The sequence below is a fragment of the Stegodyphus dumicola genome, chromosome 10, assembly GCF_044657685.1.
Source record: "Stegodyphus dumicola isolate Sdum_Otavi_A_Nest chromosome 10, ASM4465768v1".
In the NCBI taxonomy this organism is placed as follows: domain Eukaryota; kingdom Metazoa; phylum Arthropoda; class Arachnida; order Araneae; family Eresidae; genus Stegodyphus; species Stegodyphus dumicola.
Window position 1 is genome coordinate 65,177,699 of NC_140777.1, and position 144,179 is coordinate 65,321,877.

The following is a 144,179-nucleotide window of genomic DNA, read 5'->3' on the forward strand; positions in this document are numbered from 1 at the left end:
TTTCAGTAGAATAGCGTTCTTAGCCGCACTGCGCTGCAGGCAATATTTCTCTTAAAGAATTTTATGTTTTAGAATAAGAATAAAGTTTATTATACAAAGCTGATGCTTTTTAGTTCAAGGCAACTAAACGGCAAATCACAATACTACGGGAAAACCCCAGCAGAATTATTTTTAGGACGAAAGTTAATTTCGCCATTAGATAAATTATTCTTTGTACAACAAAGAGAGCAAGAATTTAAACAGAAAGATGTGCAAACACTTATTGACCAGGCGGTTAAAAGATCGGATACGGCAAGAAATAGGCAAAAGTTATACTATGATAGAAAACGCCGTGAAGCAGATTTTAAAGTTGGAGATAAAGTGTTGAAGCGGAAATTTTCTTTATCAAGTGCCCCAGATAATTTTACTGCAAAGTTAGCTCCAAAATTTGAAGGCCCATATGTAATTCAGGAAATCAAGGGAGTCGTATTGTACCTTAAGAACGAGAGAGGGGAAATCTGTAAAGCAAGTCCCGACCAGGTGAAAAATATTATAATCAAAATGATTTTGAAATCCTTAGAAGTTTCTTGCAGGACTCAAGCGTAAATGAAGTAGAAGGTCCAGAAGTAACGTCACCCGTTCCACAACCCAAGAAGCAGAGAACTGAAGAGAAACCTAGCCCTTCTATAAGTCATGCGGCGGTACCGAAAAGAAGAAATGAAAACGTCAGACTCCAGCATTTAAGAAATACAAGAAAGCAAAGCCGCCGCGTAAAGACACTTTGGTAAAGAGGAAAATGCTACTTACAACGTATCGCAGTAGAAATTCTACATCGAGTAGAACGCTTCCAGGGCCAGAGAGTCAGGTGCAAACAAGGCCGCCGTTCCCGAGAACAAAAACACAGCAGGAGGAACGAAAAGACCACCACCAACAGAAGAAATCCAAGCACGATTCCAGACGGGAGGACGCCAAGACCAGCCGTCCAGGGGCAGAACGGAAAAGACAGCAACCCGACGACTACCACTCCAAGAGGCCAGCATGCTCAGGGCAAAAAAGAAGAAGCAACGTGGACGACACTCGAAGGACCCTAAGGAGACGACTGACGTCGATGAAATCTATAACGTGGGAGCAGTTCTGCCAGAAGAGGATGTCGGAGTTACAATCATCGAAAAATCAAAGATAAGTTAAAAATCTTCTATAACATTTTTTTCTTTTGTTATGCGTAAATACAAAGTTCTATGTTTTGACGGAAGTCAATGTGTCTCGGTTGAGATTTAGTTTTCTTTTCTTTATTTAGCTAAGGCAAAAGTATTATTTTCTTTAAGTATAAAATCTAGGAACAAGTAGTTTCTGTTGGTCGAAAGACTAATTCTGTTATTTTAAAGCCAAAATTTGGCCGAAGGTAAAAATAACTTCGTATTCTTGTATTAATAACTACTTTAGTTTCAGTGCCTCCAGCTTGGCGAAGAATGAGTAAAGTAAAAATTTATTTTTCTCTTATTCATTTTATGGTAAATTGTAAAAATCATATTTATTAGAATTTTGTAAAGATACGTAAATGCTTGAAAGTTATGTAAAAGTAGAATTTAGTCTAGAAGCATAAAACTTTAAATGCTAAAAGTAAAGGCTCAATAGCAATGAATTCAAATTTAAGTATTAAACTGTAGATAAAATCATGCTTTAGAGCGAAAGCCTGCATGTCTAAGGATAAACGAGAGGGAAGTTAGAATGAATGTGCTTTGCAGGGTTCTCCACCTAGACTTGAATTTTAAGAATGTTAAAGTAGCTCATCGACTTGTATAATGTCGAGTAAGGTGTGTCTATTTGGTCGTTGAATTCTAACAAATCATTGTGGTTAGGAGAAGTGTTGCAATACTAAAACACGAATATTCTCGTTTGACACCACACATGGTGGAGAGCCAGGGTAAAGTTAAATTCATGTTTGAATACTTGAATGTATGTGCATTAAGCAGTAACTAAGGAAAATAAATCGTTCAAAAACAAAAACTTATTCAGTGTCAAGAAAGTATAAATTATAATGTATTTAGAAAGATACTGATACTTATTCCTTCCAGATACTGGAAGGAAGAGAACAGATTGATTGCTGAAGTCCAGGAAAGGTTGCTGTAAGAAGAGAGAATTAAATAAGTATCTACAGAAATTTGTTCTACCTTTTATGAGATAACAGATTTTTTTTTTATGTCAACGAGGCTCTTAAAATTTAGATCAGAATTGTGGAAACTTTCCAACAGGTCGTTTCTAGGACCTGCTTCCAAGTTTACCAAATTCTGGCAGCGGCAAATGTAGGGTTTATATTTATTTTAACTAACATTTATTTTAAGTTTAAACTATCTTTTCTGTTAAACCTTACTTTCCCCTGGAATTGCCAATGCCAGAGTATGTAAATTCTAGTAGAACGCGCAAAGGATTCGAATTGTCAGCGGAAGTAATCTGAGTTAAATAGAAGGGAAACGAGTTCGAAAGTGTGCTTTCTTGCTGCACGAGCGTGGAGGTGGCTAGTTAGAAATTGAAGAACCACGCGTTTAGGCCTGTGTGCTTGCCTCGCCAGATTGTTAATTTTTCAACGTAATATTCAGAAGTTTGCTGAATTATCAGCGGTATCTTAGAACGCGGTGAGGTTAGTTACGTTTAGATAGCCTCGTAGCTAGTCACTTGTTATTATTCTTTTTTCAGTTTCTTATTTTTATTTTACCTCCGGGTCGGCGTAGTTTGCGAGCGTCAAGAGCACGCATTTGTAATTTCTAAAGTTGAATGAAAAGGGATTTAAACCCTTCTCAAGAATTTGTCTACTTTCCAGTTCTTTGCAGTCACCACTATTGTTGCGTGCAGGTGGGAAGCGCGCAACATTACAAGGGATATCATTAATTATACTTTGCATTATCATTAATTATACTTTGCTTTCCAGAATTTTTTTTTTTTTTTTTTTTTTGTATTCTTTTGTGTTCTTTGTTGCTCATTTCACTGATTTTAAGATACTGAAAAGTTTTGAGTGATTTTTTTGGAAACAAAGTTCTTAACCTCCTTTATACCATTTGAGTTCTTAAGATTTTGCAAAGGGAAGTTGGTTAATTTATTTATTAGGATCATTAATATTTGAATTAAGGGATATTGCTTATTTCATGGTAATTTTGTTATACGTAATAACTTTTTTGATAGTGATTTATAGAATAGTTTAGAGGGTTTCGGCAGTGAAGACGATGGTTATTTATATTTAGATGCAGCGTCTAACAGTTTCTCCCACCTCAGACAAGATCTCAGTCTGTGTGCTTGTTTCCCTCGTTTTGGAAGCATCTTTGATAAGCTGGGTTGGCGCTTTTTGCTTTTTGTACATTTAGAAAACATTATCATATTTATTTTTACAACCATGGGTACAAAGAAGAAGATGATGTCTATTGAATTACAGCGTGAAATCATAGAAAACCATGAGCAAGGAGTGCAAGTAATTGACTTGGCGATGATGTACGGTCGTAGCACATCAATGATATGTACTGTGCTTAAACAAAAGGAGTTGATAAAGGGTATAACGCCATCTAAGGCCGATAAAATAATGTCTAAACTCTGGACCTCTCTCCGTGAATAGATGGAGAAACTACTGATGGGGTGGGTGAGAGAGAAGCAGCTTCAAGGAGGAACCTTAACATAAAGCATCATATGTGAGAAGGCACGAGCAATTTACGGTTATTTGCTAAAGAAGATCCCACACACTTCTAAAAATGAGGAATCGGAAGACTTGTTTAAATCCAGTAGGGCTGGCTTGACATCTTTAGGAAAAGGACCGGCATTCACTCCGCCGTCAGACATGGTGAGGCAGCTGAGGTTTACATCAAAATGTTTTCCGAACTGATACTAGCCAAAGGATACATCCCCCCAGCAAGTCTTCAACTGTGACGAGACAGTGCTTTTCTGGAAAAGGATGGCGAATAGAACTTACATAACGGCAGAGGAGAAGACGATGCCAGGTCTCAAACCCATGAAGGATAGATTAACTCTAGCAATTTGCGCCAATGAGATTGGCGACTGTAAAATCAAGCCTCTGCTAGTATACCATTCGGAAAATCCCAGAGTCTTTAAGTCATATAATATTTCAAAAGAAAATCTGCCAGTTATGTGGAGGACAAATCCGAAGGCGTGGGTCACCAGGAAATTCTTTGCGGAGTGGATAAACCTGGTGTTTGGCCCATCTGTTAAAAAATACCCACAGAAAAACAACCTACCCATGCAAGCCCTTCTCTTCCTCGACAATGCCCCTACTCACCCACCAAATCACGAAGTTGATTTACTCTAATAGTTCAAGTATATAAAAGTTCCCTACCTACCACCCAACACCACTCCTATCCTGCAGACGATGGATCAGCAGGTGATTTCTAATTTTAAGAAATTGTACACCAAGCACATTTTTTGGGGCTGCTTTGAGGTGACGGAGAACACAAACCTTACCCTTCGAGAGTTCTGGAAAGGCCACTTTAAGATCGTCATATGCCTAGGAATTATTGATCAGGCCTGGCTGGGTGTTACAACGAGGACCTTAACCTCTGCACGGAAGAAGCTGTGGCCTGAGGCTGTTGCTGAAAGGGCCTTCGAAGGATTGGAACCCAAAGTCGCATAGGTAGTGGAGCTTGTTTCTCTGGGAAAATCCATGAGTCTGGAGGTGGATGGGAGAGATATGAACGAACTCGTCGAACAACAGTCTCAGGAGCTGACAACCGATTAGTTACACGATCTGTATTTGCAGCAGCATACGTTGGGTTAACGAAAAATTAGTTTTGAAGAGGAGCTAGAGGTGGACAAGGTTATCCCTACAAGAGATATAAAACAGGTCTTGGGAATGTGGGAGAAAGTTGTAGAGTTCGTGGATAAACATCACCGCGAAAACGTTGCAACTAGTCGTGCATCCTTGACACGGAGGAAGAAACAAACTTCCTTGGAAAGTTTTTTTAAACGATCTGCGGGTGGAAATAAGCAGATCATGACGAAAAAAGCGAAGACCAGTGACAAAAATTAAGCTCTTCCGTAGGCACTTCACTTTTTCTTTTAATTATGTTTTTATAGAATATGTATTTGTTATTTATAAATAAATGTTTCTTCTTGTTTTTGATTCTTATTTAAAAACACTTAAAAAACAACTGAGGTCGTGTTTTGGGATCTGGAACGGATTAATGGCATTTTGATTAATTTCAATGTGGAAAATTGCTTTGAGATACGAGCAATTTGACATACGAGCAAGGTTACGAAACGAATTAAACACGTATGTCGAGGTACCACTGTACGTAATTATCTAATCGTTAGCAAGCAGAGAGTAATAAATAATTTTAAAAGTCTGATGCTATCAATATATAAATTCTGTTGACTAGTATAATTAATTAGAATTATACGCCTACATATAATAATAGGATGTATGTTACTACAGATACGTATTAATATATACATATATAAGTCTGTGCATATATATGAAATCATAATTCTATTTAAACAAGTAAACAGTTAGAATTACTGAACAACCATGAAAGATTCCCCAAAAAATGAAATATGGTGTAACAATGAACACTTAGTTTAGAAATTAGATTCTATTGTATATTGTTGTAAAAGCCATTGTAAGAGTGAAAATTCTTCATTCTGCCTTAATGCGATTTTTTGCGTTTAATGCGTTGTTTGGAGATTTTATGATCCCGAATTATATTGATGTGATATATTAATACTGCATTTGTAGACATACGTTTTCTGAGAAACGAGTCAAGGCGATTGATTTTTTGTAAAAATTTGGATTTATCCTTATTTTATTGACGTGCACCAGCACTGAATTGAGAATGGCTTGTGCTATGTTTCGATGGATGAAAAAGCGTTCGTAAGTAATGAATATTATGAAAGTTTCAGCATATTTAAATGAATAGTATTAAAAGCATATATTTATTAACATATATCAATAGTTTATGGTGAATATTTCATTATAAATCTCATGATAGTTTCATTTCTCATTCTATTGCATTTCTATTGCGGTACATAAATTTTTTGGTATACATATTGTAGATTGCATCAGTTTTGCTGCCCAATTTATTCCTCGGTATGTTACTTGTAGTGTTATTAGAAATTCCATTATTTTTGTATTTTTTCTGCAATTGGTAGTATCTGATTAGGAAATTTATGTTTTATTTCAAGATGTATATGAAGTTGGTTATATCAAATGTTAAATAAACGTTGTTATTCAGGCAATAGCGTTAGCTTTATCCAGATAGATAAATGCATTTCTTAAATACTCAAGATATAAAGACACACTCGGATAGTAGATTCACTGAATTTACGTTTGTTAAGGGTTATATATATTCTTTAAGGGCGTGTTCAAAACAACCATTGACGGGTAGTCTTGGCGTAATTCGGATTCATACCAAGCTTATCCATTTCTCAGGGCAATAATTTTCGTTATTTTTGCTAAACCATTTACGAAAATATAATTTTCCGAATGCTGAACTCTTATGCATGAAAAGACAGAAGTTAAGATATTTGTTTTGCAATTTGATGCAAAATTCTTATTATTAAAACACTGATGTATATGTTCTTAATTTAAAACTCTGCCCAGTATATAACATTATATAACATTATTGTGTTATCACCATGTATAGATGTCGCTTGCTGCACAGCCTGCTGAATACATTTTACTTTCTAGCTATCTACAATTACATCATGTTGTTTCGGTATGAACAGGGGCGAAGTATTCATTACTTAGATACATTTAAAGATAATTAATTAAATTTTTCTGATTTTGATATCTATATTATATAGACAGGATTACTGATAAAAAATTTCAGAAAATTGTAAATGAAGAAGTAAATAGAAAAATTTCGTTCAGGTATTGTGAGATGCTAATATAAACTTCATACATTTTACTAGAGGGCTGTTGCCAAAGCAAAATCTTTACTATATATGTCTACGAGCTCTATGTATACAGTGTGTTGCTCAAAGTAAACTTCCTGCATTGTGAAGAGTACTACGTGTATGTCTTGATGCGTTCATGAGAAGCTTGTTCCCTCGTATACGCTCTGCCACTTCGAACAAAAATTGTCCGTAAACTGCAGCGTCTTGAGTTGTTTATATAGGTTCTTGAGCTGTTCTGTTATTTCCTGTCGAATCTGACGCTGACGCGGAGAGTCTTGTATCCTTCGTTTACTTGCTACTTCTTCTATTCATCGCGCATGGTCTGTTGACGTTCCACTTGCCTAATGGGCCTCCGTTTCCCTTCTGCTTCCCTTTCCGGAGCACGCAGTGTTTCTTGGTTTTCTGAATGTCTTTTGTGTTTTCTACTAGTTTCTGATACAGTTTGAGCACGCGAAGTTTCTTGAGTTGCTGCTTGTCTCCTGGAACTCCTATTCGTTTCTTCTTCAGTTTCTTGAATGCGTAAGCTGTCTTGTCACTATGCTTGCCTGCTGAGTTTCTAGTTGTGTCTTCATTCATTTTTGAAGCTCGCAAATTTTATTGTACTTGCCTGTTGAGTCTCCTAGTGTTTTTTACTTCATTTTTCTGTAGCTCGCTGTACCATTTGTGCTCTCTTCTTGCGTTCAGACATTTTAGTAAATTGGAAAAAAAAAATTATTTAACTGTAGTAAAGTAACATTGCATCTAAAATACGTTAAATATCTACAGATGTTTAAACTTCTACTCAGAAAGTAAGTATACAATAAAAGAAATTAAATTTTTATAAATAAATTTAGAATAGCATAAAATGCATAGAAACATTTCATTATGAAGAAAATGTATTCATTCTTTCCAAGCAACCAGCGATTCGTAAATACATTTTTCTTGCCAACTCAGGAAACAAAGACCTTTGACACTTCAGGTAATACATTGGAGGTTATGATTTAAATTTATTTCAATATAGCAAATTTTCAAAATCTCAATAAAGGAATTAACGTAGCGATAGCATATCGTGTCACGTATCCAAAGGTGAAACATAAAAGTTGCCAAAAGCAGCTATTCATTTAAAATACTGATATTAACGAAAGATTTGCGACATACAATGACGTTATATGGAATCACGTGCTTTCTTCAACTTCAGAATATAACCGTAAATAATAATAACAATAAGTTTCACGTTTGGCAATACTATTTATTTCATATTTTTTTTAACTTAAAAATATCTCTTAAACAAACTCTACGATTTGAAAGTGAGAAGGGCCAACATTTTTCCAAGTAAAGCATTTTGATGTCCAGTGCGCTAGACTTCGGCCACTTGGAAAAATAAATACGAAAAATTACCGTTTTCCGAAATTTTATATAATATCTCTAGTGATAGTCGTAGGAAGATAACAATAGTCGGAAAGTTTAACCAAGAAGTTTTGAAATCCGGGGATACCTCCTTCCAATCTCAAACTCCCCGTTCCGGAGATATGATGTTACGAAGAAAAAAACAAAGAGGCAAAAATCCACAGATATTTATATTGTTGATTCCTGTTTACAATATTCAATTTCCTTTAAAAACATTAAGCTTCATTTAAATAAAAGGAAATTAAATTCAGGCATTTTTATTACCTTTCAAGCTTTTATTGTATTTTTAAATATTCTTTTTGTCACAGTTGCGCAAGTTTTCCTCGGCATCATTAGGAGCCTTAGGTCGAAGACATTTAAGAATCATTGCTGTAAATAATGATCATATGATAAATTGCAATACATATGAAGGAAAGGAAAGTATACATATGAAGGAATAGGAAGTGTGCCATTTATAAAGCTTAAATGTCGCTAGATTTGCAGGTTTTTCGCGCTCGCATTTTACGTGCTTCTTAAGAATCTCTGGAAATAAAATGGGAACTTTCCATGACTTGTTGCCAATCTAATTGGAGAAAAAATTTATTCTTTATAGGGATACTTGCGGGAGGTAACCGTCGAGCAATCTTCTTGTATCTGCCTCGTCCCATCCTGTTTGTTATTTTATTAAAACGTGTTTGGAAATTATTTCCCTCATTGCAAGGTTTGATTTGAGATGATAGATGTCAATCAGACTTTATAATATAGCATCTTGAGCTGCTGGTCCCAGCAACTTTATTTCCTTTTATACCTGTATATCCTCATAATGGAATTTAGGTTAATAAGAGGAATATTCATTTCCATATTTATTGTTTTTAAAAGATTTTGAATAAGTAAAGATATTTTCTTCGTGGAACATTGAGCGTTTAAAAATCTTTGACAATCTGTAAAAATGCTCGCAAACTGTAACTTACTACTTTTGACAAAAAACGTATAAGTAATCATTTATTAAATTAATGAATTCAAACATATGAACATATATATTTAATAAAATAAAAATATTTCAGCGCAAATAATTATCGACGTATATTTGAAGAAGAAGAAGGAGAAGCAGGAATATACTACAGCGATCAACTACTAGAAGAATTGGATCCCCAATGTTTAAGATTGCAATACGTGTCGGAGACGTAAGTCTTTTCGGAAAAAATAATAAAACAAAACATAATGTTTCAGGTCCAGTTTAATTATACCTTTAATAATTTTTTGACAAAAACGCTGGTCTGGAAAATAATACGTTTTCAGATTTATAATGCTTAATGTTTTTTTCATTCCTTCATTACAAAAATAGATTATAAATGTTTAAAATGGAAAATTACATTGTGAAGAATTCAAATTTATTGTAATACCTTTTGATTATGAGGAAACTTTATTGCATTAACTAATGAAATACCTAAACAGAAAGCTAATATACAAAATACACGCGTTTAAACGGCCAGTTTGTAAAATTTGTGAATGAGAAGTAAATGTCAAATAGTTGATATAATTAGAGTAACAAAGACAAAAAAGACTTTATGTTTATAAATAATATGCATATATATATATATATATATATATATATATGTAAAACAAATTAAATAAACACTGAAATCCATCCCATACTCTATTCGGAACAAATCTAATATAAATTGTTTTCCTCACATTCTTTCTGTTAGACTATATATTTCTAGATTTACAGAGATTTATGATATTATTTAGCTCGAGTTTTGACAATGTACTCATCAAACATAATAAAAATTTCGAGATTCTAACTTTTCATTGCAATTATTGTTTTTAATATGTAATATTAAATGATTTTGAATTAATATCAAATTAAAAAATAAAAATTAATTAATTAAAATATATGTTTATGTAGATATATATATCCCCATCACATGATTTTTACATAAAGATGATGACTTAGCTAAGTGGGAATATAAAATTTCCTGAATCAAATATTTCTCTTACTAAACCACAATATTGTCGAACTATGCACATTTTTTCTATCTCTGTCACCGCTGACACGGCGTCGTACTACTTTATTCCTATTCCAACAATATGAGAAATATAAATATTCTAGAAATAGGTAAGTTTGGAATTTCAAATGAACTGGGGCCGCAAATGTGAATTGAAATAAATCTGAATATTTTATCTTATTCATCTTTCAAATTTGCTCTGTATTATAGATCAACATGTGCGATCAGAATTCCTAACATTAATTCACACACACACACATATATATATATATATATATATATATACGTTTATCGTATATATGTTACGGTGAAACACCGAAATCTGGAGAATGTCGACTTTCACCGGTGAATGTCAACATTCACATAGTCGCTTGTTGTATGTCCGAAATATTTTCAAATACTCTTATTTCTGACTTACACCGGTAAATGTCGACATTCAACATCTACTAATGGTATACATATATATATATACATATAATCGTTTATTGCAATGCATTGTCGGAAACGCTTTCAGGCGCCATAGTGACGAGAGACAACACAAGAAAAATAGGGTACGAACAGTGTAAAGATATTTGTTTGTTATTCTTAGCGCGGCGGAAACTAAGAAATAAGAACAAAAACATTGGATCGTCATCAAAAAAAGTATTCGAAAGTTCCTTCGGGAAGTATCCTAGACATGGGTTTGGTAGGGGTAGTCCAGTGCATTGTTCAGCAAGATCACGAGCCCTCACTTGCATTATCACTTTCTCTAGGGTACGTCAAAACATTAGTGCACGAAACCCCCGTTAGAACTCCAACAGGAACTTGTGGCACATATCCGGTCAGCTGCTGGGAAAGTCCTGGGGGTGCACGGTATTTTCCAGAACATCTTATGTTCGATGTGCGAGAGATGTGATACCTGCATCAGGGTTCAGGTCGTAATTTCGAAGAATTTCATTGAGGTCCATAAGTGTCTAATTTTGTTCCTATTTTTTAATTTCTCTTGTGCTAAGCATAACTGGTGTCCGTTCTTTCTTGTGTTTCGTGTTGTTTGTACCGACCAGGAAAGTGTTTTCGGTCATGTTTTGCCATTTCATTTTTCGTCGTCGTCGTTTCTCTCATATATGTGCATAATTACCTATGACTCAAGTGTTACTACTATATCATGAAATTTACAAACATAGTGTTTAAAATGCTACATATCCCCATCCGAAAATATCTTTTTTTTTTTCTCTTGCCCTTCAAATAAGAAATGTGTGTCCTTCATTGTATAACCTCCTGGAACTTTAATTCTTCTTTTTTCGAGGACTATAGAAAATATTTCAGTATAGGCAGCTGTCAATATTCTAACATTACATTTTAAAAGCCATTAAAGTGTAGCCGAAACGCTTAGAAAGGCTTAATTCGCTTAGGATTTAGGAAATACATTTTGTAAGACTTCGCAAATTTTCCTTCAATAAATTTAATGGAACAGACAAAAGAAATTACAGGGAACAATAAATATAGGAGAAAACAGATATATATTTTCGTAATTTATTTTGCTTTGTTTGATTTCTTTCATTCTTCCTGTATAAATAATTAAAACTTTAAGAATGCAACTGAAGAATGAGAATAAAATTTTCAATTGAAAACGAATGGTGGCAAAACTCCTAGTGCTCCTCTGCTGTACCACGAAATAGACCAGCAATATATTCCGAATTTGGAATAACGAGAAAAAATTTGAAACCTTTGCAACCAGCGATGCAAAGAGATTGATCTGACAGGAAGATGACTTAAATGAGGAAACTCGGAGATAATTTAATGAGGTGTCAGGTTACCTCTACTGGGATAATAATAAGAAAAGGTTAAAATACAAAATACGTAAGTAAATTATACAAAAATTGGAGAAATTTAATATATCTGGCATGCGTAAGAAATAGTAATTGATTCAAAAATGTAAATGAATCCAAAGCTTTCAAACTTATACTCGTTTAAATACAGATTTTGCTGATTCAGAAAGTACGTTACTTGTATATCTTCTAAAATGCTTTTTCCATCCTTTGTTTGTGGTTGTTTCATTTTTCATTTCAGTTTAATTTTTTCTTCCTATTTTGCAATTTTCGCCATTCTTTCCCTCTGCTTTTAAGCCACCTGTTTATTAGTACTATTATTTATATTACAAGTTATGTAAAAATTAAGTAAGGAAAAGTAAGGCACTAAAACTTTGCAACTTATTACGCTCTACGTGAGATTCATGGTGGTCGCTTATTGCATACAAATCATGCCAAATGCTTTAACTCTTTCGCATCGAGGGACGACCGAATCTGTTTTCAATAAACATCGAAAACGCCCGTGTTTACGAATTTGTCTTGGAATAGTTTTCCTTTCCCCCTCCGGTTTCATCCATTGTGTGCAGTTTCACCTTAGGGCCGGTTTGCACCTGCGAGCGTCAATAGCTTTCCGTTTTTCTCCTTTTTACTTTCCGTTTTTCTCCCTTTTTTAATTTATATTATTGTTTTTATTATTTTTATTTTTCGTTTTTCTCCTTTCCTTTATTATATCTTCTCCTTTATTTTTTATTTCTCTTTTAGTTATATATTATTATTATTTTATTGCTTCAAAAGAATGATTGACATGTCTTTTAACAACTCGCGAAACCAATGAGCCATACACACTAACGTGGAGGGGAAAGAACTAGGTAGAAAATAAACGAGGCGTTGCGGCGGTTTGCTGTTGCCTGAATGCACGGGCGTTTCGGGCGACTTTCGGGCGACTTTATGCGAAAGAGTTAATTTCTCTGCTTGGCTTTAGGTCCTAACAACGAAAACTAAATATTCGCCCCTTGTAGAAAAACATTCTATCAGGCAATGAATCTACGGTTAGATTTTTCCCTATGAAACTGAGCCAAAAGTGTTATATAGTATCTAAATATGGAAGTGTTGTACATGTTAAACGTGATTTTCGTTGCATTACTTTCACTCTTTTACTACTGAAATAAAGAGATACTGATTATTTTGTAGATTGGAAAACCCTCCTTGTGATCATGAAAAGGAGCAAAAACTGGAAAACGAGAAAGAACTAGAAAAGAAGCGAGAACAGGAAAAGATGCAAGAGCTGAAAAAGAATCAAGAGCTGAATAAAAAGGAAGAACTGGAAAAGAAGGAGAAACTGGAAAAGAAGCAAGAACTGAAAAACAAGAAAAAACTGGAATTGACACAAAAACGAGAAAAGAAGCAAGAACTGAAAAAGAAGCAAAAGCTGGAAAAGATACAAAAACGAGAAAAGAAGCAAGAACCGGAAAAGATACAAGAATTGGAAAACATACAAGAATTGGAAAATAAGCAAGAACTGAAAAAGAATCAAGAGCAGGAAAAGAAGCAAAAACTTGAAAAGAAGCAAGAACTGAAAATGAAACAAGAGCAGAAAAAGAAGCAAAAACTGGAAAAGAAGGAAGAACTGAAAAACAAACAAAAACTGGAAAAGCAACAGAAACTAGAAAAGAAGCAAGAACTGAAAAAGAAGCAAACTCTGGAATGGATTCAAAAACTAGAAAAGAAAGAAGAACTAAAAATTCAGAAACAACTGGAAGAGATACAAAAACAAGTAAACAAAGAAGAACTGAAAAGGCAGAAGAAACTGGAAAAAATGCAAAAACTAAAAAACAAAGAAGAACTGAAAAAGAAGAAGAAACTGGAAAAAATGCAAAAAATAAAACACAAAGAAGAACTGAAAAAGAAGAAGAAACTGGAAAAAATGCAAATACAGGAAACGAAGCAAGAGCCGGAAAAGATGCCAGAACTGGAAAATATAGACGAGTCAGAAAAGACGCAATACCTGGAAAAGAAGCAAAAACGGAAAAGAATACAAATCTGAAAAACAAACTGGAACCGGAAAAGAACTGTCAAACCCGAAAAGGAAACCGGATGAACTGCGAAAAGAGCCAGAACTCGATAACGATTGTAGAACGATTGATTTAATGACCAAACGAAGCAAGAACCGGAAAAGAAAAATAGAACAAATCAATCATATACCACTGCAAGTAATAGCACTGCAAACATTAAATATCAACGTCAAAAAAGTAAACACCCTTCTTCAAGGGGGCTTTCCAATACACTGTCATAATCCAGAAGATATAGAAAAAAATCATTTATAACCTCATTGCCAAAACAGTTGCAAAAGATATAGTTAACATAAAATTTCCTGAAGCCAGAATACCAAAATGCACAATTCATAATATTCCAAAAAATTTCAACTCTGATGAACTGATTCAAATTATCGCCCGAGAAACATAATATTTCCGAGCTAAGACCTTTATTTAAACTGAATGATCAAAATAATAAATGGATCATAAAATGTCACGGTAAAACTTTCCAAAATTTTATGAGTAAAAAACAAATATATATTGGATGGCGCACCAATAAAATAACCGAGTTTATCGGTGTACGCAGATGTCAAATCTGCCAGGATTTCTCCCATAAGACAAACAAACCAAAATGCTCATTCTTCATCGGAAATTATCATGTTTCTTGCGTTCTTCCCAAAATCCGTACTGCATAAACTGCTGGATTAACAATGAAAAGTATGAAGCAAACTTTGAGTGTAAACATCCAGCTTTAGCTATTTCCTGGTCCACATATCAAACAGAAGTTAGACGAGTAAAATCCAATACATATTATCAACAATAATACAAGATCCTTCAGACTATATATAGACCATTTCCATCAATAAAAAGAATAATAATGTCATCCGCTTTCTCAAAATAAATCTTCAAAGAGAGAAGACCGTCACCGACCAACTAAGTCAGTATCAAGTAGATTATCTGGCAGATTTTATTATAACACAAGAATCTTATTGCATCACTGGCAGACTAGGAAAAATTCCAAATAACTGGACAATTATTCAACGTCATGCTTCAACCGGTGTTTTATCTCCTCGTACAGCCATATTCATTCCAAACAATAAATGGAATTCTACAATAATGATTAATACTCGAGATATAATCACAATTTTAATCAATACTAATGCATCTCAGCTTCTTATTACTAGTATCTATATATCTCCGTCAAAAATCCAAATCAAACCTTATCCATACTAAATGAAATCTTACAACAATAATAATAGTCGCATGTTATTAGTGGAGACTTTAACTCCCATAGTACTTAATGGGGATACTTACAAACCGATCAGAGGAGACCACAGAGGAGAAATACTTGAAGAATTTTTAAATGCAAACAATCTCATTCTACATAATCATTTTACTGACCGACCTACCTTTGATAATACCTACAATAAAGATTGGACTGATCTTCTTATTTCTACAACACATCTTGATAATAAAATTAACAACAGATCAATACTAGATGAACACTGAATCTGATAACAAATATATCTCTTTTGATATAACTGAATATACGTCCTTTACTGCACTTACAAGATATAAAATCAATAATAACAAAGAAAAGAAATTTCAACAAAAGTTCAATTCAATTTCAAATGACTTTCTAAATTCTATTATTCTGTGTACAAAAAAAAAAAACAGAACTTAATAATATTACCAAGGAACTTATCAGAAAGTTTCAAGATACCTAAGAACGTACCTTCTTCAAAAGATCATCAATTCCCATTATAAAAATCAACTGGTGACGAAAGAACTCCGCAAAGAAACACACAAAACACGAGCATTACGAAGAAATCTCAAATCATCGCAAAATGATGAAGAACGACTAAACCGACTTCAAAAATACAAAAAACGAAAAGCCTCATATAAAAAGCAAATAATATCTGAAAACGTTAAGCATGGTGCAACTATTGTTCAAACAACCAGGATACGTATGGCTCATTGTACAAAATTGAAACCAACAAAATCTTCCACCCAACGCAACTTACAGTCACTAATACGGGAAATAATGATAAAAATGTTACGAAGATCACTTTAGAAAACATCCTAGATGTTATTCTACCAAACGAAAGCATATATGATGATTCAACTGAACAAAGATTAATTCGTTTTAATCTACTTCCACGAAAATGATATCCCATTTACATCCATGAAACTCAATCGAATTATTGAAAAACTCAATAACAAAAATGCTCCTGGACCAGATAGAATCTGCATTCAAATTATACATAAAAGGTCTTGGAGAAATTCTTGAACGTTGTATTATAGGAAGACTTGAATACCAACTTCAACATCAAAATTTCATCAAGGAAAATCAGTATGGATTTAGGCAGCAAAAATCTACCATTCATGCAACCAGTGCAGTCCTAAATCAAATCGATGTTAATAAAATCAATAACCTACACTCCGCAATAATCAGCTTAGATCTTGAATCAGCCTTTGATTCATTATGGCGGCCTTCAATTAAAGAAGCACTTAGAAATATTGAATGTAATTATAATATCTATCAAATAACAAATAATTTCCTTGATAATCGCCATAATCTCATTTTATATAATAATACTTTAATCAGAAGAAAACAAGTTCGTGGATGTTCACAAGGCGCATGTATGAGCGCAGAATTATGGAATATTACATTTAATAAAATTATAAAAAGTGCCTGGCTTCCTTTTCCTAAAATTACTGCTTTCGCCGATGATGTCGCATTTGTTATCAGTGGAAGGTCCTACTTAATCCTTCGAAGAAATTGTCAAGAAATAATAGCCATAATCCAGCAAAAATGCAAGAAAATTAAACTTGAAATTTAATCCTTCAAATCTAGAATCATGACAAATAATAAACCTGGATAAAATCTTACTAAGCAACTTTCTGTTAAAACAAATGGCGAAAAAAATCAAGCATACTAAATCAATCAAATACCTAGGAAATTATAATACATGAAAACAACATCTTATCGAATATCTCAAAGAACTTAAAATTCGCACACATTCTATAAGTCAAAATCTTCGACATGTGCATGGCACAAACTGAGGTTTAAATCGCCATATCACCAAATTACTATGTCGTACAGTAATAACCAAAATGATTACCTACGGCTCTGCCATCTGGGCATTCCCTATAACCACAAGAAAAAAAAATTCTTACCTCAACACAACGACAATTTAATCTTAATATTTCCAGAGGCTTTCGAAATACCTCCACAACTACTCTTAATATCTTAGCTGGAACCATTCCACTCCATGTCGAATCCATTCAGGAAGCAATTGATTCTACAATATATGAACTTCGCCATAATATTACTTATAACAAAACCATATACATCACAGAGGATTACGAAATGTGCCCTGCTCCTTACAATAGACATCTCCTGCTGTATCACACACAAAAATAAAAACAGCAATAAACACTAAAACTAAAAACAATTCAATTGAAGTATTTAATTATAGAATCAAATATTAATACTGACCGTTAATCTGCCATCTATGCTATCTCTAACCCAGAAAATCAGACTTCTATTGTTTATGACATCAATAACCTCTCTAAAACAACAGATAATTTAAAAATTCATATATCATGGATACGAGGCCATAGTAGAAATGCCGGTAACTTAACATTTGACAAACTTGCAAAGAAGCTGTTCCTAATCAAGAAAGCAATTTTCTATATACGAAATTTCCCAAATCTTATCTTCGACTGCCCATAAAAGAACAAATTACCCAAATATGCCAAGAACAATGGAATAACGCATCTACAGGTCTATGAAATTACTAGTTCTACCCCTATTGGAATACTGACGCCAAGAGTACATAATCCTTTTTAACATGTAATAGTACTGGCCATGGGCCATATCGTGTTTATTTTCATCAAAGAAACTTAATAGACACTGACTTCTGTATATGCTGCTAGAAAGGAGACAGTGATCACTATCTTTTCTCATCTCCTCTCAAGAAAACGTTTCATATTCGCGCACCCAGAAATATTGATATATAATTCAAAAGAACAAACAGCAAACTTCAACATCTTCATTCTAATATGAAACAAATTCACCAAAACTTAACACAATTGGATTAAATCTATGCAGAGTAACCCCATCTACAAAAGACGAAATATAACAAAATATTTAATTTTCACCTTTGTAGAATTTTAAGATAATTATCGATCTTTGTCACAAATACTTATTTGTACTGATCGTAATAAAAAAATCCTTGCAAAATCCATAATAAACAGAATGAAATATAAAAATTGAGTCGTCAGAGTAAACTAGAACTGAAAAGGTGAGTCATGATATTAATTTGCTGTGTCATGACAAAAATGAGCTATGAATATTGTATGAGTCATGTAAAATATATGAACTTAAACGAGAAACTTTTTATGATCTCTGTAATCATGAACACTTTAGTCACTTATGAACTCTGCCTAATGAATACTGAAAACTATTTGTGATCATGAACTCTAAAATAAAATTTTATTCTCTTCTACATGTTATACTTCTACTTTATTAATTTTATTATATGATATATCATATATTATCCTATACTTTAGCACTTTATTCAAAATTATAATTTTATTATATGATATATTATGTACTATTCTATACTTTATGTTTTAAGCTATATTTTATTTCCCATATTTTAAGTATTATTCAGTATTTGTCATGATATATTCGGTTTTAGCATTTTATTCTAAATTTGGAAAATTCAAAATTTTGTTATAATGGCACATTATGTGTTATTGTATACTTGATGTATTATTCTACATATATTTTTCTTCTATTTTAAGAATTATTCCAAATTTGCCATATGATATCTCTACATATAATAAAAGAAAGAGTCTGTCTGTGTGTTGTGTGTGTTTCTTTCGTTCGCGCTGCGCGTAAGCTAATAGACAGAGGGCTACAAAATTTGCTACATGAGGTGTATCTAGACAAGGGCCAGTGCACCTCGAAGCGATTTTTTCGAAATTCGAATTCGAATTTTTTTTTATTTTATGTTTTGTGACGAAACCGCGTCATTTTGAGACATAATGGGCTATAGGAAAGCGAGATTTTACTCTACACACTCCATTTTCAAATCGTCATGAAACGTAAGCACTTAGATATTTTACGAACTTAAAATAAATTTCTTGTTTCAATAAATCGATTAAATACGAATTTATTTAACAAATGGAGCTTAACACATTTTCAACGGGATATTTTCTAAAAATGTTTATTTTTAAAAATGTACAGTTTATTTTTCTTTGATTTTTGGACACGTTAAACATTCATCCTTGCGACTGCTTTTACAAAAAACTTTTGGAAAACTGATAATATTTTGTACTTTTAAAAATATGTTTAAATGAAGCTTCCGAGTACACTTCGCACATCTCACATCTTTAAAAATGTGATTTTGGCAACAATTTTCCTGTTTATTGTTGTTGATATATTTTTGATGAAATCGAATCATTTTGAATAGTTTCATTCTTTTAGAAATAAGGGTTTGGCAACAATTTTTCATCGTATTTCTTATGTCACTGTTTTTAAGAAATCGGCATATTTCATTGTCATGTATATATATATATATATAATACATTTTTATTGATTTTTTTGATAAAGTTGTTCTGTAGAGTAAAATTCTGCGCGGAATTTTATGTTTTTTGAGTTGTTTTCATGTTAATTTTTGCTTATTTCACTGTTTGTAAAATACTGAAAAGTTTTGCATATTTTTTTTTCTTCAACGGAAAGTTGGTTAATTTTTTATTATGATAATAATTATTTGCATTAAAGGTGTAGGGTTTATATTTATTTTAAGTTTAAACTATCTTTCCTGTCAAGCCTTACTTTCCCCTGGAATTGCCAATGCCAGAGTATGTAAATTTTAGTAGAACGCGCAAAGGATTCAAATTGTCAGCGGAAGTAATCTGAGTTAAATAGAAGGGAAACGAGTTCGAAGGTGTGCTTTCTTGCTTCACGAGCGTGGAGGTGGCTAGTTAGAAATTGAAGAACCACGCGTTTCGGCCTGTGTGCTTGCCTCGCCAGATTGTTAATTTTTCAACGTAATATTTGCTGAATTATCAGCGGTATCTTAGAACGCGGTGAGGTTAGTTACGTTTAGAGAGCCTCGTAGTTAGTCACTTGTTATTATTCTTTTTTAAGTTTCTTATTTTTATTTTACCGCCGGGTCGGCGTAGTTTGTGAGCGTCAAGAGCACGCATTTGTAATTTCTAAAGTTGAATAAAAAGGGATTTAAACCCTTCTCAAGACTTTGTCTACTTTCCAGTTCTTAGCAGTCACCACTATTGTTGCGTGCAAACATAACATTAGCGCCTTAACACTTGTCGAACTGAAATGGCCGAAAATTGGATGGAAGTTGCTGGAGAACAACAAGAAATGGCAAGCCAATTGGAAGGATTCGGATACCTGGTCCAGACGATGACAGCGTCAATCAAGCCAAACGTCAATTTCGAAGGAAAAAATTCGGTGGCGATATTTCTAGAATGCCTCGACAATCACTTCCAGCTCTACCCTGTGCCTGAAAGACAAAAAGTTGCCATCTCCACATCTGCACTAAGAGGACAGGCCGCGCTATGGTGGAAGAATATAGGCAAATTTTTATTAGGGGAATTCGGAGGCCAGACATATACATTTGAAAATTTCAAAAAATCGTTATTAAAGGCCTTCCCCATAGTGAAAGATCGAGCAAGGTTAGAAGCCGAACTGTATAGTTTTTATCAACGGAATATAGAAGAGTTGACGGACTTTATTCTGCGAAAAATTAAGCTGACGGATATGCTGTATGGGAAGAAACCCGACGCGGAGATTATTGAAATAATCTTACCAAGATTGTTACCTGCTGTTCAAGACTACTTCGAAATTAGAAACCCAAGCACATTGCAGGAGCTCTTCGAATTAGCGGTCAAGTTCCAAAATCGCAGAATAGCGGAAAAAGCTAGAGGGGCATCGTATTCTCAAAGTATCCGAAGACAATCTTCAAATGAGCAGACCAGAAATGCAAACCGCTCTTATGGGGAAAAGTGCTATCAAGCAAGGTCATCGAAACTCGAAGGTCAAGGCCCAAAAAGGAAATTTGAAAACAACCGTCCGCGTACCCAGAAGGCAGAAGTTGAAAGAAAAGCTTTAAACGAGTAGAGGGGCCTGTGAAAGCGAGGGTCCAGACCCCGGAAGTTTTGAAAAAACCCTCAGGAAGACACTTAAATACGGTCATCGTAAAGAACTCACAGTTACCAATTATACAAGTCCTGGTTGGCGATGTACCAGTAGAAGCCCTCATCGATACAGGAGCAGAAGGTAATTTTATGAGTGATATTTTTTTTAAGAACTTTAATAGGTTTCGATTATTTAAAAATAAAAACACAGAAATCATAGCAGCGCAAGGACAAACTTGTCATTGTATTGGAAAACTATCTTTAAAAATTCAAGTTCAAAACGAAAGCCTTAAAGTATTAATTATTGTAGTAAAAAATTAATAATTAATCCACTTATTTTAGGTATGGAGTTTTTAAAAGCCGCGAAGGCCAAACTGAATTTTCAGGAAAGTTCTATCGTGCTGGAGATGGATCGGAGGGTGGTGGAATCAGTGGAACAACCGCAAGTTGACCTTAGCCATTTGAATGACCATGAAAGTCAAGCCATCCAGCAAGTGGTGAGTACTTTTTCAAACTTGTTTTCAGAACGGCCTGGTAGCTGTCAAATAGTTACGCATGAGATACAGTTAACTGCCGACAAACCCTGTAGGACTAAACCTTACCGCTATGATAAACAAAAAGACCAAATCATAGAAGAACATATTCAGGAAATGTTAAAGAACAAAATAATAACGCCCATAAATAGTGAGTACGCGAGTCCAGTCGTACTATGTAAGAAAAAGGACGAGTTTCCTCCTTCGGATAAAAGGGCTTGGAGGTTTGCTATCGATTACAGAAAACTTAATAGTATTACTAAATTCCCAGTTTACCCTTTGCCGGTTCTAGAGGAAATTATTAGAAAGATTAAATCTACAAGATACATGACTACTTTGGACTTAACGTCTGGCTACTATCAAATAGCTATGAGACCCGAAGACATACATAAAACCGCGTTTATAACAAAATCGGGCACTTATGCATTTTTACGCATGTCCTTTGGGTTGTGTAGGGCCCCATCAACATTCCAGAGAGCTATGGATATTGTTCTAAAGCTTGTCCTAGGAAAATCGACTTTAATCTATCTAGATGATATAATTATAAAGAGTAGTATCTTGGAACAACATATTAAAGATCTAGAAGAAGTTTTTAAATTATTAAAAGAGGCCGGTCTTACAATTAACGCCTTAAAATTCAAGTTCGCAACTAAAGACTTAAATATCTGGGTTATAAAATTTCGCAAAAGAGTATAGAAACTCAAGATTCAAAAATAAAAGCAATCAAGAATTTCCCACCTCCCAACACCGCCAAGAAAATGTCTCCTTTCCTCTGGTTATGTTCTTATTATCGGCCATTCATAAAAGATTTTGCTAATATTGTTGAACCCTTGTTAGTAAGTTAGTAATTAAAAGAAAGAAAAGTAAATTCATGTGGACAGCAGAAGCAAATACCGCATTCGAAAGGTTAAAAGAAGCGCTTATCAATGCCCCTGTTTTGAAATTCCCGAAGGGGGACGAAAACCTGGAAATTGCAGGAGATGCGTCGGACTATGCTGTGGGTGCGGTTCTTATGCAAAATGGCCATCCTTTGGCAATTTTTAGTAAAACGTTGAATCATACACAAAGGAATTATACAGCTACAGAGAGAGAAACATTAGCCGTATTAATGGCTGTACACAAATTTCGAGTTTATTTCGGCAAAGCGCCAGTAACAGTCTTTTCGAATCATGCGGCTGTTGGTAGACTTTACTCGGGGAAAAACCTAACGCTCAGGTTAATAAGATGGGCTTTAAAACTCCAAGAATATAATCTCATAATCAAATATAAACCGGGTAAGGAAAACAATGTAGCTGACGCACTTTCTCGTATAAAACTGGACGATGAAGGCAATGAACTTAAATGCGCTGTGTTGACTTCAAAAATTTTAGACTCTAGAGATACAATTATTGCTGAATTGAAAGCTGATCCTGAATTTGGAAGTATCTATGCGTATTTGAAAGACCCCGAAAGCTTTGAACACACAGATATCGATGAGATAAGAAATAGAGCAGAAAAGTATGAAATAATAGATAATTTATTATTTTATACGAAAACAACAAACGAAAATCTGGAATACAAACCAGTCATCCCAGCCTCGCTTCGTATAAGCATTTTGATGGAATTACACGACGCGAAAACAGCGGGTCATTTAGGGGTCAGAAAGGCTTTAAAAAGGGTACGCGAAGCGGTATATTTCCCGCAAATATACAAAATAGTAACTGCGTATGTCAGGTCCTGCAATAAATGTCAGTTAATAAATGATATTAATTACAGCCCGGCCGGTACATTCGCGCTACATTTCCGAATGAAATTTTAGGCAAAGATCTTCTTGGTCCTTTCCTCCAGTGAGTTAAATAAAAATCGTTTTCTTTTAGTAATTGTAGATCATTTTTCAAAATGGCCAGAAATTCTTCCACTTAAACGCGCGTCAGCCAAAACAGTCGCAGATGCATTCTTACACAGATACATTACACGGATACATAAATACGGTGCACCGAAAAAAGTACATAGCGATAACGGTAAACAATTCGTTAGCCAAATATTTGAAAACATATGCACTGGACTTGGCATACGCCATATCAAAATGGTTCCGTATAGACCACAGGCAAACATAGCAGAAGGAGTTAATAAAAACATTGTAAAAATAATTCCAAGTTATGTTAGCACACATCACAAGCGCTGGGATGGCTACATAAATATGTTAGCTTATGCTTTAAGAACGGCAAATCACGATACTACGGGAAAACCCAAGCAGAATTATTTTTAGGACGAAAGTTAATTACGCCATTAGATAAATTATTCTTTGTGCAACAAAGAGACCAAGAATTTAAACAGAAAGATGTGCAAACACTTATTGACCAGGCGGTTAAAAGATCGGATACGGCAAGAAATAGGCAAAAGTTATACTATGATAGAAAACGCCGTGAAGCAGATTTTAAAGTTGGAGATAAAGTGTTGAAGCGGAAATTTTCTTTATCAAGTGCCCCAGACAATTTTACTGCAAAGTTAGCTCCAAAATTTGAAGGCCCTATGTAATTCAGGAAATCAAGGGAGTCGTATTGTACCTTAACAACGAGAGAGGGGAAATCTGTAAAGCAAGTCCCGACCAGGTGAAAAATATTATAATCAAAATGATTTTGAAATCCTTGAAAGTTTCTTGCAGGACTCAAGCGTAAAAGAAGTAGAAGGTCCAGAAATAACGTCACCCGTTCCACAACCCAAGAAGCAGAGAACAAGAAGAGAAACCTAGCCGTTCTATAAGTCATGCGACGGTACCGAAAAGAAGAAATGAAAACGTCAGACTCCAGCATTTAAGAAATACAAGAAAGCAAAGCCGCCGCGTAAAGACACTTTGGTAAAGAGGAAAACACCACTTACAACTTATCGCAGTAGAAATTCTACATCGAGGAGAACGCTTCCAGGGCCAGAGAGTCAGGTGCAAACAAGGCCGCCGTTCCCGAGGACGAAAAGACAGCAGAAGGAACGAAAAGACCACCACCAACAGAAGAAATCCAAGCACGATTCAAGACCGGAGGACGCCAAGACCAGCCGTCCAGGGGCAAAACGGAAAAGACAGCAACCCGACGACTACCACTCCAAGAGGCCAGCATGCAGAGGGCGAAAAAGAAGAAGCAACGTGGACGACACTCGAAGGACCCTAAGGAGACGACTGACGTCAATGAAATCTATAACATGGGAGCAGTTCTGCCAGAAGAGAATGTCGGAGTTACAATCATCGAAAACTCAAAGATAAGTTAAAATCTTCTATAACATTTTTTTTCTTTTGTTCCGAAATGTTATGCGTAAATACAAAGTTCTATGTTTTGACGAAAGTCAATGTGTCTCGGTTGAGATTTAGTTTTATTTTACTTTATTTAGCTAAGGCAAAAGTATTATTTTCTTTAAGTATAAAATCTAGGAATAAGCAGTTTCTGTTGGTCGAAAGACTAATTCTTTTATGTTAAAGCCAAAATTTGGCCGAAGATAAAAATAACTTCGTATTCTTGTATTAATAACTACTTTAGTTTCAGTGCCTCCAGCTTGGCGAAGAATGAGTAAAGTAAAAATTTATTTTTCTCTTATTCATTTTATGGTAAATTGTAAAAATCATATGTATTAGAATTTTGCAAATATACGTAAATGCTTGAAAGTTATGTAAAAGTAGAATTTAGTCTAGAAGCATAAAATTTTAGATGCTAAAAGTAAATGCTCAAAAGCAATGAATTCAAATTTAATTATTAAACTGTAGATAAAATCATGCTTTAGAGCGAAAGCCTGCATGTCTATAGATAAATGAGGGGGAATTTAGAATGAATGTGTTTTGCAGGGTTCTCCACCTAGACTTGAATTTTAAGAATGTTAAAGTAGCTCATCGACTTGTATAATGTCGAGTAAGGTGTGTCTATTTGGTCGTTGAATTCTAACAAATCATTGTGGTTAGGAGAAGTGTTGCAATACTAAAACACGAATATTCCCGTTTGACTCCTCACATGGTGGAGAGCCAGGGTAAAGTTAAATTCATGTTTGAATACTTGAATGAATGTGAATTAAGCAGTAACTAAGGAAAATAAATCGTTCAAAAACAAAAACTTATTCAGTGTCAAGAAAGTGTAAATTATAATGTATTTAGAAAGATACTGATACTTATTCCTTCCAGATACTGGAAGGAAGAGAACAGATTGATTGCTGAAGTCCGGGAAAGGTTGCTGTAAGAAGAGAGAATTAAATAAGTATCTACAGAAATTTGTTCTACCTTTTGTGAGATAACAGATTTTTTTTATGTCAACGAGGCTCTTAAAATTTAGATCAGAATTGTGGAAACTTTCCAATAGGTCGTTTCTAGGACCTGCTTCCAAGTTTTCCAAATTCTGGCAGCGGGAAATGTAGGGTTTATATTTATTTTAACTAATATTTATTTTAAGTTTAAACTATCTTTCCTGTTAAGCCTTACTTTCCCCTGGAATTGCCAATGCCAGAGTATGTAAATTTTAGTAGAACGCGCAAAGGATTCAAATTGTCAGCGGAAGTAATCTGAGTTAAATAGAAGGGAAACGAGTTCGAAAGTGTGTTTCTTGCTGCACGAGCGTGGAGGTGGCTAGTTAGAAATTGAAGAACCACGCGTTTAAGTTCTTGTTGTTAATTTTTCAACGTAATATTCAGAAGTTTGCTGAATTATCAGCGGTATCTTAGAACGCGGTGAGGTTAGTTACGTATAGAGAGCCTCGTAGTTAGTCACATGTTATTATTCTTTTTTTAGTTTTTTATTTTTATTTTACCGCCGGGTCGGCGTAGTTTGCGAGCGTCAAGAGCACGCATTTGTAATTTCTAAAGTTGAATAAAAAGGGATTTAAACCCTTCTCAAGAATTTGTCTACTTTCCAGTTGTTAGCAGTCACCACTATTGTTGCGTGCAGGTTGGAAGCACGCAACATTACAAGGGATATCATTAATTATACTTTGCATTATCATTAATTATACTTTGCTTTCCAGAATTTTTTTGATTTTTGTATTCTTTTGTGTTCTTTGTTGCTCATTTCACTGATTTTAAGATACTGAAAAGTTTTGAGTGATTTTTTTGGAAACAAAGTTCTTAACCTCCTTTATACCATTTGAGTTCTTAAGATTTTGCAAAGGGAAGTTGGTTAATTTATTTATTAGGATCATTAATATTTGTATTAAGGGATATTGCTTATTTCATGGTAATTTTGTTATACGTAATAACTTTTTTTTTATGAAGTCGTTCTGCAGAGTAAAATTCTACGCTGTTTTCAAGTTTAAAAATTGGTGTTTCTTTCAGCCATTTTCCCGGTACATTTAAAAGCCAGACGAAGGCTGGCAGCTAAGCTGCTGGTATTCTGTACAAGCTTGATATAAAACTTGTTTTATTAGATTTCCCTCCTTTCCCAGCAGCACAAAGTTTCGAGATCTGGACTCATCCGGTGGGCTAATAATTGATTTAGCCACTACAATATTATTACTACTTTCTAATGAACCTTTTTCTAGATTTCTTCATTTCTTCTATAACCCGTTCTCCCTTTTTGTCCTCCTCACTTAAAAACTAACTTCTAAATCTCTCTTTAAAGAACTACCAGTAGGATTCTTCCTCTTCTGGCCTTCCCTCCGTGCTGTATTCGGTTAGTTATTGGGATGTATACCTGTGCAATCTTTAATGAAGCTCCAACACTTTTACCTGTACATGTCTGTACCTAAATGAAACTGGTTCGTTTTGATGTTATACTAGCGAAACACCAAAAAAATCTTGATTTAAATGATGATGATTTAAATAATTTAGCTGGTATTTTAAGGATGAGGATTTATACTAACTGCTGATGATTTTTTATTTAAGTTATCGTGATTATATGTTATAGTGATGAAGAATGTGATTAAATGAGTATGATGGTAATAAAACTTTAGGTGATAGTACTTTGTATTCGGGTGATTTTATTATTTGACGACTTCAATGATGATGGTGTATATGATATATAGTTTCGATTGATTAGTATGGAATGATGATGTGATTTGTGTGATGGTGGTTTATTTTATTCTGACGATGGTGATAGAGATACGATGGTTTAAAATCATGATGTGTTTTGTGTGGTGAGGAATATTTAGATGATTTTGATGATGATATAGATTTGGCTAATGACGATTTTATAGCTGATATGATAGTGATTTATAGAATAGTTTAGAGGGTTTCGGCAGTGAAGACGATGGTTATTTATATTTAGATGCAGCGTCTAACAGTTTCTCCCACCTCAGACAAGATCTCAGTCTGTGTGCTTGTTTCCCTCGTTTTGGAAGCATATTTGATAAGCTGGGTTGGCGCTTTTTGCTTTTTGTACATTTAGAAAACATTATCATATTTATTTTTATAACCATGGGTACAAAGAATAAGATGATGTCTATTGAATTACAGCGTGAAATCATAGAAAACCATGAGCAAGGTGTGCGAGTAATTGACTTGGCGATGATGTACGGTCGTAGCACATCAATGATATGTACTGTGCTTAAAAAAAGGAGTTGATAAAGGGTATAACGCCATCTAAGGCCGATAAAATAATGTCTAAACTCTGGACCTCTCTCCGTGAATAGATGGAGAAACTACTGATGGGGTGGGTGAGAGAGGAGCAGCTTCAAGGAGGAACCTTAACATAAAGCATCATATGTGAGAAGGCACGAGCAATTTACGGTTATTTGCTAAAGAAGATCCCACACACTTCTAAAAATGAGGAATCGGAAGACTTGTTTAAATCCAGTAGGGCTGGCTTGACATCTTTAGGAAAAGGACCGGCATTCACTCCGTCCTCAGACATGGTGAGGCAGCAAGTTCCGATGTGAGGGCAGCTGAGGTTCACATCAAAATGTTTTCCGAACTGATACTAGCCAAAGCATACATCCCCCCAGCAAGTCTTTAACTGTGACGATACAGTATTTTTCTAGAAAAGGATGGCGAATAGAACTTACATAACGGCAGAGCAGAAGACGATGCCAGGTCACAAACCCATGAAGGATAGATTAACTCTAGTAATTTGCGCCAATGAGATTGGCGACTGTAAAATCAAGCCTCTGCTAGTATACCATTCGGAAAATCCCAGAGTCTTTAAGTCATATAATATTTCAAAAGAAAATCTGCCAGGTATGTGGATGACAAATCCGAAGGCTTGGGTCACCAGGAAATTCTTTGTGAAGTGGATAAACCTGGTGTTTGGCCCTTCTGTTAAAAAATACCCACAGAAAAACAACCTACCCATGCAAGCCCTTCTCTTCCTCGACAATGCCCCTACTCACCCACCAAATCACGAAGTTGATTTACTCTAATAGTTCAAGTATATAAAAGTTCCCTACCTACCACCCAACACCACTCCTATCCTGCAGACGATGGATCAGCAGGTGATTTCTAATTTTAAGAAATTGTACACCAAGCACATTTTTTGGGGCTGCTTTGAGGTGACGGAGAACACAAACCTTACCCTTCGAGAGTTCTGGAAAGGCCACTTTAAGATCGTCATATGCCTAGGAATTATTGATCAGGCCTGGCTGGGTGTTACAACGAGGACCTTAACCTCTGCACGGAAGAAGCTGTGGTCTGACGCTGTTGCTGAAAGGGCCTTCGAAGGATTGGAACCCAAAGTCGCATAGGTAGAGGAGCTTGTTTCTCTGGGAAAATCCATGAGTCTGGAGGTGGATGGGAGAGATGTGAACGAACTCGTCGAACAACAGTCTCAGGAGCTGACAACCGAGGAGTTACACGATCTGTATTTGCAGCAGCATACGTTGTGTTAACGAAAAATTAGTTTTGAAGAGGAGCCAGAGGTGGAGGAGGTTATCGCTACAAGAGATATAAAACAGGTCTTGGGAATGTGGGAGAAAGTTGTAGAGTTCGTGGATAAAAATCACCGCGAAAACGTTGCAACTAGCCGTGCATCCTTGACACGGAAGAAGAAACAAACCTCCTTGGAAAGTTTTTTTAAATGATCTGCGGGTGGAAATAAGCAGATCATGACGAAAAAAGCGAAGACCAGTGACAAAAATTAAGCTCTTCCGTAGGCACTTCACTTTTTCTTTTAATTATGTTTTTATAGAATATGTATTTGTTATTTATAAATAAATGTTTCTTCTTGTTTTTGATTCTTACTTAAAAACACTTAACAAACAACTGAGGTCGTGTTTTGGGATCTGGAACGGATTAATGGGATTTCGATTAATTTCAATGTGGAAAATTGCTTTGAGATACGAGCAATTTGACATACGAGCAAAGTTACGAAACGAATTAAACACGTATGTCGAGGTACCACTGTGCGTAATTATATAATCGTTAGCAAGCAGATAGTAATAAATAATTTTAAAACTGTGCTGCTATCAATATACAAATTATGTTGACTAGTATAATTAATTTAGAACTATGCGAATACATATAATATAAGATGATGTATGTTACTACAGATACGTGTTAATATAATACATATATAAGTCTGTGCATATATATGAAATCATAATTCTATTTAAACAAGTTAACAGTTAGAATTACTGAACAACCATGAAAGATTCCTCAAGAATGAAATATGGTGTAACAATGAACACTTAGTTTAGAAATTAGATTCTATTGTATATTGTTGTAAAAGCCATTGTAAGAGTGAAAATTCTTCATTCTGCCTTAATGCGATTTTTTGCGTTTAATGCGTTGTTTGGAGATTTTATGATCCAGAATTATATTAATGTGATATATTAATACTGCATTTGTAGATAAACGTTTTTGAGAAACGAGTCAAAGCGACTGACTTTTTGTGAAAATTTGGATTTATCCTTATTTTATTGACGTGCACCAGCACTGAATTGAGAATGGCTTGTGCTATGCTTCGATGGATGAAAAAGCGTTTGTAAGTAATGAATATTATGAAAGTTTCAGCATATTTAAATGAGTAGTATTAAAAGTATATATTTACTAATACCATATATTAATACTTTATGGTAAATTTTTCATTATAAATCTCATCATAGTTTCATTTCTCATTCTATTGCATTTCTATAGCGGAACCTAAATTTTTTGGTTTACATATTGTAGATTGCATCAGTTTTGCCGCGCAATTTATTCCTCGGTATGTTACTTGTAGTGTTATTAGAAATTCCATTATTTTTGTATTTTTTCTGCAATTGGTAGTATCTGATTAGGAAATTTATGTTTTATTTCAAGATATATATGAAGTTGGTAATATCAAGTGTTAAATGAACGTTGTTATTCAGGCAATAGCGTTAGCTTTATCCAGATAGATAAATGCATTTCTTAAATACTCAAGATATAAAGACACACTCGGATAGTAGATTCACTGACTTTACGTTTTTTAAGGGTTATATATATTCATTAAGGGCGTGTTCAAAACAACCGTTGACGGGTAGTCTTGGCGTAATTCGGATTCATACCAAGCATATCCATTTCTCAGGGCAATAATTTTCGTTATTTTTGCTAAACCATTTACGAAAATATAATTTTCCGAATGCTGAACTCTTATGCATGAAAAGACAGAAGTTAAGATATTTGTTTTGCAATTGGATGCAAAATTCTTATTATTAAAACACTGATGTATATGTTCTTAATTTAAAACTCTGCCAGTATATAACATTATATAACATTATTGTTTTATCACCATTTATAGATGTCGCTTGCTGCACAGCCTGCTGAATACATTTTACTTTCTAGCTATCTACAATTACATCATGTTGTTTCGGTATGAACAGGGGCGAAGTATTCATTACTTAGATACATTTAAAGATAATTAATTAAATTTTTCTGATTTTGATATCTATATTATATAGACAGGATTACTGATAAAAAATTTCAGAAAATTGTAAATGAAGAAGTAAATAGAAAAATTTCGTTCAGATATTGTGAGATGCTAATATAAACTTCATACATTTTACTAGAGGGCTGTTGCCAAAGCAAAATCTTTACTATATATGTCTACGAGCTCTATGTATACAGTGTGTTGCTCAAAGTAAACTTCCTGCATTGTGAAGAGTACTACGTGTATGTCTTGATGCGTTCATGAGAAGCTTGTTCCCTCGTATACGCTCTGCCACTTCGAACAAAAATTGTCCGTAAACTGCAGCGTCTTGAGTTGTTTATATAGGTTCTTGAGCTGTTCTGTTATTTCCTGTCGAATCTGACGCTGACGCGGAGAGTCTTGTATCCTTCGTTTACTTGCTACTTCTTCTATTCATCGCGCATGGTCTGTTGACGTTCCACTTGCCTAATGGGCCTCCGTTTCCCTTCTGCTTCCCTTTCCGGAGCACGCAGTGTTTCTTGGTTTTCTGAATGTCTTTTGTGTTTTCTACTAGTTTCTGATACAGTTTGAGCACGCGAAGTTTCTTGAGTTGCTGCTTGTCTGCTGGAACTCCTATTCGTTTCTTCTTCAGTTTCTTGAATGAGTAAGCTGTCTTGTCACTATGCTTGCCTGCTGAGTTTCTAGTTGTGTCTTCATTCATTTTTGAAGCTCGCAAATTTTATTGTACTTGCCTGTTGAGTCTCCTAGTGTTTTTTACTTCATTTTTCTGTAGCTCGCTGTACCATTTGTGCTCTCTTCTTGCGTTCAGACATTTTAGTAAATTGGAAAAAAAAAATTATTTAACTGTAGTAAAGTAACATTGCATCTAAAATACGTTAAATATCTACAGATGTTTAAACTTCTACTCAGAAAGTAAGTATACAATAAAAGAAATTAAATTTTTATAAATAAATTTAGAATAGCATAAAATGCATAGAAACATTTCATTATGAAGAAAATGTATTCATTCTTTCCAAGCAACCAGCGATTCGTAAATACATTTTTCTTGCCAACTCAGGAAACAAAGACCTTTGACCCTTCAGGTAATACATTGGAGGTTATGATTTAAATTTATTTCAATATAACAAATTTTCAAAATCTCAATAAAGGAATTAACGTAGCGATAGCATATCGTGTCACGTATCCAAAGGTGAAACATAAAAGTTGCCAAAAGCAGCTATTCATTTAAAATACTGATATTAACGAAAGATTTTCGATATACAATGACGTTATATGGAATAACGTGCTTTCTTCAACTTCAGAATATGACCGTAAATAATAATAACAATAAGTTTCACGTTTGGCAATACTATTTATTTCATATTTTTTTTAACTTAAAAATATCTCTTAAACAAACTCTACGATTTGAAAGTGAGAACGGCCAACATTTTTCCAAGTAAAGCATTTTGATGTCCAGTGCACTAGACTTCGGCTACTTGGAAAAATAAATACGAAAAATTACCGTTTTCCGAAATTTTATATAATATCTCGAGTGATAGTCGTAGGAAGATAACAATAGTCGGAAAGTTTTACCAAGAAGTTTTGAAATCCGGGGGTACCTCCTTCCAAACTCAAACTCCCCGTTCCGGAGATATGATGTTACGAAGAAAAAAACAAGGAGGCAAAAATCCACAGATATTTATATTGTTGATTCCTGTGTACAATATTCAAATTCCTTCAAAACATTAAGCTTCATTTAAATAAAAGGAAATTAAATTCAGGCATTTTTATTACCTTTCAAGCTTTTATTGTATTTTTAAATATTCTTTTTGTCACATTTGCGCAAGTTTTCCTCGGCGTCATTAGGAGCCGTAGGTCGAAGACATTTAAGAATCATTGCTGTAAACAATGATCATATGATAAATTGCAATACATATTCGATTGTTTTGATGAGAATTTGAGTACAAATCTTTATACATCAGCTACTATGCCCCTTTATGTAACGACAAAGATTATTTTCGATGATTATCCGATGAGAATGATTCTTTACAATGATTATTCGATGACAATGATTATTTACAACGAATATTAAAAGCTGATGACTATGATTACTTAAATAGAATATGCATGTCATTCGATGACAGCGATTATTTCCAAAGAATCTTCGATCACGTCACTATTGTATATCGCTATACCCGTGGGGTTGGGGCCGGTTGTGAATTGTACTACGGCCCTGTAATTAAGCATTTTAAATGACGTCAAATAGTCACTGATCCAGATATTTTTCTAGTAACTGCCGCGTATTGTGATCAAAACCGTTATTTAAATCTTCTAAATAAAATTTGGGATAATTCCTTTTACATCAGAGAATAAAGCAATTTGTAACACGAATTTCAACAAAACTACATGCATCGAATAACAAGAATTATATAAACGGAAGTATCAGTACAACAAATCGCTCTTTGCAGCTCCGCTTTAGTCCGACACTTGTTTTTCAGCTATCGTATCTACCCATTTGAAGATACCATGTGAAGAATACTTTTTTTAAGTGTGTAAATTAATTACATGTATGTTATGTATATATATGGAGATATTTTTTGAATTAAGAAAGCACCAACTTTTTTTAACGAAAACAACCGAGACATTACCTCCAGTCCAATTTAATTTTTCATCTAAATCATTTCTTAATTACAAAAGTTAATATTAATTTTCTTTGCAAAGGAGACTAGGTGTTGCTGGAAACAAATGAAATACCAAACATCATAAATTTATTGAAGTCAACAGCAGAAAACTGTTAAACAATTAATAGATCACTTCAATGAAATGTAATTGCATTTAAACGTATTAAATTGTTTTCAGCAGATGTAATAATCAGGAACATAGGAAGATCCGAAGAGATATTTTGCGTTTAAATACTTCTTTTGTTTTCGCTATTTTTTTATACATTTCAGTTAACGTGTAAATCTATGTTTTGAACGCATTGCCCGTTAAGTGAAGAAGTCTGTAGGAAGGCAATTTTAATCCTGTGCGGAAATTGTCCAAATGATTGATCAGTCATCGACTCAGCATACGCAGCCATCAGGTTGAGATCCCAAACATTGATTAATTGCGCTCGACTGGAAATTTGATCAGCATGGTCAACGGAAGCCACCGTTTAAAAAATTTTCTTGTTCTTAAATATATGCTTATTCACTTTTGTAATATTACTAGATACTTATAATCACGGTTTCTTCACTTTCAATAATATATTTCATAAATTGTTGAAGTGCAGACACATACTTCATATTGTAGAAAAACGTTTCTCTGGAATTTTTGATGCAAATCCTGGTTATCTTTTCTAAGAAGGGAAAGTAAGAAAGTGTGCCATTTATAAAGCTTAAATTTTGCTAGATTTGCAGGTTTTTCGCGCTCGCATTTTACGTGCTTCTTAAGAATCTCTGGTAATAAAATGGGAACTTTCCATGACTTGTTGCCAATCTAATTGGAGAAAAAAATTTATTCTTTATAGGGATAATTGCGGGAGGTAACCGTCGAGCAATCTTCTTGTATCTGTCTCGTCCCATCCTGTTTGTTATTTTATTAAAACGTGTTTGGAAAATTTTTTCCTGATTGCATGGTTTGATTTGAGATGATAGATGTCAATCAGACCTTTTAATATGGCATCCTGAGCTGTTGGTGCCAGCAGCTTCATTTCCTATTATACCTGTATATTCTCATAATGGAATTTAGGCTAATAAGAGGAATATTCATTTCCATATTTATTGTTTTTAAAAGATTTTGAATAAGTAAAGATATTTTCTTCGTGGAACATTGAGCGTTTAAAAATCTTTGACAATCTGTAAAAATGCTCGCAAACTGTAACTTACTACTTTTGACAAAAAACGTATAAGTAATCATTTATTAAATTAATGAATTCAAACATATGAACATATATATTTAATAAAATAAAAATATTTCAGCGCAAATAATTATCGACGTATATTTGAAGAAGAAGAAGGAGAAGCAGGAATATACTACAGCGATCAACTACTAGAAGAATTGGATCCCCAATGTTTAAGATTGCAATACGTGTCGGAGACGTAAGTCTTTTCGGAAAAAATAATAAAACAAAACATAATGTTTCAGGTCCAGTTTAATTATACCTTTAATAATTTTTTGACAAAAACGCTGGTCTGGAAAATAATACGTTTTCAGATTTATAATGCTTAATGTTTTTTTCATTCCTTCATTACAAAAATATATTATAAATGTTTAAGATGGAAAATCCTATTGTGAAGAATTCAAATTTATTGTCATACCTTTTGATTATGAGGAAACGTTATTGCATTAACTAATGAAATATCTAAACAGAAAGCTAATATACAAAATACACGTGTTTAAACGGCCAGTTTGTAAAATTTGTGAATGAGAAGTTGTTATGAAGTTAGTTGTTGAATGTCAAATAGTTGATATAATTAGAGTAACAAAGACAAAAAGGACTTTATGTTTATAAATAATAATATATATGTATGTAAAACAAATTACGTAAACACTGAAATCCATCCTATACTCTATTCGGAACAAATCTAATATAAATTGTTCTCTTCATCTGTTTCTGTTAGACTATATATTTCTAGATTTACAGAGATTTAGAATATTATTTAGCTCGAGTTTTGAGAATGTACTCATCAAACATAATAAAAATTTCCAGATTCCAACTTTTCATTGTAATTATTTTTTTAATATATAATATTAAATAATTTTGAATTAATAGAAAATTAAAAAATAAAAATTAATTAATTAAAATATATTTATGTAGATATATATATCCCCATCACATGATTTACATAAAGATGATGACCTAGCTAAGTGGGAATTTAAATTTCCTGAATCAAATATTTCTCTTACTAAGCCACAATGTTGTCGAACTATGCACATTTTTTTCTATCTCTGTCACCGCTGACACGACGTCGTGCTACTTTCTTCCTATTCCAACAATATGAGAAATATAAATATTCTAGAAATAGGTAGGTTTAGAATTTCAAATGAATTGGAGCCGCAAATATGAATTGAAATAAATCTGAATATTTTATCTTATTCATCTGCCAAATTTGCTCTGTATTATAGATCAATATGTGCGATCAGAATTCCTAACATTAATTCACACACACACACATATACATATATATCTATATATATACGTTTATCGTATATATGTTATGGTGAAACGCCGAAATCTGGAGAATGTCGACTTTCACCGGTGAATGTCAACATTCACATAGTCGCTTGTTGTATGTCCGAAATATTTTCCAAATACTCTTATTTCTGACTTACACCGGTAAATGTCAACATTCACCATCTACTAATGGTGAATGTTGAACACATAAGAATATTATATTTTCTCCGTAATTCGGTCACGAAAAAACGCACTTAAATTAAGAACTTAAGAATATAAGAACTTAAAACACACTGTACATTCAAAATGCGAAAGGAAAATAATAGAAGTTTAAAACTTACAAAATTACGTGATTCAAATCTTATTTATTGCAAAAACTTAAACTCTTATGACACTTTCAATTGCACAAGAGGCCCTTGCTTTTACGACAGCATTTATTTGTGGAACACTTCCTTTTGCAATGACAGCGTGTACATATACTCCTCTCTTTTCAACCTACACCAGAACACATCCGTGAGTGTCGACATACACCGGTGAGGGTCCGAATGTACAAGAATGTAATGCAATATTCGATCTTTCACCGACGTATTTGGTGAATGTTGACATTCTCCGGTGAAAGTCGACATTCTCCAATTTCGGTCTTTCACGGTAACATATATATATATATATATATATATATATATATATATATATAAAGATTATATATATATATATATATATATATATATATATGATTTTCCTTTTACAATTGAAATTTTATTCTTCATGATGATTTAACTCTAGTCCCCGTTAAAACATTATTAACATTTTGCTTTCAAATTACTTCAAAACATCTTTCGAAATATAACTTACCAGTATGGATTCACTCTTTTAAAATAATTCTACTTTAATTAAACTTAGGAGATAATATAATCAATTAATCAATATTGTTTAGGAAATAAATTATTATTAACTAACTTTGCAGCAATTGCGCAAGTAATTGTAACTTCTTTTCGCACTTAATGAATTTAAGATCATACAACATTGGATATGCTAAATAGCAGCTATTAGCGCTATTTATCGCTTGCCTAATGTACCCACTTTATATATTACCACCATTCTTCTTTCTTAATATTTTAATTTTTAAGTTTTATAAAGTTCTTATACAAAAACTTTACTGTATTGAAGGTTAGCAGCCTCCTTACTTTTATATCTTGCTAGTTTATCTGAAATTGAAATCATTTAATGTCATTCCACTAGATGAAAAACTTGAAAATTTAACGCCATGCCTGCTACAGATAAACCCAAAATACAATTTTTATGAAAAACATTTAACTGTATTTACATGATTACATGCGGCACTTGACATATAAAATATATAGGACAGACTAAAAACAATCTTAACTTTCGAATCAATAACCATAGAGCTTAAATCAAAACATTCAACGCACAAAAAATAGCATTAAAATAAGTACACCATCACAACTCAATACAGCAGAATTAGAGCACTTTAAACACCATGACTTCAACTCTATTCAACTTCACATACTAGATATAATACCCAATCACAAAACACGAATTTTTCAGGAATCTCTCTATATACTAAAACAACGTTCACTTTATCCATATGGACTTAACACTTATATACATAGTCATAGAGATACTTCTAAGAAGTCTATTTTCAGCCAATTTAAGCACTACAGCAACAAAACGCAGAGAGGAATAAGAAGAAGCAAAATAAAAAATAATGCGAGATTTTTATCCACTTTGGATACATTTGCATTGAAAAAACAATTGAAATGTTTCTTTGACTCAGACAACTTTCCCAAGAAACCTCTCAACTGTTACACTCCTGTACTAATAAATTCCTTATCAAACTAAAAAAATTCATTCAATAAAGCTACGACGACACACAAATCATTAAAGACATGATTCTCGATTTTAGTTTTTTCGGACTCTCTAATAGTCTCACTCAACGCAAAATTTATTTTAAAGTCAATTTTCTACATCCGCAGTTTGACAATATTCATTTCTCAAGAATCATCAGAGATTGTAAAGATTACTTCCCCGCAGTTGATACATTAACTATGGTTGCATTTAAATATCAAAGGACCTTAAGCAACTTGCTGACTAACCACCATGAAATAGATGAAACAGCAGAATGACATTGTAAGACACCAATTTACAGCAATTACGTGGATTCTCATCACCAGCGCATAATTACTGGCAACCTGAATATCATACAGAACCATCAACTTAAAACACTAATGAGTTATGGTACAAAATTTAGACCAGTCAGAAACATGACTACAAATTTCTGTTACAAGACTTTCGAAAACAACATCAACAAAGTTATAGTTAAAGCAAGCTATCAACTGAATTTACCCATAGATACCTTATAAAAATGGAAAGCCAAAATTCTTCAACGCATATCCACCGAAATCAGTCACCTCAAGTTTAAAAGTACACTGAATTGGTCGCAACTTACATCAGATATTAAAAAATTAAAACAGCTCTTTACTATTACAAAAATAGTTAAACAACTAATAACTTTAGCATTATATGAAAACAATTCTACGCAGAAATTATTCATAAAGAACTTCTCAACGCGACTACTTATCAATTAGCCAACCTTACAGAAACATCTATAATAAACAGGTTTAAAACTTTTCATAAGAAACTCAATATTACTTTCAATGCAAACTACAACAGATTTACTAATCTTTATGCGATTCCCAGATTCCATAAAACACAATTAAAATTCAGATTTATTGCTAATGGAACTAATAAATTACAAGAAAAATGTAGACTATTATTTTTCAATTCAACTTAATAAAATCTGTAAATTTATTTTCAATGATTGTAACACTAATCATAACAATCCTGGATCATTCATAATAACACTCCTGTCATTAATACTATTCAAACCATTAACATCCAAAACATTAATTGCTATGACTTTGAAAACTTATATACCTCACTTCCTCTAGAAGAAATCTATACCAGTCTACTTGATCTAACTAAACTCTTCCCTGATATGCTCAATATCATGACTCTTGACAAATGGGAAACCTACCTAAAATGCACACTTTTTCATAACTACATCAAGTTTCAAAATCAAATTTTTAAACAAGTCAGAGGATTGCCAATGGGCTTACATTCCAGCACCTCGATCTGTAATATCTTTTTATTTGTCAAAGACTTTAACTTCCAAAAAAATCTACAACCACAAGAGTTAAATTACTACAAACACACCTACAGATATATTGATGACCTTATTACAATTAATAATTTTGATAAAATTGAACACTCCGAGATTTATCCGAATTGTCTTACACTTAATAAAACTAATAATTCACAAAATAGCATAGACTTTCTAGATCTTCAAATCATTAACTACAAAAAAATTTTACTTTTTGACAAAACAAGAAACTTCAATTTCAGTACTAACAAATTAATAAATTGGAACTCCAACATATCCAAAAAAGTAATTAACAATACTATAATTAATCAAATACAACGAATTAAAATTATATGGACAGATACAATAGATTTACAACGCGAAATTTTGCTCCTTATTAAAATTCTCAAAAATAATCTAATACCCATTCAATTTATCAACCATTGCCTTAAAAGAGCAGGCGTTAAATACTCACCCTAAATCATGTAACTGATAGGGATATGATAATTTGTTCCTAAACCTGAGAAGGCGGTATAAGTTGGATGACTATCAGTTGAAGGATTTGTATATAGTGTAATTACTCAATTGTATATATTGTAAAAACCTAATTGTCTTCAGACTCATGCTGTTACTATACTGTTACTAAAAAAATGGGCCTATTTCATGACTTTAGTCTGTCTAATAGCTCTTGGACAGTGAAAAATTCCTTTTTTCCTTTCTTAAATTCTTAATCATTGCGACACGACAATTAGCCAGAAATTAATTAATTTCCATTCACTAGTATTTTCAAAAAAATCTTAACAGACATTCTCCCTCAAATAAGAACTCCACATAATACATCCCTCAAGAATTCCGAGTCCAACCCACTACCATAAATTACTTCACCCAAGTCTTACCGACTGATATTATTCAAAGCCCCCACTGCCGCTAAGAATTTTCGGACACCCAACACTTATGAGTCAGACATGAAGAGAATACTTTGCCAACTCCCCCACTAGAAAGAATGTAAGTTACTTAATACCTTTTCTGGCCTTTATATCTTCATGTACATTCACTGTTCTTATTATATATTATTTTTTACATTTTTTTATATTACTTTATATTGTCTTTGATTTGTTTTTACAAACTTTGCATTATTTATCTTATTTTGTAATCTTCTATGTTTATTTCAACTTTACTTTGAATTCGATTTCATAATAACAATTTCCAATGTTTAATTTTTACAAATAATATAGAACTCAAAAGCATAAACATGAAGGAGTCGGGGACGGTTACTCGGGTTATATCGGCTTTCTCTACAGATTTTGCTTTTTACTCCAAATTGAATTTCCAATGTTTAATTTTTAAAAATAATATAGAACTCAAATGCATAAACATGAAGGTGTCGGGGACGGTTACTCGGGTTATATCGAATTTCTCTACAGATTTTGCTTTTTACTCCAAATTGAATTGACTAAATTGCTTCATAAGAATAAGTTCTTTGAGTATAAGCATTGGATCATAATCCCTTCTATTCGCGGAGATATTTGGCCTGACTAGAATTGCCGGTTCGGCTTTAACTTATAACTCGAGTAAAGACGAAACACCTTCGTATTTACGTATTTTTATCAATTATTGTTCGTTGAATGGGAATTGGTTTGTTCCCATTGAAAAGTCAATTAATTTCCGATCAATGACAATGATTACATGGTTTTAATTTTCCTTTTACAATTGAAATTTTATTCTTCATGATGATTTAACTCTAGTCCCCATTATTAACATTCTGCATTTTGCTAAACATTATTAACATTATTAACCAAAAACATTATTAACATTTTGCTTTCAAATTACTTCAAAACATATTTCGAAATATAACTTACCAGTATGGATTCACTCTTTTAAAATAATTCTACTTTAATTAAACATAGGAGATAATATAATCAATTAATCAATATTGTTTAGGAAATAAATTATATATATATATAATCGTTTATTGCAATGCATGGTCGGAAACGCTTTCCTGGCGCTATAGTGACGAGAGACAACACAAGAAAAATAGGGTACGAACAGTGTAAAGATATTTCTTTATTATTCTTAGCGCAGCGAAAACTAAGAAATAAGAACAAAAACATTGGATTGTCATCAAAGAAAGTATTCGAAAGTTCCTTAGGAAAGTATCCTAAACATGGGTTTGGTAGGGGTAGTCCAGTGCATTGTTCAGCAAGATCACGAGACCTCACTTGCATTATCACTTCCGCTCGGGGTAATTCAACACATTCGTGCACGAAACCCCTGTTAGAAGTCCAACAGGAACTTGTGGCACATATCGTGGCAGCTGCTGGGAAAGTCCTGAGGATGCACAGTATTTTCCAGAACATCTTATGGTCGATGTGCGAGAGATGTGATACCTGCATCAGGGTGCAGGTCGTAATTTCGAACACCTTCTTTGAGGTCCATAAGTGTCTAATTTTGTTCCTATTTTTTAATTTCTCTTGTGCTAAGCATAATTGGTGTCCGTTCTTTCTTGTGTTTTGTGTTGTTTGTACCGGCCAGGAAAGTTGTTTCGGCCCTGTTTTGCCATTTCATTTTTCCTCGATGTCGTCTCTCTCATATATGTGCATAATTACTTATGACTCAAGTGTTGCTACTATATGATGAAATTTACAAACACGGTGTTTACAATGCTACATATTCCCATCCGAAAATATCTTTTTTTTTCCTCTTGCCCTTCAAATAAGAAATGTGTGTCCTTCATTGTAAAATCTCCTGGAACTTTAATACTTCTTTTTTCGAGGACAATGGAGAAAATATTTCAGTATAGGCAGCAGTCAATATTCAAACATTACATTGTGAAAGCCATTAAAGTGATTTCGGCCATTAGCCGAAACGCTCAGAAAGGCTTAATTCGCATAAGGATTTAGGAAATACATTTTGAAAAACTTAGCAAATTTTCCTTCAATAAATTTAATGGAACAGGCAAAAGAAATTACAGGGAACAATAAATATAGGAGAAAACAGATATTTCTTTTCCTAATTTGTTTTACTGTGTTTGATTTCTTTCTTTCTTCCTGTATAAATAATTAAAACTTAAAGAATGTAACTGAAGAATGAGAATAAAATTTTCAATTGAAAACAAATGGTGGCAAAACTCCTAGTGCTGCTCTGCTGGACGACGAAATAGACCAGCAATATTTTCCGAATTTGGAATAACAAGAGAAAATTTGAAACCTGTGCAGCCAGCGATGCAAAGGGATTCTTCTGAGAGAAAGATGACTTAAATGAGGAAACTCGGAGATAATGTAATGATGTGTAAGGTTACCTCTACTGGGATAATAATAAGAAAAGGTTAAAATACAAAATACGTAAGTAAATTATACAAAAATTGAAGAAATTTAAAATATCTAGCAAGCGTAAGAAATAGTAATTGATTCAAAACCTAAATGAATCTAAAGCTCTCAAACTTATACTCGTTTAAATACAGGTTTTTCTGATTCAGAAAGAACGTTACGTGTATATCTTCTAAGATGCTTTTTCCATCCTTTTTTTTTTTTTTGTAGTTGTTTCATTTTTGATTTCAGTTTCCTTTTTTTCTCCTATTTTGCAATTTTCCCCATTGTTTCGCTCTGTTTTTAAGCCACCTGTTTATTATTACTATTATTATTATTACAACTTATGTAAAAATTAAGTAAGGAAAAGTAAGGCACTGAAACTTTGCAAATTATCACACTCTACGTGAGATTCATGGTGGTCGCTTATTGCATACAAATCACGCCAAATTCTTTAACTTCTCTGCTTGGCTTTAGGTCCTTATAACGAAAACAACCAATTCGCCCTTTGTAGAAAAATATTCTGTCAGGCAATAAATCTACGGGGAGATTTTTCCCTATGAAACTGAGCCCAAAGTGTTATATAGTATCTAAATATTAAAGTGTTGTACATGTTAAACGTGATCGTCGTTGCATTACTTTCACTTTTTTACTACTGAAATAAAGATATACTGATTATTTTGTAGATTGGAAAACCCTCCTTGTGATCACGAAAAGGAGCAAAAACTGGAAACCGAGAGAGAACTAGAAAAGAAGCGAGAACCGGAAAAGATGCAAGAACTGGAAAAGAAACAAGAACTGAATAAAAAGGAAGAACCGGAAAAGAAGGAGAAACTGCAAAAGAAGGAGAAACTGGAAAAGAAGCAAGAACTGGAAAAGAAACAAGAACTGAATAAAAAGGAAGAACCGGAAAAGAAGGAGAAACTGGAAAAGAAGCAAGAACTGAAAAACAAGAAAAAACTGGAATTGACACAAAAACTAGAAAAGAAGCAAGAAATGAAAAAGAAGCAAAAGCTGGAAAAGATACAAAAACTAGAAAAGAAGCAAGAACCGGAGAAGATACAAGAACTGGAAAAGAAGCAAGAACTGAAAACGAAGCAAGAGCAGGAAGCGAAGCAAAAAATGGAAAAGAAGCAAGAACTGAAAATGAAACAAGAGCAGAAAAAGAAGCAAAAACTGGAAAACAAGGAAGAACTGAAAAACAAACAAAAACTGGAGAAGCAACAGAAACTAGAAAAGAAGCAAGAACTGAAAAAGAAGCAAACACTGGAATGGATTCAAAAACTAGAAAAGAAAGAAGAACTGAAAAACAAGAAAAAACTGGAAGAGATACAAAAACTAGAAAAGAAAGAAGAACTGAAAATGGAGAAACTACTAGAAGAGATGCAAAAACAAGTGAACAAAGAAGAACTGAAAAGGCAGAAGGAACTGGAAAAAATGCAAAAACTAAAAAACAAAGAAGAACTGAAAAAGCAGAAAAAGAAGCAAAAACTGGAAAAAAAGGAAGAACTGAAAAACAAACAAAAACTGGAGAAGCAACAGAAACTAGAAAAGAAGCAAGAACTGAAAAAGAAGCAAACACTGGAATGGATTCAAAAACTAGAAAAGAAAGAAGAACTGAAAAACAAGAAAAAACTGGAAGAGATACAAAAACTAGAAAAGAAAGAAGAACTGAAAATAGAGAAACAACTGGAAGAGATACAAAAACAAGTGAACAAAGAAGAACTGAAAAGGCAGAAGAAACTGGAAAAAATGCAAAAACTAAAAAACAAAGAAGAACTGAAAAAGAAGAAGAAACTGGAAAAAATGCAAAAAATGGAAAAGAAGCAAGAGCCGGAAAAGATGCCAGAACTGGAAAGATAGATGAGTCAGAAAAGACGCAATACCTGGAAAAGAAGCAAAAAACGGAAAATAATCCAAATCTGCAAAACCAGCAGGAACCGGAAAAGAACTGTCAAACCCGAAAAGGAAACCGGATGAACTGCGAAAAGAGCCAGAACTGGATAACGACTGTAGAACGATTGATTTAATGACCAAACGAAGCAAGACCCGAAAAAGAAAAATAGAACAAATAAATCATATACCACTGCAAATAATACCACTGCAAGCATTAAATATCAACGTCAAAAGAATAAACACCTTTCTTCAAGGAAGCTTTGCAATACACTGTCATAAGCCAGAAGGTATAGAAAAAATCAGCTATAACCTCATTGCCAAAACAGTTACAAAAGATATAGTTAACGTAAAACTTCCGGAAGCCACAATACCAAAATGCACAATTCATAATACTCCAAAAAATTTCAACTCTGATGAACTGATTCAAATTATAGCCCAAGAAACATAATCAAATATTTCCCACCTAAGGCCTTTATTTAAACTGAATTATCAAAATAATATCGATAAATGGATCATAAAATGTCACGGTGAAACTTTCCAAAATTTTATGAGTAAAAAACAAATATATATTGGATGGCGCACCAATAAAATAACCGAGTTTATCGGTGTACGCAGATGTCAAGTCTGTCAGGATTTCTCTCATAAGACAAACCAACCAAAATGCTCATTCTACGGCGGAAAATATGTTTCTTGCTGTTATTCCCAAACTCCGTACTGCATAATCTGTTGGATTAACAATAAAAAGTATGAAACAAAATTTGACTGTAAACATCCAGCTTTAGCTATTTCCTGGTCCACATATCAAACAGAAGTTAGACGAGTAAAATCCAATACATATTATCAACAATAATGCAAGATCCTGCAGACTATCTATAGACCCTTTCCATCAATAAAAAGAATAACAATGGCATCCGCTTTCTCAAAATAAATCTTCAAAGAGCAAAGACCGCCACCGACCAACTATGTCAGTATCAAGTAGATTATCTGGCAGATTTTATTATAAATCAAGAACATTATTGCATCACTGGCAAATTAGGAAGAAGTCCAAATAACTGGGCAATTATTCAACGTCATGCTTCAACGGGTGTTTTATCTCCTCGTACAGCCATATTCATTCCAAACAATAAATGGAATTCTACAATAATTATTAATACTCGAGATATAATCACAATTTCAATCAATACTAATGCATCTCAGCTTCTTATTACTAGTATCTATATATCTCCGTCAAAAATCCAAATCAAACCTTATCCATACTAAATGAAATCTTACAACAATAATAATAGTCCGCATGTTTTTTGTGGAGACTTTAACTCGCAAAGTACTTAATGAGGATACTTACAAACCGATCACAGAGGAAGAATACTTGAAGAATTTTTAAATGCAAACAATCTCATTCTACATAATCATTTTACTGACCGACCTACCTTTGATAATACCTACAATAAAGATTGGACTGATCTTCTTATTTCTACAACACATCTTGATAATAAAATTAACAACAGATCAATACTAGATGAACATACCGAATCTTATAACAAATATATCTCTTTTGATATAACTGAATATACGTCCTTTACTGCACTTACCAGATTTAAAATCAATAATAACAAAAAAAAAAAAAGAAATTTCAACAAAAGTTCAATCCAATTTCAAATGACTTTCTAAATGCTATTATTCTGTGTACAACCAAAACAGAACTTAATAATATTACCAAGGAACTTATCAGAAAGTTTCAAGATACCTACGAACGTACCTTCTTCAAAAGATCATCAATACCCATTATAAAAATCAACTGGTGTCGAAAGAACTCCGCTAAGTCAAACACAAAACACGAGCATTACGAAGAAAACTGAAATCATCGCAAACTAATGAAGAACGACTCAACCTACTTCAAAAATACAAAAAACGAAAAGCCCCATATAAAAAGCAAATAATGTCTGCAAAGCTTTAAGCATGGTGCAACTATTGTTCAAACAACCAGTATACAAAATTGAAACCAACAAAATCTTCCACCCAACGCAACTTACAGTCACTAATAGGGGAAATAATGATAAAAATGTTACGAAGATCACTTTAGAAAACATTCTAGATGTTATTCTACCAAAAGAAAACATATATGATGATTTAACTGAACAAAGATTAATTCGTTGTAATCTACTTCCAAGAAAATGATAACACATTTACAGCCATGGAACTCAATCTATTTATTAAAAAACTCAATAACGAAAATGCTCCTGGACCAGATAGAATCTGCTATCAAATTATACATAAAAGTAATCCTAAGCTAATTCTAATCTGCAATAAATGTCTCCAACTTGGTATTTTTCAAGACTGCTATAAAACAAGACAAAACATACTCTTCCTCAAAAAGAACAAAGCTCATGAAAATCCTAATTCCTATCGGCCAATTAACCTTCTACCATCCCTTGGAGAAAATCTGAAAGTTGTATTATAGGAAGACTTGAATACCATTTTCACCATCATAAATTCATTAATGAAAATCAGTGTGGATTTAGGCAGCAAAAATCTACCATTCATGCAACCAGTGCAGTCCTAAACCAAATCCATGTTAATAAAATCAATAACCTACACTCCGCAATAATCAGCTTAGGTCTCAAATCAGCCTTTGATTCATTATGGCGGCCCTCAATTAAAGAAGCACTTAGAAATATTGAATGTACTTATAATATCTATTAAATTATCAATAATTTCCTTGATAATCGGCATAGTCTCATTTTATATAATAATTCTTTAATCAGAAGAAAACAAGTTCGTGGATGTTCACAAGGCGCATGTATAAGCGCAGAATTATGGAATATTACATTTAATAAAATTATAAAAAGTGCTTGGCTTCCTTTTGCTAAAATTACTGCTTTCGCCGATGATGTCGCATTTGTTATGAGTGGAAGGTCCCATTTAATCCTTCGAAGAAATTGTCAAGAAATAATAGCCATATTCCAGCAAGAATGCAAGAAAATTAAACTTGAAATTTCATCCTCCAAATCTAGAATCATGACAAATAATAAACCTGGACAAAATCTTACTAAGCAACTTTCTGTTAAAATAAATGGCGAAAAAAATCAAGCATACTAAATTCTTTTCTATTACTTTTAGATCTTCCCGTTGCTTCAAAAACTACCTTATATTCACCTAACTGATTTTCTCATCAATTCGTCGACACATTCTTTTGTGACTTTTAAAGGTCATAGATTTATTGTTAGGTAACAGAATTTCAAATTTAAAGGATGGTGGCAATTCATATCGGCCATCGGAAAGAAAATTTAATATCTCTTTGAATTGCTTAACTGTGTTGGTGTGAGCAAGTTCTAGTTTAACATCTTCGGTTGGGTCTGTTATGTCAATGGCATCTAAATTCCAGAGTTCGGTTACACAAGATTAGAGGAATGCAACGACACTATATTGTTGAACAAATTATTTTCCAGTAATGCTAGAATAGTAGCTGAAGTAGATTTTTCAGATAAGCTGTTTACTTTACCAATCACAGTGTATCCGAATTCAGTCGCCACTACAGACACACCCGAGTGCAGTTTCAGAGAGCTGCCAGCAATAATGTCCCCGATGGCATCTGCTCCTAAAAGTAATTCAATGTTATATTCCTTAGCTTGCAAATCAGACAAGGTGATATTTCTACCTTTTAATTTAGGGTATTGTGATCAACTATTTTTGGAACAGATTCGCATATTTTGTTATGAGTAAGTACTTCAAAGTTATGTTCATACGTTCCCTCAAAATTTCTTAAATTAACATCAAACACTAAATGGCAATTAGGACTTGTCTCTCTCTCCCCAAGAATGGTTTGTTTCTATTTGGGACGCAGTTGCAAAAACGTGATGACCCTTTCTGAAAGATAAGATTATGTGAACTACTGTCGAAAATCGTACGAACTGTAAGTTGTGTACCTTCGAAAACTATTTTTAAATCAAATGTTTGCAAATACACATTTTTATTAACAGTTGGCTGATTAGACAATGCATTACTTGAAAAAACAGTACTTTCAGTTTCATTTCGCTTTACAGTTTCGCTATTAGAGCACATATTGGTATAGTGAAATTTATACACATGTTAAACATTTTACTTTTTTTCTGAAGGCCTGTGAGCTATGTCCAACTCGTAGGCGGCGAAAATAGACAGGCGTTTGCACCAAAGGCTTTAGTTTATCTTCTAAACACATTTTGCGAGCAGAAAAACATTCGGCAGAATTGTGGGATTTCTAACAAAAAATACAACCTAAATTCCGCCTACCTGTATTGCCTTGGAAATTTACGAAGGCAGCAGCTGTAGAGCAATAGGGAACATCAGAATGTGGACGTGAATGAGCAGAAAGGGAAGCTCCCGACCCGGCTACGTGCGAGCTTAATCCTTTCCTCCCTTTGCACTTGGTTTCGAAGAAAGCACAAACGTTTATCCAAAGAGCGCGCACTATCTTGCTGGGACGAAGCATCATCCATTGAACAGTTTCTGGTAAGCAGGACTCAACAAGTGGCTCCAAAAATTCAGCAAACTCTTCCTTAGTTCTACCTTTGAGCTTTCGAGGGCCATGAGCTTGCTCTCAAGTAAATCATAAAGTTCAGCTAAATCTCATTTAATCCGACCAGCAGCATTTTTCGTTACTATGGAAAATGGATCCCGTACATAAATCTGAACCAAACCATCATTAAATCAAACCATCTTTAAAACTTTCGTTTTCAATCTTCTGAGCTATATCTGGGCGACTAATACCTGTAACCTAAATGCGATTTTATTCTAAATCTGCACCCTAAATACGACTGAGCTATTTCTGTACCCTAAACGCGACTTTCGTTTTGCTTTCAAAATTTTGGTATCCGTACTTAACGAAAAATAAAATCGCGGACTATATTGCAACCCACTAGGTTACAAAATGCACGTTACAGTTGAAATAATCGGAGCACGGATCATTCAATGTCGAGATCTTTTTCGATATTTCACACAAGTGGAAATGTTACATTACTCTAATTTATACATAGACATAAAAAGGGATTTCCCCGTTTTGTTCGCAGAAAAGAAAAAAATGATAATAATGAAAACTAATCGAGTCACAAGCCTCTCTCCTTCTGTCGAATCCTCCGAGCAGATCATCCGTAATTATGGCAAAGCACACGAGAGCTATCTGCCTAAAGGGAGGGATGCCTTCGTGGAGGACTTTCTAAGGGAAACTGGCTCGTATGCACGTTACACATGGGGAAAACCACGAAAACGCCCATGCAGCCAGCCCGTTCGCGGGATTTGAACCTTTAAATTTGCATCCGAGTTTTTATTTTAAATTAACTTTACGAAACACTCGTTGAAGTAGCACTCGTTCATAGTAATCTCATTCCTAAATATTTTATTTCTAAATCTTTGCTTCTGTCAAATTTTTCCTATTCACCACTGCATCGATATTGAAGGTAGCTTTTCTTATTTGTTTCCGCTCGACCACAATGTTTAGTGACTGAATTTCACTGACAGTTTTAGTTGAAATGGGAAGGAATAAAAATAATGCTTTAAAACTGCAATACGAGAGGAGGAAACTGGAAAGTGTAATAGTACTAGCTATTTCACTTTGTAAGAAAATTTTATCCCGGAATAAAACTACATCAATTTTCTACACAATTCCTGCTCGCTCTGCCACTTAGAATTTTGCATAAAAAATTCAGGTTTGCTGAATTATGCAATAAATAACTGCACCGGGATCCTGAATTTGGGAATAGTAAAGCATTCTTAAAGAAATTTAGTAGGAGTTTCATCTGTAAATTCAATGTCAGCGAAAATGTCAAAAATACGCTAGTAAACGGAAGTAGGCCGTTTGCAACACATCTCCCAAGGAATCTTTCACTGTTTATTCGGCTTCCCTCTTTCATGTAATTTTATTCAGACTTATGTTCATCCCATCATCTCTAATCTACACAGTTTAATTTTTCAGCGTCAATAAGCAAGGAAGAACAAGCACGGAGTCTAAATCGTGGGCGTGGAGAGTTCAAAATTAAGCAACTTTTATAGCAATTTATTGTCTGCCTTCTTCCTTTTCGCCATCGACACAACAGCTGGTTCACTGGGTTACGTGCTCATTAGCCTTCTTAATCCCCGTAAATGGAACAATAAAAAACTGGAGCTTGGTGCAATGTCCTCCGGGAAAGAACGTTTCGCAATAAAACGTTCAAATTGCTGAAATTTTTACTTCATGAAGCCGGTCTGGTTTACCCATATTTTTGAGAAAAATTTCCTTAGATAAGAATTTCGGAAGTTTCTTATAAGTTCACACATGTAACACTAAAAGGAGAAATGTCGGCACTCACCTTTCCAAAAAGTTCGGATATATGTTACATAAAATTAGTAATCACGGAAAAACATTTTCTCCACACCAAGACATTACAAAACCACCGCTTTACATCTAAGAAGCAATGCAGTTTCATTCAAAAAAGTAAAACAATTAAACTTAGAAACTAAATGTGTCCTGAGCAAGAAAGAGACAAACTTTTATACCGTATAGGCGGACGAGAAAACTGGTATGCAATAAGCGGGCAATACTTTCTATATATAGAGTACAAGATTTGTTTATTTAATATTAAAATACAATGCGTCTACGCTGTCTTCAGAAATTCCCTGTGTTGCCATCTACGGCTTTATATTCTTCGACTACAGATATTCACGGACACTTTACTTAAATTACCGTATTGGGTTTGGGGTGAGCATGGATATAATAACTATAAAAATATGCATTCTCAGAAATAAAAGCAATGCAATTGTAGAGCCATATACTAAGGCAAAAGTTTTGTTATTAACTGCAAAGGAAAATTAAATATTTATATTAAAATATCAAACGTGTGGATGTTGATGTAAACAGCGGCATAAAATCTTGTTTATAAAAACCTATAATATTGATAATTTCCTATAAAGGAACACTACTAATATAGTAGTGTCGTTTCGATGACATCGATTTATTGCATCATCATCTAGTTTCTGATAAAGTTCAGTTGAAGTGGAAAAATTAGAACACCATGAAATGAAAAAGAACAATGCCTGGTTTCCTATTTGTGAATTTCGATATGAGAAATGAAAATTAAATGTTAATTTTATCGGAGTCAGAGAAATGTTTAGCATTTTCTTAAATTCTTGACACTTCATTCGATCTTATCAAATCTATTTCAAAAAATTTTAATGAAATAATATAAGTTCCCATACAAAAGTTTTAAAAAAGATCATTAAAGGAAAAATAATTAAAAACATGCATTTTCGACTGGTAAGCAATCTCTTTCTTTCATGATTCGGCTTATTATGAAAAATGAAAACAAATTTAAACTATTTAACAGTACCTTAATAAACGTAAAAATTTAAAATATCGACTTAGTAGCCTAAACGATAAAATGAATTTAACAAATATTAATTCTCCTTTTCTACAAACATTTATAAAATAGCATCTCTGAAGGCTACTAATTTTTCCAAGAGCACTCGATACGTATAATTCTAATGTTGATCTTTGCAAGGCCCCTCTCTAAATGCGCTGTGGCTCTAAAAATATTTATTAAGTATTACGAAACCCATATTAATTTGGATATCAGACTTGCAAGTCAAGAAATACTCTTGTGAAACTGAAAGAGCCCTTTCCTAAAGAAACACTTTCATACCAAAAATCTTTTCGTATATTTCCGAAATTACTTAACTTATTGGTAAAATGTTTGCGAGTCGTTTGACACAAGGGACTGTTTAAATGATTAAATGCATTCTTGCACTGTTTACGAATTCTGCTTGTACAGATTGGATATTATACATACAACAATAGCTAATAACAGTTAATAAAGGAAATTTACCATTTCAAATATAAAAGTCAAAACATTCTCAACCTCGCCTGTAGCCTAATCACCTCCTCCGTAATTACACGTAATTTGGTGTCATCTCTTTTTGCGATTGAATCATTCTCTTTTTGCGATTGAATTCTCTACAATAGCTTTTTTTTGTTAATTTTGCAGTTGTTTCGCATATTGTACTTATTACCCCAAAATGGACGTTTATCTTGAACGGGATATCAGTCTCGAAACGACAGTTTGATTCGAAACATTTAAATGCGCTGTATCAGTTTTCAGATTATTCCCACCAAATATTATCGCACTGTATTTTATTTAAAGGAATTCAATAAGAAGAATCTGCGTGGATGTATGTAGGTTTTCCGCACTGTGAAGAAACAACTGTTCCGATAACCATCAGATTTAGAGTAGCGCTGCCCTTCACCCCAGCAAGGCCCCATGGAAAGCCGAATTTGGAATTATTACCTATTTCATATTTTGTAAAACAAATTTTTTATTAACAAACCCAGCGAGCAGTGGCAACACTGTACCGAATAAAACATTTTTATTTCCAGCACGCGAGACCGTTTATCGGATATTCTAAATTTATGCTGCTGTGAAATATATTGTAATTTTGTAGTTGAATCCAATTTTAGGTGGTTTAAGGGGCAAAAAGTATCATATTTAATAAATAAAGTAAACGCACAGAGTGTTAATATTAAGAAGGCAAAATAAGTTTTTAAAGCCATCTTAGTAAGAAAACTGAGCGTTGAGGTGATTAGCTGAAAAACGACTGAATAGAAAAATGAAATAAAAAAAAAAAAAAAATATATGCCACCAGTTAAGACTGCATCGCGATTTTTAAACGCATGTTTTTTTATTTTTTTTTGCAATTTAAAAGTAAGGTATTTCTATTAAAAAAAATTAGCTAAATATTAAGCTAGCCCAAAGGCTGCAGAGAAATTATTAACGCGAAGTTCACTGAATCATATACGAGGAGGACAAGTACTATTGCCAAGAATATACAACAATAACGACAGACTGCTATCGTAGAATTCGAACTGGTAATGTGTCCTTCAGCAAGCCGTACACGTTCTAATCTAAAACCTCCCTTAATACTACCTTTTTCTACCTCATTTAAATACGCACGAACTAAGGTTTACATTTTGACAGGGAAGAGGTAAGAGAGAACTCACAGTAAAGATGCGTAACCATAAAATACCTGGTAAATTAAAATGAATAAATATTTTACAACTTTCATCTATTTTACCGAATCCCATGTCGACAAAGTGACTATATCTAACAGATTATGTTCTATCGTTTACAGATTAGGTCAAAAGTTTTCTTTGATGTAGAAAAAATTAGCTCTTGATTTAATGATTGACTTCAGTTTTTTCTTCTTTCCGAGAATCTGACAATTTCCATTTTCAGACAGCCATTTGGGTTCAGAATTACATTGGATTGCCCATGCCACCAGATCTGTAATAAAAGTTTCCCGGAAAATTACTTTTGTTTCAACGATATTATATCTTGCCAATTTATATACATCCAGCTTCATTTATTTCACGCTCTGATATAACTTCCGAGAAGTGAGTATCTAACTGCTACTGTTGATTTCATGAGTAAATACGTTTAGGTCATATTTTGAGCTTGCTTTATTTCATGCTCTAAAGCCAATATACCAAAATATGAAAATGATGGAAGATTTTTCATCACCCAGTCCAATTAAACCAGTTATTACATTTTCTGTAAATGGTTACAAAGAAGTTATCTTTCGATTCTTGTCCTTCATTCGCTCGTTGCTTTCTACATTTCTTTAACTCATACAGATATTAATTTAAAGTGACCGCAACATATATTAAAAAATCGAGCGCATACGTCAATGAATATTTTGAACGATACTTTTATATATTAACGTGTAATCTTAAAATATGGGCAGACAATGACCAATGTTTAGAAGAAAAAAATAAATGTAAAAGCCAGCCGTATTTACACGTAAATCATGTAAGAACCTGCCAAAAAGTACTAGCGGTATTTTTTAACAATGATCACTGTCTTTTCCACGCCGTTGTGGAAGGTACGGCGGTTTCAGAGCCAAACATTAAAACAGTTTTCGAGTTTTAGTGAATATTTAGTTGTCATGCAATTACCAAAACCGTTAGGTTTGTTAGGTAAACATTTAAATTTTCTTTCTTTGCAGTCAAAGTGAAATGGGCCAAATGTTATGCATACAGTTTTATTCTCTTATTAAGTTGCTTGCCATTGACATTAGCGGAATGATTGCTGAGGATATGTTTTGGATGCCAAGTTCTTGCTATTGCAAATCGAGCCCTTCAAATACGCCATGGAAACATTTCATTGCAATGGACATCTAAGTGTAAACAAGCCAACCACTGTACTGTTTCGAAAACTCGTTTTACAATTTGTGTTTGCAGGCTCTCAGTAATGTATTGTTGCGTGCGTACGAGTTCGTTATGAAATGAATGCACAAGTCCGATGAAAAATGAACAAAAATTTATTATTATCACAACAAAAATGCTTACATTTTCTCAAATTATCATTCAGTATTACAATATCTCACAGTAGTTATCTTTTAACTACTCAAATGTCCAGTAGAACGTAATTCAAAACAGCTAAAGAACGCTAATCCGCGAATTCGCTACAATCAACAAGAGTAGTTTTCTAAACAACAACAAACTTAGCAACTACTGCGAACTGAGATGTTTGCCTCCTTTTATAAGATTTTAAAATCACGCGCTAGAATTTTCCAGTACTTTCTCGAAATCAAAAAGAGATATTTATTTATTTAATGCACGCGCTCTTGTATTTTCAATTTTCCTGCTTAGCTTTCTTTTAATATTCGTCACGCGCTGCACTGCGCGAGAAATAAAACCATTTAATTTATAATTGAACTAACATTAGCTTTTTAAATACCAAATTCGTAACACTGCCCCCTTCCCAAGGACTGCACGTCCCGGGTAGTACAATCCCTGGACAGGAAGCTAAACTTACAACTGTGGCATACATGCATTAATAAGCATTACATTACAATAATGAACAACATGAACAATAAATGCAATAAATAAAACAAATCAAATGCTATCAAATACAAATCAAATACTAAATGCAAATCAAATACTAAATACAAATCAAATCAAATATACATTTAAAAACAAAAAGGACCATGGTCTTATACTATTTACAATTATTTACATTACGTACTATGGCCATAGTAATGAGCTAACCTGTCGTAATGAACGACTTTAGAGTTCGAAGGTTTTTTAGGTTTAGAGTTCGAAGACTTACGAATCCGAACCACGATGTCATTCAGCCTATTTAGGACTGTGTACGGGCCATCCCAAGGTGACTGTAATTTCGGACAAAGTCCTTTCCGTCGAGTCGGATTCCACAACCACACCTTGTCTCCTTCGTGGAATTGATGTTCAGTAGCTCTTGTGTCGTAGCGGGTCTTAATCTTCTCTGTCGCCAATTTGACTCTCTCTCGTGCAAAGTTGTGCATCACTTCAAACCGGGCCTGGAGATCTTGAATATATTCCTCAGACGATGAAGGAGAATCCGGAGGGCGTCCAAACAATAGATCACAAGGCAGACGAAGGTCACGACCGAAGACCATCTGTGATGGGGAATAGCCGGTAGTCTCGTGAACAGCACTGCGGTAAGCCAGTAAAAAGAGTGGTAATTTCTTGTCCCAGTCCTGCTGGCTTCTGGAAACCACTAATGAGAGGTTATTAAGGATGGTTCGATTGAACCTCTCTACCATGCCGTCCGACTGGGGATGTAATGGCGTCGTTTGGGTTTTGTCAATGCCGAGTAGTTTGCATAGTTCTTTGATTACTACCGAGGTAAAATTCCTTCCCTGATCGGAATGTAACTGAAGAGGCACCCCGAACCTGGAAATCCAGTGCTGTATCATCACCTCAGCTACTGTAACAGCCTCTTGATCAGGAATAGGATACGCTTCAGGCCACTTGGTGAAGTAATCAATGACAACGAGTATGTATTTGTTACCATCAGCAGTTCGTGGCAGAGGTCCCACGTCTTCCCATCATCCGACTCGAATTTCCGGTATAAGACGCCGTTTCGAATGTGAAGTGAATCCCAGAGTGCCCAGTATTGTTTTGTTGTAGGACTACAGATAGAAATGTCCTGCCATGTAGGTTTTCTGTTTGATGACTCTATTAAATCAAGTATGGGTTTAATGTCACGGTCTTCCAGCTGGTCTTTCCTGACTTCATCATCACTCCACGGGTCTCGATCAGCCGATGTTGATGTTGTAATTTGTCTTGCGACCGGAGTCAGCAGCTCGTATTTCGCTTCCACCCTGGAACAATATCGGCAGCTTTCTGGCAAAGGTCTTCTAGACAGGGCGTCGGCGTTCCCGTGTGATGATCCCTTTCGATGACGGATAGTGATGTCATATTCTTGCAGTCTCTGTATCCACCTGGCTATTTGACCCTCAAGATTCTTAAAATTTAAAAGCCAGGCTAATGATGCATGGTCCGTGCGGAGGAGGAATTTTCTGCCGTATAGATAATGATGGAAATGTTCTACAGCTTTGACTATGGCGAGCAACTCTTTCCTGGTGACACAGTAATTCCTCTCCGGTTTAGACCAGCACTTGCTCCAGTACGCTACTACACGTTCTTGGCCGTCTGTTTCTTAGGACAAAACCGCACCGACACTGTCATTGCTCGCGTCCGTGTCGAGAATAAATGGTCTGTCGAGCTGAGGATACGTCAGGATTGGAGCAGATGTTAAAGCTTCCTTTAAGTTGTTAAATGCATCCTCGCATTCTTTTGTCCACAAGAACGTTTGCTTGCTCTCTGTCAGCTTGTGAAGGGGTCTTGCGATGGAAGAAAAGTCCTTCACGAATCTCCTATAGTAGGTGCAAAGCCCTAGGAAGCTTCTCAGCTGATGGACATTTTCGGGACGTGTCCTGGATTTAACCGCTGATATCTTTTCAGGATCCGTGCGTACACCTTCTGCAGAGATGACATGTCCCAGATAAGTCACTTCCTTTCGGAACAATTTGCATTTAGCGGGGCTCAGCTTCAGATTGGCTTTTTTCAGTTTCTGAAGCACCTTCCTAAAATTTTCTAAATGTTCTTCAAAACTCTTTCCGACGATGATGATGTCGTCCAGGTATATCAGGCAGGCTTCGTAGGAAAGGCCTTTCAAAACAGTCTCCATAAGACGTTCGAATGTTGCCGGCGCATTACACAGTCCAAACGGCATCGCCTTGAATTGCCAAAGCCCTTGTCCCGTAGTAAATGCCGTCTTTTCTCGGTCATCAGGGTGTATTTCTACCTGCCAATACCCACTCTTTAAATCAAGTGTTGAGAACCACTTGCTTCCAGAAAGAGTGTCCAAAATGTCGTCAATTCTAGGAAGAGGGTAACTGTCTTTCTTCGTAACCTCATTCAACCGGCGATAGTCAACGCAAAATCTTGTTGAGCCGTCTTTCTTTCTGACAAGAACGATGGGAGATGCCCATGGACTTGCTGAAGGCTCGATAACATCGCTTTCTTCCATATCCTTTAAAAGTGTTCGTACCTCTTCCTGTTTAGCAAACGGTAGGCGTCTTGGATGTTGCTTGATCGGGTGATGATCGCCTGTATCGATTCTATGTTGCGTCAAACTAGTTCGACCCACGTCAGAAGACGAGCGGGAGAAAACAACTTGAAGATCTTTAATGACGCGATCGGCAGCATTCTTCTCTTCATCGTTTAATTGCGCATTCTGCAATAACTCCGATGTAATGCTCTCTGAGGACACGGGTTCTGGGATGTTGCTCTTTCTTTCAACGCTGGTTACTGGAGTACATGCTGCAACCACGTCGCCTTTCTTAATAACTCTCGCCTTCTCAGTTACATTGGCAACTCTCACAGGAATAACCATTCTCGATAAGTCGACGAGTGTTGAGGCTACTAGTACTCCTTTCGGGGTATTAGAGTTATTGGGATATTCTATGATGCCATAGCGAAAATCTCTGTTTTCGGCTATAGATCCAGGGAGTAAAATTTCTGTTCTTGCCGGTATTGTGATATTGTCTTGTGCTATGATTCTGTGGACAGATTTAACTTCTTCATTATTAATTCAAAATAACGTTATGTCCTCAGACGCAGAATGCAATTCATTATTTTTAAAGTCCAAGGAAAAATTATATTTCCTTAAAAAGTCTAATCCGGGTATGCAAGGATCTGTAACGTCTGCTACATATGCTATGTGATGGTAAGCGGCACTTCCAAACCTGATATTAACGTTCACTTTCCCCGCGATATCGATCTTCTCACCGGACACAGTCTGGAGGGTAACGCAGGGCGGCGTCCAGATAAGTTTGCTTCCCAATTGTTGAGCCAAATCTTTTCGGATGATGGTAACGTTGGCTCCTGTATCTATTGTCATATTGCAGGGAACTCCATTAATATGTCCTATTACAAAAAGTCCATTACTGCCGCCTCTCACTGCAGAAATCTGAAGCGCTTTAAACTGGGGCTTTTCATTATCTGGCAACCTCCGCCCCACGAGATGGCCACTAATTAGTTTCCCTGCTGCTTGCTAGGAGCGGTCTTAACATCCGTGCCCTGGGGTGTTCTGAAGTTTCGTCGTATGTGTCCTTCAGCACCGCAGTTCCAGCACTTAACGGTCGGTTTCTTATCACCAATATTCCGTCTCAAGGCGTTGAGTTGTCTAGTTAAATCGTCTAGACGAGCAGTGACTTGATTCTCTGGCTGCTGGACTTGAGCAGCTCTCACGGGGTGGCGGTCTCGACGAGTGGCTTGCTGGGCTGCCTCGAATTTCATGGCGTACACTAAAGCACTTTTCAAATCTTTAACATCCGCCATTCGTAGAGTCTTCTGTATTTCGGGATCCCGGATGCCATCGATAAAGTACTGCAGGGACAGGATTTCCCTCATTTCTCTCGGGCACTCCGTAAAGGCGAGGTGGGACAGCTTTTCAACATCTGTGGCGAGTTCCTGGAGTGATTCGGTGGGCTTCTGTTGACGGGATTTTAATTGAAGCCTGCTGTAGTCTTTTAAACATTTCTCGCCAAAGCGCAGTTCCAATGCGCCGGATAAAGCTTCGAAGTCAAGTCTTTGGTTTTCTGGAAGCGTCTGCAGGATATCCGCTGCGTCTGTTCTCAGAGAAGCGGCGAGATGGCAGGCCTTAGTTTGGGAATCCCATCCATTCGCATCCTAAACGATAGAAAATTGTGTTTTATACACTTGCCAGGATGTATTCCCATCATATGTGGATATCTTCAGAGATGGACGAGCAGGCATCGGTAAGAATTTAAAACCCTCAGAATTGCTTCTTTCGTTCGCTATGCTCTTCTTTAAAGTGTCAACTTCTTTCGCAACGGCTGAAACCCTATCATCAATTTGTTGCTCGACGGCAGAAACTCGCTCTTCTATATGGTCTTTTACAGAAGGAACTCTTTCTTCTATTTCTTCTTTCACCGAAGAAACTCTTTCTTCAATTTGACCTTTTACGGAAGAAACCTTTTCTTCAATTTGCCCAACTTTATTTTCAACCACATCTATTCTGCCTTCCATAGCATCGAATTTGGTTTCCATTATGCAGGCAATTTCTCTTTTCATTTCGTATTGACTTTTTTCAATCTTTACTTGTACGGCTTTCATTTCGTCTTTAAAAGTTAATTGACCAGCTTGAATGGCCTTTATCTCTTCCTTAACGGATTCTTGTCCCGCTTCAATCCTTTCCTGATTAGATTTCATATCTTCTTTCAACGAGGTAAAGGCTGAGATCAACTGCCTTAATTGCTCTTCCATCGCTCTTGTTATTGGCATTCAAATCCCACTTCTGACACCAAAAATTGTTGCGTGCGTACGAGTTCGTTATGAAATGAATGCACAAGTCCGATGAAAAATGAACAAAAATTTATTATTATCACAACAAAAATGCTTACATTTTCTCAAATTATCATGCAGTATTACAATATCTCACAGTAGTTATCTTTTAACTACTCAAATGTCCAATAGAACGTAATTCAAAACAGCTAAAGAACGCTAATCCGCGAATTCGCTACAATCAACAAGAGCAGTTTTCTAAACAACAACAAACTAAGCAACTACTGCGAACTGAGACGTTTTCCTCCTTTTATAAGATTTTAAAATCACGCGCTAGAATTTTCCAGTACTTTCTCGAAATCAAAAAGAGATATTTATTTATTTAATGCACGCCATCTTGTATTTTCAATTTTCCTGCTTAGCTTTCTTTTAATATTCGTCACGCCCTGCACTGCGCGAGAAATAAAACCATTTAATTTATAATTGAAGTAACATTAGCTTTTTAAATACCAAATTCGTAACAGTATCTTTGCTAACATTTCTACATAGAATTTATTCTATTTTGACATATTTATAGATTTTTGAACTAATAAATTGTCTTCGCCGCAAAAGTTCTCAGTTTAGTTACCAACTTTCTGTCTTTGTGTAGCAATTATTGCCTTAACGTCTTTATTTGGGAGCATATTTTATTTAGTTTTTTATTATTACCTCATATCTATTTTTCATTTCGTATACATGTAAATATGCTACTTCACAAAAATGTAAATATGTTAGTCAGTTTATAAAAAAAAATTATGCTTGAAAATTCGTTGCTATGTATTTTTATGCCGCGATGTTTCGATAAATTTTGGTTATAGTATTAGACGATCGCGTTTAGAATATACATGATTTGCTGAAAGAAAGAAATCAACTATAACTTAAGGCACATTTTTCTTTTTGTCACTTTTCTTTCCTGTATACCTTTTACTTTGAACATCGCTATAATCCCTACATATATCACACTCTACCTGGAACTCTATTACGGAACAGATAAGAGCAAAGAAACATTTATTTCCTCTCAACATTAGTGTAAAACTAAAGTACCAAAGTATAATACTTTGGTCAATTTACTGACTTGAGAAAATGTCAGCATAATCGACCTTGCCTATAACGATCTCACCTTAGTTGAGCAGTCTCGCGACATATTTATATAAATATTCAAAAAGGATGCTTCAATGTCATAAATGCTACCTTCGAACCATATATACCAAAATCATTCCAAAACTTTGACGAATAATTTCATATACTGGTCATGATTTTAATATAATTACATCACTTTACCATCATGATTATAACGTAAATCCTACGATAATCGTAATCCTGCTTTATTTCGCCTACTCACCACAAAAAACTTGAAAATATTTTCCGCTTAGCGGTTTTCTGGCATGGAGATAGGAAAGCCGGTTTCCACAACCTTCGTATTCGTCCTCGAATCTTAGGATTCTAGCTTCGGTGCTCGACAAGTGTTTAGTCTGTCTGTGCCACACAGGCAATTCTGGTGTTTGGTTTGATTTAGTTGATTATAACGAAGCACACTTGCGCTATCTGCCTAGGATGAAGGATGCCTTCGTGGAGAACATTCTAAGGGAATCTGGCTAATATACACGTTACACATAGGAAAAACTCCGAAACCTCCCATGCAGTCAACCTATTCGCCTAGAATCGAAACCAGTTTGAAACTACCAGTGCTCAGCGATTTTACCCCTCCGCCACTGTTGGGCGACAACTGCTGTCGAGCCGAAATTCTTCTAGAGAGCGTGATCTTAGGTCTTGGGAATGTGGGAGAAAGTTGTAGAGTGCGTGGATAAAAATCAACGCGCGAAAATGTTGCAACTAGTCGTGCATCCTTGACACGGAGGAAGAAACAAACCTCCTTCGACAGTTTTTTAAACGATCTGCGGGTGAAAATGAGCAGAGCATGACGAAAAAAGCGAAGACCAGAGACAAAAATTAAGCGCTTCCGTAGGCACTTCACTTTTTCTTTTAATTATGTTTTTATAGAATATGTATTTGTTATTTATAAATAATTGTTTCTTCTTGTTTTTGAATAAGAAAATACATATTTCTTATTCGAAAACACTTAACAAAAACAACTGAGGTCGTGATTTGAGAGCTGGCACAGATTAATGGCATTTCGAATTATTTCAATGGGGAAAATTGCTTTGAGATACGAGCAAGGTTACGAAACGAATTAAACTCGTATGTCGAGGTACCACTGTACGTAATTATATAATAGTTAGCAAGCAGATAGTAATAAATAATTTTTAAAGTCTGATGCTATCAAAATATAAATTATGTTGACTAGTATAATTAATTTAGAATTATGCGCCTACATATAATAAGATGATGTATGTTACTACAGATACGTATTAATATATACATATATAAGTCTGTGCATATATATGAAATCATAATTCGATTTAAACCAGTTAACAGTTAGAATTACTGAACAACCATGAAAGATTCCTCAAGAATGAAATATGGTGTAACAATGAACACTTAGTTTAGAAATTAGATTCTATTGTATATTGTTGTAAAAGCCATTGTAAGAGTGAAAATTCTTCATTCTGCCTTAATGCGATTTTTTGCGTTTAATGCGTTGTTTGGAGATTTTATGATCCAGAATTATATTAATGTGATATATTAATACTGCATTTGTAGATAAACGTTTTTGAGAAACGAGTCAAAGCGACTGACTTTTTGTGAAAATTTGGATTTATCCTTATTTTATTGACGTGCACCAGCACTGAATTGAGAATGGCTTGTGCTATGCTTCGATGGATGAAAAAGCGTTTGTAAGTAATGAATATTATGAAAGTTTCAGCATATTTAAATGAGTAGTATTAAAAGTATATATTTACTAATACCATATATTAATACTTTATGGTAAATTTTTCATTATAAATCTCATCATAGTTTCATTTCTCATTCTATTGCATTTCTATAGCGGAACCTAAATTTTTTGGTTTACATATTGTAGATTGCATCAGTTTTGCCGCGCAATTTATTCCTCGGTATGTTACTTGTAGTGTTATTAGAAATTCCATTATTTCTGTCTTTTTTCTGCAATTGGTAGAATCTGATTAGGAAATTTATGTTTTTCTTTCAAGATGTATATGAAATTGGTTATATCAAGTGTTAAATAAACGTTGTTATTCGGGCAATAGCGTTAGCTTTATCCAGATTGATAAATGCATTTCTTATTTCTTAAAATCTCAAGACATAAAGACACACTCGGATAGGACAGGACAGGACAGGAACAAGTACAGGGGGCACCACGCCATCGCCATTGACAAAAATGGTATAGCCCCCATGTACTAGCTCTCTGGACACAGGGGACCTGATTACAGTAAACATAGGACATAGCACTAACAACGTTTAGGACATAGCGCAACTTACTGTTACAACATACTTCAACACATAGGACATAGCATTATCATAATATTACAGATTATTTACAATGCAAGAAGTTATGTTCATAGGACATAGCATTATCATACTATTACAGATTATTTACAATGCAAAACGTTATGTTCATACGACATAGCATTATCATAATATTACAGATTATTTACAATGCAAGAAGTTATGTTCATACGACATAGCATTATCATACTATTACACACTCGGATAGTAGATTCACTCACTTTACGTTTTTTAAGGGTTATATATATATACATTTAGGGCGTGTTCAAAACAACCATTGACGGGTAGTCTTGGCGTAATTCGGATTCATACCAAGATTATCCATTTCTCAAGGCAATAATTTTTGTTATTTTTGCTAAACCGTTTACGAAAATATAATTTTCCGAATGCTGAACTCTTATGCATGAAAAGGCAGATTTTAAGATATTTGTTTTGCAATTTGATGCAAAATTCGTATTTTTAAAACACTGATGTATATGTTCTTATTTTAAAACTCTGCCAGTATATAACATTAAATACCATTCTTGTGTTATCACCATTTATACATGTCGCTTGCTGTACAGCCTGCTGAATACATTTTACTTTCTAGCTATCTACAATTACATCGTGTTGTTTCGGTATGAACAGGGGCGAAGTTTTCATTACTTAGATACATTTAAAGATAATTAATTAAATTTTTCTGATTTTGATATCTATAATAGATAGACAGGATTACTGATAAAAAATTTAAGAAAATAGTAAATGAAGAAGTAAATAGAAAAATTTCGTTCAGGTATTGTGAGATACCAATATAAACTTCATACATTTTACTAGGGGGCTGTTGCCAAAGCAAAATCTTTACTATATATGTCTACCAGTTCTATGTATACAGTGTGTTGCTCAAAGTAAACTTCCTGCATTGTGAAGAGTACTTAATGCGTTCTTGCGAAGCTTGTTTTCTCGTACAAGCTCTGCCTCTTCGAACTGAAATTGTTCGTAATCTGCAGCGTCTTGAGTTGTTTATGCAGGTTCTTGAGCTGTTCTGGTATTTCCTGTCGAATCTTACGGTGACGCGGAGAGTCTTGTATCCTTCGTTTACTTGCAACGTATCTTCATCGCGCAACTTATCTTCATCGCTTCTCTTCATCGCGCATATTCTGTTGACGTTCCACTTATCTAATGGGCCTCCGTTTCGCTTCGGCTTCCCTTTCCGAAGCACGCAGTGTTTCTTGGTTTTCTGAAAATCTTTTGTGTGTTCTACTAGTTTCTGATACAGTTTTAGCACGCGAAGTTTCTTGAGTTGCTGCTTGTCTGCTGGAACTCCTATTCGTTTCTTCTTCACTTTCTTGAATGTGTAAGCTTTCTTGTCACTATGCTTGCCTGCTGAGTTTCTAGTTGTATCTTCATTCATTTTTGAAGCTCGCAAGTTTTCTTGTACTTGCCTGCTGAGTTTCCCAGTGTTTCTTACTTCATTTTTATGTAGCTCGCTGTAACATTTGTGCTGTCTTCTTGCGTTCAGGCATTTTAGTAAATTAAAAAAAAAATTATGTAACTGTAGTAAAGTAACATTGCATCTAAATTACGTTAAATACCTACAGAAGTTTAAACTTCTACTCAGAAAGGAACTATACAATAAAAGAAATTAAATTTTTATAAATAAAATTAGAATAGCATAAACTGCATAGAAACATTTCATTATGAAGAAAATGTATTCATTCTTTCCAAGCAACCAGCGATTCGTAAATAAATTTTTCTTGCCAACTCAGGAAACAAAGACCTTTGACACTTCAGGTAATACATTAGAGTTTATGATTTAAATTTATTTCAATATAACAAAATTTCAAAATCTCAATAAAGGAATTAACGTAGCGATAGCATATCGTGTCACGTATCCAAAGGTGAAACATAAAAGTTGCCAAAAGCAGCTATTCATTTAAAATACTGATATTAACGAAAGATTTTCGACATACAATGACGTTATATTCAGTTTCCTTTAAAAACATTAAGCTTCATTTAAACAGAAGGAAATTAAATTCAGACATTTTTCCTAGCTTTCAAGCTTTTATTGTATTTTAAAATCTTCTTTTTGTCACAGTTGCGCAAGTTTTCCTCGGCGTCATTAGGAGCCGTAGGTCGAAATCATTTAAGAATCATTCCTGTAAATAATGATCATATGATAAATTGCAATACATATTCGATTGTTTTATTGAGAATTTGAGTACAATTCTTTATACATCAGCTATTATGCCCCTTTATGTAACGACAAAGATTATTTTCAATGATTATCCGATGAGAATAATTCTTTACAATGATTATTCGATGACAATGATTATTTGCAACGAATATTAAAAGCTGATGACTATGATTACTTAAATAGAATATGCATGTCATTCGATGACAGCGATTATTTCCAAAGAATCTTCGATCATGTCACTATTGTATATCGCTATACCCCTGGGTTTGGGGCCGGTTGGGAATTGTACTACGGCCCTGTAATTAAGCGTTTTAAATGACGTCAAAAAGTCACTGATCCAGATATTTTACTAGTAACTGCTGTGTATTGTGATCGAAACCGTTATTTAAATCTTCTGAATAAAATTTGGGATAATTCATTTTACATCAGAGAATAAAGCAATTTGTAACACGAATTTCAACAAAACTACATGCATCGAATAACAAGAATTATATAAACGGAAGTATCAGTACAACAAATCGCTCTTAGCAGCTCCGCTTTAGTCCGACACTTGTTTTTCAGCTATCGTATCTACCCATTTGAAGATACCATGTGAAGAATACTTTTTTTAAGTGTGTAAATTAATTACATGTATGTTATGTATATATATGGAGATATTTTTTGAATTAGGAAAGCACCAACTTCTTTTAACGAAAACAACCGAGACATTATCTCCAGTCCAATTTAATTTTTCATCTAAATCATTTCTTAATTACAAAAGTTAATATTAATTTTCTTTGCAAAGGAGACTAGGTGTTGCTGGAAACAAATGAAATACCAAACATTATTAAATTTATTGAAGTCAACAGCAGAAAACTGTTAAACATTTAATAGATCACTTCAATGAAATGTAGTTGCATTTAAACGTATTAAATTGTTTTCAGCAGATGTAATAATCAGGAACATAGGAAGATCCGAAGAGATATTGTGCGTTTAAATACTTTTTTTGTTTTCGCTAATTTTTTTATACATTTCAGTTAACGTGTAAATCTGTGTTTTGAACGCATGGCCCGTTAAGTGAAGAAGTCTGTAGGAAGGCAATTTTTAATCCTGTGCGGAAAGTTTTTCACGCAAAGCGCACATAACGAATTGTACTCCAGCGTGACTTAGCGTTTCATGTTCAGATTTGATCAGTTTTAATACTAATGGATGTTCTGAGGGAAGTAAAACTGGGTAACGAAAGTCAGCATCATCGTCTCTCTGAAAGATACGTGTTTTCACTTTTATAAGGCCATTGGAGTCCATGATAGGTTCTAGAGCACGTATTCTTTTATCTTTCAATCCTTCGAAAGATTCTCGTTGGATGAGTCGGAAAACCACTGTTTCAGCTCCTTTTAGTTCCTCGACTGAAATTCTCCCATGAGTTCTTTCAGATGGTGGTGTTGTAGCATTTTTAATGAATCTAAAGATCCAAGATACGACCTTTATGAGCTTTTCGAATTTTGAAATATTGTCAAAAAGGTTAAATTTATCTGTATTCGTGTTATTGCTGGCTGAAAACACAGTTCGTTTTCTCTCTCCATTTACTATATCGAAATCAGGATGTTCTCCATCTACAATAGGCCACTCTTCTGGAGGTCGATAAATCCAATCTGGTCCTTTCCACCATTCGGATTTCCTCAATTCTTTTGCAGAGCAACCGCGTGATGGCAAATCCGAAGGATTAAACTTTCCGGGAATGTGATGCCAGTGATCTAGGTTACTCAATTTTCGAATCTCATTTACTCGATTGGCTACAAAAGTGGACCAATTTTCTTTCTGTTTTATCCAAAAGAGAGCATTTGTGGAATCCGTCCAGTAAAATACTGGAACCTCTTTTAGTTTCAAGTCTTCTCTTATTGTATGAGAGAGCCTGGCTCCAATAGTGCAAGCGAGTATCTCTAGTCGAGGTATGGTGTGTGCTTTTAGCGGAGCAACTCTTGCTTTAGATTGTATCAATTGACAAGTGACTCCACTCTCACCGCTGTGTCTAAGAAAAATGCAGGTCGCATACGCGTTCTTGCTTGCGTCCGAAAATACATGCAGAGTGGTACTTTCGTCTATTTTGGGAAGCAATCTAGGAATTTTGATGTCTTTCAAATATTTTAACTGAGATGACCATGTGAAAAATTTCCTTGCTAGATCATCCGGCAGATTAGTATCTCAGTTAATTTTCTGTTTCCAGCACTCTTGCAGAATCAGTTTAGGCATGAGAGTAACTGGACTAGTAAACCCAATTGGGTCAAAGATTTTACTCAATTCGGAAAGAACAGATCTTTTGCTCGATACAGGGTTTTCTTCATGTTTTACGTGACAAGACAAAGTATCGTCAAACAAGTCCCATTTCAATCCCAATACTGACACAACATCTTCATAATCTTTATCAGAAAGGTTTAGAATTGAAGTTTCATTTTTAAGTCTATTATTTTTCCAACCTCTTAGGTCAAATTTTGAAGTAGCCATTATTTCTCTAGATCCTTTGATAAATGAGTTTAATTCTTCAATTGATTCCACGCTCGCTACGCAGTTATCCACATACATGGCTTTCTTTAGCTTTGAAGCTATTTCCTGATGATGTTTTGGTACATTTTCCAAATGGTAGTTAATTGTGGCAGCGAGTAAAAAGGGGCTGGCGTTTACGCCGAATACAACCCTTCGGTGCCGATATATAATCAGTTTTTCAGGCTGTCCTTTCTCCCACCATAGGAACCGGAGAAAATCTCGATCCGCTGGGTTCACACCTATCTGAAGAAATGCTCTTTTTATATCCGAAATTACTCCATACTTCCCCTCTCGAAATTTCGTCAAAATTTTGGGGATCAATTCAAGATAATTAGGACCCTTTTCCAGACAGTCGTTCAGAGATACCGAATTTTTCTCCTTTGCAGATGCGTCGAACACTGGTCGAATTTTGGTAGTCGAATTTTCCCGAAACACGGGTCTATGTGGCAGATAATGCCCTTTGATCTTTTCTGCCTCCGAAATATCGATAGGTTCAATTATTCCGTCTTCTACCCAATCCTTTAAAACAGCTTCGTAGGCTTCTAAGGAATTCTTTGCCTGAAGGGTTTTCACGCAAGACTTCAGACGCTTTTCTGCAAGGATTCTATTATCTGGCAACTCAGGATGAATTTGAAGCCATGGAAGTGATACCTGATATCTTCCAGCGTCATCTCTTTCTAAAGTACGGATAAAATAATTTTCTGTAGCCTTTTCTATTTCTTGTTTTGTTTGCGAAGGAGCTGGTTCAGTTATTCCGATAGAATCAAGAGACCACAAGTCACAGATTTTTCTGTCACTAATATGTAGTGATAAAAGAACTTCATTAAAATTCTTTCCCTTTACCTTTGTTCTCCCTAATATTGTCCAACCAAGGTGTGTATTCATCGCTACTAAACTCTCCGTTACGTGTATTATTTCCCCTGTAAAGAGTTTTCCGGCATAATCTGCTCCTACAAGCATGTGTATTTCGTTAGGGTGTTTTTCAAATAAACAAGAATTCTCATTAGTTACATCACTGGGAAAAATTTTGTAACCTCTTAGTTTCTTTAAGCATTCCCTATCCTCCAATTTTGGAATATGTGAGCATATGGTTTTTTGGCTCAAAACCTCCATTTCGCATGTGAATCCTGTTTCTGGATTATTTAACTTAATCAGATACTTGTTGTGATTTTCCCTTTTTTCTATTCCTCCAAAAAGCCCATGAGTCACACTTTCCTGACCTAAAGATTTTAGTTTTAATTTCTCTGCAAGAAATGTGCTGATATATGATCTGCTACTTCCGGTATCAAGAATTATTCGTATAAAATTGCTTTCACCATCTCCGTCAACATTGACAATTAAAGTTTGCAAGATTACACTTTCAAAGGATGAATTATTCGTTAAGGCCTTATTTTCAATTTGTTCTTCCTTAATTTCTCCGTTTTCGTTTTTAAAACACATTATAGTGGCATGTCGTTGTTTACATAATTCACACCTTATTCTAGAAGTGCAATTAAAACTAAGATGCCGTGGGTATAAACAGCGATAACATATTAATTTCGCTTTGCATTTCTCCCTTTTTTTCTCAGTAGACCATAAAGATGCTTGTTTACACGTTATAGACTCGTGATCAGAAGAGTCGCAGAAAACACATGGTGTTTGTCCCCCCCCGCAAACTTGCGTTCGTCAACTCCGAAGCTGTGTGTTTCGCAATAGGTCTGGTTTCACTCAGTTTGTTATGCTTTTGCGGCGCCGCCTTTGGCTGGACCGTCTGGAATGTACGTTCCAGCGCAACTAACTGTTCAGAAAGAAATTCCACTAGGTGACTCAAATCGTAATTTGATTTTCGAACTGTTTTATTATACTCCAAAACCAAATCTGAGGGCAATGTTTTAAGCAAAATAGGCGTTAATAAAGCTCCATATGTTTCTGAGGTCATATTTAATGATTCAAGACATCGAGTATGTTTCTGTATATAATTGAATAACTTACGGAAATTTTGAATGTCATTAGAATCCTTTAGAGGTCTTATTTTCAGTAATTTATCTATATGGGCGTTTATCAGTACATCTTTATTTCCAAATCTTTCTGTGAGGAGTTTAACTGAAGTTTCGTAATTTTCTTCGGTTAAATCGAAACCGTCAATGGTGTTATAAGCAGTACCTCCCAAAAAGGATTTCAAATAATTAAATTTGCTTATAGCGTCAAGCGTTTTATTTTGAGGTATGGCTGATGAAAAAGTGTTCCAAAATGTCAGCCATTCGCAGCTCTCGCCATAAAATTTCGGAATCCTAAGTTTAGGAAGCTTCACATTATGACTTTCAATTTTAACGTTTTCTATAATACTTTCACTTAACTGTTCAGTGCTTCTTAACACATTAAATTTTTGTTGTTCTATATTAATTTCTTTCAATTTTTTGTTAGCTTTGTATTTAAATGTAGTTATTCTTTCACGATATTCGTCAACACCGTTTAATTCCTGGTCAAGATAATTTATGTCTATTAATTTTTCTATATCGGCATCTATTTGTTTTAAATAGTTCGATTTTTCATTTAAGAGTTCTAAGGAAATTTCTAGTTCCTCTGCATTCACTTCTGTTTTTGATAATTCAGTTTCGATTCGGCCAATTAATTTTGTAACGGCAGCCCTTATGTGGCCGCGTTTCCTTTTCAATGTATCGATGAATTCCGTCATTATTTAATATTCAACAATTCATCAAGTATCAGCAATTCACTAATTATTTATGCTTATGTATTATCTATATAACTGATATCAATTTAGACAGATTCAATAGTTAGGAAAACAGCAGTTACTGGCAGTCCCTGTTCGGGCGCCATGTTAAAAAATTTTATCAACTTTGTACTATTAAAATTTTTTGATCATTAAATAGATAAGTGAAAGTTCACTTACCTTCTAAATAGGGCTGCCCTGAACTGCCTGCTTTTCCTTCTTGTAGGTATCCGTCTCTATGATGAACTTCGATTCACTTCGAAACACAGCTATAAAATTTTTAAGAAAATTTAATTCGTATGAAAGATATCTACAAAATATTTACAAGTTATAATGATTACAAGCATAATTTATACGTAGACGGTCTATCTTTATACATCTGTTAGACGCGTCAGCCGTTCAACTGACTACTTTTAGTCTCTTTCGCCAGAGGGCGTTCGTGGAAGTAAAGTTCTAGTAAGCAAACGCGACAACACTTGATGTTAATACAGCTTTTTCACATATTAAAATTTTTTTAATTTTTAATTTAAAAAATTATGTTTGTATTTTTATTTATTTATTTTTGCATTTTTAAACTTTTCTTTGTGGACGTAAGTAGGAATTGACTTAATTTTTTTGGGGGGGGTATATTACTTGTTTTTTAATTCCTTCAGGATGAGTATCGACCAGTTTGACAGACTTGCAGATTCTATATCGTATGAAAATTAGGATTTATACAATTGGTTTGGAATACAGTATATAAAGAGAATTAAATTACTTAATTCTCTTTATATACACCATCCACCATATAATAAAACCAACTGCATATTTTTTTTAACTCGCTCTCCCTTGGTCTTTTGTTTTTCTTTTTATTTATTTTTGAATTTAGAATGAGGTTCAAACTTTGGACAGTTTATGAGAAATTATGTGCATGATAAAATATGCAATAAAGTAAAAATAAAGAGAGAATTTATAGATGATATATGATAAAGAGATACAGATGTATTTTTACATAAGGATTTCCATTTGCATTGCACATTTTTAAACTAAATTAAAAACAATAATAATAATGAATAAAATAATAAATGAAAACAATAATAATAGGTAAAATAAGAATATAATGATTCATGATTAAATATATGAAACACGTTTCAAAATGAGAATAGCTAACTGAATTATACCGTCTACTTGTGAGATTCGAACTTGCCACCTTTCCATTCCTCCGCTACCAACGCAGCGCACTGACCACTCAGCTATCTGTGATAGCAGCGTTTGTGAAAAATAATATAACAAGTAGAAGTCGCTGCAAAGGTAAAAGGTAATTTAATTAAACTTCAATAAATGATTGCTGTATGACACAAGTTGTAACTTTCCTCCAAAATTTCGTAATTGTATTTTATTGAATACTCTTTCACAGTCAACTGCTTTATTTTAGAAGTTATTATATTGCTGAAGTTAGTTTATGGTGTATTTAATATTGGGATATTTATAGAGCTTTTTATTACACATGATATAGCCAATATTTATAATAATTAAGGAGAATTTTGTAAGGCAGAAACTTTGATTTCGTAGAAACTGTAATTTATTTAGGTTCCTATTACTTACGGTGTTATAAATAGGTGAAGCATATGGATATACTGGTCGGATCATTGCTTTATAAGTATACAGTTTTTCCCTTTATTGAGAATTTCAAATGTATACTAATATGTACGGTTTGAGAAATCTGAAACTGGCGTGAACAATGCTGATTATTTTATTGCTGTATACAGTTATATTTCTAAGCAAAAACTCATCTCTGTGTGGCTCTGACGCCATATTGAAACGGGTAAGCAAGAAGGTTTTCTGATTATGACACGTGATAAGAACTCGGTCGACTATTGGCTATACGCGTGCGTCGCGGACGAAAAAGCTGAACAGGAGCGTACTCAGTTTTACGTCTTCTGCGTCCTGCGAATTTACGCCGGCGTCAAAAAAGTTACGTCAACTACGTCGGGAGCGTCCTCGTGTGGACGGGCCTTGACGCGAAGAACGAATCCTTGTATTAGCTCGCGGTCTAAAGTAAATGCTGTCAGGATGTTTTCAAAACAAGAACAACGATGTTGGATAAAAATTGAATGTGCCAGAGGTCGTACGGCACGACAGTGTCATCAAGGGCTTCAAGAGGCTTGCGGGGAATCTGCATTGCCTTACAAGCAAGATGGGTGAAATCATTCAATGAAGGACGCCAAAACGTGGCAGACATGCTGCGGCCAGGTCGTCCGAGTGTCAGCGATGCAGATGTGCAAGGTGTTGCCGCACTAATGTTCAGTAATCGCCGCCAAACGATTCGTCAGCTGGCCGGAAAAACAGGATTAGCGCATACTACTGTGCTTCACATTCTGAAGGAACGCCTGTCCATGAGAAAAATTGCTTCACGATGAGTTCCACATCAATTGACGGAAATGCAGAAATGGCTACGATACGATGCAGCCCGAACCCACCTGGAGCGCTATGAGCGCGAAGGGGATGCTTTTTTACACCGTATCATTACGCTGGATGAGACTTGGGCCGATCGTACCAGCCAGAACTTAAACGCCAGTCAAACGAATGGCGTCATCACGGGTCACCACGACGTTCGAAATTTCGTCAGAACCCCAGCAATGTGAAAGTTATGGTGATTCTCGTGTATGACTGTGATGGTGTCATCCTAACGCATACCGTTCCCCCACAGCAGATCCTCACTGCACAGTATTACTGCTCATCTTTGGAGCACAATCTCCGACCAGCTTTGAGAAAAAAAAACGGCGACACTTTCTGCAGAACGCTCCCCTCATTTTGCATGACAATGCTCGGCCGCATGCAGCGCAAGCTGTGACTGATTTGTTCAAGCGATGGGGCTGGGAAGTGCTTTACCATCCACCATATCCCCAGATCTAAGCCCTTGTGATTATGAATTAATTCCTAAGATGAAGGAGCCACTTCGTGGCACTCTCTTCCAAACTGTTCCTGAGATTATTGCGGCAGTAGACCGGTCCATTCAAACTATCAACAAAACAGGCGCTGCTACAGGTATTCTGCGACTTCCACATCGTTGGAAACGGGTTGTACACAATGCTGGCGACTATATTGAAGGACTTCAAAACATGGCGACATGAATCACTTTTGTATTCCTTGTAAATAAATAGTTGCCACTATTAAAGTTCCAACCCTCGTATTAATTGTAAGCTAAGAGAGCCGACTGTATTTATTTTAACTATCAGTACCTTATAATAAATGAAAACGTCAAAACTGTATATGCCTTCAGAGTTTTACTTAAAATTTGATTTCTTTTAATCATTTTGAAACTAACCAGAAGTAATATTTTGCTTTAGAACCAAAATAACGGTAAAAGTTTATTTTTAAGCTTTTGATTTTTAGGGAACTGGGTGGTTCATTTACATTTACATCTTAGCGAAATCCTCATATAAAATCGCCTGAACTATAAATTTAAGATATCAATATACGAAAAAACATTTATTACCAAATAAACTTAATTGAACAAATTGACAATAGACCTTTAAATTACTAATTTTCAATTAAAGCACAACCCCTTCAATACATATACGATTTCCCTGCAGTATCCGCATTGCTGTATGTAAACTAAAACAAAGCATTTTCAAGCTTATAAATAGTACTGCAACTAGCTGCACCTTCTCTTACTACCTACCCTTACTAGCCAAAAGACGTCTCTTGCTTGGCTACTTCTATTCATTGTTAAAAATATAATGCCTCATAATCAAAATTGTGAGGTACAGTCGGTCACAAAAGTATTCGAACACCGGTACCCTATCAGAAAATGACAAGATGGCGTTTTTTTTTTCTCTTTCTCTCTGTGTGTCGTGTTATTCCATCCTAGGTTTTCTTCTCCCCCCCCATCTTGGAAAAAAACTGGAAAAAATTGGTTACGATCTCTTTTTGAATGGGGAGATGCCATTTTGAGAAAAAGCTGACGACCCTATCTTGGAGAATGAACATGACCGCTCTACACACCCTTTTACTCTCTCTCTCTCTCTTTTTGAATTGGGAAGCCATTTTGGGAAAAAGCAGACGACCCTATCTTGGAGAATGGAAATGAACGCCTCTCCCTCTCTCTTTGAAATGGGAAGCCATTTTGGGACCCTCTATTCTTGGGGAGGGAGAAAACTGAAAAAAAGCCCTTTTGGGAAAAGCGGACCCTCTTCTTCTGATCTTGGAGAACTGGAAATGAACGCTCTACACGATCTCTCTTTGAATTCAGAAGGTATTTTGGGACCTTCTAATGTTGGAAAACTGAAATGAACGCTCTACACCTTCTCTCTCTCTCTCTCTCTTTCTCTGAAATGGGTAGCCATTTGAAAACTCCCTAACTTTGGAAAAAAACAGAAATGAACGCTCTACACCATCTCTCTTTGAAAATGGGGGGTGTGATTTTGAGACCTCCCTCCCCTAAACTTGAAAAAAAAACTGAAATGAATGCTCTACACTTTCTCTCTTTGGACATGGGTAACCCTTTGGGGACCCTCTCCTCTTGGTAGAAAAAAAAAGAACTGAAGTGAAGGCTCTACACAATCTCTCTTGGAATGGGATCCATATTTCGGGAAACGTGGATCACCTCATGCTGGAAAACTGAAGTGAACCACCAAGATTGGACTCTATATAATATTTTTTTTAATTGACATCATGACCCTCCTCCCATTTGTTATTAAAAAAATTGTTTTTTTTTGTTTTGGTTTTTATCCCATTTCCGATGTGATTTCAGAAATGCAATTCCATAACAGTTGAATTTCATTCGAGGTTAAATGATCTAAACAGTCTTTGACCCACCCATCCGTATGATTATTTTCTTCTCCTTCCTGTTGCACCAAATTTTGTAAGTCCATATAATCATTCCGTACGGGAAGGGCTGGATCCTCACAAGGCTGTCGTGAAACACTTGGAGTCTCTTTGGGATGAGTGGAGGGATCTAGGATGTCTGGACCCGGCTGCAATTCTACCTCCATGATTTCTGGACCCGTTGGAACTTGTTTACCCGGCTGAAATTCTACCTCCATGATTTCTGGACCCGTTGGAACTTGTGAACCCGGCTGTGATTCTGCCTCCATGATTTCTGGACCTGTTGGAACTTGTGGACCCGGCTGACATTCTACCTCTACGATGTCAGGACTTTTTGAAGCTTGTGGACCCGTCTGACATTCTACCTCTACGATGTCGGGACAGGTTGGAGGAGAAGAAGAAGAAGAAGAAGAGGTTCTGTCTGTGAGGAGTCCGAAAGAGGTTGCCTGTTTGAACAAGTCGGGGAAGAAGAAGAAGAAGAAGCTTCTGGATTCTGAAGCGGATCTTGCACGCCAGGTAGGTTCCGGTAAGTCGACCGTTTTTTAAGAGGTAATTTTTTTTCTTCCTCCTCATCTTCAATTGTGATGACTTCAATTTCATTCCGTTGCCGGGTCGATTTTGTTTCGGGAAATAACGGTTTGGTCCAGCTCCTCTTATCATCTAAGGAAGGGATGGGTAAAGGTGGCGGAGGGTTTTCTTCTTCTTTTTCTTGAGACATCATCGGCGATTGGAAAGAAATCTCCTCTTTCAATTGTTTCCAAAGCGAGTACGAGCACCGATCGACGAGAAAGAGACTCTTCTGGGTTGTGACGATGAGATATTGCGTTTTCGGGGGAACGACATAGTTTTGAAAAGGTCTTAGAATATATTTCTTATATTTCATCCTGTCGCTGACTTTAAAACTTCTTTCCTTCAGATTGGGGAACGATGATTCGTAATAGGCGAGAGGAGCGGCTGTGGTTTGAACAATATGAACTTCGTCCTCAGCCGTCGTTCTCACTCCAAACGTAAAATATCGTTTCGTGAGAAAAATATTCTTCCACCGAAAACTCGTGCGCGGATCTGTATATCGCCGGTCTGTTTGAATGGGCCGTCTCAAAGCTCGATCCATCCGATTCCAAGAGAAGGGAGATTCCTCTTTCGTTTGTTGCGATTCGAATAAATTTCTGTATATATTCTGAACGAGCAGGTTGGAGGATTCGACATCTTGGTTGAAAGAAACGATCGCTTGATGAGGTGGTAAATGCGGAATAAATGTCGCACAATGACACGCCAAAAAAATTTTCAAGTTGGAGATTTGCTTTAGCGTCTTCAAATCCTCCCCGTTCGAAATCCGTTGAGTTGGAAAAACGTCTAATAGCGACATGGCTCCCAATGGAAAAGAAATGATCTCGCCCAGTACTCTCGTCTTTTTATATATCTATATAGACACACACAGACACACATAGAGGCTCTATGACGTCCGTTTTATTTGTTTTTTTTTTGGTTTCTCTCTCTCTTCTTTCCAAGAAATCTTATCTCCATGACCTCTTTTTCCTTCCTTAAAAAGATGAATGTGTGTGGGAATGAGGAAGTGAAAGTAATAATTTAATAAACAAAAAATTATCCAACCATGACCTTCTTTTTTTTTCAAAGTCACCCTTTCCAATCCAAGGACGTCCAGAGATGGAGGAAGCAGGGAGAGAGGAGGAGGAGGGAAGGGAAGGTCACACTCTCTTTCTCTCTATAAATAAAAGGGGAGAGCCCCAAAGTCGTATTTTTGTCCAAGTGGATCATGAGGAGGCATCCCCAGCTCACTACGTGTATTCCTTTCAAATATAAATATGTTGATCTTTCCTTTTATATCATCCAAGGAATCGTTTACCTGAAAGCCTCCGATTTTTCAAAATGTGCGGGTTATTATACCGTGGGGAGTTATCAAAAGATGCGGGACGAATTTTTATCCGACGAAAACGTGTTGATGGCTCGTGACATTCCACCTTTGGATGCACAAATTTTGTTAATGAAACGAGCCAAATATTTTTACACGTCCCACTTTCTAACCGTCTCGCAAATGAATAGGATTATGGATCGTCTTGAGAAGACAAAAGGGATTCTCGTTCATTTTAGTGAATGGTTGCATAAATGTTTGCACGAACCTCTCTCGATCGAGAAGACTGGGAAGAATACCTATTATATTCTTCTCGAGGACTCTCCTCCTTCGTCTCATCATAGAGAGGCCACGACTTTTGAAAAAATCCTCGAGCAAGAAAAAATAGAATGGTGGAACAACTACCCCATCCCTCTCCCCGAGCATCAAGAGGAGCCTGTTCAGAAGAAAAAGAAAAAACCTTTCCAAAAGCCTATCCTCATCCTCCTCGATAATGATGGGGATGAGGAGAAGCCTGTTCAGATTCCTCTCCGTTTGTCAAAACCCGTCGAGGATGAAAAACCTCTCCCTTCCTCAAAATCCCTTGAGGAAGAGAGACCCCTCGAGAAGGAGAAATCTCTTCCTTTATCAAACCCCCTCGAAGATGAAAAACCTCTCCATTTATCAAGACCCCTCGAAAATGAGGGACCTCTCGATTTGTCAAAACCCCTCGAGGATAAGGGAACCAAAACTTCTCTCTCTTTCGAAGAGGAGGGACCTCTCAATTTGTCAAGACCCCTCAAGAATAAGGGAACCGAAAATCCTCTCCCTTTCTCAAGACTTCTCGAGGAGGAGGAGGAGGAGGAGAGACCGCTCCATGTCTCAAGACAGGACCCCCCTCTATCTCTTGAGGATCCGAGGAAAACGATTCCTATTGAAAAACCATCTATCGACGATCCCCAGAAAAGGTCTTCGGAGGAGATTAGACTTCCATGTAGAAAACGAATCTGCCACAATAATAATAATAATAATAATAATAATAATAATAATAATAATATACCCCCTTCTCAACAACAGAATCCTACAACATTTGCAGATAAATGCATTCAAACCAATCCCTTTATAGTAACCCTTTTGATTGGAGAACCCGTGCATTAGCCTCGAAAAATAAAATGAGATTCTAGACTGTTTCTATGACCAGAATATTAAGCCAATAGATAGGTCTAGCTCAGAATTTTTCTTTTTAAAAGAAAATAAATAAATAATCCAAAGACTATTCGTAAATATAAATGGTAAAGTCTTGAGTCGGCTGGAAAAAAATTTTCAGAGCTGAGAAAAATTCTCCAACTCAAAAAAAAAAAAAAAACACTTTTTGTTAATTTTTATCATGTCTTAGACATGATAAAAATTAACGACCCCCTTCCCTTTTCGTCTGGGAATGTTGTCTCACTCTTTTGAAAAACAAATCGTGATTCATTCATAGAATGATTGCCATTAGAGAAAGGATGAGTCATGGTCTATTTTTAGAAAGGGTGAGACATCCTTCCCAGACAAAAAGGGAGGGTCATTAATTTTTATCATGTCTAAGACATGATAAAAATTAACCAAAAGTTTTTTTTTTTTATTTTTATTAGAGAATTTTTATCTCACCTCTGAGAAATTTTTTTTCTCCCAGCCGATTCGAGACTTTACCATTTGTTTTTAAGAATGATTTCTCCCTGATCTATTATTTCAAAATTCCAAGTTTCGCTTCAGAACCATCTATGCTGTTGAAGAAGTAACGTGATATATGTATTTTTTTAATGAGTTCTGTCAAGATTGAATTGTGCAGGATCGACCTTGCGAATTTCTTCTCTGTGTCTTTAAATAATAATGATACCGAACCGCTTTTTGTAGAGCGCAATGGAAAAAACCTTTTGTATGGTTAGGACAATTCCTGTGTTCGATCCCATTGTATTTGAGAATCTCTTGCGTCGATCCCGAAATGCAATAAATGGATCTTTGCAACCATTTCTCTAAAAACCGCCGTTTCATTTCTCCTCGCACCCAAATCATGGAAAAAGGTTCCGTCAACATCGTTAACACCCATGGAAAATAACTGTACGGAATTTCTCCTTCGTACCACGACAAGCCGTGATAATAATCACTTGCCCACACAGCGGTTCGTTTTTCTTTCTCGGTGAGCATTTGCCATGGAAACGGGGGTTTAAAAACAAATACCCCTCGAGAAGTACCGTCCAATGTGACGTAAGCCAATTCTTTCACAATAAAGGCTCCTTGAGAATCGTAGAAACCTTCAAAGTCGAGCACGAGTTCCATGTTTTTTATTTCTTTTTCTTTCCAAGGTGACCTTTATTATTATTATGATGATGGATGTGTATTGAGATACGCACGATATTATTCAAAAAACAAATATATATACGAATGTGACCTTTCCCAGAATTCATACGACCTGTCACGTGCAACCTTCTCTCTCTATATATATAAAAGAGGAGACGGCGAGAGAACGCTATCCATTTTTTCCTTCAGGACACACAGCGAGAGAGAGAGAATTTTGTTTTCTTTTTTTCCTCAATTGAAGAAGATGGACATTTTGAGTGCCAAACCTCTCAAAGATTCCTACATTGTTCTGGACATGGAATACTTTCACTGTTATGATCCAAAGACGGGAGATATATGTTTCATCTTGAAAGAACTGGGCTACATCACTTGCGATTTAACCTTATGCGGATCCATGATTTTTCTGCCTCCTGTCCATTACGATGACTTATCGTCCCGCAATCAAGCTGTGGTCAACCAGACTACAAATAACCGATACGGCCTGCAATGGACCGAGGGTCGTCTTTCCTACGAGCATCTTCCTACGATCCTGAAAATACTGACCGAAAATGTGGAGGTGATCTACGTCAATGGATACGATAAAGCCGAATTTTTCAGCAAGCTCTGCCAGCGATCCGTTTACGAGTTTTACATCCCAGGGAAAACCGAGTAGCGGAACAAGTCGAAATGCACGCGACACCAATATTTCCAAAAGATGATTCATTGTGCCGAGAACAAGGTGAGAAATATTCGATACCATTTGATGGAGGGTAGTTACGTTTTCCGGAAATTACATTGTTACCCCTCCGAAAGCAAAGCTGTCGAAGACGAAGAGGAGGCGGAAGAATCTCCCCAGGAGAACTCGTGCGACGATGAGGAGGAGGAGGAGGAGGAACTTTCTAATAATAATAATAATAATAATAAATGTCTAAGTTGGGATGCTTTAGAGACCCAAGAATATTGGTCTCAACCCTTATCTCACCTAGACCTGAAAGAGGATCCTCAAGTGTACTCTTTGTGGTCCTCTTCTAAAATTTGGTCTTGGAGAGAACCCTTGAATGTTCATGAATGAAATGGTATGTAAATCCCTAGAGAAAAAAAAATAGAAAAAAAAAGTTCCTTTTTTTGTAATATGTTGATTTCTTTCCAATCCCATTTCTTTTCTATAACTCCAGCCCAATCGACGAGAAGAAGACGAATTTTCCAAGTTACACAAGACGAATCTTCCAAGTTACACAAGACGTAGAAAGATTTCACAAGGATTTATAAATCACACGCTCCCACATGATATATGTATAGAGAGAAAAAGACCCTCTGTTCTCTAGCCAATACGTCAAGACTTCCCTAAACTAAGAGAGATCATGAGTACCGAGGAAACCTTAGCAGAGCAAGTGGAAAGACTTTCAAAGAGATTAGAAGAGTTAAGACGGGATAGATTTACAGTTCCGCCGACTAAAGAGGAAATTATCATCGATTTCAACAAACCGCTGTACTTTCATCCCCTACCCCAAAGAATGAGACGAGTGGACTCGCCGTTGAACAGTTCCAATGAGAAACAAAATGTCACTTATTTGAATAGCCAATTTCAACACATTAATATTTCATAAGTATTTTTTTTGTTTTTTTTCCCTAAAGCGTAAGGAGAACGGATCAGTAGTTTTTCCCTTTTCATCGTCGAAAAAGATTGGGAGGAAAAATCTTTCTCAGCTCTCTCAGAAAAATTTTTCAGCCTTAAAAAAAAAAAAAAAAAAAAAAAACTTTTTGTTAATTTTTATCATGTCTTAGACATGATAAAAATTAACTCTACCCCCCCCTTTTGTCTGGGAATGTTGTCTCACACTTTCTAAAAATAGACCATCACTCCTCCTTTCCTAAAGAATAGAATTCCAAGAATGGGATCTGGTCTATTTTTAGAAACGGTGAGACCCTATTCCCAGACAAAAGGCGGGTAGAGTTAATTTTTATCATGTCTAAAGTTCAGGGTCCATCCATCTTCTTAAGTGAAACGGTGACCCTGACAAGATCGAGATAAACAAGTCCTGTGAGTTGTTTTGTAATCTTGACGCGATCCAAGAAAGACTTTTTATTATTTTTTTTTTGAAATAGGCGGGGGGTGGGGAGAGAAAATATTCTCACGACCCTCAGATATCTTTTCATAAATATATTTTTTTATCAAAGTGTTTCTTTCATTCCGATCCTTTTAAGAGGTTGGAATGACCCTGACATTTAGATGGGGTCGCGATCCCGACAGATGTCGCGCGAGTATAAAAGTTTGTATCCTCCGCGAGATTTCTTCAGAGAACGGAAGAAGACGTGAACTGAGCTGGTAAGTCCCTTTGGTCCTATAAATATGGTTTAATCATAACTTCATTTAAAAAGACCTTTGAAACTTTGAAACTTCTTAACCCTTTGAAAAGAAAAATGTCTCTTTCAAGACGACGACTCTAAAACGTTTTATTGTTTTTTTTTTCGTTTCTAGATCTTCCCTGTTATACATATATACCTTTTCGATTCTCTTTTTTGCTCCTGTTTGTGGAAGACATCACCGTATTCATCGCCATGGCGTGTTCAGAAAACTTTATCGTGCTCGATCTAGAGGGTTTCCAGTCCTACAACCACAAGAAGGGTGAATTTACCTACGTTTTAAAAGAATTGGGCTATGCGACAAAAGATTTTTTGACCGTGGGATCGTTGACGTTTGCTCCTCCTCACCCCTTCCACCAACTGAATGAAAAAAACCAAAAGACGAATGCCTGGCTGACGAGAAACCGGCACGGACTTCGTTGGAACGAGGGTCATATTCCATACAACCATTTAGGACGCATTCTCCAATCGCTCACTCACAGCTTCTCCACGATTTATGTGGTGGGATGCCAGAAAGCTAAATTCTTTGCTAAAGCCTTGGATTATCAAAAACCCGTGACGGAAATTTATGTGCCAGATGGAATCATTTGGAAGTATCGGGAAAAATGTGCCCGACATCATCAAAGGATGAAATATTTCCATTGTGCCGAAAACAAAGTGCGCAACTATCGATGGCATATTACGGAAGGAGATTTTCATATCAATCACGTCTATCCAGACGGAACGGAGAAAGAGGAGAGGATTCAGGAGGAAGCAGACAATCCTCTGCAAGCTTTTGATAAGGCCTACGATCAGTTAGAGAAGGATCCGTCCCCTAAAGCGTACGATAACCTCATCCAGAAATGGGATAATCTGTACTGTTTCCAAGTGATGGAACATCCGGATGAGCATACGCCTTTAAACTTGATGGGCTCTTCTTCTTTGTCGTCAACTTCCTCCAATAACTCGAGGAAGACGGAGGGTTGGGGAGACATACCTGAAAATATTCCCCATTACGATCCAGCAGCCTGTTGGGACGAACCTTCCAAAGAATCTCATGAGACCCCCAAAATATCTTCAGAGGATCCAAAGACAAAATCCACTGAGTGTTGGGACAATGAACGGACGACTCATGCTCTAAAATCCACTAAGACAATGTCCACTGAGTGTTGGGACAATGAACAGACGACTCATGCTCCAAAATCTATTGAGACTATGTCCACTGAATGTTGGGACAATGAACGGACGACCCATGCTCCAAAATCGACTGAGACTATGTCCACTGAGTGTTGGGACGATGAAACCGAAAAGACGACAGAGAATTGGGATGACCGTTCTCAAAAGTATTTGAATTGATATATACATAAACTCAGGAGAAAAAAAAATAAAGAAAAGATTTTTAGAAATAAGTAGGGAAAGGTTCTCCGCTTTCCCTATATTTATGGAAATGGACTGAGAAGAGAGAGAGAGAGAGACGAATCAGGAGACCAAAAGAAATGGGTCTTGGAAGGAATGAGTGCAAATGCATTCGATTCCTTCCAAGACCCATTTTTTTGGGGTCCCTCTCTCATCCAATCTTGGAAAAGAACTTTGTCCTATTTTTCTAGGTCCATTCAAAAAGAAATGAATCTATCCATAAATTTTCTTAAAAGAAAAAAAAGCAAAAAGATCCTTTAGCTCTTGATGGTCCAAAGTCGAGAATCTTGGAAAAAGTTATCCACTCTCTCCATCCAGTCAAGCTTCTCTGTAGAAAATCTAGTAGGTGCATCTGCATTCTTGAACACCTGGCAGTTATTATTGGACGCGAAACGTCGAATGCTGAAATAGTTAACAGTGAGCCCATTCTTAAAAAAACGGGGATGTTTTATTCATCCAGTCGAGTGCGGAAAAATTTCTGAGAGCCGGAGAAAAATTTCTCTCCTTTTTTCAAAAATTGAAGACATCAATTTTCAAATTTTCAGACTAAAAAGGGGGGTAATTTATTTTTCAGAAACTTTTCCCAGCCGATTCGATGTGAATAAAACTTTACTGTTTGTTAAGAATGTTATTTAATGGATCGATTTCAACCTATCGAGTTTCGCTTGAGTTCCGGCCGTGCTGTGGGCCCACCTGGATACAAGTTTTCCCCTTTTGGAATAGAATGAAACTTTACTGTTTTTTAAGAATGTTATTTAATGGATCGATTTCAACCTATCGAGTTTCGCTTGAGTTCCGGCCGTGCTGTGGGCAAACCTGGATACAAGTTTTCCCCTTTTGGAATAGAATTTCCGTCAAGGTAGGCTACTTTTCCTCTTTTTGCATTTTTCATGTCATTTCATTTGTATTACAATATACTGAAAACGGGCGTTCGAACTGATTTCTAGGCTATTTCTATACAAATGGAGCTCGATCCAAGAAAGAAATGATATCTTTTTTTTTATTTTGTGGACTGCCAATTTGTATTGGAATATACTGAAAATCGACTCAAACACCCGTTTTCAGTATATTTCAATACAAATAGAGCTCGATCCAAGAAAGAAATGATGTCTTTTTTTTTTATTTTGTGGACTGCCAATTTGTATTGGAATATACTGAAAACGGGTGTTTGAGTCGGTTTTCAGTATATTTCAATACAAATAGAGCTCGATCCAAGGAAAAAATGATGTCTTTTTTTTATTTTGAGGACTGCCAATTTGTATTGGAATATACTGAAAACGGGTGTTTGAGTCGGTTTTCAGTATATTTCAATACAAATAGAGCTCGATCCAACAAAGAAATGATGTGTTTTTTTTTATTTTGTGGACTGCCAATTTGTATTGGAATATACTGAAAAACGGGTGTTTGAGTCGGTTTTCAGTATATTTGAATACAAGTGGAGCTCGATCCAAGAAAAAAATGATGTCTTTTTTTTATTTTGTGGACTGCCAATTTTGTATTGGAATATAATGAAAACGGGCGTTCACGTCGGTTTTCAGTATATTTCAATACAAATGGAGCTGGATCCAAGAAAAAAATGATGTCTTTTTTTTATGTTGTGGACAGCCAATTTTGTATTGGAATATACTGAAAACGGGCATTCACGTCGGTTTTCAGTATATTTCAATAGAAATGGAGCTGGATCCAAGAAAAAAATGATGTCTTTTTTTATGTTGTGGACAGCCAATTTTGTATTGGAATATACTGAAAACGGGCGTTCACGTCGGTTTTCAGTATATTACAATACAAGTGGAGCTCGATCCAAGAAAAAAATGATGTCTTTTTTTTATTTTGTGGACAGCCAATTTTGTATTGGAATATAGTGAAAACGGGCGTTCACGTCGGTTTTCAGTATATTTTAATACAAGTGGAGCTGGATCCAATAAAAAAATGATGTCTTTTTTTTATGTTGTGGACAGCCAATTTTGTATTGGAATATACTGAAAACGGGCGTTCACGTTGGTTTTCAGTATATTACAATACAAGTGGAGCTGGATCCAAGAAAAAATGATGTCTTTTTTTTATTTTGTGGACAGCCAATTTTGTATTGGAATATACTGAAAACGGGCTTTCACGTTGGTTTTCAGTATATTACAATACAAGTGGAGCTGGATCCAAGAAAAAATGATGTCTTTTTTTTATTATGTGGACAGCCAATTTTGTATTGGAATATACTGAAAACGGGCGTTCACGTTGGTTTTCAGTATATTCCAATACAAATGGAGCTGGATCCAAGAAAAAAATGATGTCTTTTTTTTTTTTTTGTGGACAGCCAATTTTGTATTGGAATATACTGAAAACGGGCATTCACGTTGGTTTTCAGTATATTTCAATACAAATGGAGCTGGATCCAAGAAAAAAATGATGTCTTTTTTTTTATTTTGTGGACAGCCAATTTTGTATTGGAATATACTGAAAACGGGCGTTCGAGTCGGTTTTCAGTATATTCCAATACAAATGGAGCTCCATCCAAGAAAAAAATGATGTCTTTTTTTATGTTGTGGACAATCAATTTTGTATTGGAATATACTGAAAACGGGCGTTCGAGTCCTTTTTCCGACTATTTCTATACACATTCCACTATATTAAAATGACGTCATGGTTGAGTCCAAACAGAGTCGTCCCCGGATAGAGTCGTCTCCGGACAAAGTCGTCTCCGGACAATTTTATACCGAATTTGTATAGAAATATACTTAAAATGGGCTTGGAAGGGGGGCGGAGTCCAAACAAAGTCGTCCCCGGACCATCTTGATGACCAGACATATTGCCTTTACAACAGCCCGTATTATTCTGAACAAAAACGTGGAATACTTTTACAGAAAAGAGAAGAATTCAAAGTGAAAGTCAAAAAGCAAAATGGGATCGGCTGGGAAAAATTTCTGAGAGCCGAGAAAAAATTCTGAGTCAGAAAAAAAAAAAAAATATATATATATATATATATATATATATATATATATATTATATAATATATATATTATATAATATATATTATATAATATATATTATAAATACTTTTGTTAATTTTTATCATGTCTTCTAGACATGATAAAAATTAACTCATCCCCCTTTTGTCTGGGTATGTTGTCTCACCGTTTCTAAAAATAGACCAGAACCCAGTCTTTTCTTGGAATTTAAAAGAATGAGTCATGGTCTATTTTTAGAAAGTGGGAGACAACATTCCCAGGCAAAAGGGGGGTGAGTTAATTTTTATCATGTCTAGAAGACATGATAAAAATTAACAAAAAGTTTTTTTTTTTTTTTTTTTTTTTTTTACATCTCAGAATTTTTTTCTGAGCTCTGAGAAATTTTTCCTAGCCGATCCCATTTCGTTTTTCGACTTTCACTTTCAACTCTTCACTTTTCCTATCCACTGTCGTTGGAATTGTGTTCACTGGAGGCTATTTCTTTTTTTGCAATCTCGCTTTTAGTTTTCTCTGAGATTCTTTAGAAATGGCTATACAAATTTCACCATCTATATAGAGATGATGTCCAAACAAAGTCGTCCCCGGACCATCTTGATGACCGAATATGTATAGAAATAGTCTGAAAATGGGCTTGAGGGCCGGTTTCTGGACGATTCCTCTACAAATTCGGCCGCATCCAGAAAAACAAAAATACATAGTTTCTTTTTGGGTGGACAGGAGATGATAAATTTTTTTCTCTCTCTTTCCCAAGATTGGAGGAGAGAGTGGCCCAAAAAAATGGGTCTCGGAAGGAATCGAATGCATTTTGAAATGCACTCATTCCTTCCAAGACCCATTTTTTTGGTCTCCTGATTCAACTCTCCAGTCTATGGAATAGGGAAAGCGGAGAACGTTTCCCCTTCTTTAAGCGACTGGAGACCATATCGCATCATCATCATCACCATCACCATCGTCCTCTTTCTGATACTTTTCAACGAAGGCTTGATGTCTCTGGATGATTTTGGGGAGATGATGGATCCCGAATTGAATGATGAAAAAGAGAGGACTCTTTTTCCTTTCTTGTTCGTCTTGCACAGTCTCTCGGAGGGTGATATACGTTTCCCCGTCCTCCTCAATTTTCGTCAGAGGTCTCATGAATATTTTACACATCCAAGGGAAGAGCGACTTGTTATGCAAGGATTTCGAAGCGACGAAGGCCGCTTCATTCGAAGTGAGGACAATTTGGTTCGGTTGACCCCATTCTTTGGAGTAGTTGTCCAAATCGCCTAGTCGAAGAAAATGGTGTCGATTAGGAAAAAAGACTTGGAGAACACTCGTCGTATGCGAGACGTTCGTAGGCAAGAGAGTCAAGATATCTTTGGCATTCAAGTACAGGAATCCTAGATCCACATACGCGTGCACGTAATAGTCATTGTTATATTCCAGTTTGAGCAGCATGGCTTTTGTATTTTTTTTTCCGTTCTCAAGGCGAAACACTCGTCTGATATGAACAAGAGCTCGCTGGCGATCCGTTTATATAGACTCGTCAGAGAGAGAGAGGGAGAGGGGAGGAGGAGGAACAAGGTTGATGAATTCTAAAATAAAAAAAATGATAACGAAATGAGTGTTTGTGAAGGTCATAGAGAGATGATTATAGAGTTGTTTTATTTTTTATTTTCTCAAAAGAAAAAACCAAAAGGGTCCCATTCCATACGACATGGCCTTTGAGAAGGTGACGGGGTCATGTGTCTACAAAGTTGATAAACTTTAGAATAAAAAAAAAGCTTTCATCACGTAGCTCTCGAGAAGAAAATGACAGGGGTCTCTAGGAGAAGGTCATAGGTAGTATACAAAGGATGGTTGTTTTTTTTCTTTCGTTCCTCTCAATCCCATGACCTTTGAAAAGGTGACGGGTTGTTCTTTAGGAAAAAAATAGAAGGTCATAGAGAGAGAGATAGACAAAGTTGATTTTTTTTTCTAGAAGTCAACCGTCACGTCGCCCATCACGTGGTCTTCTCGTATATATAGAGAGGCGAGTGGAAGACAGACTCTATTTCCCAGAGAGAGAGACTGCTGTGCGTATCCATATTTCTACTCAAGATGATGATCCGAGTCTTATATAATGAGTTTGTGAGCATTCGCTGTTATGTGGATGACGGAAGATTGTTTTGGAACGCTACGGACATTTTGCCTCTGATTCATACTTCCAGTAAAAGAACCTGGGACATTCTCTCCGTGTTTTTCGACGAACACCACGTCTTCAGGAAAATAAAAGATCTTGAGAGTCTCGGCAGTTCTCAAGAGGGATATGTCCTCTCCAGCGAAGAAATGTTACATCTGGCCGAAAGTAATCCGAAAAATAATCAGCTTCTGGCCTGGGTGTATAGCATTTTAACTCAGCCGCTGGTTCGAGTTGTACCCAATTAACCCGTTTACCGACTGCTCTATCCGGGGGAGAAATTTCCCTTCATCACCCTCTTTAATCTGGGAGTGCGCTACATACCGCCTCATCCAGGCAAGACGGATTCTTCTACTTACCCTAAACAATATGCCAGCGCTTATTGCCAGACAGACCCCCGTCAAGAAAAGGTCGTCGAGACTCAAACGGATCCTCTGGTGGTCTCTTTAAATGTCACTAAAGTTATCACCTTCTAAAAAAAACAACCACCACCACCCAAAAAAAATTTGCTCCTCCTCCAAATTTTTTTTTATCTTCTCGAAAGAAAAAAAAAGAAACTTTTCCATCTAGCCTCTTTCTTTCAATCCCTCTTAAGAGAGAGAGGGAGGAGAAAAGAAAGAGAGTTCTGAGGAGGCAAAAGAAATGGGTCTGGAAGGAAACGGGTGCATTGCGAGAAAAAGAGGGTCCTCTTTTCTTTTCTCGAAATGCACCCTTTTCCTTCCAGACCCATTTTTTTTTATCACTTCTTCAAACCAATCTTGGAAAGGTGGGGATACAATAAATTGTGCGTAAAGTCCATTTCGATCAAGACTGGATTTTTTTTTGAAAAGAAAACATAATGCTATATATAGATAGCTAAATCTTTATCATGATATTCTTTAAGAATTTCTTAGCCATTTGTCAAAGAAGGGGAGGGGACTATAATTGAAGAATTTATGAATTTGGGAACATGTCACCCATGACAAATCTAAAATCTTGGAAGTGGATACTGGAAAGCCCCGCTCTGATTATAATTCTGAGTTCTAGCATGGGACATATTTTAGATCAATAAGCTAAACTATTTTTCTAGTCTCATATTCTCTCGTGACTAGGGTTTCAGATTTGGGTAGAGAGAGACACTGTTCTGAACAGAAACGTGGAATGCTTTTATAGAAAAGTGAAGAGTTGAAAGTGAAAGTCGAAAAACGAAATGAGATCGGCTAGGAAAAATTTCTCAGAGCTCAGAAAAAAATTGTGAAATGTAAAAAAAAAAAAAAAAAAACTTTTTGTTAATTTTTATCATGTCTTCTAGACATGATAAAAATTAACTCACCCCCTTTTTGTCTGGGAATGTTGTCTCCCACTTTCTAAAAATAGACCATGACTCATCCTTTTAAAGAATAGAATCCAAGAAAAGACTGGGTTCTGGTCTATTTTTAGAAACGGTGAGACAACATACCCAGACAAAAGGGGGGTGAGTTAATTTTTATCATGTCTAGAAGACATGATAAAAATTAACAAAAAGTTTTTTTTTTTTTTTTTTTTAATCTCAGAATTTTTTTCTGAGCTCTGAAAATATTTTGCCAGCCGATCTCATTTCGTTATCATTTTTTTTATTTTAGAATTCATCAACCTTGTTTCTCCTCCTCCCCTCTCCCTCTCTCTCTCTGAGGAGTCTATATAAACGGATCGCCAGCGAGCTCTTGTTCATATCAGACGAGTGTTTCGCCTTGAGAACGGAAAAAAAAAATACAAAAGCCATGCTGCTCAAACTGGAATATAACGATGACTATTACGTGCACGCGTATGTGGATCTAGGATTCCTGTACTGGAATGCCAAAGATATCTTGACTCTCTTGCCTACGAACGTCTCGCATACGACGAGTGTTCTCCAAGTTTTTTTTCCTAATCGACACCATTTTCTTCGACTAGGCGATTTGGAAACTACTCCAAAGAATGGGTCAACCGAACCAGATTGTCCTCACTTCGAATGAAGCGGCCTTCGTCGCTTCGAAATCCCTGCATAACAAGTCGCTCTTCCCTTGGATGTGTAAAATATTCATGAGACCTCTGACGAAAATTGAGGAGGACGGGGAAACGTATATCACCCTCCGAGAGACTGTGCAAGACGAACAAGAAAGGAAAAAGAGTCCTCTCTTCTTCATCACTCAATTCGGGATCCATCATCTCCCCAAAATCATCCAGAGACATCAAGCCTTCGTTGAAAAGTATCAGAAAGAGGACGATGGTGATGGTGATGATGATGATGCGATATGGTCTCCAGTCGCTTAAAGAAGGGGAAACGTTCTCCGCTTTCCCTATTCCATAGACTGGAGAGTTGAATCAGGAGACCAAAAAAATGGGTCTTGGAAGGAATGAGTGCATTTCAAAATGCATTCGATTCCTTCCGAGACCCATTTCTTTGGGCCACTCTCTCCTCCAATCTTGGGAAAGAGAGAGAAAAGAAATTTATCATCTCCTGTCCACCCAAAAAGAAACTATGAAATTTTGTTTTTCTGGATGCGGCCGAATTTGTAGAGGAATCGTCCAGAAACCGGCCCTCAAGCCTATTTTCAGACTATTTCTATACATATTCGGTCATCAAGATGGTCCGGCGACGACTTTGTTTGGACATCATCTCTATATAGATGGTGAAATTTGTATAGCCATTTCTAAAGAATCTCAGAGAAAACTAAAAGCGAAATTGCAAAAAAAGAAATAGCCTCCAGTGAACATAATTCCAACGACAGTGGATAGGAAAAGTGAAGAGTTGAAAGTGAAAGTCGAAAAACGAAATGGGATCGGCTAGGAAAAATTTCTCAGAGCTCAGAAAAAAATTCTGAGATGTAAAAAAAAAAAAAAAAAAAAAAAAAAAAAACTTTTTGTTAATTTTTATCATGTCTTCTAGACATGATAAAAATTAACTCACCCCCCTTTTGTCTGGGAATGTTGTCTCCCACTTTCTAAAAATAGACCATGACTCATCCTTTTAAATTCCAAGAAAAGACTGGGTTCTGGTCTATTTTTAGAAACGGTGAGACAACATACCCAGACAAAAGGGGGATGAGTTAATTTTTATCATGTCTAGAAGACATGATAAAAATTAACAAAAAGTATTTATAATATATATTATATAATATATATTATATAATATATATATATTATATAATATATATATTATATATATATATATATATATATATATATATATATTTTTCTGACTCAGAATTTTTTCTCGGCTCTCAGAAATTTTTCCCAGCCGATCCCATTTTGCTTTTTGACTTTCACTTTCAATTCTTCTCTTTTCTATAAAAGTATTCCACGTTTTTGTTCAGAATAATACGGGCTGTTGAAAAGGCAATATGTCTGGTCATCAAGATGGTCCGGGGACGACTTTGTTTGGACTCCGCCCCCCCTCCAAGCCCATTTTAATTATATTTCTATACAAATTCGGTATAAAATTGTCGGGGGACGACTTTGTCCGGAGACGACTCTATCCGGGGACGACTCTGTTTGGACTCAACCATGACGTCATTTTAATATAGTGGAATGTGTATAGAAATAGTCGCAAAAAAGACTCGAACGCCCGTTTTCAGTATATTCCAATACAAAATTGATTGTCCACAACATAAAAAAAGACATCATTTTTTTCTTGGATGGAGCTCCATTTGTATTAGAATATACTGAAAACCGACTCGAACGCCCGTTTTCAGTATATTCCAATACAAAATTGGCTGTCCACAAAATAAAAAAAAGACATCATTTTTTTTCTTGGATGGACCTCCATTTGTATTGGAATATACTGAAAACCAACGTGAACGCCCGTTTTCAGTGTATTCCAATACAAAATTGGCTGTCCACAAAATAAAAAAAAGACATCATTTTTTTCTTGGATGGAGCTCCATTTGTATTGAAATATACTGAAAACCAACGTGAACGCCCGTTTTCAGTATATTCCAATACAAAATTGGCTGTCCACAAAATAAAAAAAAAGACATCATTTTTTTCTTGGATCGAGCTCCATTTGTATTGAAATATACTGAAAACCAACGTGAACGCCCGTTTTCAGTATATTCCAATACAAAATTGGCTGTCCACAAAATAAAAAAAAAGACATCATTTTTTTCTTGGATCGAGCTCCACTTGTATTGAAATATACTGAAAACAACGTGAATGCCCGTTTTCAGTATATTCCAATACAAAATTGGCTGTCCACAAAAAATAAAAAAAAGACATCATTTTTTTCTTGGATCCAGCTCCACTTGTATTGGAATATACTGAAAACCAACGTGAACGCCCGTTTTCAGTATATTCCAATACAAAATTGGCTGTCCACAACATAAAAAAAGACATCATTTTTTTCTTGGATCCAGCTCCACTTGTATTGTAATATACTGAAAACCAACGTGAACGCCCGTTTTCAGTATATTCCAATACAAAATTGGCTGTCCACAACATAAAAAAAAGACATCATTTTTTTCTTGGATCCAGCTCCACTTGTATTGTAATATACTGAAAACCAACGTGAACGGCCGTTTTCAGTATATTCCAATACAAAATTGTCTGTCCACAACATAAAAAAAAGACATCATTTTTTTCTTGGATCCAGCTCCATTTGTATTGAAATATACTGAAAACCGACGTGAATGCCCGTTTTCAGTATATTCCAATACAAAATTGGCTGTCCACAACATAAAAAAAAGACATCATTTTTTTCTTGGATCGAGCTCTATTTGTATTGAAATATACTGAAAACCGACTCAAACACCCGTTTTCAGTATATTCCAATACAAATTGGCTGTCCACAAAATAAAAAAAAGACATCATTTCTTTGTTGGATCGAGCTCTATTTGTATTGAAATATACTGAAAACCGACTCAAACACCCGTTTTCAGTATATTCCAATACAAATTGGCAGTCCTCAAAATAAAAAAAAGACATCATTTCTTTCTTGGATCGAGCTCTTTTTGTATTGAAATATACTGAAAACCGACTCAAACACCTGTTTTCAGTATATTCCAATACAAATTGGCAGTCCACAAAATAAAAAAAAAAGACATCATTTCTTTCTTGGATCGAGCTCTATTTGTATTGAAATATACTGAAAACCGACTCAAACACCCGTTTTCAGTATATTCCAATACAAATTGGCAGTTCACAAAATAAAAAAAAAGACATCATTTCTTTCTTGGACCGAGCTCTATTTGTATTGAAATATACTGAAAATCGACTCAAACACCCGTTTTCAGTATATTCCAATACAAATTGGCAGTCCACAAAATAAAAAAAAAGATATCATTTCTTTCTTGGATCGAGCTCCATTTGTATAGAAATAGCCTAGAAATCAGTTCGAACGCCCGTTTTCAGTATATTGTAATACAAATGAAATGACATGAAAAATGCAAAAAGAGGAAAAGTAGCCTACCTTGACGGAAATTCTATTCCAAAAGGGGAAAACTTGTATCCAGGTTTGCCCACAGCACGGCCGGAACTCAAGCGAAACTCGATAGGTTGAAATCGATCCATTAAATAACATTCTTAAAAAACAGTAAAGTTTTATTCTATTCCAAAAGGGGAAAACTTGTATCCAGGTGTGCCCACAGCACGGCCGGAACTCAAGCGAAACTCGATAGGTTGAAATCGATCCATTAAATAACATTCTTAACAAACAGTAAAGTTTTATTCACATCGAGTCGGCTGGGAAAAGTTTCTGAAAAATAAATTACCCCCCTTTTTAGTCTGAAAATTTGAAAATTGATGTCTTCAAATTTAAAAAAAAATGAATTGATGTCTTGACTGGATGGAGAGAGTGGATAACTTTTTCCAAGATTCTCGACTTTGGACCGTCATGAGGTAAAGGATCTTTTTGTTTTTTTTTTCTTTTAAGAAAATTTATGGATAGATTCATTTCTTTTTGAATGGACCTAGAAAAATAGGACAAAGTTCTTTTCCAAGATTGGATGAGAGAGGGACCCAAAAAAATGGGTCTTGGAAGGAATCGAATGCATTTGCACTCATTCCTTCCAAGACCCATTTTTTTTTGGTCTCCTGATTCGTCTCTCTCTCTCTCTCTTCTCAGTCCATTTCCATAAATATAGGGAAAGCGGAGAACCTTTCTCTACTTATTTCTAAAAATCTTTTCTTTATTTTTTTTTCTCCTGAGTTTATGTATATATCAATTCAAATACTTTTGAGAACGGTCATCCCAATTCTCTGTCGTCTTTTCGGTTTCATCGTCCCAACACTCAGTGGACATAGTCTCAGTCGATTTTGGAGCATGGGTCGTCCGTTCATTGTCCCAACATTCAGTGGACATAGTCTCAATAGATTTTGGAGCATGAGTCGTCTGTTCATTGTCCCAACACTCAGTGGACATTGTCTTAGTGGATTTTAGAGCATGAGTCGTCCGTTCATTGTCCCAACACTCAGTGGATTTTGTCTTTGGATCCTCTGAAGATATTTTGGGGGTCTCATGAGATTCTTTGGAAGGTTCGTCCTAACAGGCTGCTGGATCGTAATGGGGAATATTTTCAGGTATGTTTCCCCAACCCTCCGTCTTCCTCGAGTTATTGGAGGAAGTTGACGACAAAGAAGAAGAGCCCATCAAGTTTAAAGGCGTATGCTCATCCGGATGTTCCATCACTTGGAAACAGTACAGATTATCCCATTTCTGGATGAGGTTATCGTACGCTTTTGGGGACGGATCCTTCTCTAACTGATCGTAGGCCTTATCAAAAGCTTGCAGAGGATTGTCTGCTTCCTCCTGAATCCTCTCCTCTTTCTCCGTTCCGTCTGGATAGACGTGATTGATATGAAAATCTCCTTCCGTAATATGCCATCGATAGTTGCGCACTTTGTTTTCGGCACAATGGAAATATTTCATCCTTTGATGATGTCGGGCACATTTTTCCCGATACTTCCAAATGATTCCATCTGGCACATAAATTTCCGTCACGGGTTTTTGATAATCCAAGGCTTTAGCAAAGAATTTAGCTTTCTGGCATCCCACCACATAAATCGTGGAGAAGCTGTGAGTGAGCGATTGGAGAATGCGTCCTAAATGGTTGTATGGAATATGACCCTCGTTCCAACGAAGTCCGTGCCGGTTTCTCGTCAGCCAGGCATTCGTCTTTTGGTTTTTTTCATTCAGTTGGTGGAAGGGGTGAGGAGGAGCAAACGTCAACGATCCCACGGTCAAAAAATCTTTTGTCGCATAGCCCAATTCTTTTAACACGTAGGTAAATTCACCCTTCTTGTGGTTGTAGGACTGGAAACCCTCTAGATCGAGCACGATAAAGTTTTCTGAACACGCCATGGCGATGAATACGGTGATGTCTTCGACAAACAGGAGCAAAAAAGAGAATCGAAAAGGTATATATGTATAACAGGGAAGATCTAGGAAAGGAAAAAAAAACAATAAAACGTTTTAGAGTCGTCGTCTTGAAAGAGACATTTTTCTTTTCAAAGGGTTAAGAAGTTTCAAAGTTTCAAAGGTCTTTTTAAATGAAGTTATGATTAAACCATATTTATAGGACCAAAGGGACTTACCAGCTCAGTTCACGTCTTCTTCTGTTCTCTGAAGAAATCTCGCGGAGGATACAAACTTTTATACTCGCGCGACATCTGTCGGGATCGCGACCCCATCTATATGTCAGGGTCATTCCAACCTCTTAAAAGGATCGGAATGAAAGAAACACTTTGATAAAAAATATATTTATGAAAAGATATCTGAGGGTCGTGAGAATATTTTCTCTCCCCACCCCCCGCCTATTTCAAAAAAAAAAATAATAAAAAGTCTTTCTTGGATCGCGTCAAGATTACAAAACAACTCACAGGACTTGTTTATCTCGATCTTGTCAGGGTCACCGTTTCACATAAGAAGATGGATGGACCCTGAACTTTAGACATGATAAAAATTAACTCTACCCGCCTTTTGTCTGGGAATAGGGTCTCACCGTTTCTAAAAATAGACCAGATCCCATTCTTGGAATTCTATTCTTTAGGAAAGGAGGAGTGATGGTCTATTTTTAGAAAGTGTGAGACAACATTCCCAGACAAAAGGGGGGGTAGAGTTAATTTTTATCATGTCTAAGACATGATAAAAATTAACAAAAAGTTTTTTTTTTTTTTTTTTTTTTAAGGCTGAAAAATTTTTCTGAGAGAGCTGAGAAAGATTTTTCCTCCCAATCTTTTTCGACGATGAAAAGGGAAAAACTACTGATCCGATCTCCCTACGCTTTAGGGAAAAAAAACAAAAAAAATACTTATGAAATATTAATGTGTTGAAATTGGCTATTCAAATAAGTGACATTTTGTTTCTCATTGGAACTGTTCAACGGCGAGTCCACTCGTCTCATTCTTTGGGGTAGGGGATGAAAGTACAGCGGTTTGTTGAAATCGATGATAATTTCCTCTTTAGTCGGCGGAACTGTAAATCTATCCCGTCTTAACTCTTCTAATCTCTTTGAAAGTCTTTCCACTTGCTCTGCTAAGGTTTCCTCGGTACTCATGATCTCTCTTAGTTTAGGGTAGTCTTGACGTATTGGCTAGAGAACAGAGGGTCTTTTTCTCTCTATACATATATCATGTGGGAGCGTGTGATTTATAAATCCTTGTGAAATCTTTCTACGTCTTGTGTAACTTGGAAGATTCGTCTTGTGTAACTTGGAAAATTCGTCTTCTTCTCGTCGATTGGGCTGGAGTTATAGAAAAGAAATGGGATTGGAAAGAAATCAACATATTACAAAAAAAAGGAACTTTTTTTTTCTATTTTTTTTTCTCTAGGGATTTACATACCATTTCATTCATGAACATTCAAGGGTTCTCTCCAAGACCAAATTTTAGAAGAGGACCACAAAGAGTACACTTGAGGATCCTCTTTCAGGTCTAGGTGAGATAAGGGTTGAGACCAATATTCTTGGGTCTCTAAAGCATCCCAACTTAGACATTTATTATTATTATTATTATTATTAGAAAGTTCCTCCTCCTCCTCCTCATCGTCGCACGAGTTCTCCTGGGGAGATTCTTCCGCCTCCTCTTCGTCTTCGACAGCTTTGCTTTCGGAGGGGTAACAATGTAATTTCCGGAAAACGTAACTACCCTCCATCAAATGGTATCGAAAATTTCTCACCTTGTTCTCGGCACAATGAATCATCTTTTGGAAATATTGGTGTCGCGTGCATTTCGACTTGTTCCGCTACTCGGTTTTCCCTGGGATGTAAAACTCGTAAACGGATCGCTGGCAGAGCTTGCTGAAAAATTCGGCTTTATCGTATCCATTGACGTAGATCACCTCCACATTTTCGGTCAGTATTTTCAGGATCGTAGGAAGATGCTCGTAGGAAAGACGACCCTCGGTCCATTGCAGGCCGTGTCGGTTATTTGTAGTCTGGTTGACCACAGCTTGATTGCGGGACGATAAGTCATCGTAATGGACAGGAGGGAGAAAAATCATGGATCCGCATAAGGTTAAATCGCAAGTGATGTAGCCCAGTTCTTTCAAGATGAAATATATATCTCCCGTCTTTGGATCATAACAGTGAAAGTATTCCATGTCCAGAACAATGTAGGAATCTTTGAGAGGTTTGGCACTCAAAATGTCCATCTTCTTCAATTGAGGAAAAAAAGAAAACAAAATTCTCTCTCTCTCTCTCTCGCTGTGTGTCCTGAAGGAAAAAATGGATAGCGTTCTCTCGCCGTCTCCTCTTTTATAGAGACAGAGAGAGAAGGTTACACGTGACAGGTCGTATGAATTCTGGGAAAGGTCACATTCGTATATATATTTGTTTTTTGAATAATATCATGCGTATCTCATTACACATCCATCATAATAATAATAAAGGTCACCTTGGAAAGAAAAAGAAATAAAAAACATGGAACTCGTGCTCGACTTTGAAGGTTTCTACGATTCTCAAGGAGCCTTTATTGTGAAAGAATTGGCTTACGTCACATTGGACGGTACTTCTCGAGGGGTATTTGTTTTTAAACCCCCGTTTCCATGGCAAATGCTCACCGAGAAAGAAAAACGAACCGCTGTGTGGGCAAGTGATTATTATCACGGCTTGTCGTGGTACGAAGGAGAAATTCCGTACAGTTATTTTCCATGGGTGTTAACGATGTTGACGGAACCTTTTTCCATGATTTGGGTGCGAGGAGAAATGAAACGGCGGTTTTTAGAGAAATGGTTGCAAAGATCCATTTATTGCATTTCGGGATCGACGCAAGAGATTCTCAAATACAATGGGATCGAACACAGGAATTGTCCTAACCATACAAAAGGTATTTTCCATTGCGCTCTACAAAAAGCGGTTCGGTATCATTATTATTTAAAGACACAGAGAAGAAATTCGCAAGGTCGATCCTGCACAATTCAATCTTGACAGAACTCATTAAAAAAAAATACATATATCACGTTACTTCTTCAACAGCATAGATGGTTCTGAAGCGAAACTTGGAATTTTGAAATAATAGATCAGGGAGAAATCATTCTTAAAAACAAATGGTAAAGTCTCGAATCGGCTGGGAGAAAAAAAATTTCTCAGAGGTGAGATAAAAATTCTCTAATAAAAAAAAAAAAAAAAAAAAAAAAACTTTTGGTTAATTTTTATCAGGTCTTAGACATGATAAAAATTAATGACCCTCCCTTTTTGTCTGGGAAGGATGTCTCACCCTTTCTAAAAATAGACCATGACTCATCCTTTCTCTAATGGCAATCATTCTATGAATGAATCACGATTTGTTTTTCAAAAGAGTGAGACAACATTCCCAGACGAAAAGGGAAGGGGGTCGTTAATTTTTATCATGTCTAAGACATGATAAAAATTAACAAAAATTTTTTTTTTTTTTTTTTTTTTTTTTGAGTTGGAGAATTTTTCTCAGCTCTGAAAATTTTTTTCCAGCCGACTCAAGACTTTACCATTTATATTTACGAATAGTCTTTGGATTATTTATTTATTTTCTTTTAAAAAGAAAAATTCTGAGCTAGACCTATCTATTGGCTTAATATTCTGGTCATAGAAACAGTCTAGAATCTCATTTTATTTTTCGAGGCTAATGCACGGGTTCTCCAATCAAAAGGGTTACTATAAAGGGATTGGTTTGAATGCATTTATCTGCAAATGTTGTAGGATTCTGTTGTTGAGAAGGGGGTATATTATTATTATTATTATTATTATTATTATTATTATTATTATTGTGGCAGATTCGTTTTCTACATGGAAGTCTAATCTCCTCCGAAGACCTTTTCTGGGGATCGTCGATAGATGGTTTTTCAATAGGAATCGTTTTCCTCGGATCCTCAAGAGATAGAGGGGGGTCCTGTCTTGAGACATGGAGCGGTCTCTCCTCCTCCTCCTCCTCCTCGAGAAGTCTTGAGAAAGGGAGAGGATTTTCGGTTCCCTTATTCTTGAGGGGTCTTGACAAATTGAGAGGTCCCTCCTCTTCGAAAGAGAGAGAAGTTTTGGTTCCCTTATCCTCGAGGGGTTTTGACAAATCGAGAGGTCCCTCATTTTCGAGGGGTCTTGATAAATGGAGAGGTTTTTCATCTTCGAGGGGGTTTGATAAAGGAAGAGATTTCTCCTTCTCGAGGGGTCTCTCTTCCTCAAGGGATTTTGAGGAAGGGAGAGGTTTTTCATCCTCGACGGGTTTTGACAAACGGAGAGGAATCTGAACAGGCTTCTCCTCATCCCCATCATTATCGAGGAGGATGAGGATAGGCTTTTGGAAAGGTTTTTTCTTTTTCTTCTGAACAGGCTCCTCTTGATGCTCGGGGAGAGGGATGGGGTAGTTGTTCCACCATTCTATTTTTTCTTGCTCGAGGATTTTTTCAAAAGTCGTGGCCTCTCTATGATGAGACGAAGGAGGAGAGTCCTCGAGAAGAATATAATAGGTATTCTTCCCAGTCTTCTCGATCGAGAGAGGTTCGTGCAAACATTTATGCAACCATTCACTAAAATGAACGAGAATCCCTTTTGTCTTCTCAAGACGATCCATAATCCTATTCATTTGCGAGACGGTTAGAAAGTGGGACGTGTAAAAATATTTGGCTCGTTTCATTAACAAAATTTGTGCATCCAAAGGTGGAATGTCACGAGCCATCAACACCTTTTCGTCGGATAAAAATTCGTCCCGCATCTTTTGATAACTCCCCACGGTATAATAACCCGCACATTTTGAAAAATCGGAGGCTTTCAGGTAAACGACTCCTTGGATGATATAAAAGGAAAGATCAACATATTTATATTTGAAAGGAATACACGTAGTGAGCTGGGGATGTCTCCTCATGATCCACTTGGACAAAAATACGACTTTGGGGCTCTCCCCTTTTATTTATAGAGAGAAAGAGAGTGTGACCTTCCCTTCCCTCCTCCTCCTCTCTCCCTGCTTCCTCTATCTCTGGACGTCCTTGGATTGGAAAGGGTGACTTTGAAAAAAAAAAGAAGGTCATGGTTGGATAATTTTTTGTTTATTAAATTATTACTTTCACTTACTCATTCCCACACACATTCATCTTTTTAAGGAAAGAAAAAGAGGTCATGGAGATAAGATTTCTTGGAAAGAAGAGAGAGAGAAACCAAAAAAAAAAAAAACAAATAAAACGGACGTCATAGAGCCTCTATGTGTGTCTGTGTGTGTCTATATAGATATATAAAAAGACGAGAGTACTGGGCGAGATCATTTCTTTTCCATTGGGAGCCATGTCGCTATTACACGTTTTTCCAACTCAACGGATTTCGAACGTAGAGAATTTGAAGACGCAAAAGCAAATCTCCAACTTGAAAATTTTTTTGGCGTGTCATTGTGCGACATTTATTCCGCATTTACCACCTCATCAAGCGATCGTTTCTTTCAACCAAGATGTCGAATCCTCCAACCTGCTCGTTCAGAATATATACAGAAATTTATTCGAATCGCAACAAACGAAAGAGGAATCTCCCTTCTCTTGGAATCGGATGGATCGAGCTTTGAGACGGCCCATTCAAACAGACCGGCGATATACAGATCCGCGCACGAGTTTTCGGTGGAAGAATATTTTTCTCACGAAACGATATTTTACGTTTGGAGTGAGAACGACGGCTGAGGACGAAGTTCATATTGTTCAAACCACAGCCGCTCCTCTCGCCTATTACGAATCATCGTCCCCCAATCTGAAGGAAAGAAGTTTTAAAGTCAGCGACAGGATGAAATATAAGAAATATATTCTAAGACCTTTTCAAAACTATGTCGTTCCCCCGAAAACGCAATATCTCATCGTCACAACCCAGAAGAGTCTCTTTCTTGTCGATCGGTGCTCGTACTCGCTTTGGAAACAATTGAAAGAGGAGATTTCTTTCCAATCGCTGATGATGTTTCAAGAAAAAGAAGAAGAAAACCCTCCGCCACCTTTACCCATCCCTTCCTTAGATGATAAGAGGAGCTGGACCAAACCGTTATTTCCCGAAACAAAATCGACCCGGCAACGGAATGAAATTGAAGTCATCACAATTGAAGATGAGGAGGAAGAAAAAAAATTACCTCTTAAAAAACGGTCGACTTACCGGAACCTACCTGGCGTGCAAGATCCGCTTCAGAATCCAGAAGCTTCTTCTACTTCTTCTTCTTCCCCGACTTGTTCAAACAGGCAACCTCTTTCGGACTCCTCACAGACAGAACCTCTTCTAGTATCTTCTTCTTCTTCTTCTTCTTCTCCAACCTGTCCCGACATCGTAGAGGTAGAATGTCAGACGGGTCCACAAGCTTCAAAAAGTCCCGACATCGTAGAGGTAGAATGTCAGCCGGGTCCACAAGTTCCAACAGGTCCAGAAATCATGGAGGCAGAATCACAGCCGGGTTCACAAGTTCCAACGGGTCCAGAAATCATGGAGGTAGAATTTCAGCCGTGTAAACAAGTTCCAACGGGTCCAGAAATCATGGAGGTAGAATTGCAGCCGGGTCCAGACATCCTAGATCCCTCCACTCATCCCAAAGAGACTCCAAGTGTTTCAAGACAGCCTTGTGAGGATCCAGCCCTTCCCGTAAGGAATGATTATATGGACTTACAAAATTTGGTGCAACAGGAAGGAGAAGAAAATAATCATACGGATGGGTGGGTCAAAGACTGTTTAGATCATTTAACCTCGAATGAAATTGAACTGTTATGGAATTGCATTTCTGAAATCACATCGGAAATGGGATAAAAACCAAAACAAAAAAAAACAATTTTTTTAATAACAAATGGGAGGAGGGTCATGATGTCAATTAAAAAAAATATTATATAGAGTCCAATCTTGGTGGTTCACTTCAGTTTTCCAGCATGAGGTGATCCACGTTTCCCGAAATATGGATCCCATTCCAAGAGAGATTGTGTAGAGCCTTCACTTCAGTTCTTTTTTTTTCTACCAAGAGGAGAGGGTCCCCAAAAAGTTACCCATGTCCAAAGAGAGAAAGTGTAGAGCATTCATTTCAGTTTTTTTTTCAAGTTTAGGGGAGGGAGGTCTCAAAATGACACCCCCCCATTTTCAAAGAGAGATGGTGCAGAGCGTTCATTTCTGTTTTTATCCAAAGTTAGGGAGTTTTCAAATGGCTACCCATTTCAGAGAAAGAGAGAGAGAGAGAGAGAAGGTGTAGAGCGTTCATTTCAGTTTTCCAACATTAGAAGGTCCCAAAATACCTTCTGAATTCAAAGAGAGATCGTGTAGAGCGTTCATTTCCAGTTCTCCAAGATCAGAAGAAGAGGGTCCGCTTTTCCCAAAAGGGCTTTCCGCATTCAGAGACAGCGAAATGCAGACTTCAGTTTTCTCCCTCCCCAAGAATAGAGGGTCCCAAAATGGCTTCCCATTTCAAAGAGAGAGGGAGAGGCGTTCATTTCCATTCTCCAAGATAGGGTCGTCTGCTTTTTCCCAAAATGGCTTCCCAATTCAAAAAGAGAGAGAGAGAGAGTAAAAGGGTGTGTAGAGCGGTCATGTTCATTCTCCAAGATAGGGTCGTCAGCTTTTTCTCAAAATGGCATCTCCCCATTCAAAAAGAGATCGTAACCAATTTTTTCCAGTTTTTTCCAAGATGGGGGGAGAAGAAAACCTAGGATGGAATAACACGACACACAGAGAGAAAGAGAAAAAAAAACGCCATCTTGTCATTTTCTGATAGGGTACCGGTGTTCGAATACTTTTGTGACCGACTGTACAAACTGTCTCCATTGTGTTGTGCATGTCACAGAGTAATAAAAAAGTAATAAAGATACGTCTGGATTTTCAAGTGATTTTCTAATTCTTCAAAAGTTCCCGGAATCTTCTACTAAGTAATCGATATTTCAGTAATCTAACTTCTATTCCAACCGCAAATGCAAAATAACTGGAGTCTTTCTTACCTAGTCAAGCACTTATCTAATATCAAATTATCTGCAATGGAATACATTATCATCACACACACATACACATACATTCATATCTATAATACTTCTGTAAAATGCCATTTTATATAAATATTTAGTTACACATGATACTAAAGTTAACTTAGTTGCAAATCTGTCTATACATTCATTGATTAAAGTAAGGCTTTTAGATAATTTTATTCCTCAATTCCGCTTCATAAAGATGTGATATGATTTATCTAAACTGGCTAATTAGAAATTCTGATTATTTTTGTAAACACGGCATCTATATAAAAAGTTCAATTATTAGAAATTTAAAATAATAATCATATTTATATAAATTAAATAATTTTAATATTTATATTCTTTATTTTGTAATACTTATTAAAAATGACAGAAATTATTCATTAAACGAAATGATAAAATAATTTTTCTTGTCATAGGATATCCACACAGAGACAAAATCATCCTTCTCATAGTTAACACAAATGCAAACAATTTTTTCTGCAGGACTGCTCGGAATGTGCAAATATTATAAAAGGGTCTATGAGCAACTAGTCGGACGTCTAGCATTTTCGCTGAGCATTACAGTCCGACTCGGAGGGATAGACACAACCCAATACGTGTACTATTCTTGGAAAGTAAACATGTAAACAATGCCGTAGGTAGGGTGGGGCAAGGGGAGACATCTGTTCCCTGGCGCAGAATTCAGGGAGCGCAAAATTGATATTACAAAATTTTAAAATGAAATGTTTTCTATTCTTGGCACACAGAAAGGGGCGGAAATTCTTCAGTTGTCCCTGGGTGCTGAAAACGCCTCTGCAACGCCAATACCTCCTACATACAAAGCCAAGGCTCTAGGGTTGCTTGAACACTCTGACGTCACGAAAGTCGTCTTTCCACTTTATCAACACCTGCCTCTTGCTCTCGTAGCGTAGTGAACCGACTGTAAACACTCGACAAGTTAATTATGTAATCAAGGGCTGAATATTATCAACTAACTGCAGCATCCACTGCATGTCGAAATTAGCATGGAAAAGCTCATGCTGCTTTCCGGCTGTCAGAACTTCGTGTCCCATAGAAAGGCGCTTCAAGTAGAATGAGCAGAGTAAGTCCAGGAAGACAGGATAGAAAATGGCTAAGGAAAAAAACAACAACTGCTACCTTGATACTTGATATCAAGGTAGTTTTCCCCCAATAGATAATTTCCCGCTAATAATTTAGATAATTAACTTGTTGCAATCATTTGCAAGGCTGAGACCTTGCCAACCAAAGATGTGCATTTGAGTGTTTACTATCAAAGTCAGAGCTCGAATTAACACTCGAACGCCAATTTTTCGATTTTATCCGTTTTTTGCACTCTCTGTGAGGTTGTCACTAAACTTATTGTGCAGCATTGGTCTCGTTCACTCGCTCACCAGGCTCTTTTCTGCCTGTCAGGGTGGAATGCGACCCTATGTTCTATGGTAATTATTGCTCATCTGGATGAGTACTAACCCCCCTCTTAATTTGCAAAAGTAATTTATAATCACCTTGTATAATATACGTAATGTGTCAAGCTCTATTTATTATAAACTAGAGAAATATTTATTTTTGAAGATAAAATACTTTGTCAATAATTATTACTTTTGTTTATATTTTGAAATCAATATCTTGAAATTTTTAATCTTATTTTAATTGAAACAGATGTGTTTATTACATTAATTTTAAACTATAAAAAGGAAGTATGTACAATTTGTAAACAAATATCATTCCAGATGACTAATTTTTATAGATATTTACTGATACATTATTTTCCATTTTATTCTATGTGACGAAGGAATAAAATTTCTATAGTTGTACCTATACTGAGGAAAATGCATCTGAGAACTGTATAAAAAATAAACTAAAATAAAAAAGTACTTTCAGTTCTTCCCAGCTGTAAGGTCTCATACATTTATACTAAGCTAGTTTTTTCTCAAAGGGATTTACTGCAATAAAAAGTAAGTAGCTTCAAGTTTTCACTTTTTCTCACTGTACTACGTGGTGTCATTTCCTATTATTTCTAGTTATAATTTTAATGGTAGAAAAATCTCAGGTTAAAAATAAAAATCCTTTTTAATGCGTTTTGCACCCTAGTTGTGTTACTTTCCTTTTAATAAAGATTTGAAATTGTTCTGAAAATTTTAAATCCTAACTTAAAAAAAATGTGCTATATTAGTTTTGATTTCTAATAAGGAGATACATTAAACTTCTTGTTCCTTACAATTCTAAGAATTCAGGGCATTTGATCTATTTAAATGTTTTAAAAGCTTCTATTGATTATCCTGACAAAAAAAAATAAAAAATTCCAGTAAGTGCATATCAATTATATAACTTCATATTTATCATTTGCTAAAAAATTTAGATAAGTTACAATTAAATCATTTTAGGAACAAAAATTTACTAGTTACAAGAAAATTATATATGTACATATTAAAAAGAAACGGATGTTACAGACATTAAATGATAAGAATGAAACTTGAGAATTTTAAATTCCAAACAAGTGAAAAGTTTGTTGAATTTTTGCAATTTTCCTTTTTTGTTATTCAGAAAGATGCAATAACATATTCTTCAAAAATAGTAATCTAATTAAAAAAAGCTTAAATGTATGGAATTTATTGTGCCTATATTGAAAATTAACACTGAATAAATACTGATATATACTCAAAAATAGTATTTTTCATATCATATATATAGCTATATATAGCTCTACTCTAACATAGTTATTTTGACACGAAATCGGACTTTTTCTAAAAAAACATACCAATTTTTTTCATATTTCGATTCTACTACTCAAATTACGCCTAAATATTAAATTTTGTAAAATTTGGTGCGAAATTTACGGAGAAATTCAACAATTTATGTTGGCCTTTTTTATTCAGTTTGCGCCAAAATTAGTTCACCTGGCGAACTTCTTAATATGTGGCAACCTATTTTTATTTCCATTTTTACATAGTGCGTGAGGGGAAAAAAAGAACCAATCGTTCCTTCTTTCAAATAATGTTCTTTATATTATATTTTTAATTATAATTGTTATTAATTTTAAGGAATTTTTTTTCGAATTTCATTTTAATTGTTTAAGTTGCATATGCTTTCTCTCGAATTACTGTTTTAAAAATTTATATTTACTCATTCGAACTGCGCAGTTTAAATCAAAGGTGCATCGTTTATTTATTTTTTTTTCAAATAGTTTTCTTTATGCTATATTTTTAGTCATAGTTACTATTTTAGGTAAATTTTAAATTTTTATACTTTTATTTTAATTGTTTGTTATGCATTGTCTCAGATAATTATTTTAAAATTTTATAGTTATTCATTCGAACTGAGCATTTTAAATATATATATTAATATAAATTTTTCAAAATTTGATTTTATTTACTTGAATTGCGTTTCTTTCGGAAGTATACTTTGTAACCCAGGCTACGATGCGTTTGAAAACTGCATATCTTAAAAGAGAAATTACAGTAAAGCACAGTTAACACGCCTTTCAATGTTCCGTTCAGAAAAGATATATATAAATAAGAGAGATGTATAACCGTTATTTAACTTGGGATGACTTGCATACACTGCTTTAAACAGTTTTATTATTGTGCCCATTGCTTTACACATTTTTATCCTACATTTGGTTTCTTAAAATGTTATTCATATTTTAGTCAAATATTTTATTTTTGAAATCGCAAGAATCAAATATCATAAGATTAAAAAGTTTTAAATTTAAAAAAAAAACACAAATTCTATAGTGTACTCAAAAATTTATTTTTTCTTCTCTTTTTCTTCAGGCATTCTGCTTCATTCTTGCTCTTTTTCTTTAGGCATTCTGAAAGTATATTAAAAAGCATCCAACTTTTCGAAACAATCTTGGTATTTCTGACAATCATTTTAAATAAAGTTATCGCCTTCCATTTCATAAAGGCCCACAACCGACCGAGCGGTAAAGTCGCTAAACAATGGTAGTTCACTCTGGAGTTCAAATCCCGGTAAACGGGCTGGTTGCATGGGCGTTTTCGTGGATTTTCTCATGTGTAACGTGTATGCCAGCTGGTTTTCCTAAGAAACTTCTTCACGAAGGCATCCTTCCTTTTAGGCAGATAGCCCTGCTTTGCCGTAACTTAATAATCCAATTCCATCCGTTTCATCAGTATTTCGTCAGAGCCTTTATCAGTCTTTAGAGGCTAAGCATTTTGAAGGTATGAGGTGAAAGGAAAGACTGGTTTCATCAAGAGGTTTTCGTTTATTTAATTATGACAAAGCACACTAGGGCTATCTGCCTAAGGGAAGGGATGCCTTCATGGAGGACTTTCTAAGGGAAACTTGCTCGTATACACGTTACATATGGGGAAAACCACGAAAAAAACCCAAGCAGCCAGCCCATTCGCGGGATTCGAACCTCGGACCGAACTACCAGTGTTCAGCGACTTTACCGCTCGGCCGCTGTTTCATCAGGAGGAAAGAAGAAAAATGTCTTTAGGTGACATCCACATACATCACTGGATAAACCCCTGAATCTTCAAATATTTCGACTGAGAAATCATGGGATTCTCCGTTTATGATACGATATGATGTTCTATAACGTAATTTAAATTTATACAACCATATAGTCTAAAACCAGTCGCTCTTCACTTTAATCTGCAATGATATCGTTTTTGTCTTTTCTTTTAACACAAGCTCAATTGATGTTATTTGCTAGTGTACACGTCCAAATGTTTTCTCTTTGAGCACCTAAATTCTTTGAAGTATCCTCAAAGTATACTCAAAAGCTTCCAACTTTTTGAAACATCTTGGTATGTCTGACATTCAAATTTCCCTGAAACTTTTTGCTTACTTTTCTCCCTAATTTTCTTCTTCCCTTCTACAGTTATTTCCAGTGCTCACACAAGAAAATTAAGATTTTTTGATTGCTAGACTTCCATAAATTTTGCATTCTGGTCAATTTTTTTTAAATATCAATTACATAAATTGCGTTTCAGCTGAAGGCAGCTTTTCATTTTCTAGTCATTTTAACTATAAATAAAGGTTAAAGCGAAGTTCAAAAGATAAATATTTTAACTAAAAGATTTTTTGCTAAATGACAAAGAAATAAAACAGCCTAGCAGTGTTTATTCTGTACTACCGAGTAACCCGATTGCGTATTTCCAAACCCTACCCCACTTTTACACATCGTTAAATGTAGGAAGCTCCGACGTATTTCTGAGCTGTGATTGGTTTAAAATCGCCTACACGGAAACTATATTTGGCGACAATATCACCAATGGGAAAAATTAAAGACGTCTTGTTTTGCAGCTTTTACATCGTTTTGTCTATGGTGCCTTAGTTTGCCGATTGTAATTGAAACTGAAGTGTGCTTGATTAATTATATTTTTGGCAGAATCCTGAATTTATTTTTTATATGCGCATATAATATTACTTTATATTTGCGCTTCCCATGTACATTGACTGAAATGTTCATAAATTTTTATTTCTATACCGTAAATAATATAACAATGTATACACCTATATTTATGTTATTACCGATTTAAATTCATGTTCAAAATGTTTTGAAATTACTGTAACAATAGTGCAAGCTTAGTATTTCGTTTCTTAATTGCTGAAATTTATTAATATTACGTTTACTTTTGTTTCCTTGTTTAATTCAAAAACATGTCTTTAATTTGTACAGAACCGTATTTATGATACGAGCGTATGTCATTTTTATGTGTGTTTCAGGCATACTGCATTTCATTACAAACATCAAATCTGTGTGAAATAAATATGTTGTAAACATACAGGAAATTCACTTTTTATTAACAATATTTATCATTTGTACTACTGTGTCACATTGTAGTAAATTTCAAACTTTATTTCATCTTTATTATATGGAAATTAGGCTAAATAATATGATGTAGTGGTTCTTTATGTTCACAGTAACAATTACATTTGTTACTCAATTTTTTATTCATATTATTTATTAATGAATTATTTATTCATTAGGCTAAGAAACTGTCAGAGAAAAATTTTGAGCACCTAGAAGAGGAGAAATTAGTTATGTTAAATAATTATTATTGTTTCAAATCATTCTTTATCAGCTAGTGCTACGCATATTAAATACTGAAAGGTTAATATATATTACCACCAGAGTCCATTTATCCACACATAAGACAAATAGTACTTGTAAGCCTCATTTATATTTATGATTTAGAAAAGGCCACTGGGCTGCTCTCACTTATTTCTAATTAGTATCTACACATGCCTTTTCAAGAAAAGAATGAAATAGTGTAACAACAAGGTATGAATTTGCTGCAACATATTAATGCTAGAGTTTAGAACCAAAATAATTTAAAACAAGTGTAAGAGAAGAACAGAGATTTTTAAAAATAATTAAAATTCAACCCTCATATTATAATTTTTGAAATGCAGAGATAAAACTCCTGACTACAAGAGTACGTCAGACACTAAAGTACACTAGATCATCACTCAAAATGCACAATTGTTCTACATCAGTCTCAAGTTGAATTTTGCCCAGAGGGAAAAAATTTTGCATGGATACTTAATCAAAAACAATCAAAATTTCTCTTCTATAAAGGAGAATTCCAATATTTTTCTTTTGCTGGTATATTGGAAATTTACTTCTTCCTACTACAAAACCGATTAAGCACCAGATCTCTTTTTGTAGGAGATGTGTGTGTGTGTGTGAAACTCCATATTGCTGAGAATGAAAATGCTTTCCATTCAATATATGACAACAGACATGTGATCTCGGGTAGACCAAACTAAGGCTAGTGCAGCCAAACCAGGTAGCAAGGTTTTTAGAATTTAATAGTGTATTTAAGACTATATTTTATTAGTATGTTTTCATGTGAGATAGCTTACAGCAGTTAAGAGAAAAAAATAACATATTCATAGATAGCAGATAAGAATTTTACTATAACAAAATTCTACTGAAATGTGAATTGAAATCAACACGTGTCTAAATTAAACTGATGTATAAGGTTACTTTATTAAGTAATAAAAAGGAAGAGAAATCTGGCATACATATAATTAGTATACAGAAGCACACTGGAATATCTGCTACACTAATATTGTTTTGTTATGTTTAAGCTGTATGTATCCATTCCTTCTAGGATTGAAATATTTGATAATGACAAAGCAATATTAAGTCTATTAATGGGAAGCAATACAAACTGCTTTTACAGAAAACTTTCTAAGGAAAACTGGTCCATGTTTATATGACATAAAGGGAGAGAAGAACCACAAAAATCTTATGTAACCAGCCTGTATAATAACTGGAAATATTTTGTTTATTCTTATCATAACAATTCTATGAATGTTAATAACATGAATATGGATATGCAAAAATGTTATGTTTTAATGTTAATGAAACAACCAGTGTTCAATGACTTTAACTACGCTAGCGCTGAAAAAGCGCCGAGTACTTTTCAGTACTCAGTACTTTTTTTTACTTCTGTAAAAGAATAATTTGTATTTCAGTTAACCTCCTTTTGAAATACTTTAACTTTCACTAGAACCAAAATAAGTTATCATGATAGAAGAAGCATCTGACTGAACATTTACTCAGCCATTTGGTTATCTTTATATTCAGTAGCATTAGCACACCATGCAGGAATATCATCTTTTATTTTTACAATCTACAATACAAATTACAGTCTGTGCAATTCAGTTGCTTCTTAAGATGAGTATAAGTATTACATGCATATTTACAACATAATAATTTAAAATTTAGAAAGATTACAAAACATACCTAAAATATTTTTAGATTTTTAAAACAAATACTGTTTAATATAATCACACAAAATTCTTAAATTTATCTTTACATATATAAAGAAAGTACAAGGAAAATATTAAACTGAAAGAATCAACAAGAACTTTATATTTAATTGCTTTTGATTTTTATAAGTCTGGAAAAATACTCCAATAGAAAAGACATTTTATCAAACTCTTTCCTTAATGAAGTATTCATCCAGTATTTTTATTATGAGCACACAATTACAAAAAACAAGAAATTTAAGATATAGAAATAATATTTACATAATTAGATTTACTGTTACATAAAAAAATCATAACTATAGATGATTTTATTATATAAAAAAAATCTGTTTGAACTCTAAATTAAAATTTTCCCACAAAAGTGCACACAAGTACAGCATTTGTTCCCCCCCCCCCAAGTTTGCAAAATTTATTAAATATATTCAGTATTAAATGAAGCATCAATTCAAATAAATACACGAACTAAAACATTTTTTCAATTTTCCCATTATATCTTAATAATTTCTTTACTTTAATTCATTAGAAATTGGCTTCTTTATTTTTTTGAATATGTGTGGTCTTCAGAAGAAGCAACATAATCAGCAACTTCACTTGCAACATTTAAAATTTCACCCTTAATAAGATCCATTTCATTCACCAATGGTTTAGAAATTTTATTTCTTCTAGTTTTGGGTTTCTGTTTTGTAGGGGAAAAATCAAGTTTGGCTTTTTATGCTCATAGTTTGACATGTTGGTGAAGGCAGTTTTAAAAACTGGCACATCTAGCTGAGAATTTAAAAAAGTGCTTAAATTATTTAATATTCTGTTTGTTTTAACTATAGCATTATTTTGAGTCACAAGATCTAGTTGTCTTATTTGACTGTTAACCTTCTAAAACCGGGCCGAAATGCTCATAATATAGCCTTCAGACCGGCACGATCCGAAACAGTTTTGCCCCCTCTTTGACATTTTCCTAATGAGAAAAGTCGTTAGTTCCCCTCCATGGATGAAGTAAAATTTACATGTTTGTCGGACGCTTATGTCCCATAGTAGAGGGGTTGCTAGATTTGCAATTTTTTCGATTATTATTTTGCTTTCATTTAAATGAAGTTATAAATAAATATGCAGTACTGGATGCATATCCAGTGCACACTTTATTTAGAACAAAATGTATGCAATGTTTATATTTCACTCACTATTTCTAATCAATCTCGTAAATAATTTGTGAATTTTTTAACTTTGTTTTCACTCTTCATTTATATTCGCGTATTTTCGTATTAGAAATTAGAAAGCGAGAACAAAATTTAACAAAATATAGTAAATACGGACTAGATTTGTAAGTCTGCAGGCTGGAATGCGATTTTTAATAACATATTTTCATTAATAAAATAATGGTAATGACTAATTTAATGAAATAATAATAATAATATTTATTACCATTAGATGATTAGAATGAGATTCAATACAATTAGATTTTGAGATGAACTTACAGCAATAATAAAGCTTTACATAACAATAACAGAGATTTAAATCTGCTTTTTTTCGATAATTTTGTCGTTATAATATAAAAATCAAAATCCGAGATACATTGGTTGCGTTTAATCATTTAAATTTAACAAATATTACATTGGACTATCAGGCAAAGAAGGTATATCTTTAAAGAGAATTTTTCTTTGTAAAATTAGCTTTTGTTTATGTTAGCAGAGAAAAAAATCCGTGACTTATACATGCAATCATCAAAAGAATTTTGAGAACAGTTTTAAATGTTCATGAAGAATTAATTATACGTCAATTTCTTTTCATAGGTAGAAATTTCGTCTAAAACCATCGTTATATCCAAAGGTTGAAGTCTATTTCATTTTCAACGAATATTCTATTTGCACATAATATATTTTCTAATTTATTTTAGAAAGAGTAATCTTTCACCTTTTCAAAAGAATAAGGAAATATTGGGTGTTTACACAATGTAGTAAATCTGTTTTTCATATTTCTTCCAGTAATGAAAACAATTACCCTGGAATATTTTCAAAGCAAAATTAAGAAAACTGTTTGCGCCAAATTTTGCATAAAGTATCTTCTCGTGTATTTTTTTATTTAAAGTGTGCAATTTTCTCTTTGAAAATATCAAAAATCATGAAGAGCAAAATTAATTCATGAGAAATAACTTTGAAATGCAATAATTCCATCGTAATATGAAATAGTGGAGAAAAGTGCAATACAGTTTATTTATTCACAAATAATCCCCCTCATATGTGTAATTTATGTACTGTCGATTGAGAAATATAGGTTAGTAAATTAAACCGGTTATTTCAATACTTTTCCTTTATCAATATTTTTACGGGCTCTTCAGTAGAGCGGTAAAGGTGGCTGAACACTTGTAGCTCGCTTAGGTTTGAATCCCGGATAAATAGTTGGATTCACGGTTTTTGTGTAACGTAAATGCAAGCCAGCTTCTCTTAGAAAGTCCTCCGCGAAGGCATAACTCCCCTCATACAGGTAATTGTTGTGTGCTTTGATGTAATTCAGTAAGCGAACAAAATTAATCCAATCAATACCGAAGAACGGGTTGATTACATGTGGAGTTTTCCACCAGGAACGTAAATGCGAGCAATTTCTCTTAAAAAGGTTTACACGAAAGCATCCATCCCCTTAAGCAGATAGCATTCGCGTGCTTTTCCGTAATCCAATCCTAATTTTCATACATTTAATAGTAAGTTGACATACACCTTATTACAGACAAAATAACAACCTTTTTTAAAGATATTTTTTATCAACTTGTCTGAATTCCCTTTATCTCTTGAGGAGTGTAAGAATTTCAGCAAATAAAACTAGCCGAAATTTTATAAAATGTAACTGATGTTTTGATTCAATTTAGAAGTAATGTGAGCTTTATTGATATTTAAATACTTTTTGGCAGATCTCATCCTAGAAGAGGGTCTAAAGATAAATTGATTTTATTTAATTTACAATGAATGAAAATCATTGAAAGCAATCACTGAATGAATGAAAATCACAAAAACTATTATGCATACAATTGTCTCTTAGTTATCTCCTGATAAATCAGACAAAATTGCCTGCATAAAAGAAGCACTTTGAAAGAGTTAACAGTTCTTAAGGGTTTTATGCACTCCATAAAAAAATGTCAAAATAAAATCTTATTATTCATACGTATGAAAAGGAAGTAAATGATAAAAGCAGTTTTACCTATTTTCTAGAAGGGCATTAAATCTAAAATATTAATCTATTCTTATTTGTTATGATTAAAAAACATTAAATATGGTAAGCTTAAAGAGCGTGCAAAATCGCTGACGTTTTAATCATAGCAAATGTCCGTACTAAAAAAATTAGCATTAAAATTATGAGACAGATTGAGAAAGAGATGGCCTCTATTTAATTTTCAAGTATATTGGCGCGAGATGAAACCTGCAGTTTTTGCCAAAATGTAGCCAAACTGATAAGAAGAGGGAAATAATGCGTAGCCAGCGGCTACTCTGAGTAGCGACAATGGACCACCCAAAGATCTACAGATAGGCGATTCTCTAAAATGGGGAGGGCATTGATGGTACGACAGTCGTACCAATGCAGGCGTCTGAGAAAGTCATTCTCCTGGTACAACTGCTGTACCAGCCGGCTTCGAGAGGTTAATCTTCTGAATTAATTCAACAGATTTATTAATCTGAGAACTAGGTGTGCTTTGAATAAGAGTATGGATTTTTGAACTGCTTTAGTGAATAAATATTTGAAACAGTGTGTACAATAATGGTGCTTCCAACTGACATTCTCTACTTGAAATTTTTGATTTGGTATCAAATTTAGGTTCACACAAACTACTCTGCCCGACTTTTATTTTTTGCACAAGACATATGTGTTTGCATATGACATTCCTAATTACAAAATATAAGCAGTTGCAACTTACATTGTGAATACAAATTTCGCACGATATGCATTGCATGACTGTATCTGTGCCCATTTACTTTGTTTTAATATCGCTGACTCTTCTGTGTGTATTTTGTGCTTAACTGAACAAGATATAACCACTGCTGATACTGACAAATGCCCCACAATCATTTTCATTGCCTTGTTGAAAAATACTGGAAAGCATACAGCCTGATGACCTAGTGGCCAAAAAGCTGGCCACTAGGCTATTTGATAAATTAAAAATAAAAATAAAGTTCTTAAAACTATTGCCTATTTGAATAATGCTTATAATTTTCAGCAAAATCATATGCAAATTTTAAAATATTTTAAATGCATTTTTAAACATTTCTTGAAGACCAATTTCCTGTATTATGAGTTAACATTCTTCTTGACGTCTTGTGTAATTCAAGTGTGAAGAATCACAATATTAAAATAATATCACTCCTAAATTTTTATAAAGCAAATCTTTCAATAAACTAATAATATGTTTTTAATTTTTTAAATTGATTTTCCAAATTGACAAAGACATCAAAGTTGTGTCAGCTAAATTGTTCTAATATCGTATGGCAAATTAAACTTCCATATGGAAAATATATATAACTTTTTTTTTTACTTTCCATTTTTATAATTTTTAAATGAGAATTATTTTAAGGTTTTCCAAAAACTTTTTCCTTTAATGTAATGTTATTTGAAAACAAGTTAACTTTCTAAACTTTATTAATTTTAGACGAAATTTTAAAAGTGCTATTTTCAAGACTAATACCAACGTTGGTTGATTACAAACGTATACTAATAAGATTGGTAACATTTTACATTTATAGTATAATCGCAAAAAATCATATACTGCAAATACCTACACAAAAATTACTTTGCGAATAATCTAAATTTATGCCAAAACTGTACAATTCTTTTCCTCCGGTTACTTCTAATTTAATACAATTCTAATAATAATAGTAATAATATTAACGTATCACTAGCATTACAAGAGAAAAATAAGGCAATAGGCAACATCCCCGCCTTTCCTGTTAGATTATGTTGAGTCATCAGCACTTTCATTTCAGTAATGTTTTTCTGATGATATTAAACGACCTAAACAAGTAAAAGGATTTAAATAATTCCATTACTTGGCTAACAGAAGTTTCACGATATACTTTCACGAAAGCTCAATTTTAATATGCTATGAAATCTTATGAGTTTTATTTTCTGATATTTAAGAACTAAGGCCTTCAGTGAAATTAAAAACCAGATTATCGATACTAAAATAACTTTCATTACCTCAAAAAATTAACAATTCTGCATTAACATACTGTCAATATCTCTTCCGTCTTTTAACGATACCATTTCACGGAGCTTCCTTTCTGGCACGGCGTCAACCAAGAGACAAATTCATGCCAAATATGTTCGCCACAGTTGCCAGAAAAACACAGTGGAGCTTCCTTCATTTAACGCAGGCCCCCACTTTTCGAATTTTTGACGTCATGGACAAATCGACTAGTTTCGCCTGGATGGTAATTCTTGAGCTTGCGCTGAAAGGCGAGAAGTAACATAAACAGAACTTTGGCTTGAGCTTGTAAACAGTATTAAGTATATTGTCTGAAAGTGTATTCGTTTATGTAATTGCATAATTTTACTGTTTCTGTAATAAGAAAACTTCATTCAAATAAAATTTATTTTAATATAAATTATTATCTGGTTATAGGATTACACGAAATGCTGAATACTCTAGGTACTATCGTAATCTTCGCATAACCTTTCACATTGGATTTTGCCTTATCATTTTAAAATATATTTTATTATAAAGATTAAATCAAAGCAAATTACTTTGTTAGAGATGTGAATCTTCTAACTGAATTTTCTTTTTATCACTTATTTCCTCTTTGAAAACACATTCATATTTGACAAATAATTATCTCCGCTGAAAATTTTTTTATTGTTTAAAAACTATATTTCTCAATAATGTAATAAAAACTCACTAATCTAGTGCTTCATAGATCAATATGACAACGAATTTAAAATGTTTTAAAAACAGTTCTTTAATCTTTATTTTGTAGTAGATGCAACTAATGTCACAGAGAAAAAATATTTCAATAAAAAAGTTCTCCATGTTAATTCAATAGCAAAATTATTTCTATTTCAGTGAGAAATCCTCTTTTAATGCTTATATAACAGAAAAATGTAACATAAGCATTTTAGAAGTTTTAAATATAAGCTAAAGGTTTATTGTACAATTTTATGTAAGAAACGTAATAATTTACTTTCATTCCTTTTAAATCGGCATATTAGTTTCCAATCAACTAAAATTGTTGGCAAGTTAGAGACTTAACACATAGTATTCCGTCACTTAAAATATCAATTAATTGTTCTTTTTCATTTAGAGATACATTGGAATTGAAAATACCAAAGGCAAAATGGGTCACAGATCCAAAAAAATTTCTGTCAGTTTTATCATATGTTGTTTTAAACAAGAAATCTGTATTATTTTCTTTAGTAAATTGTGAAAAAAATGCATGTTTTTTTTTTTTTTTTTTTTTTTTGTTTTTGTTTTGTTTTGTTCAATTCTCCTTGCCAAAGCATTGGCTTAGTTTTAAAAGCTTACATTAGTACAAACTGCGACACTGTGTGTCTAGGTAAGATTATTTGTTTCAAAATGTCTGTTAATAATTTCAAATATTTTCTCTCCAGTTGCTTTTCCTTCCCAAATATTACAACATAAAAAATATTCTACTGTGTCATTTTCAAAAATATATCTTACATAAATGATGAATTGAAACATTTTAGTAATGTCGGTAGTTTCATCAAGTTTTATAGTAAAGACTGGATTTTGGTTTCTATAGTGTCTGATATGACAAAAATTTGGTGAGAAACAGTATCTTTTTTTAATGCTATTGCTTTTAAATCGTTACTATATTTTTCTGCATGCATAAATGGTGTCATTTTAATTGCTGAAGGAAGAATGAGCAATTCTCCAATTGTATGAGGTTTTAAATTTTTTACAATTAAATATTAAACTTTTAAGGATGCCTGTAAATCCTTCTCAGGAACTGTTGTATATTTTTTCAAAAATACATTTTAATTTTTCATGCTCTCAGCTCATTCCTTAAAAAAATTCTTCAGATTTATTTACTTAATCTTTATGTTTAGTTTCTGAGGTACTTTTCAGTTTCACTGGCGCAAATCTCGCCAAGCAGACTTTGTTGACGACAACATACAATATACACATAAAAAATGTTAACAAACGTTAGTTCTAAGAATTTTTTATCTTGAAGGTACAAACATTTTATGCGTTTGTGCCTTCAAAATAAAAAATGGAAATATCGGATGTTTAATTTAAATATGGAATGTTCAATATGGAAATGTTAAATTTAAAATTCCTGGCAAATGTTAAACATCCAAAATTCTCTTCAAATTCCGTATATCTTTTATCGTCAAATAAATTTCTTTGAATTTGGTGACCCCCCACAAATTTGTTCATGACTCCCAGGTTAAAATTTTGTAAAAACACAAGTTATCAATTGCATTTTGAAAAAAAAAAAAAAAGATTTCAGGCTTGTCTTAAACAGAACAGCATACAGAACAGCTGTGCTATGCAATCTCTGAGGGTCCTAAATTCTAAAAACTTTTCCACTCCTAAATTCCAAAAATTTTGCTACTTGATATTTCTGTAAATTCCAAAATTTGCACACCTGCCATAACTGCAGTGGCTGTGGCCTCAGTTATCCAATGTTCCAACAAAATCAAATAATGTAATGTTATTTTAGACCAGAATTTCTTAAACTGTAGATCGCAACCCCCATCTACAGTAGGGGGTCACAAAAAATTTTAGTAGTTTTGGTATTTCTTAAACTTAATATAATAATTTCACAATTACCCAATATTTTTACACAATGTATCTGAATATAGATAAAGATAAGACAATACAGACAAAGAGAAAAACAAAAGTGTTTCAACGCATTCTGTTTATAATACAAATGTTCATTTTAATCGTATTGCATGTGACGCTGTCATTTCGTCTGTTAATTAAAATTTTCACATTGTTCTATGTCTTAAAATAAGAAATTAAAGATAATGACCTAAAACTGCAATACTATCTTACAATACAAGGGAAAAAATTGACAGTTTCACTCTCGCGCGCGCGTGTGTCAGATTTTCGCAATGCTTATGGGGTCCCACAAAATTTTCATAAATATTTTGGGGTTGTGAAAAAAATACCCATGGCGCTGTAGCCGAGTGCAGGTCACCGGTGACCCCCACGGCAGTCAACATGTTAAAATAAACCATCACAAGAAAAACCAAAAAAGTAGTATAAGAGAACAAGAAAGGTGAGGAATCCAACTAACTTTAACAAAATATTGTCAAGAGGAGTTATGTCGAATTTAATTACATTTCCCCTTCTAAAACAAAATCCTTGCTTTTCTGTATCCAGAATCAGCTGATGAACCATTTCAATATATTTTTTATCTTAATAGTTCACCAAAAAATTCTAGTCCTCCTCAAAGCGAAGGAAAAATCACTGAAAATATCTTCCGATTTAAAAATATTTTTCTAATCTAAAAAAAAAGAAAGAAAGAAAACATGCCCTTAAAAATGTAGAAAAAATTAAAATCCTGCAGTGGAAAATCTTTGAAAGTTCAAAATAATTTTAACACAAAACTTTACTAGAACCTCTTATCAAACAGCAGTAGCAGAGGAAAATGGGGAGGGGGAAGAAGTAAAATCATTAAAAATATCTTCAAATTTAAAAAGATTTTACTAGTCTTAAACAGGATTTTATCAAGTTAATTTGAATTTCAATTTTTATTCTTTCTGAAAAATTGGTTCTAAATTTCTTTCTTTATATATTTACTGATCAATTTTTAGCAGCATAATGCACAAAAATTTTTGGAAGGATTATAAATTTTCCTTTAAAAAAATTATTTGTATATACATAGTCCAAACACACCTGTATACAGTGGAATTCGTTTAACGCGAAATATCGGTTAACACGAAATAATGCAATGGTCCCCACAAACTACTATGTATTTTCATGCATTTTGTTTCTCTTCACACGAAACAAAAATCGCTTAACACGAAAAGATATCCTTTCTGGAAATGAACAAAATACAGAAAACACTGGCATCGCTGGCGAGATTTAAGCAGGATGTGAAATGAAAGAGAGGTGAATCCTTTTAAAAAATTATTTGTATATACATAGTCCAAACACATCTGTATACAGTGGAATACGTTTAACGCGAAAATATCGGTTAACACGAAATAATGCAATGGTCCCCACAAACTACTATGTATTTTCATGCATTTTGTTTCTCTTCACACGAAACAAAAATTGCTTAACACGAAAAGATATCCTTTCTGGAAATGAACAAAATACAGAAAACACTGGCATCGCTGGCGAGATTTAAGTGGGGTGCGAAATGAAAGAGAGGTGAATTCACATGTTTCGTACAAAAGAGGCTAATTTGGCTTTGAAATACCCTTGGAATAGCCTGCGACACGAGCCAGTTTTGTTTATCTACGGTACTTTCGCCTTCCATGTCTACAAACGCCACACAAACATCTCATCTCTCATCAGTTAGCTTTGGAATTCACTGATGAGTACATGGCAGTGTGAGTAAAAATTAGTGAGTTTGGCTCATATGTTGCACTGCATAGAATTCAGCGACTCCAAGGATGAATGAAAATTATTTTCATTACACACGATTCTCAAAAGTATCAGATTCTTCGGCGCTGAAAGAAATGGAGAAGTAGGATACTGAAATTGAGCTGGCACTTAATGAAATGTTTGAGAAAGTTTCTGTATTAATGAACTGTCCTACTGTACTATCAGAAGAATTCGTTGCAGTAGTTTATGAAAATGTGTGTACAATCCCAATTATGGCATACAAAGTTATTTTGAAGTTTGTTCAAAGCTAAAAAGATATCATTGATGCAGATTCTGATGACGAAAATAAAATGAATGCAGTTCCTGTTCCCACGTAATCCGAAATGAGGAATATCATAAAAAGTATGGACAGTTATTTAGACGCACATTCCAATGGTGAAATGAATAACAAAATGTTTGACATTGAACAAATTGATGCTAAAAAAGACAATGCAAAGAAAAATATCAGATTATTTTCCCAAAACTCAATAAATGTTTTGTTTTTCAAAAACTTGAAAATTTTGTATTAAATTCCATTGATTTCTTGTGGATGTTTTTGTTTCATTGGTTTTTATTAAATACATGCATATATACATATCTATGTGAATAAAATGTACTCTAATAAGCTTAATTTTGTTGATATATGCTTTTTTTTTCCTTTTCAATATTCTTTAACAGGAAAAAATATTTCAGTCCCCTCAGTTTTGAGTTAAATGATTTTCACTGTACATCTCTTGCACATAAATCCCTTTCTTACATAAAATATAAATGTACTATGTATAGAATAACTAAATAAATCGTAAAGGAAGTTTAATTAGCAACTATGAAATTTTAAAAAAGTACATAGTATGAAATTTATAATGGCAAACATTAAAAATAGATGAAAGTAAATAAAATTTAAATTATAGAATGTACTTTATAAAATTAATAATAAGTGGTTAAAAATATATTTTTTAATTACTTAAAACATAGAAGTTATTGGCAGAGATTGTTGGATATAAAATTACTACTTCAAATTTTCAGATTACTATTGTTCATATTTAAAGTCTCAACTTGCAGTCTTAATCCACATAACAACCACTGTAAAAATCACCCGTTATCATATTCCAAAGATCAGCAGCATACATTGTTTTCAAAATTGTGCATAATATTAAATATTGGCTTTTGATAGTCAAGTTGATACAAATAAGATGAACTGTTTTTATGATTTTAGACTAGTAATTTTTTTCTTCCATTCACTTATTACAATATTTCATTTTTTATATGCTCGGCTATCCAAAATTTCAAGAGCTTTCCGGATATTTTTTTTTTTTGTTGTTGTTGAGTTTTTACTATACATACATTTCAGCATTTACATCGTCAAAATTGCACATACTTGAAGTGAATTTACTTTTACAGCTAAACACAGGAACTGGAAAACAAAAAAGTACTTATTCAGAGACTGTATTTCTTTTTCGTTCATGAAAATCAAAGTTCATTACACAAACATGCATTCACACTGCACAAGCATGTACGCATTTAGTAAATAAATCAGAAAGTATTTTAATGTATAACAAATGAATAAAATAGTTAAGCTTTTATAAAACAGAGCATAATACCACAGTTACGAAGATATTTAATATTATAAAGTTAGGTAATTTAGTAAATTTCAATTGTTCTCCAAAGCAATGAATTATGAAGTTCCTTGTATATCTTTATAAATGAACTTTATTGCTGTTTTAAGCAATTAAACAACTGTTCGAGTTATTTTAATAATTTTGAAATATATACACTAAAAGAAACAATAAAATGTATTAATCTATTTGTCAACCTTGATTTTGGCACAAAAGTCTGCAGAATGCGTCGTAGTTTTTAAGCACATAGAGGCACTGCAATTCTTCTGCAATTGTTTTTTTTTTTATTTAAATTGCTGTATTGGCAAACATACAATTTTTGTATAGTGGCTTCAGATGTGGATAAGTTTTTCGAACACTTTCGTTTGTTTTACTGGCGTCGCTGAGTTTTGCGATGAAATGCAGCACATTTATTGCGGAGTATCACCTTCCAGATTTTTCATACTGTTAATGTATACTACATCAGCAGTGAATTATTCTCAGAATAACCACTCACTAAAGATTTTGCGTGAATTCCCACTCATAATAATTTAAATTGCGAAAATCTCACAATTAGCTCCTAAACACACTATTCAGCAGCACAATTCTTTCGAAAGCGCCCCGTAGTAGCAAAAGTGGGGTAGGCGTCTTGCCAGGTGAAACTAGTCGATATTTCCGTGACGTCAAAAATTTGAAAAGTGGGGTAGGGTTTGGAAATACGCAACCCGATTCTTATATCGGCTGAAACAATCTAAATCATAGTAAAGGTCATGTTTTTTTTATACGATCTATGACGCGCGAGAAACTTTTTAAAACATTCTTTCTAAGAGGATTAATATAAAAATTTATATATATATATATATATATATAGGAACTTCTTAAGTGTATACAGCATATTAAACCCGTGTAACAAAAGGTTAAGTTAGATTCCGACCCATATTTCATTTAACAATATTGCATACAGCGCCATTTCCCTCCTGGTGATGAGGTTTCGAACTTCCTTTTTTTCGCGGAAAATAAGTTCCCATGACCTCGTCTACACGGTTACCAAGTTTGATAATATTTGATCCAGTAATTTTTTTTTTATGACCGTTTCAAATTGGAACTTTATAACCACCCTGTATATTATTAAATTTTAATTTGAAGCTATGCGTTATGTGTGTACCATGCGCAAGATTTTCGCTTTTATGGAAAAAATAAAGAATCGAAGCAGATATACTTAGGATAATGGACCAAAACTGAAAAAAATTTCCCTTCCCTCCGAACATAAAATATTGAAACTTCGACCTTGAATTTATTGGATTATCAAAACATTCAATTTGACTTAAGCTTTAAGTCCTAGTTCCGACAACAATTCCGTTAAAAATTCTGAATTACTGAAGCTGAAGTAAAAGGTTTAGTATATATTCGCTGTATGTTAATAAACTAATCAGAGTGTAATAAAAATAGATTATAGAATTTACGCTGATGCAACTTTTTTTCTGAATGCACAACATGTAATGGAAGAGAAAGCTTGTAGAGATCTGTTTTCGACATGCTTCTAAAAGTAGATGTCATACTCCTTTTGTATCTTCAATGTCAAAACCTTTCCTTTGAGAGGCAACATTATTTTTTGAGAAAGAAAAAAATCGCAAGAAGACAAATTTGAAGAACATGCAGGACTATTGAGTACACATACTTATTTTCGGAACACAAGCGGTTCTCCGACTGGTTATTGAATAATCAAAAGATGCATTGTCATGCAATAGAAAACATTTGGAATACGTTTTCTGACTGAAAACGTAAGATTAAAAGTCAAATGCTTAATTCACAGCCATTTACAAGTCAATTACTCGGGCAATTGCAGAATCGTTTTGATCCTGAGCTTGTAAGACAAACCTAATATCATTGGATTTAAATACTTCTTTAATCTTCCGAGAACATTCCTTCTTTAGCTCATATTCCAAGAATATTAAGTGAATACAATTATTGCAAAAGAAATCGAATATTCATTTGCACTACGGCTTGGTGGTTTACTAACGAGTTAACAAAACTTAAATTCTGCTTTTTGTGTCTAAGAATACAACAGTATTTTAAATATTTACAAATAAAATATTAAATTGGAGATTTAATTGGAGCCTTACCAGTTATCTAGCATTTGAAGATTGTTAAATACAAATTGTTTGGTGCGAAGTCTAACCCAGGTTGCATGGTTGGTTTTCGTAGTTTTCTAGGTTTTCTTTACAAAGGTTCTCTATCAAAGTATCTTAACCAAATAGCTCCCATGTTCTTTTCTGTGTTCAAATAACCAACTAACCTATTTTAAGCACGATTTCTAAGTGAAGTTACTAGCAAAACCCGAATACTTATTAAAAATCATGTAGCTTGAAAATCGGGAGTACCATGAAAGATACGGTGCCAATAATTGAATTGCTGTTACGGTACGCTGTTTCTAACCTTAGATAGTCATTCCTTAATTAAATATAATTGATTTGTAACTTCTACTAGAGCTGACGGTAAGAACTGAAGTGGAAATAAATAATATCGTGTGCAATCTTCATTAATATAAAATTGGAAATATTTGATTTCAGACAGAAAGTTTTTTGAAATGTTTGCAATTACTTTATAAGAAGGATTTATTAATACAGTCAAAAGTGGTTAATCTGGATTCGCCGGGACTTCAGCGATTCCGGATTATCGATTTTTCTGGATTATAGATCATCAGTTTAAATCTGGTAAGATGGCATGCAGAAATTATAAAATTAAATATATGAAACTGTAATTTATGAAATAAAGAACAATTATGATCTAAAGGGTATCCGGCATTACTTTGAAACAAATATTGTTCACATGTTTTTCCTTGAATAATAAAAGACCCTGCTTGCTGACCCCAAGAAAAGAGAAATCATTTTCAAGCATATTTTTTAATTTCTCGCAATAGCCATAAATTTCTACATTCGAAAAGCGTTGCGATTAGCCGCTTCAGCAATTCGCAAGAGTCAAGGAAGTTAATTTACGGAGTGCGCTAGGCTAGGCCTTTAACTCCACATAATCAGAGATAAAAATAATTACATCTAAAGAGGGGTTCAGCGGAATACCTGCTTTCGTCTCCATTGTAAACATAGCACATGCGGATGTTGCTGTTCATAAACACGTGACCACATTTTCCCTCTTCTTCTCTTGCGGAATGTATCTCATTGGGCTGCAGCTTGAGCTAGAGAGCAGCCTTTCTCCTTCAACGGTTAGGTTTGTCAGACGACTGATTCTACAACTCCATTTTAAATTGTCGGCTTGCTATTTTTTTTTTTTTGTTAATAAAGTTATTAAGAAAAGCTATGGCTGGACTTTTAGATGAAGTAACAGTAAAGAAGGAGGTAGAAGATAGTCCTGACTCCCCTGAACATGAAGATATTCAGGATACTGCTCCAAACATGACAGAAACTCAAAATGGTCAAAAACAGACCAAAGGTTGTATACCCGTTTTAAATTTTTATATGCATATTTTCATTGTATTTGTTTGTGTATTACGTTCAATTAATGTTTCTGAATGCAAACGAGAGATAAATAGAATTACAAGTATTAATTTTGTTGTTGAAATCTGAATTAGTTATTCTTATTTTATGCACATTTATTTAGCTGTGTTATCTGTCGAAATCTGTTTCTTTTTCATTCATTGAAAGTAATACATAGAAAATAAAATTTTATACATAGGTGTAAATTTAGACTCTTTGCTAGTTTTTAAATTACAACATAATGAGGGAAAAAAAAGGAAGAATATTTAGAAGAGTTTTGTAAATTTATTTGTATGTTCATTGACCGGATGTTTAATATTTATACATTTTATAAAATTTTATCACTAAACTGTACATCTGTAATATGTTATAGGGAAAGAAGTTAAAATATTTTATTTGAAGTAGAGTTGGAGTTACCTATAAGCCGATAAGTTATGCACATAAATAACGATAAGTTATAACAATTATTGGTTTGTATTATCAAATTATATAGAGGTTTAGTAATGTTCTAATAGTGGAATTGGTTGATCTTTAGATTATGGTAAATTGGCGATTTTTTGGCGAAAATCTGGCGACCAACTCTCCTACAGCAACCCTTTATTTTTTTTTTTTCCCGCCGCCATTTTGTCTTCACGAAGTAAAGACATGTTTCTTTTCTTTTTATCTACTGAACACTTCTTCCAACAATCTACTAGCCGAATTACACTTATGCTAGAAATTTTATCTAACAAAACTGCTTAATCATGACAAATATTCACTGCAAAATTGGGAAAAACTGCACAATACCATACTCCTTACGCGTTTTTCAAAATAACACATACACATAAACCATATACACGTCGACTTAGTTTTACTTAAAAAAACATCCCAGAATTACACAAAAATGGCATTGCACACACTCTTCACTATATCCATGTACACTGCTTTTTTCTCATAAATTAGAAAAATTTCACGAAAATACATGACAATTTTCTGAATCTTTAAATTCCAAATATGAACATTTCCACGTATAAAATAAATAAAATATCCAAAAACTTTTACCTCTAAATCATCTATTATATTATAAACGTCACCAACGGATTCATACCGCAAGCATTACAAATACTTAGTGTCAAATATTTAAATTATTTCCATGCACGTTTACTTCAACTAAAACGTATACAAAATTCCTACAAACATAAAATTCACAAAATAACTATCATTTAATTAAAATATCACTAAACCATGTACACGTCAACTTATTTTTACTTAAAAAAAAAAAAAAAAAAATCCCAGAATTGCACAAAAATGGCTCTTCGCCATATCCATGTACACTGATTTTTTCTCATAAATTAGAAAAATTTCACGAAAATGCATGACAATTTTCTGAATCTTTAAACCTGTTAAAAAGAACATATATGAAATTACCTAATAACGAAAAAGTATATACCCTTTCCAAATATGAACATTTCACGTGTAAAATAAATAAAATATCCAAAAACTTTTACCTCTAAATTATCTATTATATTATAAACGTCACCAACGAATTCGTACTGCAAACATTACAAATACTTAGTGTCAAATATTTAAATTATTTCCATGCACGTTTACTTCAACTAAAACGTATACCAAATTCCTACAAACATAAAATTCACAAAATAACTATCATTTAATTAAAATATAATTAAATTCAAAAATACTACTTAAAATATAAATAAGCACATACATTAAATTAATAAAAATTAGCTTACAATCTAATTACTTTAAACTAAATCATTGCTAATAACAATTTTCCCAATAATACCAAATTACATTACTTCCACCTTACATTTAGAACAATGCATAATAATAAAAATAATATCCTCAATAATTAAAAATACTAACTTACCTAATCTTCTTCAGAATCTTGATTACGTGTCCGATAAACTTTTCTTATTTCTGTTTCAGGATCTTTAAAATCATACTTATAGTTCACAGCAAGGTACCAGGTAAAATAAATAACTTAATAAAACATCTTTACTTCTATTTGGCACAACCTTAAAGAAACACTTATTACTACCCCTTTCAATCTCATTAAATACCCATTTCGAATTCACTTTAGTTAGGGCCATGGGATCCAAAAATTAACGAACACTGTTTCACACAACACAGAATAAAGCCAAATACAAAATTTCCCGCCTTTTCCGATTAAAGAACCGTAATTCGTCCGTTAATATCACATGACATATCCCATGATCTCTCATTTCCCTCACACAAAATAATGCGTAATCGGAACTGAGTGCTGCTCACATTATTACCAAAGTCCCAGGTAGTAACCTTTTTCGCCTCCAAAATGTCTCCAAACTACCAGTTACCATATTCTAAAGATCAGCCGTGGAATTTACCGTTATTTCTATGGATTTCAGTTAAATATATAAGTAAGTTGATTAGATGTATTTGCCAGCTATTGTATATGGTATTTACTTTGTTTGAACATGCTAGAATGACTTTACAATTTTTTTTTTTTTTAATCTGCGTTTTTGTCTTTGATAGTCTAGATATTTTAAATTCTTGTAATGTTTTTGAAATGCCAAATATCTGTAATTGTGTATTTTTATAACAAAGTACTATTAAAAAATATATGGTATTTGTGTGCAAATCATGACTAATTATTGTAATATTTAATCTACTATCAACTCTCTTTCTTTTTTTTAATACTGTAATACATAATTATAGTTGAGATAGATTTTCGGCATCTTCTATTGTTGCAGTATCAGTTTTCATGTGTTACAAGCATTCACCAAATATGGGGGGGGGGATGGATTAAAGACCTGAAGCCTTGCCCTTTCTGGAGAAAGGATGAACAGTTGAAGATAAAATTAAAATACATACATGTATCATTTTTTAATTATAATATGTATATTGTTAAGTATTTTTGGTGAAGTTGTGTGTAGTAATTTTCAAGAGTGTGTACTCTTTCAAGGTAACTATAGCTTTTATATGTAACTAAGAATGTATTGAAAAGAATTAAATTTGGAAGTTCTGAACCAATTGTGATATATTTCAGTTATGTTAATAAAATATTGATTTTTGCTGCAATGTCATCCAGTTCAGCATCTGCAGTTTCTGAGAACAAAAGAAAAATATTTTAATTTTCAAAAAATTATATATTTAAATTTATGTTCATTCTGTGGTTAAGTATTATTAATGTCACTGTCTTAACTGTAGATTCCAATGTGAGTAAAACTTGTCAGTATTCAATGCACAAACGACATTTTTGCTACTTTCAAAGTGTGCATGTAAGGCATATTTTTTAATGAATATTTGATTTTTAATTAACCATTAAATGTGATTACATTTTAAAAATAAAATACTAAAAAATGAACTTTTCCGAACATGCCCAAAATCTAAAAAAATTTCCTAAAGAAGTAACCAGTTATATGCGGAGAAGTGAAAAAAATCGTAAGTAACCTGTAAACATCTTAAACTTATTATTTTGTGGTGGCGATTTTTTTCATATTTCTTTCAAAGTAGATTGAATAGTATTTTTTTGTATTTTCAACAATGTGGTAACCCTTCGGAGTGAAAATGCTTCATGCTCCATAATATGATTTTATTTATAAAAAAAAAGACTAGGTTGAGGTGTCGCACTCGTAAGAATCAAATCAGCGTCATGAAAGGCAATTGGTTTAAGAATTTTTGTCTTCCCTTTACAACTGCCATAAGATTAATTTATTTATGGTCAATGGAATCGACATCCATTGAAATTTGCAAGAAAGAGCTTCAAATGTTATACACTGCTGTCTTTGACTGGAATAATTATCTACGGAAAATTTGCATCGAAGACGTTTTGGACCAAGAACAAAAAAGGTTAGGAGGACCAAAGCAAATCATTGAAATAGACCAATAACACTGTGCATATTTCCCACTGCAATGGGTTTTTGGAAAAATTTGACATGATACAAAACATGTATTACTTGTTCTGTTACAAATAAAGGGGCAGAGTGTCTGCTGAAATATATTGAAGAAAATGTAGGGGTCCATTATTTCCCCTGACTGTGGGAAGGTGTATAAGATAAACTTGGAAAAAGTAGGCTTTTCTCACTTTAAAGTGAATTACAAATTAAACTTTGTAAACCAAGAAACCAGCGGTCATATGCAGACAGTAAAACAGCTATGATGGTCAGCCAAAAAAAGGAATAAACAACAAAGCGGAACTGCCCAACAGCATTTACCAACATATTTAGCAGAATTCAGATTAGAAAAGAAACAAAAAGTGAATGAAAGAGATTTATTCGACTATCGGCAAAGTGATTGCTTAACAGTTCTACTGAAAATCAATATTGACATTTGAGAAAGCCAAAGAAGTTTATGTAATTAAAGAATAATTATTTAATCTATTGATACTATGAGGCCCGTACCGACAATAGGTACAAGGTCATGCCGCGCACAACGGTGGCGAGTTAAAAAAGTGCCGGGCAATCATTAAAACAAGCAATTCGTCTCGCTGCCTGTATGAACAGGAAAATTCTTGCCGTATTTGATTGCCCCCTCCAGTGGTCGACTCAAGTAAAACCTGGAAGTTACTGATTAGGATCTGTACCTGGGCAGTCTCGACCACGGGTGTTTAAAATCAGTCTCCACAGGACTGGAGTCGTTGCTAGCGATGGCTGTTTCAGGCTCGACGGGGACCATATGGTACTTTCTTGTCTGTTTCGTTGGTTATGGTGGAGCTATATAGTCACATAGTCATGGTTATCTGAGACAAAACACCCCTGTCGATGGAATTGGCGAATTCAGCGAGCCTTTAAACTGCTTGAGGTTTCCAGTGGGCACATCGAGCCTCAAAACTGCATATTCATATCCTTCTTTGGAGGCGCCTAAAGCCGACATTTGTATATCATGACGTAGTGTTAGAAGGCCGGAATAGTGGCCCGGTCTATCTGACAGTGCTTAAGTGACTTCATTCTGCTGTCCCGTTGATGGCAGATGTTTTTACCATCCCTCCAGAACGTGGAATGTATTCCTGTTGACTCAGCTTAGCTCGTTGGCTGGGCCGATAGGTTAGCGACGTCTTGGATCGCCTTTAAGGGTTGGGTGTTTAACTGTGTTAAGGCAGCCTCGAGCTTGCCAGGTTTTGGTGCCCTTTCCTCCTAGCCCACTGTCTGACTTGACCAAAGTTATGAGTAGGGCAGGAGTTAGTCTCTGATGTTCTCTTCTGTCTTATTTCAATGTGAAAATACTTGTTGTCAATGCATATGTAAGGATAGACGCATTTGACAAACTGCTTAACCTTCCAGCACTCGCGTATGCGCAAAATTTACGACAAATTCAGTTTTTGATGCACATTTTTCTCATATCGAAGCTGAGATACCTGAAGATCATTTCTATTCCTTCTTTCTACCCTTTCCCACATCATGAAATGTGCCAATAGGAAGTCATTTGACTTTTTTTACTGGGTTTTTGTGCTGCGTGGCAGCTTTTTCATAAAGTTTACAACACGCGCATGCTCGTGGGTGAAAATTCGGAAAATATTTTTTTTCTCAAATATTCTGTAATTTTGTGTTATTAATTGCCGTGTATTATTTTAATTTGAATACATTTGGCTCTGTAAATTTTATATCGGTTTTCACAGAAAAAAGTATGTGCAACTAGCTGATTTTGCTCGCATTCTTCAAGAATTATCTGATGAAGAAAATGAAGACAAGGAAACCTTTGGATGAGAGAACAATAGCGATTTCCATTCCTTATTTTCTTTTATTTCTATTATTTATAAATAAATAAAAATATTATAGTTTAAAAGTGCACTTTTGTAACAGTAAGAAGTAAATTTCTTTGCAGAAGTAAGTAATGCTAAACTTCCTTTTTTATTTGTCTATACTTGCCTTTGATGGATATTAAAATTAGCTTTGATTTTAAAATATAATTATTAAATAATAAATTTAAAATTTTCAATAGTGAAATACGTCATTGTATTTCCATCTCACTAACATAAAAACTTAAAAATTATTTACTTATATTTGTATTTTGCAATAAAAAGATTAATATTTTATTTCTTAACAAATTTATTATCAATATTCACTCATTTCTGTCATTTTTCGTGCCAAAAACGATAAAATAATGGATGTCGTAAAAAGTACAATGCGCATGTGCTTATGTAAAATTGCCCAGCGTGCGTGCTGGAAGGTTAATCCTTATTTTGTGTCTACTGTTGCAATCGAAGTAATTTGTGCAACATTTATGTTTTTTTTTTGTAATTGCTTGTTGTTATTGTTTTCCTACATAAAATAAAGATAAGTGCAGTTACATATTATGTTAACCCGTGAGCGCGAGCACTGGGTCCAAAAGATCCGATTCGGGGTTTTTCAAGAAAATGTGAATCTTCAGAAAAGGTGTTACATTTGTGCCAATAGTAAATTTTAGGATCAAACATGAAAAAATATGCTTATTAAATTTTTTAATTTCTGCAAATGCTTTTATGAAATAAAATTTCTTAAGGGAATAGAAATTTATATTATATATTAAAAATATTTTATCTCTGATTCTATTCTTATTTTCTTTATTAGCTCTGTTGTTTATGCAGCATCGATTCTTTATTTTCTTTATTAGCACTATAGACAATGAAAAAAATGCAACAAGAAATGTTAGCAGTACTTTGTACAAAGTATTGTGTGTTTGTTCTACATGCAAATATTTTTCACATTCTGTGCAGCGAGTTTTCGTTTTTGCTGGGTGAAATCTTAATTTTTTTTATCGTTCCCGATAATTTTTTTCCAATAAAGCAATTTATGTCATTCTTACTTTCGTTTTTTCAGAATCTATATCAGTTTCTGAGAATCATTTTCATATGAGCTAACCATTCGTAATCACTTCCGTCCTCATTTTCTTCAATATATTTATTCTACGCCAGTTGATGCATCTAAGAACCTTTAAAACTGTAAAAAATTATTTTTCAAGTAATTATGCTCAAATCCTCACTTTTCTGAATTCAAAAGCTAACCTAAGTTTAGCATAATATGTAACTGCACTTACTTTTTTTTTAATGTAGAATAACAATAACAGCAAGCAATAACCAAAACAAAAAATCACAAAAAAGAGAAATGTTGCACAAATTACTGCGATTGCAACAGTAGACTCAAAATAAGGACTAAGCAATTTGTGGAATGCGTCTACGGCACCCCCTGTATCCTTACATACGCATTGGCATTAAGTATTTTTTTTTACATATATTTACAAGATCAACTCAGCTTACGTCAAAAACTGCAAAAAGCATTAACTGATAAAAATCAAAGTGGTATAAATCTTATGCATGAATTGCAACTTTTGCAGACTTTTGGAGGAAATGTAGTATCGCTGGTTGAAACTACGCTATAGTGTTGTCAACAATATAGCGGTGTGCAGAAAAGAATTTTGGATATATCCCTAGAGCATTTTTTGTGCCTTGTTGTAATCACAGTCTGAACCTTGTCGTAAACTACGACATGAACAATAATTTATTCAGTGCAAGCTTATTAGATATCTAAATTAATTTGTTTTTAATTTTAAGATAATAAATAGTGCTCAGCAATACATTTGGTATCCAATGCATTTAGTATTTCACATCGCTGGCTGTGTTATGTTTTTATAGCATGTTGTTGACCAATGCTCACTTGTCTGATCTGTAGTCAGCCCAAGTGGCAAGGAGCTCAAGGTATGCCTGTCGTTGGCAACGGCCTTGAGCACCTTACAGGTGACAGTGCGATTTAGCTGTTTCACCCTCAATTTTGATGAAGAGTACCCTGGAGGGATGGTCCAAGTTTCTCCCACCCCTCTTTCCCTACCACAAACTTTTCGAGCGGACTTTCGCCTCGCATATTTAGAGTTTCCCCATGCCGCATGGACACTATACATTTACAAATATCTATATCTTTTACGGCATTCAAACCCGGGCTCTTCGGCATGTGAGTCGGCAACGCTATCCACTATACTGGTTAGGCGGCTTTTTATAACTCTTCAATAAATATATTTGAGTGTAGGCTTTAAAAAAGCAAAAAAAATGTTTGCATATTTAGAAAAAAGATAAAATGTAATTCTTTTGGTTTTGTCATATTATGCTAATAATGCTTCATTTTAAATGTTAACCATAAGCAATGTCTTTTTAATATCGTGACTGCATGAGGGCACGCGCTAGACATTTTCACGACAGCGCCGATTAGACTTGGCGCGGGCCTGGATACTGTATATTTTTTAAATATTTGTTATGGCCAATTTATAAAATGTGGATTACCTTATCAACTATTAGGAAATTTATTTAGATTTTGGGCACGTAGTGGAAAAGTTGGATTGCGGGCATGTAATGCAAAGGTACCTTAAAATGCCTTGTAAATTATATGTATGTGATGATAATTTAGTTCGTTGCAGATAATTTGATAATAGGTGAGTGCTTAATTAATTTGATATTAGATGAGTGCTTGATGCATTTTTCAAGCATGGCTGGAGTGGGGAAAGACAAGGTGTAGCTTATGATAGACAATTTCATAGTAGAAGATGACGGAAACTTTTGAAGAATTCGAAAATTGCTTAATAATCCAAGCATCTTTATTGCTTGTTGATTGCTGTATTCAGACACATCTTGGCACAACACAGTGGGTAAATTTGCACCCTCACGATTTTAAACTATGCTGTTACTTTTTTTTAAATTATAAAAAAAAAAAAAAAAAAAGTAGCCAAATCAGAGATGTGGTTTATTCATGCATAACTAGTGTTTGGGACACTAACCGGCTCCACCATTAAGATAAGGCACTACCGGGCTTGAAATCATTCCGATCGTTGCGCTAGTAATCAAGGCAGTTAGGCCGCCTGTTACTGCTTGAGTGGACATACTGTCCTTTATTATATACAATACATAGAACAATACACATTTACATTACAACATCTAGAATAAAGTTTAGAATAAAAGCTGTCAACTGTATCTGTTGTTGACTTTTGAAGATTACATTAGAATAGGATGAATATATACATAAGTTTGAAGGTCACATGTTGCTGCTGTGCATCTGGAGCAGGGTTGAAGGAGTTGACTCTTTAGTCCTCGATGATGATATCGGATCTTAAATTGACCTCTGTGATGATCTTGGTGATGCCTTTGACCAGGTAGAAGTCGTTAACTAGAGAAGACAGTGGGATGTTCCTGATGTGGTTTGGAAAGTGTCTTGCTCGAAGATCATCTAGCGGCTGGCAGTCGAAGATGTAATGAAACGCGTCCGCTTGATGTCCTGGGGTGCCGCAGGCACATTTTGCTTGGCGATTCAAAAACCTTTGATAGTAGGCTGGGAATTTTCCATGGTTGGTCAGTGCCTGGGATAGGTAGTGATTTGATCTTAGCCTCTTATAGCTGACTTTGTCGAAGAATTGGAAGGTGTGCCATCCTTTGTCATCTTCTTCCCAGCGTTCTTGCCAGACAGTGAGAAGGTAGTTATCTATCAGCTTTTTTGCTGTGATGGAAATCGGGATGCAGGAGTCTACTTCGGATCTATTTGCTGCGTCTTTTGCGAGAGTGTCGGCGGTCTCATTGCCTCTAAGTCCTGTGTGGCCGCGGACCCAATTTATCTTGACCTCGTGCTCGGAACTTAGTGTGTGTAGAACTTCCTTTAGGGAGGCTATGTGCTCCGCTACTTTGCCTCTTTTGTTTAAAGCCTGGAGAGCGCTCATGCTATCCGTAAAGAATTTAAGATGGTGACTCGAGGGCTGGCTTCCTGCCCATAGTGCTGCTTGTCGTAATGCGTAGGACTCAGCCTGAAATACCGTAGCTTCGTCTGTGAATCTATAGCACTCTGAATGGATGATTCTGTTGTCGAGGAAGGCTACAAAAGCCGCTCCTATTTGGTTGTTGATACCTGAGCCATCTGTGAAGTTTTCTAAGTGTGAGCCATCCGGTTGCTCTTTTCGCCAGACTATGTTTCTGATCTTTGCTGGATGCTTCGTGGCTTCATGCCTGTATCTTTCTATAGTCTGATATTGCACGATGGTGGTGCCTTCAAGTGTCGCATCTTCCTGGTAGTGTTGTAGTCGGTATTGGAGCTTTTCTTTCTGGGCTTTGAGGTCTAAGGGCAGGACCCCTGCCAAGACTTGTAATGCCACTGTCGAAGTCGTAGTCCGCTGTTATTTTGAGCAGGGCAATGCGTTGGATCTGTGCCAGCTTGGTTTGAACACGGACTGTACCCGTCATCCAGACTGGGCTTCCATATAAAATCATACGTTCTACCGCTCGTAGATAAAGATCTTTTAGGAGTCTGCCTTTAAGGTGCCATTTCGCACTCATCATTCTATTTAGACTATTCATGATTTTATTCGTATTATCTCTCACTGCTGTTAGGTGGGGGACCCACGTTAGCTTCTTATCTAGGACAAATCCTAGGTACTTCATCGTATCTTGTCGTCGTAAGGGGACTCCATTCCATTTGATTCGTGGTGGATTAGATTCTATCTTTGATCCTTTAGGAAATAAGATCATCTGGGTTTTGGAGATGCTGAATTTTAACTTGTATTTCTCGCTTCAGTGAATTAGTTTAGTTAGAGCCAAGGCTGCATGCCTTTCTATTATTGATCTGTTGCCTCCTGCGATGATGAGTATAAAATCATCAGCGTAGGCTTGAATGCTTGCAGTGCCCTCAAAGTCTATTTGGAGTGCGGTATCTGCCATGATATTCCCATAGACTCCAACTACTACGGATTCTCCGTAGTTTCTACGGAAATTCATGAAAAACTACGAGCTACGAAAAGTATGGAAAAAACTACGGATTTTACAGAAACAAGAGCAGGAGAACCAGTACGCAAAACGGAACCAACTAATTCATCCGATGATTGGCTGAATACTCGTGTTATCATATATCACGTGTTGAGTGCGTTCCTAGTTTTGAAGAATTAGCCAATCGTAGATCAGTAACTCCAACCGTTAACGACTTATCAATAGTTCCACCCAATTGTCTGTCTCCCAGGTTCCTCGCTGATGCGTGTTTAGGCTGCATTCGGCTGCATTGTGTAGTTTACGGCGAGAGCTTAGCGTGTGTCTTGTGAACTGTGAATCAGGTGAAAGATTTTTAATCATAATGCTGCCTCGAACGAAGAGGCCAAAATTATCAAAGCAGAAGTTTAAAGATTCATATTCTTCAGAATTTCCATGCATTAAAGCGTCCGAAATTTCTGTGAATCACACACACTGCAGTGTATGCAACAAAGACTTCTCAGTTGCTCATGGCGGAAAAGATGACTGTAAACGGCATGTGTTTTCTCAAAAGCATATAGAACTTGGCACCGTAAAATCTAAAGAAATAACAAATTTCTTAATAAAAGATGATGAAACAGATCCTATAAAAGCCGAATGCTATTTTGTTCGTTTTTTAATTGAACATAATCTACCGCTTTCGTTTCGGATCATTCCAAAGAGCTTTTCAAAGCAATGTTTCCGGATTCTGCCATAGCAAAAAAATTTAGCTGCGGTCATTCCAAAACTGCTGCTATTGTGAAAACGCTTGCAGAAAATACTGTTGCTGATATTATAAAATCAGTGTGCAGTACATCATTTTCTCTAAGTACTGATGGAAGTAATGATAACTATGATAACAAACTGTACCCATTGGTTATAACATACTACAGTAAAGAAAAGGGAGTGATAATTACTTCATTGATTTCTATTTTAGAATGCACGAATAATACAGGAGAAGGTATTTTTAATTGTATAAATGAAAACTTTAAAAACAAAGGTTTAGAATGGAAAAATTGCTTATCATTTTCTTCAGATAATGCTAGTAATATGATTGGAAAGTTTAAAGGTGTAGCATCATTTATCAAAATGCATCAACCAAGTATAATCACCCGAGGTTGTCCGTACCACCTCTTGCATATAGCTGCAAAAAAAGCTACTGAAAAATTAATTGGCTCAGAAATTGAAATGATAATAGATATATATTTTTACTTGGAGAAAAGTTCGAAACGGAAGCATAGCTTCAAAGTTGCTCAACAAATTTTGGGACAGAATGCAAAATCTCATAAAATTTTGAAATATTGCAGTACGAGATGGTTGTCTCTTTTAGAATCTATAACAAGGATTTTGGAACAGTGGCATGCTGTGATAAATTTTTTTGGAGATAAACCAGATAACAGTGAGAATGAAGGAAAGAGATTGCAAAACATTAAAAAAAATTTACAGTCACCGACCACCAAATTGTACTTGTTATTTTTGAAAAATACTTTGCCTTTGTTTATAACAGTAAATATTAATTTGCAACAACAAGCTCCTTATATACGTAAATTGAGAAGAGAACTTTTTGAACTTTTAATGAATTTATTTGTTAGATTCGTAAAACCATCAGTAATTTCTAAAGAAAATGAAGATGTTACTCTAACGTCTATTCCATTTCAGAAGTATAGTAAACAAAAAGAAAATGAAAATTTAGTGATTGGTGCGGAAACAAGACTATATTTAAAAAATGCCAAGTTGAATGAAAGTGAAGTGAAATCGTTTTTCAATTCTGTGCGAGCTTTTTTTGTAACTGCATGTTCATATATAATTGATAAATTTCCACTGAGTGATCCATTTCTAAAACATGCTGAAGTTGCTGACATCAACTTGAGAACTGAAGTCTCATTTTCATCTGTTCTTTACTTGATGAATACTTTTCCATCCATTATTGATGAAAAATGTCTTAATCAAGTAGAAATTGAATTTTCCATGTATCAAGTAGATGATTTGAAAGAAATTGTAGATTTGCGTATTGATATAGCATGGGGAGAAATTGCCAAATTAAAAAATATGAATGGGTGTATTAAATACAAAGTATTGCCTTCTGTAATGCTTGCTGTCTTAATAATACCTCATTCAAATGCAGCTTGCGAAAGAATTTTTTCTATTGTTAAAAAAAATCAGACGGAATTTCGACCAAATTTAGGTCTTAAAACTCTTGAAGCAGTTTTGATTGAAAAAATAAATATGCAGGCAAATGAAGAACTGTGTTATAAAAAAACATTCTCAAAATCAGAACTTAAGCTTGCTAAGCATGCTACATATAAATCTTTGCATTTATAAATTATGCGTATTTTGTTTAATACTTATATGTATCATTCTTGGTTATTTAAATTTTATTTCCCTGTAGAAATCATATCCAGAATAAAGATATGATTTATAGCTTCTGATTTTTTCTATGAATAGTAGTGATTTGAAGTACTTTTTATTAGTGAATGCTTGAGGAGTTAAAAGAAAATTTCTAATTAAATGTGCATATAATTTACAAGGTATATTTTTAATTATTCAGTTTTATATGTATATGGATTTTAAATGTAATAAAATTGATTACATTTAATTATTAATTTAAAATTAATGAATGGTTAATTACAACATACGCTATGCGCACATTTTTAAAGTTGTAAAAATGTTGTTCGCGCGTTGACTACTGACAAGGTTTGCTGAAGGTTGGAGTCTATGTATTCCATAAAACCGGGCCTATGTTTGACCCTTGCGGTGCACCTTTCTGATAGCTCATTCTTATGTTAACCCCGTCTCTGGTGTAGGTGACGTGCCTATTCGTTAGGTAGCTGTCTATAATACGATAAAGATTTTGTGGGCATCTTAATTCTTTTAGCCTGGTCTTCAACCCCGGCCACCACAGCTGGTTGAATGCCGAAGCGACATCCAGCGAGATGACACAGGTATGAAGGCTATTCTCTCTATTTCTAAGGATTGTCTTCTGCAGTTGGTCGACCGCGTCGACCGTGCTTCTGCCTTTTCTGAACCCAAATTGGTTTTCATTTAGGAGTTTGTTGTGCTCAAGGTGGTAAGTGAGCCTTTGAGTGATGAGTTTGTCTAGCACTTTGCCCCAGGCAGAGAGTAGGCATATCGGCCTGTAGGCATTAGTTTTGTTCTTATCCTTCCCTTCTTTTGGGAAGAGTACGAGTTCTGCATTCTTCCATTCGTTCGGGAAGTGGCCCCTGTGGAGGCAGTTATTTAAAAGATCTTGGAAGCCTACTTCATTTGCTAGGCGTAGCTCTTCTACCGCGCCTATGGTTAGATTATCTAGACCTGGGGCTTTCTTTTTTTTAACCGCTGCCATAGTAGCTCTGATCTCGGCTATCGAGAAGGGGAGATCGTTTTCTGTGTCTGGCGGGATTGTAGAATCCTGCCTTATCTCTTTGTGAATCTCATTATCTTCTGTGGTATCATCTTGCGGGAAGTGATAGGAGATTATTTCCGTGATTGCTTCTTCGAGGGTGGTCGTAAAGGAGCCATCTTCTCTTTCGATTCTACTTATTTTGAGGGGACCTGTTTTCTTGCCTTTGGCAATTTCGAAGAACGTACCGAACGGCGTGTTCATCGTTATTTGTTCCCAGAAATCGTCCCAGCATTGTCTTTTTGTGCGGTAAATTAGTTTTTTGTACCGCGCTGCGTATATTTTATACTTCTGTCTATAGTAAGCTCTGTCTTCGCTAGGCGCTCTTTGGAAACGTTTTCTTAATGCTCTGACAAGTTTTCTTAATTGGTGTATTTCTTCTGTCCACCATGGGGTATATCTTTCCCTTAAGGGGCCCGTACCCTTGCTCTTTCGTGTTTGTTCATATGTGTCTTGCAACAGTTTGGTAGCTTGAGCGATATGCCTGTCTATGTCTGCATTGCATGTTATCGTATCTGGATTATAACTTCGGAATATTCTTTGCCTAAATTCTAGCCAATCCGTTCGCTCTACATATACAGTCAAAAGTCGTTAATTCAGACACCCGTAATCCGGAATGATCTATAATCCAGACCTCAAAGCTACAAACTTTCTGCGCATGCGTCGCTTTCACGCATGCGCACAGGCGTTTACGAGAGCGCGTAAGACCCTTCCGGCTGCGAATATGTTTGTGCGCATGCGTGTTTAATGTGTAACGGAGTTATACGCTAAGCTAAAGTTATCTAATTCAGTTAATGTTTCAGATTGCGTTGTTCCTTAATCTTCGAATTGGATCCGGCTTATTATTTTTTTGCAGACTGTTAGAGCAATTTTATAAAAGTAAGCTTGAACTTTCGATTATGTCAAATAGAATTTCCGATATATATTTACTACAAAGCGAAAGTATGTTTGAAATCCGAAATCTGTTTATCAATTTCACGCTGCTCTGCGGCAGAGGGAGGGCAGAAACATCATTATTAGATTATGATAGATTAGAAAGATTAAGTCAAATAGAATTTTCGATATATATTTAATAATATGTAATTTGTATCTACAAAGCGAAAGTATGTTTTGAAATCCGAAATCTGTTTATCAATTTCACGCGGCGGATTGGAAGTTAATCTGTCAGCACTATCCTTATCTTCAGGGCAGATGTTTTTATTTTATTTAGTTTATAATTCCGTACTAAGTGTAGTATTTCATTTCGATGTACTCCGTCTTTGATATGATTTAAATCAAGTTCCTCGTCATTATAATTCGCTTCCGATAGTGAAGAAAGTGACCCAGAGGTTATTGAAAACGAAAACATTTCGATTGACAAATTAGTCGGTATTCTCAACACAGCAATTATAGGATTGGAACAGCGGAACTTTGTAACTAAACAAGAAATTATGTCTGTTTAATAGAATTAAAGAGAAAGTATTATCACATGAAACGAAGCAACTTACATTGAAGGAAATGTTTAATAAAGTAAACAAATAAATATTAAGCTTTTTCTTTTTGTAAATTTTAAACCCTTTAGATCATAATTGTTCTTTATTTCATAAATTACGGTTTCATATTTTTAATTTTGTAATTTCTGCATGCCATCTTACCAGATTTAAACTGATGATCTATAATCCGGAAAAATCGATAATCTGGAATCGCCGAAGTCCCGAGGAGTCCGGATTAACGACTTTTGACTGTATTCTTAAGCTCTTTTTGATATCCAGAGGACCTACACATATCTCAAAGAGGATATTATTGTGGTCGCTTCCGTTCTCGCTGTCATCTATTCTCCAGTTGGAAATTTGGAAATTTTCATGTCTCTGCTTAAGCAAGGTGAGGTCGACCCAGGAGTTGCCCCTGCAAAGGTTGGAGTGGTCTTATCGTCGTTTATTACTATGCATCCTGTGGCTGCGAGAAATTCGCAAACCTTTATGCCTCGGGGATCTGCGTGAGAGGGGCTCCATATGGGATGCTTTGCATTAAAGTCCCCACATATAATTGTTGTCAAATCATACTCCATAATTAGTTTTTGGAGTGTGGTGAGGAGTCCATCCAGTTCTTGGGAAGGTGGACCGTAGACTGAAACTATCAGAAACGGATTTGTAGTTTCTATTCGTAAAGCTACCACTAATGGATCGCTGTATATCTGGCATACCGGTAGTTTAGTATCTGTCACTATAATTGCTGCTTTTGCATTTTTTACGCTATGATACTTTCTGTATACTAAGGGGAGACCGTACATTTTATCTTTGACTATGTACGGCTCCTGTACGCATGCTATTTTGAATCTCGTATTATCCGTTAATTTTATCTTAAGATTCTCTGTAGCACTCCGGGAGTGCTGTAAGTTAATTTGTATTAAGTCACAGTCCATAGTTTGTTCGGCTTATTTGTCTGTTCAGTTCTCTAATATAGCATGGGCACTTTGAGCTTCGAGCGTCGGGGGTGGGACTATAACCCACATTAAATTTCTTGTTTGCTAGTAGACAGTTAACACATTGTCTTTCTTTTTGACTGCATTCTTTTATTTCGTGATCCTGTTCTCCACAGCCTGCGCAGACTCTCTGGCTTGTGCAGTTTTTAGCGCTGTGATTAAATCCCAGGCACTTCGTGCAACGGGAAACTTTAAGATATTCCTTTACACTGTGGCGAGACCACTTTATGTTCAGTTTTGGGTTATTTTGCAGCCTATTGAATGTGGCCGGGTCTACAGAGAGAACCCAATGTTGGCCATGTTTTGCATTTATTGAAAAAAAGTGCTTCTATTTCTGCCTCATTGAAGCCATCGTTTTGTTTCTTAATAAGTTTTACTACGGTATTCTTCTCTATGTCTTTATGTACATTATAGACTATGACTCGCGGATTACGCTTAGTCGGTAGCCTTGTTTTCATCATGTTTTTTGTTTTACTGTTCTCCTTTATGGCTTCATCCAGAATAGCAAGATCGTCT